The sequence below is a fragment of the Berghia stephanieae genome, chromosome 2 (assembly GCF_034508935.2).
Source record: "Berghia stephanieae isolate SIO BIC M18660-M18661 chromosome 2, UCSD_Bste_1.3, whole genome shotgun sequence".
In the NCBI taxonomy this organism is placed as follows: domain Eukaryota; kingdom Metazoa; phylum Mollusca; class Gastropoda; order Nudibranchia; family Aeolidiidae; genus Berghia; species Berghia stephanieae.
This window is the reverse complement of record NC_088361.1, coordinates 44,781,346-44,923,595: the sequence shown is the minus strand read 5'-3', so window position 1 is coordinate 44,923,595 and position 142,250 is coordinate 44,781,346. Positions and strand designations below refer to the sequence as shown.

The 142,250-nt window shown below is 36.0% G+C and overlaps 5 protein-coding genes and 1 long non-coding RNA gene across 8 annotated transcripts in view; 4 read left to right on the top strand and 2 right to left on the bottom strand.

Annotated features, from left to right (window-relative positions):
* Nucleotides 1–5,237, top strand: part of LOC144964963 (uncharacterized) — a 9,882-nt gene extending 4,645 nt beyond the window's left edge. Inside the window, exons 3-5 of the mRNA XM_078899777.1 lie at nucleotides 1,133–1,332; nucleotides 2,038–2,202; nucleotides 4,069–5,237. Coding sequence (XP_078755903.1) covers nucleotides 1,133–1,332; nucleotides 2,038–2,202; nucleotides 4,069–5,122 — 1,419 coding nt within the window. The 3' untranslated portion in view covers nucleotides 5,123–5,237. The remainder of the gene's footprint in view (nucleotides 1–1,132; nucleotides 1,333–2,037; nucleotides 2,203–4,068) is intronic.
* A 15,441-nt stretch (nucleotides 5,238–20,678) lies between these two features.
* LOC144964961 (peroxisomal bifunctional enzyme-like) lies at nucleotides 20,679–55,280 on the top strand. 2 transcript variants are annotated; one of them, XR_013643951.1, is made up of 19 exons: nucleotides 20,681–20,923; nucleotides 22,456–22,595; nucleotides 23,228–23,366; nucleotides 24,301–24,457; nucleotides 26,973–27,102; nucleotides 27,682–27,731; nucleotides 28,457–28,603; nucleotides 29,504–29,656; nucleotides 35,703–35,846; nucleotides 37,585–37,704; nucleotides 38,907–39,059; nucleotides 39,436–39,504; nucleotides 43,631–43,733; nucleotides 45,811–45,957; nucleotides 46,371–46,495; nucleotides 48,425–48,522; nucleotides 49,144–49,253; nucleotides 51,053–51,655; nucleotides 53,586–55,280. XR_013643951.1 is itself a non-coding variant. In XM_078899776.1 (18 exons), exons 1-18 carry the CDS (start codon nucleotides 20,706–20,708, stop codon nucleotides 51,166–51,168), a joined length of 2,319 nt encoding a protein of 772 aa, XP_078755902.1. In that variant the 5' UTR covers nucleotides 20,679–20,705; the 3' UTR covers nucleotides 51,169–55,280. The 2 variants fall into 2 exon arrangements, 1 of the variants encoding a protein (XP_078755902.1); XM_078899776.1 differs by having other exon boundaries at nucleotides 20,679–20,923; nucleotides 51,053–55,280.
* Nucleotides 55,281–69,987: 14,707 nt separating this feature from the next.
* LOC144964969 (uncharacterized) lies at nucleotides 69,988–76,018 on the top strand. Its single transcript, XR_013643953.1, has 2 exons — nucleotides 69,988–70,815; nucleotides 71,263–76,018. It is a non-coding gene; the product is annotated as an uncharacterized LOC144964969 (long non-coding RNA).
* On the bottom strand, nucleotides 73,435–80,919 carry LOC144964968 (uncharacterized). The gene is made up of 4 exons (XM_078899784.1): nucleotides 80,644–80,919; nucleotides 76,531–76,755; nucleotides 75,252–75,344; nucleotides 73,435–73,915 (listed from the first exon to the last, which is right to left on the bottom strand). The coding sequence occupies exons 3-4, from the start codon at nucleotides 75,340–75,342 to the stop codon at nucleotides 73,704–73,706; spliced, it is 303 nt and encodes a 100-aa protein (XP_078755910.1). The 5' UTR covers nucleotides 75,343–75,344; nucleotides 76,531–76,755; nucleotides 80,644–80,919; the 3' UTR covers nucleotides 73,435–73,703.
* Nucleotides 80,920–88,968: 8,049 nt separating this feature from the next.
* Nucleotides 88,969–107,646, bottom strand: LOC144964960 (uncharacterized). Its single transcript, XM_078899775.1, has 5 exons — nucleotides 107,515–107,646; nucleotides 97,801–98,662; nucleotides 96,588–96,677; nucleotides 92,733–93,435; nucleotides 88,969–90,726 (listed from the first exon to the last, which is right to left on the bottom strand). Exons 2-5 carry the CDS (start codon nucleotides 98,278–98,280, stop codon nucleotides 89,054–89,056), a joined length of 2,946 nt encoding a protein of 981 aa, XP_078755901.1. The 5' UTR covers nucleotides 98,281–98,662; nucleotides 107,515–107,646; the 3' UTR covers nucleotides 88,969–89,053.
* A 1,075-nt stretch (nucleotides 107,647–108,721) lies between these two features.
* On the top strand, nucleotides 108,722–130,141 carry LOC144964959 (uncharacterized). 2 transcript variants are annotated; one of them, XR_013643950.1, is made up of 4 exons: nucleotides 108,722–108,859; nucleotides 120,054–121,031; nucleotides 122,643–128,543; nucleotides 128,598–130,141. XR_013643950.1 is itself a non-coding variant. In XM_078899774.1 (3 exons), exons 2-3 carry the CDS (start codon nucleotides 120,078–120,080, stop codon nucleotides 122,997–122,999), a joined length of 1,311 nt encoding a protein of 436 aa, XP_078755900.1. In that variant the 5' UTR covers nucleotides 108,722–108,859; nucleotides 120,054–120,077; the 3' UTR covers nucleotides 123,000–130,141. The 2 variants fall into 2 exon arrangements, 1 of the variants encoding a protein (XP_078755900.1); XM_078899774.1 differs by having other exon boundaries at nucleotides 122,643–130,141.
* The last annotated feature ends 12,109 nt before the right edge of the window (nucleotides 130,142–142,250 follow it).

Below are 142,250 nucleotides of genomic sequence, written 5' to 3'. Positions count from 1 at the left end.
GATGATGTGGTGGTGGTTGTAGTAGTAGTGGTGGTGGTGGTTGTGGTAGTAGTGGTAATGATGATGATATGGTGATGGTGGTTGCAGTAGTAGTGGTAGTGATGACGATGTGGTTGTGGTGATTGTAGTAGTAGTGGTGGTAGTGATGATGATGTGCTGGTGGTGGTGTAGTAGTAGTGGTAGTGATAATGATGTGGGGCTGGTGGTTGTAGTAGTAGTGTTAGTGATGATATTGTGGTGGTGGTTGTAGTAGTAGATGATGTGGTGGTTGGAAAACACATTACATGGTTATTATAATACATGATTACACACATTCTCTAACTTCATTTTTTGACAGCTTCATTGTGCCATAAATATACGCAACAGTTCTGAAACATTTTATTGTGGATTTTGATATTGCTTGTTGTTTTTCTTGTGTCGTTATGTTGACATAGAGACCGAATGAATGGTAATGACTACATTCTCAGCCAACAATAAAATGGCGCTGAATGCTTTCATTGGTGGACACTTTTTAGGCTTCGTACGTATTCTCATTCGTTTAATTCTATGGTGTAACCTTAAACGTTTATAGTGTGGTTAATACAGTTGAGTGAGAATTACTCACAAACATGAATGGCAAAAATCAATAACAAAGGCCTGAGTGACATCATCTTCGTTCTATCTATAAATAATATATTCTATCCTTTTTAAAAAAATAGAGTTGTCTATCAATTTTGTTCCGTAAACCCAATGTTAAATTTTTATCATCAAGCACAGAATTACTGGCAAATCTTAAAATGAGAAAACTCTTTTATAGATTGATATACGAGTAACTTGCCAACCGTTCTTGAATTAAGGATATTTCTATCACTCGTTGACTCAAAAAAGATTTGTCTCCGTCTATGTTTATTTCCACAGTAAAGTAGTATAATAAGTATAATAGATGACTGTTTGTAATAGTCTTTATTTCTCTGCAAATATTGTTGGTTCTCCACTATTAATAATAATAATAATAATAATAATAATAATAATAATAATAATAATAATAATGATGATGATGATGATGATGATGATGAAAATAACAATAATCATAATGAAGATAATGATAATTGATACAGTGACTAATATTTCCCTTCTTTCATGTTCTACCCAGGGTTTAACAGCAATTCATCTGGCTGCAATCCATGGTCGTATAGAATGTCTCAAATTATGCATTGAGAAATTCAAAATCGACATCAATCTGCCAAGTTCGACTGGATGGCGACCTGTCCACCTGTGCATCAGCAATCAAACAGGGAAAAGAGCTCTTCATTGTTTGACTTACTTGTTAGACAAAGGAGCAAATTGTTCTGTGTATGTCAATGTCATTATTTCTATTTTCTCTTCATAATAATAGCAGCTTTAGTTTTCTTTAGAAACCTGTTCTCCACATCATTATTATCGTTCACGTCATGGTACCGGTCATCACCATCATCATCATCCTCATCTTCATCATCAATGCAAAGTCTTAGGGCACAGTAAGGTTACTTTTTATCTTCTTTGAATGATGATAGATAGTTATAGAAGGTTCTTATTTTCATGACAAATTATAAATCAAGTTTATCATTGCATGTAACAATATCAACTAGTGACCATTCGCCTCCATGGTTTGCTATGTCTGGATGAATTGCTTCAAATACCCGCCATGCTATGTGTCTGTGAGCAAGTCACCTTGCCCTAGCCCAGTTTGCGGCACTGCTGATGCATGGGTTTATTCTAGTCTTCCCTTGGAATAGATCTTAAAAACAAATTTTCCCTAAGGGATGAATAAAGGGAATTTAGTCTAGTTTATAACTCATGTTTTTTTTTTTTAATGTAACAAACATTAATTATAATGAATTCAATTCTTTGTCGAACCAACTTTTATCCTTTCAAATTTAATCCATTCCAAATGTTAACCATACGACGAATTAAAGCATTTAGTCTAAATTTAGGTTTACACTTTTAAATATGAATTTTAGATTTTAACTATATATTACATATATATATATATCAATAGTGATTTTATTTTAATCTCAGGACAAATGATGATGGCATAACACCAGTCCATCAAGCAGCAAGTGAAGGGCATGTCCAGTGTTTGAAAATGCTATTAGAAATCGGAGCCAGAATCGATGGAAGAGATTGCCGAGGAAACACTCCTCTAGACTTGGCTAAGTTGTGGGGTCACAGGAAGTGTGCCAGGTAATCAATTCTACCATTGGATGGAAAAAATATAAAGATGTGTGTGACTATGTGGTCTAGTGGTAGGACACTCGCTTTCGGATCAGAAGGTCCTGGGTTCGAGCCTCGCTCTTCGCATAGTTGAGTCCTTGGAAAAGGCTCTTTACCCGAATTCTCTCACTGTACTCAGGTGTAAAATGAGTACCTGGCCGTTAACAGCTTTGTCTCTGTCGAAAAAAAAATGTAATATCGCCGAACAGGCGTCATGTCTTGTTCTATATGGTACATGTTGCTGTTGATCAGGGACCCCTTGTGAAGTGCTTTGAGCATGTTTAGTAGGTATTGTGCTATACAATGCTGTATTTTTTTTATGTATGTAAAAAACGAAAATTTACCTCTTTCCTCATCATGATCATTCCTGTATTAGGTTTTATATTGTTGTATATATTTAGTTTATATCTACAGTGTTGGATTATGCCTTGTTAAGGTCAGTGAACTTGCCTCCTAACCCTAGGGTGGAACTGGGTCCTGGGATCCATCAATATGACTGTATCCTGCAGTAAATGGTTGCTTGGTCTCTTTAGATCTGTTCGGAGTAAAGGCTTTTGTATGCATTGGTGTCGGTGTGTGATTATGTCTTTTCATGAGAGAAGAGAGAGAGAGAGAGAGAGGTAGAGAGAGAGAGAGAGAGAGAGAGAAAGAGAAGAGAGAGAGAAGAGAGAGAGAGAGAGAGAGAGAGAGAGAGAGAGAGAGAGAGAGAGGTAGATAGAGAGAGGGAGAAACAGACAGACAGAACAGACAGAGAGAGACAGTCAGAGAGAGAGAGAGAGAGAGAGAGAGGAGACAGAGAGAGAGAGAGAGAGAGAGAGAGAGAGAGAGAGAAGAAGGTAGATGAGGGTGGTGAGAGAGAAAAGAGTAGAGAGTGAGGAGAGAGAAGAGAGAGGAGAGAGAGAGAGAGAGAGAGAGAGAGAGAGAGAGAGAGAGAGAGAGAGAGAGAGAGAGAGAAGGCTTTCACACTCAAATGTACAACAGGTCGTAACATATCAATAGTTATGTATACTGAAGTGATTGATAAATTGCATAGTATTTGCAAGATACTCTCTATGAAATTTCCCATAGCTAGGTGGAAAAGAATGGGGCAGGGGATGGGGGAGGGTGAGGGGGTGTGGAAGTGACCTGGTAGACCGGAATAAAATCCAGCCATTCCTATCTAGCTTTAAAACTCGCACGTCGGACGACATTCCTTAATTCCAAGTACACACCAAACAGACAAATATGTCAGTCCCGCCATTAGTATTTATCACAATATTTAGACACACTGATAACAGAACATCACAACGCCTGATGACACCATGCATTTTTGTTATCTTCGTGATAAGCAAGTACTTAAGGTGTCTATGGTTCGTTGGTTCACGTTTTTCGGTTGATTCCAGGTGCATGACATAATATATTTATTTGACTATTTCAAATAAAATATATGATAAATTATGTAGTTTTCACATGTCTATGCACTGTATGTTGATTTAATGACCCGATACTCATACTATAATAGACATCCATGTCAATAGCTTGCCAGGCATTGCAACAATAGGTCATATGACCATCACGTGAAAGCATCCATTTTGAGCACTTTGACTTCTAATCTAAATTCCATTTTTCTCATCTATTTCCATCGACTTATCACCAGATTGACACCATGGGTAATATATTTCGTTAATACGTCGTTTGTTTTGTGTTGTTCCCTTATATATGAGTCCCATTTACTCACTTTATCGTTCTCTCCATTTTATTGACTCATTTAGGCACCTCTAGTTTTTGGGTAGTATATACTTGACAGTTTTATTGAAATAATGAATCATTCATGAATCATTTATTCTATCAATACAGAATTCTGGCTGCAGAAATGTGGCATCAAGATAAAGATTCTGTCGCCCAAGAGATGCAACAATTAAAGAAAGTCAAAATGCAGCAAGTATTAAAAGAGTTAGAGGACGAAGAAGAAATGAAAGCTGCTCAACAGTTTTATGGGAATCAGGCCTTCCAGAACTGGATGGCAAATAAAGATTTAAAAGATACAAAAACCGTTAAACAGACAGAGAGCTCTGGGCTGATGAAACCAAACAGTGTAGTACGGAAAAGTGTTGATCCTAGATCAACTCAAGCAACCAAAATCTCAATGGATTCAAGAATGAGAATGGAAAAGTCACGAAAATCTGAAACCAGAATTCCTGATGATGGTGACAGTGATGCAGAATTATTGAGAAATTTATGCAGTGACGGAGATGATGCAACCTCAAAAGATGCAAAGAAAGAGAAAGTCAAACTAAAACTAGTTCAACATCCAAAAGATTGGAACAAATCCACCTTCATAAAAGGCAAGGAATATATTACAAACCTCAACGATGATTATCCTCGTGATGAATATACAATGATGGCGACTGTTAAAAATGCTCCGAAATTTTATGAAGGTAAATTTGTCAGACCTCTCACTCCAAGCATTTTAGATGAAGATATTAAACAGAAGGGTTCCATTCCAACATTAAGGAAACCTCGTTTGCCAAAGGATGTTATTCAAAAAGCTTTATCAAAGGACCCAAGTGTTCATGACCGTGGAATGATATTCAAATGCAAGCACATCGGTGACGTGCACACAAAAAAGAAATATGAGTTAGAAGAAAGAGGAAGGCCACAAGCACCTTTACATCTTTGTGATGACATTAAGTCTTATTTAGTCCAAGCCAGCATTCACAGAGGTGAAAACAAGCCTCCACCATCATCAAAACGTTCGTCCACTAAATCTCATCATGCATACTCTGAGTGGATGACAGATACTTATCCCCTCCCAATGGTTATGAACACCCTTAGACAAATGAATAAACCAACGCATTTCCCCAATACCTACGGAAATGAGTATATCTTGAATTTTGGTGACATCAAATAATTATTGTAAAACAATTATTAATTTTTATTTTTATTATTATTTTTATTATCATCATCATTATTATTATTATTATTATTATTATTATTATTATTATTATTATTATTATTATTATTATTATTATATTATTATTATTATTATTATTATTAGGCTTATTATTATTGTTACTATTATTATTATTATTATTATTATTATTATTATTATTATTATTATTATCATTATTATTAATTATTGTTACTATTGTTACTATTATTTTTGTCTTATTTCTTTCGTAGGCTTTTAATTGACAAATCTTGAATTTTTTTTTTACTATCCCATTTTCTTCCTTTTTACTGGCGCTGAAATAACCTAAATGTGCCGCAAACGTAATAATACCCTTAAAAACAAGAAAACAAAATATTACTTTGAATATGTTTAAAGGGACACTCTTCAAATTTGACTCATTTCAAAATTTGTAAAACATGTTGTAGATAAAGATAAATTGCGAAAATGTTGTTCCAGAATTTCTTCCTATCAAGATTAAACATCTTGATCCTCACTTCTGTCATTAGTGTGAGATATTTCTCTTTTCTCTCTTACCTATAGCTATTTTTTTTAAAGACACTTTCCTCTTTGGGATTTTTATAAATGTTTATAAGAAGTATCGATTTTGTGGTGTATGTGTATTTTGCCCGTATTCTTCAATGATATGTTTTTTCTTTACATGAGCATTTGAACGAAATTATTTGTGTTTAAATGCTACAGAATGTTAAAGATGTTGTGAAATATTACAGTTCAGCTGTATTTTGTTAAAATTTTAATCATTTTCAAAACTGCTGACAAAATGTTGTGAATGTATTTCTATACACTAAATTGCCTTTATCCTCTTAAGATTGTGTATTGGAGAGATTATATACTTTTCTTAATGGTCCTTCAATGCGTCGTGCAAATTTTAAAAGTATTTTTTGTCACAATTATTTTTTTTGTATTGCAAAAGTTACAGAGTTCGCCACCTCAGCCTTTAAATCTGTTCCCAATGCTGGTGATTTTAAGATTTTAAGATTTCATTCGTTTTATGTTAAAGCCATCATTTTCCATGTGTTCAGTGCACTGAAACCTTTTTTTTTTTAAAATATATTTTCAATTTTACATTTAAATACTGCTGATATTTTGTAACTAATTTGGCCATGAAGCAGAGCCATTTGTTTTTTTATATACCTTTACTATAAAATTAAAGGTTTAAACATACACTTGTAAACTCTACTGATGATGTATAGAACGTACACTTGTAAACTCTACTGCTGATGTATAGAATATTTGATGCCGAACGTTTCTCTGTCTTCAGTCTGGTTTTTTATTAATGTATTAACGTTTTCATTGTTTTTTTTGTTGTTGACTGAAGAAGGGTTTTGAGTCCAAAACATTTTGTCTTTGGTGTTTTGTTCATTTTTAAAGCTGTTATATTCATTATTGTTTATTACTTTTTACTGTCCACAGCTTCTATCATCTTAGTGTCACTAAGAGGCCCGTTCGTGGTTTTCTATAGCAAAGTTTCACCATAAAGTGTGATCTGTTTATTTTATTATATAAAAGATAAGGGAAGCAACTAAGTGATATGTAATATTACAGCTTTCCATCTCACCTATCCGGACTGCAGAAGTTTCTGAATCGCAGAATTCCGGAATAAAGACTGTATTAGATATCTGAACCGAAGTAGATAATGAATTCCTTTCAGTTACGCCTAAATTGTTGTTTTTACTGTACTATTTTCCACGAGTGTCACCAATATTGAAAACAATGTTTGTTTAGTTGTTGTTTTTGGTGGGTTGATTGGGGAAGGGGGGGGGGGGGGTATTATCTATTTGTGGGATGGGGGGTTGTATTGTTTTTATTGTTTTTCTTCTATTTTTGTTTTTCAGTTTGTTTGTATGTTGTTGTTTTGTTGTCTTTTTTTTTTGTTGCATTTTTTTAGGGGAGGGGGTTGTTTGCTTTTCTGGGCATGTTTTTTGCGAGGGGGGGGGGGGGGGGGGGGGTTCGATGTTTGTGGGATTTTTTGTTTTTTTTTGGCCAAATTGTCAATATGCCAAAAGTTTGCAAAAAAGCAACTGACTGTGATGAATGTATACCATTTTGATTTCTAATTTATTCATATCCGCAGTACACAAAACAACTTATGACCTTTAGTCAGTTCCATTGTTTATGAAGTATTGTGCAGAGTTCATATTTCTTGTGATGTGATTTTGACTTTTATAAAGAAATAAATACATTGAGTTTGACTTGAATGAGAAATAAATACATTGACTTTGAGTTTTATAAAGAAATAAATACATTGAGTTTGACACCCTGTAATTTATTATTAGTTTTGCAAGACATCAAGGCTCTTGTATCCTTTCTATATATGGATTATTACCGACCTGCATATATATATATATATATATATATATATATATATATATATATATATATATATATATATATATATATATATATATATATATATATATATATATATATATATTATATGAGCCAAGGTCAAAAGGTGCCCGTCCGATACCAATGTTAAGAAAATTTGATTTTTACTTAATTATGGGCTGTTTTCATTGGGTTAATGCTTGTAATCAATTGATAATATGAAGAAGAGATAAAATGAGATAGCTCAACATATTCTGTTCAACAGAATATGAAATAAACAACTTGAAAGTCAAATTTGAATGCAATTTGGCATGTGCTTAAAACGAGGTCAACGCATCACCTTTTTAGAAAGCATGTAGAAATTAAATGTGATGTTTTAGCTCACATGATTGAAATTTGACTAATAGTATAAAGTCAGAATTTACTTTAAAACGCAATTGCAGTATATTATATATCTGATTAAGTTTCATATAGAGTTCTTAAAACGTTGGTATTGCTTATGACCTTTGGTGTCATCAAACACAGCACAATACTAAGATTCGACACGAAACTTTAAAGCTCATATTTAATGGTTATAAAGTGTTTTATTATGAGAAAAAAAGCATAGATTCTCCTTCTGAACTCAAATCTTGGAGTAAATGTATTCCGTTTTGCTGATATTGAGGTTTATTGGTTTTGGTGTCATTTATCACAAGCAACACGGCATGCGTGAACACGTGGAAGTTTGTTTCGTTAAATGGCGATTCGCAATTTTGATCCACCCTTCTTACCATCCTTTGAAGTGCAGCACTTTCAGTTGCCTTTCCAGAGTGGCTCCATGCAGAAAAGGTAAGTTGAACTTTGGTGTCATCGCTATTTTACATTGTCACAAGCAACACTTGATATTGGATATTACAAAGTGCCACCACAAAATTATGTTTTCATCTGTTATTCTATTTACAAATATGATATTATGACATCTCACCTGAGACCGTGATTTTGACACAATTAATCATTTCATTGTAATTCTAATTTTTTATGTTTCAGGGTTGTATGAATCAAGAAAAAGACAAAACTCAAGCTTTTGACGAATCCAGATAAATAGAAGGGTTGTCAAGAAATTTGATTTGTTTTACTATTAACACACTAAATTACTACAAACAAGCAGATTTGAGCAGTAGGGTGATGTTATCGTCTGGTTACACGAATTCATTACCATGGCTGATATTTATCTAGAGTTTGTGTGACTTCTGGTACTTTTTGTGACCATTGGTGTCATTGGTTAAAATGTCACAGTTGACACTTAAGTTTGAAGTTTCTAATGTATTTCTGTTTTCATGTTCCTCAAAGCTTGAAATGTCATTGAATTCCATTTTAACAGACTGTATTACATTTGTTCAGTTGCTATTCTTGATTTATTGAGGTAAAATTGCGTTCTCGTGCCGATTTTGACCCAAGTAATAGCAACAATGGTATTACTAATTTCTAAGTATATTTCCACTTTGAAAGTATTTAGTTTCTTAGCATACTATTGAATTTCATTTTAGCATAATTGACTGTTGGTTTAGAGGGTCGTCTGATTTGCGGTTATTATGCTTTTTTGACTGAAAATAATGATATAGTATGGACGAAAGTGTGATTTGGTGTTGCTTGTACATAAGTATAAGTAATGGTGTCACCGGTCTTATGTCACAAGTCACATTCAGATGCTCTATTTTCCATGCATATTTCTATTTTTGAAGTATTTGGTTTCTGAAATATTATGAAATTCCATATTTACCTGAGGTTATTACACTGGTTTGACTGAAATTAATGATATATTGTCGAAATTGCAATTTGGTACTGCTTGTGACATAAGTAATGGTGCCATCGATCTAATGTCACAAGTGGCACAATGTCGCTAAATAAGATATCGATGGCCCGTTGATCAAACCTCTGAGATAGCGTTTTTTGCCAATCCGCTGATCTAACCTCTGATGTCAACTTCAGAGATAAGCGCGCCCTCTTATTCTTTAGTCTCAAGATGATCAAACCTCTGATGTTAGTTCAGAGTTCAAGGGAGACGGAGAAGTACTTTCAAGCAATCAAAAACACGTCATGTAAATGATGTATAGTTTGTTTTCGTGGATTAGAAAGAATGATTGTGTTTTTAATTACAAAATCAATATTTCATTTTACTGTTAATAGGGTTGTATTGACATTGGACTCTATAATTTTGAGCATCCATAAATATCACAGCTGCTAAATAATTGTCAATCATGTAAATGATGTATAGTTTGTTTTCGTGGATTAGAAATATCACAGCTGCTAAATAATTGTCAATTTCTAAAGTCACGATGCGACTGAACTTCAAGCCTATTATCTCCTGGTTATGCTTTCCTAGTAAATATAATGTACGAAATAATGATTGAGTATTTAAAAAGATAATACGCCGATCACCTGTTCTCCCTATCTCTATTAATTTAAAATAACAAAGCTCGATCATGACAATCACCCTATTAAATCACGTAATCCCTATGACATGTCCACCTGATGCTATCCTGATATCATACCACCATTTAAACCCCTACCCATCCTGTCCAACAACAAAAGGATCTTTTGATTTATTTATTTTTTTAAAGAAAAAGAAAAAGTTAAACAAACAAAAACAAACAAACAAAAAACAACAGAACTAAGAAAAAAAAATAACATTGAGCATTTATATAGCGCAATATCCAGTAAACGCGGCCAGGGCACTTTGCAAAGGGTCCCTGGCCAGCAGCAATAACTAACAAGTAGGGCGGAACATGGTGCCTGTAAAGAGATATTATTATTTTCCCAACAGAGACAGTGCTGTTAACGGCCTACTGATACTCATTTTACACCGGGGTACGGCTAGATAATGTGGTTTAAGAGTCTTTTCCAAGGACTCAGTTATGCGCTGCTCAGAGCGGGACTCGATCCCAAGACACCTTCTAATGAGGGAGAGTGTTATACCACAAGACCACATAGTTGCACTATTTTGATTATTGATGAAGTTGGATTTTTTAAAATGCCATTACACTCCAAGGGTTTATCTAAGCCTATTGCTCCGATTCCAAATCCAAGTCCAAAACAAAGGGTAAAAATGTTTCCTCTTCAAAGAGAAAGAATGATGGTGGAGATGACAAAACGGAAAGCTTCGTCAGAGAGGCAGCATAAGATCGATCGAATGAAATTAGAGAGACAACCGATAGTAAATGGAACCTCCAAGTCACCAGTGTCAAAAGCCGACCTTGATTATAGTTTTGACTTTGGTTCAAAGAGATCGGCTACACCACATAACATTTTTACTGATGAGGCGGACAATTAAAGGTATATAACACTTTTTATTCACTCGGAATTAGAAGAAAAAAAACAACCCTAAAACGATAGTTATTTAAATGTTTTGTGTTTAGTGGGAAAACTGTTGGTGTGTACGAGACGAATCTAAAATTGATAATATCAATAAATAATCAAGGACGATTTGTTCTAATTGTTATGCAAATATTTTTTATTCAGTTTTGAGTTTTTAAAAAAATTGAGAATGATAAATCTCGTAAGTGAAACAATTCTGAATGTTAATCAAATATATATTAAATCTAATTTTCTAATTATCTGATTTATTGCATAATCTTATATTTGGTATATTATAACATAATAAATGCATTGGATGGAATGCTTCGTTGTTGTTGATAGACCAGACTCCAAAATACAAGCACAAGCTGACCAGAATAATCGACCTCGGCAAACCTGCCTCATCACAATACACGAACAACTATCGGACACCATTTGGTCAAGCTTTTCATAGAAAATTGTTGATCAAGGCATTGCCAATATATTTCCATGAATAATAGGTTATGAAGACGTATCATTTTTACAGGTTTAGCTTTGTTTGTTTATTTCGCTTTGTTTTGTCTTGTTTTATGCTTACCAGACCATTGGTTACAGCCATAGAATTAAACGAATTGGGTAAATTCCTTGGTTATAGCTAAACAAATCGTAACAGTTCATTTCTTTTTCATTCTGGTAACTAATTTTAAAGACTTGATATTAGGTATTTGCATATTCATTAAAAGTGCAGAAAGAATACCAACAGAAATGGACAAAGGCATTCAATAATAGACCTAACGATAGAGAAGTTGAGACACTACAGGTCATTTCAAACACGAACCACTTGGATACAACAGATGACCAAATTGTGAACGTGACTGCTTGGCTAATTACACGTAACAAAATTAGTGCCAAACAAAAAAACACAGACTGGATTGTTATGTTAGAAGAAAATATGATTCATCAAAGAAATATTATGTTGAAAAGGAAGCGAAGCTATTGAAAGAAAGATGTTGTTGCAAGGGAAGAGGAACGAGTTGTATCGAAGAAACAGAGGAAGACAGACAGCATTTGTACACCACTATATCTAAATTTTCTGCACGTGTTCTGGAGAGTAGGCCATCAGAGTAGGCTACCATCGTCTGCGTATCTTATGCTATTCATATTCTGCCCTCCAACGACGACGCCTTTCATATCTTCTTTGAATATTATTTCACTATATTTGTTAATAAGGTCTGGTGATAAGACGCAACCTTGTCTTACTCCCTTCTCGATGTTAAAGAAGTCCGATGTTTCATTATCCAGTTTGACACACGCTGTTTGATTCCAATATAAGTTTTTCGAAGGTCTATACCGATCTTTTCTAAGATTTTGAATAGCGTATCGTGCTGTACTGAATCAAAAGCTTGGAATAATCAATGAAGCATAGATAAAGTGATTTTTTGTTTTTCGATTGACCGTTGCATTAATGTTTTCAATGTAAATATTGCATTTACCGTACCCTTTTCTTTATTAAAACCAAACTGCTCGTCACCTATCTATGGAGAGATCTTGCTCCTCATTCTTTTCATAAGTAGTCTTAACATAATTTTTGTGGCCTGGCTCATTATGCTGATTGTTCTGTGTTGGTCACAGTCAATAGTACCTTGTTTTTTGGGTATCGTAATGAATACCGATTGTCTTAAGACATTAGGCAACTCACCCTTTTCATATAAGACATTAAAGGCTTTTGTCAGAATGTCTATTCCCAGATCGTCGAGGGCGTCAATCAATTCTATTGAGAAGCTATCTTGGCCTACCGCTTTCCCCCTTTTCATCTCTTTACAAGCAGCTTCTACTTCTTCTCGCATAATCTGGGGACCCGTGTTCACAGTAGAGATTTCTTTATCCAAGCCCGTCCCTCTTTTGTCATCCGCGTATATATTTTTTATGTATACTGCCCAACGTTCCAAAATTTCGTTGTTGTCAAGTATATTACCGTTTGCGCCTTTAGTCTTTAACGCATTTTCTTGCCACGGCTGGGCGTTTTCCACTTAGATCTTGTATTGACTGGTAGAATTGTTTGGTGTTAGATTATTTTAGTCTTTCAATGCTGTGACATTCATGTTCAATATAATCTTCCTTTGCTCTCTTATACTCACGTTTTATAATCTTATTAGTTTCTTTATATTCATTGCTGTTGCGTTCTAGTTTTCGTCTTTCATTCATCAGTTTCAGGATCTTGTCATCCATCCACTTTATGTTTTGGTTCGTGTTTTTTCACAGATGGAATTGTTTCTCTTGCAGATTCTGTGATGCAGTTCGATACTTGATTCCAGTACTCATCTATGTTAATATCTGAGGTCAAGTTTTCACTTTTTTCTTTCACGCATTCTTTGTAATCATTTTTTATTTGATGGTTAATTCTCAATAGATCGAATTGCAGTTTTGGCTCCACTTTCTTTTTCTTTATTTGTTTAAGTTTTATTTTTAGCGTGGCCTTGACAGGTCTGTGGTCACTATTACAATCTGCGCTTGGAATAGTTGTTGCGTTGCGTACGATATTTCTGAATCGATGTTGGACCAGAATAAAGTCTATCAGATTTCTATAAAGGCCACCTGGGCTTATCCATGTCCACTTCTTTCTATCGCGGTTTTTAAACCATGTATTGACAATAGTAAGGTTTTCCAATCTGCACCTGTCGACAAGTCTTTCCCCTCTATCATTTTTGGTACCTAGTCCGTGGGGGCCAACGATATTCTCAACTCTCTCGTTACCAACCTTTGCATTGAAATCACCAATTATTAAACGAATTTCATCAGATTTACATTGTTTTAATGCTTGTTCCATATCTTGATAGAATGTCTCAATTGTGTTTTCGTCACTGTCTGATGTCGGGGCGTATATTTGAATAATATTAACATTAAACGGGTTTCCTTTCAACTTTACTAAAATAACTCTTTCTGAGATTGCAACATGATCCAAATAGCACTTTGGTGTTGATTTGTCTAAAAGAATTCCAACTCCTTTTTCATGATATATACATATATATATATATATATATATATATTATATATATATATATATATATATATATATATATATATATATATATATATACCTATATATATTGTATATACATTGAAAAAAAACATGAACTAAAAGGAAATAACAATTAATTTTATCATAATCTTTAAAGTTTATTTAATTTTTTTTAAAATATTAATTTTCATCTCCTACATCCGTATGATGATGATGATGATGATGATGATGATGTATCATCATCATCATCATCATCATCATCATCATCATCATCAAATAATAATAATAATAATAATAATAATAATAATAATAATAATAATAATAATAATAATAATAATAATAATAATAATAATAATAATAATAATAATAATAATAATAATAATAATAATAATAATAATAATAATAATAATAATAATAATAATGACACGCACAACTCAAGCCATGCAATACAAAGTATTAAGAAACGTGTTGCAGCTCTCTTCTATCTCAAAACCCGTTGTTCAAACCTCGGAAGTGACATCGGAGGATTGATCGTCGTGAAAACGCCGGGCGCGAAACTCTGATGTCGACATCAGAGCTTTGATCAACGGATTCACGAAAACGCTACTTCAGAGGTTTGATCATCGGACCGTCGATATGCTTTGGTCACATTATTTCCCAACATTTTATTCCAAAAGTTTCTGAACATTGCTGGTAATAAACATATGCAATATTGTTGTTGTTGTTAATGTACAAACATTTTTATGAAATAATATATTTACATTCTATGTTGCTTGTGACCGATGACACCAAAAAAACACCCTTTCTCCAATAGTTGGTAACACTATTGTACTATGATTGTTGTCGATTGTGTCTTTTTGTTTATAACTTACAAAATAAAGTTTGATACTTAACAAAAATCATTTGGTTATTGCGCTTTTTGTCTCATTTTGGTGTCACCGGTCAAAGGTGACACCAGCAACCTATAGGTATTGTTGACGATATTATGCTGCGTTAGACCTTAAAGTTATCTAAAGGGCCTTTGATTCATGAAGTACAGGGTTTTGCTCCACGTATAAAAACATGAATGGACTATTATATCACTTTTATTTTGAGAAAAAAAATTGGCACCTTTTGACCTTGGCTCATATATATATATATATATATATATATATATATATATATATATATATATATATATATATATATATATATATATATATATATATATATATATATATATATATATATCTGACATCTAAAACCACTTATGGGCCTAGTTTAACATTGTTGTAATGGACAATATTTTGCGTCATTTTTTTGAGAATCCCATGACAACAATGAGCCCATAAGGAATTGGGTTATCAGACCTGCAAATAAGTGCACGTCGATTTGTACCAAATAATGTAAGAGCTCCTATCACATGTCCTACTTTCTTTGTTATAATCCGTTCCAAGTCCCGTGCGCACGGAATATCGCAAATTCCTCCAAAGTTACAAAAGGAATTAAAATGACATTACGAATTTTGAATACCGATAGTGATAGACCAAACAGTTTTCGCACAATGCCTAATTCCTTTGATCTATTCATCGTTTCTTTTTTTTTTTTATTTATTTATTTTTATTTTTATTTTTTTTTATTTTTTTTTTTTGGGGGGGGGGGGGAACAAAACAAGAAAACGTTAAAATGTTAACCGTAATGGTGTGTTGATTCTCTTTCCCGTTAGGAAAATAATCATAACAAAGTGGCATTCAGTGGCGTAGCTTAGCAAATCATTTTGGGCTGTTTCAAATAGTATAATAATAGCATTTAAATAGTACTTTACAACGTTGAAAAACGCTCTCGACCTTTATAATTTCTCTTCAATGTAATATATTGGACGACACAAGCAGTCTGTTAGGTCAGTATCTATTTTTCAGACAAAGACATTGATGTCAAAAACCAGGGGATCCTCCGAATTGTTACGCCCGTCTCCGGTTTGACGGGGAATGTTATGTGAAATGTCTTTCAAAAAGACATAAAGTTCGCACAAAACATGTCACTAAAACCCACTGGTCATCCATCGAGTACGGTACATGTTCGCCAGTCTTTGAATGTAATAATGTGAAATATCAGTGAATCTAAATTTCTTTAACACCAATCAGGTTCATGCAAGTTTTGTACAGCATTACCTTTCAAAGGAACCGCCGTTTTCAAATACAAGAGATGCATACTTAAGATGGCATAATGATTAATTTGACCATTTCCCTCTGAGTTTCTGATTGAGTGCCATCTGTTAATAGTATTGCTATTTTCGCCATGGGGTTCTGACCTCCCATAGTGGGTTGGGGGGGGGGGGGGGGGGGGGAGGTCCACACTGTGTCTTCTATCCCCTTATAACTGTTTTCCAACATGTTTTCTGTCTTTGTCTTGGAATGAGATTACTTGGTTTTGTCCTGACCCTGGCTGGAGTCCTAGCTGGGAGGGAAACAGTCAAATGCATAGTTATTGTTTTGGGAGATGATATTTCTTTCCTTGTAAATCATCTCTCTGTTCTGTATTATTATATTTGTTATTTTCAATGCATAATGTAAGCATTTGAGTGTATTCCTCTTTGTTGAGACTTATAGGTGATCCAAAACTAAGTACATTGGTGGTATCCTCTTGGAATCTACATCTGAGCCCTATTTGTTCCCAGTTCCCCTATGTCTTACTTTTTCTTGGGTGTTTTAATTGTAATTCTATAAGTTTTTACTATCCCATTTTCTTCCTTTTTACTGGCGCTGATATAACCTAAATGTGTTTCAAGCGCCGTAAAACCCTTAAAAACATAAAAACGAAACAGAACTCCGCGCTTCGCCTCTCTGACTCTGAAGAAATCTTTGTAAATTATCAGTGCTATACTCCACATTGTGACAAATTTGCATTTTTAATCCATATTGTAATCAGTTTTTATGAATGTAGAAGTCACAACAGCAAGCTTTCAACTATTAATTGTAAACAAATTCAAATGTTTGTGCCAAATGTAAACAAAGTGTACAATGTGTTGTGTCCTTTAAAATCCAGCGTGGCAAAATCAGTGAGTAGAATACACAAATATCGTGAAAAGTAAACCCCTGGCCAAGCCAGTTGGCGAGTTAAATGATCGTATTCACAACATAATTCAGTATTATTGTTTTTGTAAAACATCAAAATGTTCACTTATACTAGACCCTTCGTTTTTTTATAGAGAGTAAAATTTGAGCTAAATTTGAGCTTTTATATAGCGCAATAACCACTAAATGTGCTTTACAAGGGGTCCCTGGCCAACAACAACATTTATCATTTAGGACGAAACATGACGCCTGTTAGGCGATGTTACCATTTTTTCGGACAGAGAAACCCTGTTAAGGCCATGTACTCATTTTACACCTGAGTACAGTGAGAAAATGTGAATAAAGAGCCTTTCTCAAGGACTCAACTATGCGCCGAGCGAGGCTCGGAAGCGAGTGTCATACCACACGACCAGATAACCGCAGGAGAGTGTAAAGAAGAAAAATTCCAAAGTATGGCATTAACAAGAAATGAGGTGATTAAGAAAGTACCTCGACCTTACTGGTACGACAACTCCGCCTGGCCGGGGTGAGCTTGACTCTACTGTATGAGGCCAGCAGGTGGAGTTGTACCAGTAAGGTCGTAGAGTTGCTCAGCAGTACGGTCTTTGCTTCATAACCGAAAGGAGTTCGATCACTGCCCTACGTGGCCTTGAGCAGTCACCTCGCCCTATCTCAATTTGCGGTGATGCACTGAGCCTGACGCCTGGGTTATTCCAGTTTTCCCTTGGAATAAACCCCAGAGACAAATCCCCCCCCCCCCCCTACGGGATGAATAAAGGGAATTGACTTACTGACTTAAGGCCTTTCGCTTCCTAATCATCCGATCGGGACGCCTCGGCTGCCTCTCTAAACATCTGTGTCATTTCCTTCCACAGTTCACGGTCTTTTGCTGTGGATGCTAATTTAATAAGGTCTTCCTTTGTTTTTAATCCTTTGTTATTTTGAAGGCGTTTTAGATCTCTATTGAGGACAATGTGAATTGACGTGGGTAGATGTGGTGAAAAAAAGTATTCATGGCTGTATTAGCTGGTACATTTTCATCTCTTCTGTGTATATGCCCAAAAAGCCGCCATCTTGCCTCCAGGATTTGAATAGATAAGGGTCTTTCACTGCATTTTTTCATACAGTGTTTTATTGTTTATTTTTTGTGGGGTATCGTATATTCAGGACTCTTTTCAGTTGTTTTCTATGGAAGGGAATAAAGGAAATTATAATATTTTTAAAAGTAAACAGATCATTTTGGGACGACGTGAACTGAGTCTATATCACCCCATTGTTCAAAATGGAAATACTCAAAGCAAATTTTTGTCTATTACATCAATGTTAAAACAAGCCTATAATTGCGTTCGGTTATCAGACCTTCGAATAAGGCTGTAAACCGAGTTCATTCATTTTCCTCTCATGGCCGTATTGCCCTCCATTTGACCTTTTCTCGTAGTTGATCTTTTGTTCTATCATAGCAAAGTGAATGCAACCCTAGAAATAGGAGAGCTAACGCTACTTCTAGGATGCAACTCACTCGTTTATGTTGCCGAATCGTACAGGAATCTCGGAATTAAAATTTCTTTCAGTTTCCTACTACCAAAGTGAAACAACGCGGAGTTTCTTAGTTATTGTTTTTAGAACACATTGGACGATCAGTTCTCACTAAATAAATTAAATGTTTGAATAGTAATATTATAAACGTTTTGTTTTAGGTTACACCAATGATAGTAATAACAAGAAATGAAGTGAGTAGGAAAGTGCCAGAAGACAACAGAGAAAAAAAACTTCGCGGCTCGAACCCGCGACCTTATTGGTACGACAACTCTGCCTGGCCAGGGAGATCGTCACTATACCGTATGAGCTATCCACGACCCAAAAAAGGTCGCTTCTAACCTTTTATTAGAGCCTTTTCTCCCCGACTTCTTGAGGTCACACAAACGCCGCGAAGTTAGTTGGCCAGCATTGAAGCTTAATAGCCAATGTTCTCAACAGAAACATGTGACATAGAAACGATTGAGATATTGAGTATGCTCCGGTATTTGGGGTCAATTTTTAATTCAGAAAAATGAGTGGATGATGGTAAAAGGTTCTATCATTTTTTGTTACATGTGGTATTGTTTGCTGCTGTTTCATGTGTTTGTTGGAATAAATTACAGAAATGCGCCTATGACATACTAGTTAGGAGAGGAAATTGAATGCACTCAATTTACAGCCTTAGTCATGTAATTTTGGGGCAATGGTACTAACGACCTACAATACGAACATATCCTTTCTTTAAAAAATATAGCATTGTGGAGAACATTGTGCTTATTTGAGTCAATAAAAAAATTGATACGGCGCACAACTCTACTGAAAGATTTGAAAATTAGAAATGTATTTTTTACAGGTAGATAAACAGATATCTTGATTTCCTTTTATAATTTAAAGTCAGTTTGAAAGTTCGTTGAGTCAAACAGATAATATCATAAAATATGTACCGACGACACTAGACTCTCAAAATCAACTAATTTTGACACTGTAAAAAGTTGTCAATTTGCGTCATCTATTTATGACATCAAGTATTATTATTACTTCCGTTGTGTTGTTGATTTAGCGGTGATCAGTGTTGTTATGTAGTAGTATGTTCTAATTGCGTGTATGTTTGTGTGTGTGTGCGCGCGTGTGTGTGTTGTGTGTGGTGTATACATTTGTGTGTGTGTGTTGGCATTTTTCAGCAAATCGTGGCATTCATAGTGATATTATTCACTTGATCACATGAAGGTATTTCAGTCGCCATTTTGATTCTTTTTTTACTATTAGGGTTAGCTCGAGATCGAAGGATTTTTTTTTTCTATTAGGGTTAGTCATAAGTCTTAGTAAATGTGCTAGGATGTTTGTTTTTCCATAAGTTAAGTAAAGGGGAGACATTCCGAGAGCTCCTACATCCCCAGTATTCTTTAAATTTGTATTTTCACCGTGGATATTTTGTCAGGCATTTATTTATTCAATTTGTCATTATATAGAAGTATTTTAAGAACTCTAGAACAAACCTTGATAGATTTGTGAAAGTTTAAAATTTCCAAATTTGACCATTGTTTTGATTTTCGGTCGCCATTTTGATTTGTTAAGTATTGAAAGGTAGTGCAAAGCAGTCCGAGAGTTGTTTTATTCAATTTGTCATCATTTTTTCTATTAGGGTTAGCTCGAGATCGGAGGATATTTTTTTTTTCTATTAGGGTTAGTCACAAGTCTTAGTAAAGATGCTAGGATGTTTGTTTTTCCATAAGTTAAGTAAAGGGGAGACATTCCGAAAGCTCGTACATCCCGAGTATTCTTTAAATTTGTATTTTCACCGTTGATATTTTGTCAGGCGTTTATTTATTCAATTTGTCATGCAATGACAATTAACAAGTCTCAGGGGCAGACATTAAGCAAGGTGGGGATTTTCTTACCACAACAGGTATTCACACACGGACAACTGTATGTTGCTGTGTCACGGGTCAGAGGCTATAGTGGTTTACACTTCATGTTGGGCCACACAGAAAAATCAACCGAAGATATACCAAATTACACAGACAACGTTGTTTACCAATCTGCCCTCATTAAATGATGGTGATACTTATACTTACTTAGAGATACTTAGAGATAGATGGTGAGTACAGTATCGAATGAAAATAGTTCTTTCCCCGCGAAATTGCGGGCTTTTTACGAGTAAAAATATAAAAGTATATAAATATAAAAGTGCTCAGTAAACATACATGTTCGGATGTTACAAACACATGAACTGTAGACTCAACTTTGATCTCTGACCTCTGACCCCATGAAAGGTCGGGTTTGTTGATGTACTATGAACTACAGGATTTTGAGCTGTGTGAAGTGTCCGTTTGTTAAAACATTGAAATGTCGTTTGCTTAATCAAAAAAATAACCCATTTAAGATTGTGTATGAACGATATATATCATTTGCAGAAGGGCCGACACGTTACCTGAGCATTATGGTTGATTACAAAGTCAACGGACAGGTTGCTGTATTAGAAATCAACAATCCACCGGTCAACGCTCTGAGGTGAGGGTTTCATCAATCTCTCACTTTACCACTAGAAGTCTAGTGTGCTCTTACTTAGGCCTAGAATGAAAAACACTTTGCTTGTTTCGATCAGATCGACTTATTGCTCAACGGACACCTGCTTTATTCCTATAATTATATATATAAATATATATTTATTTTTATTTGAAAACTGACTTTTGAAGTATATTTCATCGCAAGTTTTAAGAGACTCATGAACTTAATGTTTTATTCTTGCACAGACATTTTCCCACCTCCGTCACCTCCCCTTATTTTTCTGATCCACATTTCATTTTATTAATCTCCCATTTCGAGATTATTTTAGGATCAAAGAAGTCTATTTAATTTTGCCACATGTCCGTCACCAACGAAATCATCCCGATTGCCGTGTAAAATTTTGAAATGGAGTGAAACTATTAGCATTCTTCCAACCTTCATGAGGGTAATCCCCAAAGAAAAGTATAATGGATTCTTGTCAGTATCCCCCAAGGAAACTAATTCTAATCAAAAATCTCAAAAATGGTTTTGTATGCGATAAAGTGTATCAAACATTGATTTATTTCGTACACTTTAAAAAAATCATAAACTAGAATATAGTAGCTGTGTCTGGGACCCTCACCACAAATCAGAAATCCAAGAAGGCAGTGTCTACGTACACGGGCACCTAGCCTCAGGATCTACGTACACGGTAGCTCCGGTAACTGGTTTACCGCTACAATACAAGCTATGGATAGACCTCGGTCTGTATGTGTGTGTGTGTGTGTGTGTGTGTGTGTGTGTGTGTGTGTGTGTGTTATTTTAAAAAATCAAACAATACAATTTAACCCATTAAAGGTGAGATTCAAGGTTACCTTGTATAAATGTTACAGTGTACATAGATCCTGAGGCTAGGTGCCCGGTTAGTAACGAAAATAATGATACCAAAATATCTGCGATATTCCTCTTTACGAAGTTATGCATCTCTAAAACTTTTAGTAAAAGCGAACGCAACTTCCAGTCATAACTTTCTTATGGGCGAGTTGGGTCACAATTTGACTCCCACTGTTGCTGCTCACTAAACTGCCTAAAGTTACCATGTACGTAGACACCCCGATCCAAGAAATACAAAATAGAGCAGTGGAATTTATAAATAAAAACAACTAAGATATAAAAAAAACCCATTAAACTGATTTAGATCTTGATCCACTACAACAGAAAAGAAAGCATGACAATGTAACAATATAACTACTACAACCGCTACAAGTACTCTACTACTACTACTACTACTACTACTACTACTACTACTACTACTACTACTACTACTACTACTACTACTTCTTCTTCTCTCTTCTCTTCTACTCATCCCTTCCCCCTCCTCCTCATCTTTCTACTCCTTTTGTTCTTTTCCCTCCTCCTCTTCCTTTTTTTCTTCTCTTCCTTCTCCTCTCCATCCTCTTCTTCCTCTTCCGATCTCTCAGACTACTAGGTTAATTTTTATCTTTTGCAGAATTGAAAACACCAATCATATAAACTTTCAAAATTGTCTGTTTCAGTCACAATGTCCGTTCAGGTCTCCAAGACGGAATTGAAAAAGCAAATGCTGACAAGGCAGTCAAGGCAGTTGTCATAATTGGAAATGGAAAAACTTTCTCATCAGGGGCCGATATCCGAGAATTTGGCAAGCACTTGAAAGGTCGGACTTTATGGCTGTAATTATTCATCTTCTTCTTCTTCTTCTTCTTCTTCTTCTTCTTCTTCTTCTTCTTCTTCTTCTTCTTCTTCTTCTTCTTCTTCTTCTTCTTCTTCTTCTTCTTCTTCTTCTTCTTCTTCTTCTTCTTCTTCTTCCTTCTTCTTCTTCCTTCTTCTTCTTCTTCTTCTTCTTCTTCTTCTTCTTCTTCTTCTTCTTCTTCTTCTTCTTCTTCTTCTTCTTCTTCTTCTTCTTTTTATTCTTCTTCTTCTAATTCTTCTTCTAATTCTTCTTCTTCTTCTTCTTCTTCTTCTTCTTCTTCTTCTTCTTCTTCTTCTTGCTCTTCCTCTTCCTCATTATTATTATTATTATTATTATTATTATTATTATTATTATTATTATTATTATTATTATTATTATTATTATTATTATTATTATTATTATTATTATGCTTTTGACACATAATTAAAGAATGCTTTCTTGCCATATTTGAAGTTATAAAATCTTTACATTTGACATTATGTTGAGCATGAGCATTCAAGGTTATTCTGTATTTGAATTAGTTTTACATAATAAGTAATACCCCTCAAAACATCTCCATTGTTGCTTTCTCCAACTTGTTCTATGGAATACAACAGGACCTTGGCTGACAGATGTAGGAGCAAGTTTGGAAAGCAGTCAAAAACCTGTAGTCTGTGCCATTCATGGAAATGCCCTCGGTGGAGGACTGGAAATTTGTCTTTTTTCACATTATAGGATAGGTGACAAGAAATCCAGGTATTGTCTCTTTCTTAAATGTATAGGACTTTTAAATTCTGTCTTTCTGAAAATTATAACTGTGTCTAGTAAAAGTCTAAAAATTAAAACAAAGAAAAACAACAACAAAAAACCACTTTTAAATAGTGCAATATCCACCAAATGTGCTCAAAGCACTTTTCAAAGGGTCCTTAACCAACAGCAACAAGTAACATGTAGAACGAGACATGACACTTGTTAGGCAATATTACAATTTTTTTTCTGACAGAGACAATGCTGTACTGTTAACAGACGGGTACTCATTTTACACCTGAGTATGATGAGAGAATGTGAGGAAGGAGCCTTTTCCAAGGATTCAACTATGCGCTGAGCGAGGACAGAACCCAGGGTCTTCCAATCCGAAAGCGAGTGTTATACCACAGACCACATAGTTGCACAAAGTCTAAGGAAAGAATGAATTGTAAAAAATGGACTGAATTGTTTCCATCAAGCAAAATCTTGATAGTTATTAATTGTAATCTTGAATTTCATTTTTTGAAAAATAAATTTAGCTGTTATTTTAATTGTAGCCTAAATTGTAAAAGAATTAAAATGTTAATGAGTCATTCAACATTTAATAAAAACTAAAAAACTTTTATATAGAGCATTATCCACTAAACGTGCTCAAAACACTTTACAAACCGTCTTTGACAAACAGCAGCAAGTAATATGTAGAACGAGACATGACACCTATTAGGCGATAATACTATTTTTTCCCGACAGAGACAATGCTTTTAACGACCAGGTACTCATTTTACTGATGAGAGAATGTGAGTAAAGAGCCTTTACCAATGATTCAACTATGCGTCGATCTGAAAGCAAGTGTCCTACCACTAGACAACATAGGCTCATTTACATTTTTACATTTACAATAAGCATTTCTTGTACCTGCAGTCATCTTTTGTATATTCTACAGATATGGGTTTCCCGAAGTAAACATTGGTCTACTGCCTGGTGCACAGGGAACGATCCGCCTGCCAAGAGTCACTAAGATATCTTATGCCATGGACATGATTACATCTGGACGACATATCAGTGCTGCAGACGCTCTGAAGCATGGGGTCATAGATAAGGTGATGTCAATATAAGCATGGGGTCATATATAAGGTGATATCAATATAAGCATGGAACAATAGATATGGTTATGTCAATATAAAGCATGGGGTCCTAGATAAGGTGATGTCAGTATAAATCACGGGGTCATAGATAAGGTGATGTCAATATAAAGCATGGGGCCATGGATAAGGTGATGTCAATATAAAGCATGGGGTCATAGATAAGGTGATGTCTGTATAAAGCATGGGGGTTATAGATAAGGTGATGTCAATATAAAGCATGGGGCCATAAATAAGGTAATGTCAATATAAAGCATGGGGTCATAGATAAGGTGATGTCAATATAAAGCATGGGGTTATAGAGAAGGTGATGTCAATATAAAGCATGGGCTCATAGATAAGGTGATGTCAATTTGAAGCATGGGGTCGTAGATAAGGTGATGTCAATATAAAGCATGGGGCCTTAGATAAGGTGATGTCAATATAAAGCATGGGGCCATAGATAATATGATGTTAATATAAAGCATGGAGCCATAGATAAGGTGATATCAATATAAAGCATGGGGCCATAGACAAGATGATGTCAATATAAAGCAGTCCTTTTAAGCATCTGAGCCCTTGGAATGGAAGTTTAACCCAGTTTGTGTTACTTGAAACATAGTGTCTCATTGGTCGATATCAAAGTAGTCTTTGTCAGATCTTTATTGAATCCAAATACCGCCTAACAGCTGGAGCAGCTGGTAGTTTTAAAGTATTTTTAAGTGCCAGACTTCAATTAGTTTGTTGGCAAGAGTTATCTCACTGTAAATTCAATATGGCCATTTCCACCCTCCCCCAAAATGATTGTACTTGATATAATGGTAATGTTTTTAATTCAGATCAGTTGTAATTCCCTAGAAATTCGGGGCTTTGTTTACATTTATTTTTACTTCTTACACTGTGCAGCGACTTTTCATTAGACTGAAGGTGTCACTGGCTTTACAGTGCGGCCAGTGATGCTGAAAGAGTTAAATACAAAAAACAAAAATTTAGGAGTTAAATTCAACACTTATTCATTTTACCAGCAATACAAAATTGTGCAAGAGCGACATTTAAATTCTTTTGCATCAAAATTGTGAACAGTGTTTGAACCGGGAAGTCAAGCAATTTCGGCTGGGCTGAGTTTATTTATTATAGTTGTATAGGAGAGATATTCAATCAATCTAAAGGTTACCAACATATTCTACTCTAAGCAACTCCCCACCCCCCACCCTCCTGCCCTGCCCCTGGTCTCTTCAACTTATACCAAAATACACCTGATAGGATATTCACATACATATGTACATACAAAAATAAATATGCATAAACACAAAAACCAAAAACTAGACACACACATAAAACACACACAGACACGTACACGCTCACAAACATTTATTGCCATAACTTTATCTTCCTTTCACTCTTGCTCTCTCACTCTAGATGTCCCGCTGGAGAGGTTTTTATATTTATTCAATAACTTGATCTCTCTGCTCTTGTTTTTTTTTTTTTGCCCCTGTACTATGTCGCATAATAACACCATCTTCTTTAGCACAACTTTTTGTTTACATTGGAGGAGTCTAATAAACTATCATACTCGGTTTCTTAGACAATCTATCCCCTCCTCTCATTAACAGACCTCTTGCACTCAAACAAACATTGGAATTCGTCCTCTATACCCCACACACGTCACACAGTCTTTCTCCACTTCTCAATTTTACATTTCCCTGTCTCCCCTTCTAGATAAAAAGAAAACTGATGTGAGCTTAATCTTATTTTGATTATTGACACTCTGAACCTTTTGCTTTCTAATTCTACATCGGACTCAAATTAGATATTGTTTTTAAGATGTTGCAACAAATGAAAAGAGCTGGTATTTCTGGCGTCAACTTAGCCCTTCATGTAAATATTTCGTGAGATATTGATGTGCAATTTTCATACTGCCCTGATGATGCCGTGAATGAACCTCCTGCTGAAACAATATTGTAGGCAAAGTAAGAGATGATCAAAAATGTTTTCTATCCATGCCACAAGTAAATAGTAGGTTTTTTACTTGACTTGCCCAAGTAACAGTGGTAGGGTTGGTGGAGAGTGTTTGTGGCATCCCATTATATACAATTTTTACAAATTTTGGTTTGGTGGGTAACACGTTTATAATATTCAACCAATATTTAATTACTCTAATCTATATCTTAATAATCAGTGAATGGCGATCAAGTTCCCCATACACAAAACAATTTGGAGTACTATTTTTTACCCCAAGTACGGACTTAAGGAATGAGATGTAAAATGTTTCAATTGGGTCACATCGTCGTAAGCCCCATACTTTGCCACCATAAAACAGAATAGGGAATACCTTACAGTGGAATAATCTTAGCTGTATTCCTGGCATTATTTCTTGGTTCTTAATCATTATTCTTTTATCTAAAAAAAAAGATGCCCTCGTTGCTGAATACGAAAACATAGTTTTGAAATTTTAGATTAAATATCATTGAAAATTTCTTCCCCTTTGCTTCAGGTTGTTGATGGCAATCTACTAAATGAGGCCAAGTCATTTGCTCTTAGCATGGTTGGTAAACCATTAGCTTCACGAAGACTTAGTGAGGTACCTGTAAGGGAAGCTGAGAAGATGGACACAGTGTTTGAAAGTAAGTAATAATCTGCATTTTATAATTGCTTCTTTTGCCAGGAAAACTCACAAGCAGCTTTGAGAATTTAAAGGAAAAGCTGAAAACGTTTCTTTTTCCTGAAATTTTACCATCGATGTTTTCCATTCGATTAGTTGATTATTTGTCTTATTTTTAGTTTTCATGTGTTGAATATATCTTTTTTTGTTTTATTTGGTAAAACGTGTAAAGTTAGTGTGTATGACAGCTGTTGGAGCCTTTTTGCACGGAATGAGTGTACATATTGTTAGTCTAGTGATATTGTAAAGTATTTTTAGGTTTTGGCATTTAGTGCTATAAAATATATTTTTGTTGATGTTGTTATTGTTGCTGTTATTATTATTCTTAGTGTTGTTGTATTTATTATTATCATCATTATCTCATACTCATGACATTATTTCATAATCATCATCATCATCATCATCATCATCATCATCATCATCATCATCATCATCATCATCATCATCATCATCATCATCATCATCATCATCAATATCAATATCATTATTATTATAACTACTATCAAAATTTATCTCTAAAACCTTTGATGTCATCAATCAGAGGCTTTGACTCAAGTGAAGACAAAGTACAAGGGTATGATAGCCCCAGTGGTGAGTCCAACTGTAATATGTTGCTTGTTCATTCAGTGCCAATAGGCCCACCAGATTTTATCCTAGTCTCTGTTGTGTGAAATGGTCAGTATCAAGTGCATGCTACCCTTTGGATAGAATGCTAGTCTATCACAAAGTACTTTCCACCAGATCTACTAAACCCAGCTACCCAATCACTGCTTGCTAGGTGGGCTGTGGGAGGAAAAGTTTTAGACTTTACCCAAGATTGATCTCGGTCCCTTTGCATGTGAAGCAAGTGCTCGACCAACTGAGCTATAGAGACCCACGAGAAAGTTAAAGGGCATCAATATTTATGAAAAGATATTTGAAGGTTCTTTAAAAACCTAGCTGTATGAAATGCGTCAAAGCATTCATTTTTTAAATGGAATTTCGGAAAATGTTGAAATTGAAGAAATGTTAGTATCAATTTAGACACACACCTGGTATATGTGATGCAGATATGTGGTTTTGTGGTAAGATACTTGCTTTTGAATTGGAAGACTTTCCAATATTTTTATACAAGAGAGAGGACCTACAAAATTTCTCTGTCGTCAATCAGGAATTTAGTAATGTATTTATGTCTTTATTGTTTTTTGTTGTTGGCTGAAGAAGGGTTCTGTGTTGGATATTTTGTTATTATTTTTTTTTTAAGCTGTTATATTCATTTTTGTTTATTAAGTTTAAAGCTTATAGTTTCAGTGCATGCATTATGATCATTCTTTCAGAGCTGCCTGGAATCCATCCGTGGTGCTGCAAAACTTCCATTCATGGACGCTGTGGAGCAAGAACGCATTCTCTTTCAACAGCTCATCTCCAGTGCCCAATCGATGTCCCTTAGATACGCATTTTTTGCTGACAGGGCTGCTCCAAGGGTAAGGTTTGCAAAAAAAAAAAATTCTCTGTCTAAATTGACTGAACTTAATGTGATATTTTAGCAACGAGATGAAATAGAATTATTTTGATTAAAAACAATACACATGCAGTAAACAATTTAGGAATGACCTTTCCGCATCTCTATAACAAAAGAATTCGACAGTTACCAAGAACTGTAGAAATATAAGCTTCAAAGGGCAATAATAAGATAACGTTCTCTCATTTCTTATGAAAACTTCATCTCATTTCTTATGAAAACTTTCTCTCCTTTCTAGTGAAGACTCTCTCATTTCTTGTGAAAAATTTCTCTCATTTCTAGTGAAGACTTTCTCTCATTTCTTGTGAAAACTTTCTCTCATTTATAGTGAAGACTTTCTCCCATATCTAGTGAAAGCGTGTGGTTGGATGGGAGCATCACCCTTGAATCATATACCTATGATGTTCGCATGGGTGTACGATCCGATAGTGATGTCGTTTCTTCTTCTCTTTACTAGCCTATCCTGCTTCTTTGGTTTGTGATTGTATTTTTGACAGGGGATATTTTTTTTTCTGTAAATCTTCTGCCTGTTTGTTCTTGGTTATTTATAATTTAGCTTATGATATCTTTAGGTTATGATTTTGATTTATATTTGTACTATTTTTGTTAGATTGCTTGTTTTTTTGTTTCAGCGGTCTCTCATATAACCTCAATTGTGTTGGAAGAGACCTAAAGCAACAAACAAACAAAATATCTAGTGAAAACTTTCTCTCATGTCTTGCAAAATCATTTTAATGTTGTGGGACAATGGGTAAAGAAGCTTGTTATTGTTGCTTTAAACTGAAAATTTATATCTTTTTTGGGGGGACTGCAATGCAAAATTTTTATATATAATGTCTATTATTTTGTCAACCTTTAATAGTGGAGATTACCAAATGGAGCAAGTCATGAGAATACAAAGCCACAAGCCGTGACGTCATGTGCTGTTATTGGAGCTGGCACTATGGGATCTGGAATCGCCGTCTGTCTCATCCGGGCTGGAATTGCAGTCATTTTGGTGGAAAAAAATGAAGAGGTAGACGTTTTGTTGACAAAAGGCTAGTTTAACGGGGTCAACAGTTGAAAAAGGTTGCTTTTTAAGTATCAGGGATCCACAAACGGTATCGGTTAACTTAATTGAACTGCATTCTGATTGTCCAGGAATCATTTTGAACCAAAATGAATTTCCATGTCTTTGGACAATAAAGTTCTATTATTATAATTATTATTATTATTTTTATTATTATTATTATTATTATTATTATTATTATTATTATTATTATTATTATTATTATTATTATTATTATTGTTATTATCATCATTATCATCATCATCATCATTATCATTAATATCATTATTATTATTACTAGTAAAAAGCCTGCAATTTCGCGGGGAAAGAACTATTTTCATTCGATATTTCCTGAATCATTTTCTTGATAGCTTGATTACGATTAGATGCATATTTTAATCGATGTGCTTGTCGTCGTTGCCATGCATGATTCAGCATGATTTTAGTTTATCAGTCAGTAGATATCAATATCAATAAGTCGCAAGTCTTTACCACGCTTTACTTGGGCTCCTACAAAGGGAAACAAATAATATTCCCTCAACTAACCCCAAGAAAAAGTAAAACCTAGTGCCTTTAACTAACCCTAATAGGAAAATAAACACCCTAGCACCTTTACTAAGACTTATGACTAACCCTAATAGGATAAAAAAAAACCCTTGGACTGCTTTGCACTACCTTCAATACTTCACCAATTAAAATGGCGGCCGAGAATCAAAACAATGGTCAAATTAGGAAATTTTAAACTTTCACAAAGCTATCAAGGTTTGTTCTAGAGTTTTTTTAAATGCTTCTATATGATGACGAATTGAATAAATAAACGCCTGACAAAAGATCAACGGTCAAAAAAATACTGGGGATATAGGAGCTTTTGGAATGTCTCCCCTTTACTTAACTTATGTGAGGTGAAATGAAAATCTGAAGCAGACGCGAAAAATATCATGTTCCCGAATCTGTCTACTTTTGGTTTGTTCGGGCTAGAAGCTAGACAGAACCAATTGACAGTTTGCCAACAACGTTTAACTAAATATTTCCCAGGGCAATAATTATCACATCGATGGCATAAAAACGACAGTAATATCAGCAGTAATATTAGTTGATGTTGTTAATCGGTGAAACTTGTTTAAAATTTCTATAAATCCGAATACCTTCATTGATCAAGTTAATAATATCAGTATGAATGCCACGATTTGCTGAAAAATGCCAATCTGACAGTTCCTCGCAAACAGCCCCCCCCCCCCTCCTCGCTCAGGAATTTCTGTACTTTTTTTTATTCCACGCAACCACATTCCAAAACACACACACATGTATAGATAGTTCGAAGTTGACGTCACTCAGGTCTTTGTTATTGGTTTTTGCCATCCGCGTTTATGTGTAATTCTCACTAAGCTGTATTAACCTGACTATAAACGATCATGGTTGCACACAGATTTGTGTGTTGGTCCGATATACTTCCGGATGGCAATGTTGTGAACTTCTTAGCCAAGCACATACTAACTATACACCACACACAACACTCACACACACAAACATACATGCATTGAGAACACACTACTACATAACAACACAGATCACCGCTAAATCAACAACACAACGGAAGTAAGAACTCTACTGGACAGATAGAGTTGAGGGTGTGGCCATAAGTTAAACCTGGGTATTATCCACCCGAAACCATCAATGAAGCACGAAGTAAAAAAGATGATAACATCTCGTAATTTGAAGAATAAAAACATGAACATTTTTAAACAAGACCTTGACCATAACGTTAAAAATAAACATGATGCGAATGGTCTCCACGAGTCAATTGTTGGTACGGTGGACAAGCATGCTCCCTTAACAACTAGAGCAGTAAGAGTGAGACGACAAGCACCATGGTATAATACCGAAATAAAATTGAATGGATTAGCCAGGAGGCAGGCAGAAAGAAAATGGCTCAAGTCCAGAGATGCTGTCGATAAGAAGCGATACATCACGGCTAGAAATGATGCAAAAGCCGTCAATTTCAGGGCCAAAAAGAAATTCTATGAAGAAAGCCTCAAAAACGTGGGACGTTCGAGACAATTCTTTGCCTTGACCAAGGAACTGCTGGGACAACAGACGCAACCAGCTCTCCCATCTTTAATCGATCGTGTAGATCTACCAACTCGCTTTGGTCAATATTTTAAAGAAAAAACGGATACCATCAGGAAAGAACTCTCGTCTGAATCGATCCATACAACATTCGACAAGTTTCATGGTGATTCATTAACACATTTTTCAAAGATTACTGAAGCTGACTTATGTGATTGCATTATGTCGTCTCCAACTAAAAGTTGTGATTTAGACCCCTTAAATACTGCCATTTTAAAAAAATGCATTGATGTAATTTTAACACCATTTACATGTATTGTTAATAATTCGTTGCAGTCAGGTGCTGTACCAGACATTTACAAAGTTGCTCATGTCAAACCCCTTTTGAAAAAACCTGATCTCGATAAAGAGAACTTAAAAAACTATCGCCCTGTCTCTAATCTTCCTTTTCTCTCTAAGATCTTAGAAAAGCTTGTTTTGAAACAATTACTGTCTCATCTTAAAAATAATTGTCTTGAAGAGAAATTTCAGTCTGCTTATAGGCAACATCATTCGACGGAAACCGCACTTGTTAGGGTTGTTAATGATCTCCTCTCTGTTATAGACAATGGTTCATGTTCTTTGCTGAATTTGCTTGACCTATCGTCTGCTTTTGATACTATTGATCACAATCTTCTTCTCAAACGTCTTGAAATTACTTATGGCGTGTCTGGTGCAGCGCTTGATTGGTTTAGGTCATCTTTATTTAATCGTAAACAGATTATTACGGTGGATGAATATAGATCGGAGGAAATCTTTCTTGATTGTGGGGTTCCCCAGGGTTCAGTACTTGGACCCGTTCTTTTTGTTTTGTACGTTGGCCCTCTGTCTAAAATCATCAGAAGTTTTGGTCTGTCTTACCATCAATACGCTGATGATACGCAATTGTACTGCGTTTCCAATACGAGAAATTTACAAGAAGTATCAGCCAATAGTAAAAATTGTATCCAAAGTGTTAAGAAATGGATGAATGAGAACAGACTGAAACTGAATGATGATAAGACGGAGGTGCTGTATGTGGGGAACAGGAAGTGGAAAAGTGAAACAGATTTGAAGTTTGGGGATGCCTCTATTCAAATTGTTGACAAAGTGAAAAACCTTGGCACATTCTTAGACTCTGGACTGTCGATGGAGCATCAGGTTAATAATTTGATTAGATCTCTCTTTTTCCAACTAAAAAAGATTGCTTCCATTAGACAGTTCATATCTGAGGATGTGACCAAGCACCTGGTTGTGTCCCTCGTACTATCGAAATTGGATTATTGTAATGCTCTGTTGTTTGGCGTTTCGCAATACAATCTGAAACGTCTTCAGATTGTCCAAAACAGCGCTGCCAGACTAGTATTCATGAAGCGTAGGTGCGACTCTGCCGGACCTCTACTTCATGACCTGCATTGGCTGCCTGTTGGGAAAAGAATTAAATTCAAAGCTTGTGTATTTAGTGTATCGTTGTCTTGAAGGTACTGCCCCTTCCTACCTTTCAGAACTAATTGAAAGATATTCAAAACCCCGCCCCTTACGTTCGGCCAGTGATTCCACAAAACTAGTTGTCCCTCGAATTCGGAAAAATGCTGGAATGAGATCCTTTTCTCATTTCGGACCCTCTATTTGGAACGCCTTACCGCAGAGCATTCGTGAAAAAGAATCTTTGTCTATTTTTAAACGTTCGCTTAAAACATATTTGTTTCGATTTTAGTAGATGGTATGAGAAGCAAGATAGGTTTGGTTTGTGTTGTGTGTTGTGTTGTGTGTGTGTGTGTGTGTGTGTGTGTGTGTGTGTGTGCTTGTGTGTGTGAATGAGTATGTTTCAGCCAAAGTAATTTGTAATTTAAGCGCTTAGAGTCTGGTGTCTCGGAGTTATAGCGCTATATAAGTTTTCAGCATTATTATTATTATTATTATTATTATTATTATTATTATTATTATTATTATTATTATTATTATTATTATTATTATTATTATTATTATTATTATTATTATTTATCACATTGAAAGCATCAAAGGGGCAATAATAATACTTGATGTCATTAATAGATGAAAACTGTTGAAAACTTAGTGTAGGTCTGAAATCCTTAAAGTAATTAAGTGAATACATTATTTCGAATGCAACGATTTGCTTAAAAACGCCAAACTGACAACTCTTTACAGTGTAGAAATTGGTTGATTTTGAGAGTGTTATTGTCATCTGTAAATTTTTTATATCTGTTTGACTTAACGAACTTTCAAACTGACTTTAAATTATAAAAAGAAATCAAGTTATCTGTTTATCTACCTGTAAAAAATACATTTCTAATTTTCAAATCTTTCAGTAGAGTTGTGCGCCGTACAATTTTTTTTATTGACTCAAATAAGCACAATGTTCTCCAAAGGCTATATTTTTTTAAGAAAGGATTATTATTATTATTATTATTATTATTACTATTATTTATTATTATTATTATTATTATTATTATTATTATTATTATTATTATTATTATTATTATTATTATCATTATTATTATTATTATTATTATTATTATTATTATTATTATTATTACTATTATTATTATTACTACCACTGTTATTATTAATGAGATGCTTACAGGGTGGGGTTCCTTACCTCCCATAGTGGGCAGGGAGGTACTGACTGTGTCTTCTACCCACCTATATCTGTTTTCTAACATGCTTTCTATCTTTGTCTTGGATTGAGATTACTTGGTTTTGTCCAGCCCTGGCTAGGAGGGAAACAGTCAAATGTAAATTAGAGTTTTGGGAGATGATATTTTTTTCCTTGTAAATCATTTCTCTGTTATGCACTGTATTGTATTTTGTTTATGTATTATATATATGATTTGTAAACATTTGAGTGTATTCCTCTTAGTAGGGACCTGTGCTTGTGTCTGGATTGGACTTTTCTTTTAGGTGATCTCAAACTAAGTACACTGATAGTGTGCTCTTGGAATCTACATCTGTTCCCTATTTGAACCAATTCCCCTTTGTCTGCCTTATTCTTGGATTCTTTAATTGTAATTCTAGAACTTTTTACTATCCCTTTTTCTTCCTTTTTACTGGTGCTGATATGACCTTCATGTGTTGCAAGCGCCGTAAAACCCTTAAAAACAAAACAAACAATGAGATGCTTAAATGTTACATCCCAGAGCCAGAAATCTGAGATCTAACTCTGGTAAGCACATTCTTGTAAATATAAAAATGACTTGCAAAATCGGCAAGCAAGCGTTTGAATATTTGGCACCCCTTATGGAACTCCCTTACAAGATATATCTGGCAGTACTGATGCAAAATTCTTTTTAAAATAAATATTAAATATTTCTTTTTAATAATTAATTATTTTTCGTTGGTTTATGCTATATGATTGAGTGACTTTATGATTGAGTGACATATAACATGTAGGAGACATGATACATGTTAGGGATATTACAATTTTTTTTCTGACTGAGACAATGCTGTTAATGACAGGTACTCATTTTACACGTGAGTTAAGTGAGAGAATGTGAGTAAAGGGCCTTTTCCAAGGACTTGACTATGCGTCGAGCCAGGCTCGTACCCAGGACTTTCCGATCCAAAAGCGAGTGTTATACTACAAGACCGCATAGCCGCTATTTGTAAGAACTTTATGAAAACCATATATTATTATTGATAAAAAAAATTCCTATGATAATCATGGCAACTTGCCCTTGATAACTTTGACCACTTGCATGATTGACAAAATAAACTGAAAATCTGTATAAGACAGACATAATAAGCTAATTATTGGGTTTATATTGCACATAAATCCTATGCATAAAACTTCTATCAGTTTATGCGAAAACTGAATTTGACTCGTTGAATGATTGTGACTATTTTTTTTCCTTTCATTTTCGTGAATTTTAAATTTGAACTTATTTATTTTTGCCACCAACCAATGCAGATGCTCAAGAAAGGACTTAGAACGGTTACAGTCATCTTGAAAAGAAGCGTTGATCTCAAATATATGACTCTGCACCAAATGCTTGACTGCCAAAAAATTTTACGTGGAGCTCAGAATTTTGAAGCCGTGAAAAACGTTGATTTGGTAGGTTGAAACTTTTCTCATTTATATTTCCTCCTTTAAATCCTCAGTCCAGCTTTGATCTTGGCATGGTGATGCCAACCCTCACTTAAAAAGCTCGAGATATTCGAGTAAGTAAGGTACATACATACTTACATACATACATACTTACATGCATACAGACAGACAGACAGACTGACTGACTTACTTACTTACTTACTTACTTACTTTGGCCTTTTGTTCCTACAGTGGCATTGGCCATCAAAGAAGGTCCTCCACTTTTTTCTGTCCTGTGCCATCACTTCTAATCCTCTCCATGTCTGTCCAAACCACTGAGTGTCTGCATCGACATCTCTTCTCCATGTGTTCCTTGGTCGGCCTTTATTCCATTTGCTCTGAGGATTCCAGGTCAAAGCTTGCCAGGTGGTTCTTTTTTTCGGTTTTCTAAGAGTATCACCGATCCATTTCCATTTTCTCTTCAACATTTCTTTTTCAATGTTGTTGTTGGTTTGTTTTCTGCCACAGCTCGATGTTGCTAATTTTTTCAGGTCAAGTAAGGTGCATACCAGAGTGTTATTCAAAAACACATTCAAACACTGATCAAAGAGAAAATTAGTTCACTTTATTTGGGACCATTTCATTGTTAATGGCATCAATGATTTGTTGCTGAAACTGATTTGATGCAATTGCTCCTTTAACTTGAAGTCAATGCATTCACCTCTGTCTTTTCTTGAATTCGTTGCATTCACTTCTGTCTTTTCTTGATTTCGATGCATTCACTTCTGTCTTTACTTGAATTCGATGCCTTCACTTCTGTCTTTACTTAACACTAACTGTCTGGGACATTTCCTTTTTCTATGTAAAAAAATCAGTGAGAAAATTTAAGTTATGTTTTTATAGTAACATATATATATATATATATATATATATATATATATATATATATATATATATATATATATATATATATATATAATATATATATATATATATATATATATATATATATATATATATATATATATATATATATATATATATAATAGTCCTTCAGAGCCATGGAGCCGGATTTCATCGCAGTGTCTTTAGCATGAAACGGACAATAGCAATTACTTTATTTCCTTTGGACTGGATACTAGTTTATTGCAAAACAACACTTTCCACCAGATCTAACCCAGTCACAGGAGATCGGACAAAAATCTTGATTGCACCCGAGATCGACCAATGTTGTATAGGTGATCAGGGATGAATTGAGATATGACTTTCTAACCAATTCTGTATAGATGGGAATTCAGGGATGGGTCTTTCTAACCAATTCTGTATAGATGGGAAATCAGGGATGAATTGACATGACTCTTTCTCACCAATTCTGTATAGTTGGGAAATCAGGAAAGAGTTGGCATGACTCTTTCTAACCAATTCTGTATAGTTGAGAAATCAGGAAAGAGTTGGCATGACTCTTTCTCACCAATTCTGTATAGATGGGAAATAAGGGATGAGTTGAGGTACTCTTTCTAACCAATGATGTATACATGTGGAAAATGCTGACTTTTGCTTAAGGACATGGATAGGTTTTACTACAACGATGAACTTGGCGGACTATCCAAATAGTCACGTTAATTTTATTTGTTGTTGGAAAAAAAAAACCATCTAAAATTTGATATAGTAAGATTTTTATTGGGTGTTATGGGTCCAATGTTTATAACCGTATTTATTTCAGACCATTTTGCTAAATCCTAATTGTTACCAATTGTCACCACAGGTTATTGAAGCTGTCTACGAAAATTTAGCATTGAAAAGGGAGATCTTCTCCACTCTTGATAAAATTTGTCAACCAAGCACCTTGCTGTGCAGTAATACCTCCACGCTGGATATTGACAAGGTAAGATTTTTATGTTTTATAATTGAGTGGAAAAAAAAAAATTGCAGTACAAGTATATAAAACGTTTTCTAAAGAATGAAAATTATTTGCAAATTATAATTGTTGACAAAGTCTGAAATTACAAATGAAATATAAAATAGAATTAACTGGATTTTCTATGAGGAGGTCAAAGGTCAATAATTTCATTTCCAATTTCTTGCTTTTTAAACTTGTTTTATTCTCACGTTGAAAGTCTGAAACAAATGTTGTCATTTTGCATAAACATAAGGTAAAAACATCCTTGAAAAATTTATCGTAAATATTAGGCACTTTGATGATAGCTCAAGTTCTTTTTTTAATGTTGCCAGCTGGTCTAAAAAAAATCCCCATTTATTAAGTTTGGATAGAAATCGAGTAATTTGAAATGTTAGTCTATATATGGACTTATCATTAGAGAATCATTTACTTTTTTTCTGTCAAAAAATGCCTCTCTGGTCATAGAGAATAAGATCAGAAATCCATCACAGCTCTGACTTGTATGTCAACATGAGATCACCAGATTTGTGACAGAATGGATTACACCATCACAGTTCTAACTTGTATGTCAACACGAGATCACTGGATTTGTGACAGAATGGATTACACCTATGTCAGTTTGAAGTAGACATCCTCTAATCCTTATTAAATCGTTTATTATCAATTCAATTCCCCACCCCTCGCTCCAGATTACCTCAACAATGTCCAGACCGGATAAAGTTGCTGTATTTTATTATCTATTTAACCCCCCCCCCCCCCCCCCACCACCACCACCCTTCCAGATCACCTCAACAATGTCCAGACCGGATAAAGTTGCTGTATTTTATTATCTATTTAACCCCCCCCCCCCCCCCCCCACACACACACACACACACCACCACCCTTCCAGATCACCTCAACAATGTCCAGACCAGATAAAGTTGTATTTTATTATCTATTTATTCCCCCCCCCCCCCCCCTTTCCAGATTATCTCAACAATGTCCAGACCGGATAAAGAAAGGTTGTATTTTATTATCTATTTAATCCCCCCCGCCCCCTTCCAGATTACCTCAACAGCGTCCAGACTGGATAAAGTTGTTGTATTTTATTATCTATTTAGTCTCCCCCCCCCCCCTTCCAGATCACCCCAACAGCGTCCAGACCAGATAAAGTTGTTGTATTATCATGTCTATTTAATTCCCCCTAGATTGCCTCAGCAACGTCCAGACCAGATAAAGTTGCTGGCATTCATTTCTTTGCTCCGGCCCATGTGATGAAACTGCTGGAAAATGTTTATGGATCCAAAACATCCCCAAGCACAGTGGCCACGATCATGCAGCTTGGGAAAACCATTGGCAAGGTAGAATTTGGATTTTAATTTAGTACTTTATTTGTTTATATTTTTACTCGTTCAGCAATAGAATTTACTTCGTTTTTCAGAGCCATGAGACCCTGTGTTATCCTGTGTTATTTACGTATCTTTAATGTTAAATAGACAGTATTATTTGCTATCTTGTGATAAATAAAAAAATAATAAATAATAAAATTTATAGAGCACCGATCTCCACCTACCCTATTCAATGGCGCTGTACAAGACAGTTAACATCAGAATTTTAAAGAAAATGTAATACATTTTAAGAATTAAATATTACAACTGTAGATGAAGGGTTTTGAGCCTGAAACATTTCGTATTTGGTATTTTGTTTCATTACTTCACCTTTTATACATTCTTCCAGATTCCAGTACTTGTGAGAACTTGTTTTGGTTTTGTGGCAAACAGAATGAATCATAGTTATGGAAAAGAGGTAAACATTCCCATTTCAATTCCATAATGAGGTCAATCTTTTTTTTTTCTTTAGATATTGTTTTTAAAATATTATTTTTGAATTTTTGTTTGCATGTCTTTTTTTATGTGTTTTTTTTTTTGTTTGTTTTTTATTTTTGTTTGTTTTTTATTTTTTATTTATTTTATGTTTTGGAATGGAAAGGGGGGGGGGGGGGGGGGGGGGGAGGAGAGGGAGGGGGTGTTCCTTTTTTTGAAAATGGGCCAAATTACTTCAAATTTATTTTTTTAATGCAAATGTGAGAAAATGGGCTAAATAAGTAACTGATCAAAAGACACGAATCCAGAGTTATGTCGACTGTGATTTTATTTTTAATAGAGACGTTACCGACCCTTTTTTTATGTTTTTGAATACAGCTCTATTGTTTGTAATCCCAATAGCAAAATGTCCTCGCATTCCTTACAAATGGGAATCTACTAAGGGAATTGTGAAGGAAAAACAATTCAGATATCACAACCATAATGCCATAGCTACTTCTTGTCGAAAGCTTTCAATACCGTAGTCTCAGTCTCAGTTCTTTACAACGTTTGTTTCTCTTGGTGGACAATGTAAATTTAACATAGAGAACATCATATACATAACCAACTAAATAAATAAAATAAAATTCCCTTTATTCATCCCATATGGGAAATTTGTCTCTAGGATCTATTCCAAGGGAAGACTGGAATGACCAAAGTGACAGCTGCATGTGCAGTGCCGCAAATTGAGCTAGGGTGAGGCGACTTGCTCAATGTTACACAGCGCAGCGGCAGGTGATCGAACTGGGTACCTTTTGGGTATGAAGCAGAGACAGTACCGCTGAGCCACGCTGCCCCCTACTGGTACAATACTTGAGTACTAAGACAATGTACATTTAACGTGTAGAACATCATGTATATATAGATGATTGAATAGACAGACGATATCATAGAGATTTAGAGTGGTCATTCATTACATCATGTTCAGTAACGTCATTAAGGACACAATTACAACTACAGGGAGGAAGTTACATAATAAATGAGGGCTCTCACTCTTCCAGACAAGGCAATGATACATGGGACATAACTCTGTCAATAGACAGATTGCGCATCAGGGCGCTAACGGGGCCGATTAGAGATAGACGACGATTGGGATTGTTTGGAAGCTTTAACCCTTTGCCCACTAGTCATTATGACATCCGAAATGCTATCGCCTTATACATCTACGCCAGAACAGAAATATAGGGTGGAGCCTACCATGATATAACATTTTATGGAGCCCTAATTTCGTCATATCAGTTCTGTCCACTGACAGGTGGGTGGATATCGCTTTCCAGAACTTGTGTCCTTATATGAAATTCTGAGTTTTTGACCAATCAACGATTGCTCTTTTGATAGCTCGCTTGTCAAAATGAGTCAGCTCAACCCTTGATTTATGTACAGGCATCACAGGCGGTATATGTTGTGTAACTTCAAAGACCACGATTGACCGAAAGCGATGAATGGAAGCCCTACTGTGGCGTGGAGAACGAAGTCTTGTATGTATAGTTACGTCATATCTCAACGCTCGTGAATTCTTAGTACGGCTGGACTCACAATCAAAACACGAAATATGTGTTTTAAACTCTTGAATCAATCGAGTTACATCAGTGCGTTCGTCTCATTGAGAAATGAAAAACGATATATAAATCAAGAACATCGACCGGAAAACAAGGAAATTATCATAAAATTATAAAATTTGAGAAAGCTGTTTTCAAAATCAAATCTATTACAAAAAAGGTTATTTCTAGACCGATTTTTATGAGACAAAGACAATTTTTCTCCACATTTCAAGCTGATTCCAACAATGAGGTTTTCAAATTTATCGCGATAAGATTATTTGTCATTATTTTTTTAAAATACCCAATTGACTGCTAAGGAAATGAATACGTAATCCTTGGCGGCTAGCGAGTAGGTGTTAAATTTTGCTTACCCTTTCCCACGTAGACGCACATACACACACACACACACACACACACACACACAGACACACACACACCGACTTATCGTCGTCTAGCATCCTATCGTTCGGCTCGACGATTAAAAGGGGTTCGTATCGTCGCTAAAATAATTACAAAATACATATATTTAAAATATATTTATAGTAATGTGAATTAAATATTTTAATGCTCTAATATATCAAGAATCATCATTATTATGATTTATTACGGTGTGAATTGAATTAGACCTTTAAAACTGAAGTTTAATCTGACACCCTACTCGCTGTTATCATTCGAGTCTAAGTTGTAATAAGGCAACTTTGGCCAGAAGTGAAAGACATACATTGTGTGTTCAGTCTCTCTCTCTGTGTGTGTGTGTGTGTGTGTGTGTGTGTGTGCGTCTGCGTGGGAAAGGGTAAGCAAAATTTAACACCTACTCGCTAGCCGCCAAGGATTACGTATTCATTTCCTGAGCAGTCAATTGGGTATTAAAAAAAATAATGACAAATAATCTTATCGCGATAAATTTGAAAACCTCATTGTTGGAATCAGCTTGAAAAGTGAAGAAAAATTGTCTTTGTCTCATAAAAATCGGTCTAGAAATAACCTTTTTTGTAATATATTTGATTTTGAAAATAGCTTTCTCAAATTTTATAATTTTATGATAATTTCCTTATTTTCCGATCGATGTTCTTGATTTATATATCGTTTTTCATTTCTCAATGAGACGAACGCACTGATGTAACTCGATTGATTCAAGAGTTTAAAACACAGATTTCGAGTTTTGATTGTGAGTCCAGCCGTACTAAGAATTCACGAGCGTTGAGATATGACGTAACTATACATACAAGACCTCGTTCTCCACGCAACAGTAGGGCTTCCATTCATCGCTTTCGGTCAACCGTGGTCTTTGAAGTTACACAACATATACCGCCTGTGATGCCTTTACATAAATCAAGGGCTGAGCTGACTCATGTTGACAAGCGAGCTATCAAAAGAGCAATCCGTTGATTGGTCAAAAACTCAGGATTTCATATAAGGACATAAGTTCTTGAAAGCGATATCCACCCACCTGTCAGTGGACAGAACTGATATGATGAAATTAGGGATCCATAAAATGTTATATCGTGGTAGGCTCCACCCTCTATTTCTATTCTGGCGTAGATGTATAAGGCGATAGCATTTCGGATGTCATAATGACTAGTGGGCAAAGGGTTAAAGCTTCCAAACAATCCCAATCGTCGTCTATCTCTAACGGGACCCGTTGGCGCCCTTTCGCGCAAACTCAGTAATACTACACACACGACAACAATCATGCAGTAAGTTCCCATTCATTAGAATATACTTAACCAACCCGGTACTGGTAGAATAACTTTGTACTACAAAATATTATTTGACATGCAAATGATCTCGGAATTTTAGATTTATCTGTCGGAAAATGTGTTTGACAAGCCCTTCCCAATGTTTGCTCTCACAAAACTACACCACAGTGACAAAGGATAGTCATGCTTTCTATTTGTTTGATGAGTCATCGCATCTATTTTACCAAGAAATAATTTCTGTCAAAACTTCTGAACAGAGACATTAATACTGGGGATGGAGATGTCCTGATTAAGGAGATGTGACTGTATATGGTTGATCATTTCATTTTACGTAGAATTAATTCATTTTATACCGTTGTACCTGGGGGTCCCGACAGCTCAGTTGGTAGAACACTTGCTTCACATGGAAAATGACCGAGATTGATCCCTGGTGAATTTGAGATTATTTTCCTACCCCTCTATCCACCCAGCCCCTCTATCCACCCAGAAGTGATTGGGTAACTGGATCTGTTAGATCTGATGGAAAGTACTTTGCGATAGACCAGCTTCCAAACCAAAGGGTAGCAAGCTATTGCTATGGCCCATTTCATGCTATAGAAACCGGGATAAACCCCAGCTCCATGGGCCTGACGGCTCTGAAGGACTACTTTTTAAAAAATTTATACAATTGTACTGATACAGAATGCCTTTTTTATATTTTGACCAAGAATTTTTCTACTTTTGAAGTTCTAAACTTGTCTTTTAATAAAAGAATTAGATGAAAGATGAGAACTGTTATCTATTCTGTTATCGTATCTGTTATCTTTAATTTTACGTCATTTTAAATCAGGCGACTTTTATTGTGGAGGAAGGGGCGTTGCCTCAAGATGTGGACCAAGTCATGGAAGACTTTGGAATGCCAATGGGATTTTTCAAAGTGTCTGATTTATCAGGTATGGGGTCAGGTTGTCAGGCTAGTATTGAAGATTCACTTTAATCATTGATTACAGTCAGAACTGTGTGATTTTATGCTACAACACTTGCCTTCTGATTGGAAGATCCTGGGTTTGAGTCATGCTTTGAGGTGTGATAGTTCGTGGAAAATGCACTTTACTCACATTCTCTCACTACACTCAAAGCTGAAAACAAGGATTTGTTGGGTTTTTTTTTTTAATGCGATATCTCGGCCGTCAAACAACCCTCATTACAAAAAAATTGGTACAAATAGAGATAAGATGTTTATCTTTTAGACAGACTCGGTTCAAATTTTATATCAATAATATGTCGGGGTTTTTTTTCGTTGGCTGTAAAGTTTTAAAACAGCGTTTTTTAAAACCTTTAATGCTCATTTTTTATTGTTGAAGTGGTATCGGAATAAAGCTGAACCTTCCTCTTTAAGACGATACAAAAATGGCTGAGGTATTAAAGGTTGAAGGACCCGTTTTAAAAAATAGTCATTTTCTTGATGCGTGACACAAAATATATAGTTTTTCTGCCACAAAAATGACATCTATTGTGGTACCTAATAATATTCTCATCACAAACGTATAATGTAGAGACGATTGAGACATTGAGTAAGTGCCAATATTGAGGGTGAATATCAATTCTGGCCCCCCAGGAAAACGCGACCGATGCGGCCTTAGTGCGGCCGCATAATTTGCCACTTACCGCAATGCGGCCGCATAATTCACCTTTTACCTCATAATTATGCAAAATATGGTTTTTAGCGTGAATTTATGACCATTGTATGAAGAAAAATGAAACCAAAAAAGTCCGACGATGTTCCCAAATACGTGACAGTGACTTCGATTTAACTTTAAAGGGATGCTATTCCAATTCCAAGCAGGGTTGCCAATTTGGCAGATTTTCTGCCAAATGTCCTTTTTTTTTTGCAGAATTTGAAGTCGTCTGGCAGAGAAAAATCGGTTTGGCAGTTTGGCAGATATTTGGCAGATTTAATTTTCCGAGGCCTAGGGATGAATGTATAGGTCTACAACACGTTTTCCATGGCAATTTTTATGTATTAGTGATTTTTTAAACTTGGGAAATGAAAAAAAAATAATTATGACATCGGCCTTGAGAATTTTTTGTTTAACAAAACTGATGAGTTTTCAAAGGGGGTACTATGAATAGTATGGTTTGGCCGATTTTTGTGGTATTTGGCAGACTTTTAAAATCCAGTTGGCAGAATGCCTGAAATTAATCTGGCAACCCTGATTCCAAGTGTACGATTTGATTTGTCTTCTTGAGATCTACCCTGCTAAGCTGCTCCTGTCTCCACCTTGGGATCAACTTGAGAGCCTCACAAAGCTGAAAACTGTACCCGAGGAGGAGATCAAGAGGTAGACCCGGCAGCTTGGGGCCCCTCGCGGTGAAGAACTCCATCACCTCTTCTGGTGACGTGCCACATTTTTGGCAGTCCATTTCTGATGAAGTGCCAGCTTTGGCTGCTTGTGCCAAGTGGTACATATACACCACGATCAACAGCGCTGATGCTGAGCGCAGTTTTTCTGTTTACAATCTGATATTGTCAGACAGGCGCAGGAGTCTTAGCACAACGTCTCTACGACATCTAGCTTGTCTGTGCTACAACAAAAAATTGAGTTTTGAATTTGCGTTGTAGTTCTTTATTTTTGAATTGGTTAAATGTAAATAAAGCAATGGAAAAATTTAGAAAGCTATTTATTCCTTTTTTCTTGTTTTGCATAATTTGTAATTTCCCTTGCATAATTTGCCTTTTTCCCCCCGCATAATTTGCAATTTCTCCCGCATAATTTGGGATATTTTTTTGCATATTTCCGGGGGGCCAGTTAATTCAGGAAAAATGAGTGGAGAAAAGTGCCTGCTCCACACATTCACTTACCGACCTGAATTATCAATTTAAATAACAATATTTATTGTTATTATTCTTGTTTTAAACTATCTAAGTGATGTCGACTCTTTGCCTTTTTCAAAAAGTCATTTAACTCAGCTTTTCCTCTTTTTTGTTTACCTTTTCCAATGCAATTTGGTCTTTGGCTGCAATTCCAGGCATTGATGTTGGATGGCGTATTCGTCAAGAAGCTGCAAAGGCAAAAGGCATTAAATTGACGTTTGACACTCGCTTCATCAATGGAACACGTCATAGTTCATTGGGAGATCGTTTGTATGAAATGGGACGACTGGGTTTGAAGACTGGTAATCAACGATGTCATTCATGAATAGTTTTTTTTTTATTACTGTAGCAGTTGGTTTTTGTAGATTTTCTGTCACTGTTTTCAATTTTTGTTTCCTGTGCTGAGAAATGTCAGTCAGAATCGTATTTTTTAAGAGAGCATAAATTATTTCATCAGAGATTTCTGCAAAAACAAATGATGGTGGTTTCCAGTTGCAGTTTAATGCACTTGTACTTTTATGAAAGGAGCACAGGGTTTTTTTTGTAAAGATTTGATTCCTGGAAAATTTTAGATGACAATAATTTGAAATGTGTGGATTTTATTTTTCAATTCGCATTCAAACCCCATGAAAACAAGATACTTTAAATTTTGCTATTTTTTATTTTTTTTTATTTTATTTTTTTTATTTTTTTTTGCACAATCCTTTTTTATCAGGCAAAGGTTGGTATCGGTATGAAAAGCCTATGTCAAGAAAAGCTTTTCCAGACCCTGAAGTAACCAATATGATCAATGACCACTGTCGACAGTTGGGATTGGAAAGAAGGAACATTCCTCCACAGGTAAATGTGGAAACTTCAAGTCAGGCTAGGCAACACTATTTTGTACCACAGGATATAATCTGCATTCACTAACCACTGGCGGGTAGAGAAAAAGATTATTTTTTTTACAAATTGCTTATTTAACTTTTTCAAAATCTTCCACCTCCCCTCCTCAATCTTTCCATCCACACGCAAACAAGTGTAAAAGACTGTTCACTTATTACAATACTAGTGGAAATTTATTTTTTTTAACTTGTTCTTTCACATTTGTCAACAAATAGATTTTGATGCTATGGATTCTCTTCTCTGGGTGGGGTTCCTACTTCCCATAGTGGGCAGGGAGGTACTTGCTGTGTCTTCTATCCCGATCTTATCTGTTTTCCAATAGCCTTTTGTCTTTGTCTTTGAGTGAGATTGCTTGGTTTTGTCCTGACCTTGGTCGGAGTCCTTGGCTGAGAGGGAAACAGTCGAATGTATAGTTATTGCCTTGGGAGATGATATTTTTTTCCTTGTAAATCATCTCTTTGTTATGTACTGTATTATGTTTTATTTACATGTTATATTTGATTTGTTAACATTTGAGTGTATTCCTCTTAGTGGGGACCTGTGCTTGTGTCTGGATGAGACTTTTAGGTGATCTCAAACTAAGTACTTTGATGGTGTGCTCTTGGAATCTACATCTGTTTCCTATTTGAACAAATTCCCCTTTGTCTTACCTTTTCTTGGGTGCTTTAATTGAATTCTATAAATTTTTACTATCCCATTTCTTCCTTTTTACTGGCGCTGATGTGACCTTAATGTGTTGCATGCCCCGTAAAACCCTCAAAACGATCCTCTTCTACTTTTAAGTTCTGAGAAAGAAAATTCTAATTTTAATTTTTGAATAGTAATTAACTAATTTAAGGAGGGAGGTGTTATGGTAATTGTCATTGGAAACGTGTCTCAGTATAGATCTGAAACTGCTGGAATTGGAGCAAGTGATAGAAAAATAAAGGCTACGAGAGAATAACTACTATTTGTTTCTCGTTAATCCATTGACTGTTGGGGATCAAAGTACAAACAAGAACTTTTTCTGTTTGATTACAATAGGATTTTTATGAATCTTTAATCATGAATTATAACATTTTGATAGGGTATTGATAAAGGTTATTATACAGTTATCTGGTCTTGTATGACACTCACCTTCGGATCGGAAGGTCCTGGGTTTGAGCCTTGCTTAGTGCACAGTTGAGTCCCTGGAAAAGGCTCTTAAACTCTTTACACACATTCTCTCACCGTGCTCAGGTGTAAAATGAGTACCTGGCTGTTAAGGGCATTCTGTCTGTCGGAAAAAAATGCAATATCGTCCAACAGGCTTCAGGTGTCTCATTCTACATGTTACGTTTTGCTGTTGGTCAGGGACCATTTGTAAAGCGCTTTGAGCCCTGTTAGTGGAAATTATGCTGTATAAAAACTCAAATTTCTTATAATGTAAACATTTTAAACAAATTGAACAGTAATTACAGCATTTCCATGAAATTCACGAGTTTTCATGAACATTTTACCATGTATTGCAGTTTGAATATTCCAATCAATACCAAGTGTGAGTGTGAGGGGTGGGAGTTCAAACCTCAGCCACGTGTTCAGGCACCCAATACTGCACGGATTGTGTCAGTCTAGCCATCTTTTCTTGGGATAAAGCTTCATACTCTTCACTCCCAATAGCTCAGCTGGTAGAGCAATCACTTCAGTTGCAAAGAGTTAACTAGACATTCCTCCCCCCCCCCCCCCCCCCTTGCCCCCAGTGATTGGGTAGCTGGGTCTGTTTGATCTCCTGTCCAAAGGATATCAAACAATTTGCTATTGTCTTTCATGCTATAGAGACTGGGATAAATTGCCGCTTCATGGGTCCTATGGCTCGGAATGACATTTTTTGACCCTTCACTCAATGTATTTTTCCATCTTCTTAAGGAAATCTTCGAGAGATGTCTGTATGGTGTGATCAATGAAGGTTTTAAAATCCTGGAAGATGGAATAGCAGAGAAGCCAGAGGATTTGGATGTCATTTGGTAAGAAATTGATGTTTGATAAACAATACATTTTACATAAATTGATAGACAATGTATTTTACATAAATTGATAAACAATGTATTTTACATAAATTGATAAACAATGTATTTTACATAAATTGATAAACAATGTATTTTACATAAATTGATAAACAATACATTTTACATAAATTGATAGACAATGTATTTTACATAAATTGATAAACACTGTATTTTACATAAATTGATAAACGATACATTTTACATAAATTGATAAACAATACATTTTACATAAATTGATTAACAATACATTTTACTTTAATTGATAAACAATGTATTTTACATAAATTGATAAATGTGTTTTACATAAATTGCTTAACATTGCATTTTACATTAATTGATAAACAATGTATTTTACATGATTAAAAATTGTATTTTACATAGATTTCTGACCTGATTGGATTTAAAAAGTGGAAAGTTATTGCATTGCAATCCAGTGCCAGAATAGAACAAAATCAAGATCTGAATTGTTTTAGTACCTATTTGTATAATAAATTGATAAGAGTTAAGTTCGAAGTAAAAGATCTTGTAAGATAAATGAATGGAATTCAACGATAATCACTTGTGTCTTTTTACACCTAGGTTGTATGGATTCTCCTTCCCAAGGTATAGAGGAGGACCGATGTTCTTTGCCAGTCAAGTGGGAGTCAAGAAGGTTTATGAGAGAATCTGCCACTACCACTACACATTCCGTAAGATCATAGCTTATTCGTTTTGAAGCAACTAGTGGAATACCCTCAAATATTTGCCCAGAACTAAAGGCCATTACAAACAGGCATTCATTTTACTTATTATACTTCTGTTTTGTGGAAATTAATATAGACTGAGAGGAATCTTTTGAGCCATCAACGATCAAATTAGGTCTGCCAAATAAAGTCTGAAGGTGGGCGCAAATGACTTTGGCAATAGGGCAGCCTGATACTGATAGCGATTGCCAAAGTCAAATGACTGATCATAGACTAATGACCAAGCAACACAGACAAACTGTTTATGTGCTTTCAGTATGTACCTACAGGCTATTGTCTCCTTCATCTAATCCTATGATACAGATAATATGTTATGTTATGCATGAAGATAATGTCAGAAAATTTAGTCGTTTTAGATTTAAAATAAAATTTATAATTAGTAAATAATATAAAGAAATGCTGATCTAAACATGCTCAAAGTGCTTTACAAACGGTCCCTGACCAACAGTAATACATAACAGATAGAACGAGACATGATGCCTGTTAGGCGATATTACAATTTTTTTCCAACAGAGACAACACTGTTAATAACATAGTCATTTTACACTTGTGTACGGTGACAGAATGTGAATAAAGAGCCTTTTCCAAGGACTCAACAAAGCTTTGAGCCAAGCTCGAACCCAGAGCCTTCAGAGTATTTTGTTGTAAATTATTTTGTTACCAGAGAATTTCTTGTAATGATAATGTACGTGAATATATGGTGCTTTAACGCCCTTAATATACAACTTTAAGCACTTATATGAAGATGGCTTAAGAATGGACTCATTCATATAAACGATTTCTCTTCTCACATGACCTCGATTCTAAAACAGATAAGATTTAAGGAAGTGGGATAAGGCTATTTTAGTCTGTGGTTTGATTGTGCCCATGGTGTCATTGCTAATACTAAATAATTGAAGAGGGACTTATATTGCTCACTTGAGATCTGGATAGCTCAGTTGGAAGAGCATTCGCTTCACTGGTGATAGACTAGCATCCTATCCAAAGGATAGCAAGATATTGCTGTTGTTCATTTCACAACACAGAAACTAGGATAAACTCTGGCTCCATGGGCCTGATGACTTTGAAGAACTACCTTTTTGATTTGAGTGTTTTCCCCACAACTGCTGCAGGAAGGCTGATATATGTGTATGATGACAAACCCCACACCCCTTGGCTATTCAAAACTTACCCATCTCAATCTCACTTTTCATGCCAGCCCTGCCATAACAGATCTTAATGCTATTGATCACCATTTCCTTTCATTTATCTTATATTGATATTTTGTTTTTCCTCTGAATTTAGGAATACCCTTAGCTTCGTGTGGCTGTGTGGTGTTGTGGTATAACACTCGCTTTCGGATAGGAAGGTCATGGGTTCGAGCTCTCACCATACTCAGGTGTATATTGAGTACCTGGCCTTTAACACCGTTGTCTCTGTTTGAAAAAAAATTGTAATATCGTCTAACAGGCGTCATGTCCTACATGTTATGTATTGCTGTTGACCAGGGACTACTTGTAAAGCGTTTTGAGCACGTTTAGTGGATATTGCTATATATATAAAAGTTCAAGCTCATGCTTCGCCCAGACTCCAGCATAAGTAAATCTAAAAATATCCTAGACTCAAGAAGTTATCTTTATGATGTCTTTTGATCCAAGTTTAATGGTTCTAAGTCACTCCTATTTGTGGTTCCCATTGAGCTTGTCATCCAATCGAGGGAGGGAATTGACCATGCCAATTTTATTTATTATTTTTGTTTTTTTCAGCATATTCAAGCCACTGGTTACCAAGTGATCTACTGCAGAAACTGGCTTCTCAAAAGGAAGAGGTTCCCATAAGCAAATGGACTCAGTTTATCAATGCTTCTAGCAGCAAGTTGTAAAGATAACCCGTTTTACATGCCACATCTATTGACTGATTGATTCTACTGTAATTACTTTTTATAAATTATTTTGGTTGTTATTGCAAGGGGTTGTGAGGTGAGGTGATTATCTTTTATTTATTATTGCCAGCGTTTTTGATGATGTTGTTGTTATTATCATTATTTTATCAACAGTCAAATAGAAAGCCCATAGCGGGCAGGGAGGTACATACTGTGTCTTCTATCCCCTTATATCTGTTTTCCAACATGCTTTCTGTCTTTGTCTTGGAATGAGATTACTTGGTTTTTTCCTGGCCCTGGTCGGAGTCCTGGCTGGGAGGGAAACAGTCAAATGCATAGTTATTGTTTTGGGAGATGATATTTTTTTCCTTGTAAATCATCTCTCTGATATGCATTATTATATTTGTTCTTTTTAATGAATAATGTAAGCATTTGAGTGTATTCCTCTTTGTTGGATTTTGTGCATGTGTCCGGATGAGACTTATAGGTGATCTCAAACTAAGTACATTGGTGGTATGCTCTTGGATTCTACATCTGATCCCTATTTTTTCCAGTTCCCCTTTGTCTTACTTTCTCTTGGCTGCTTTAATTGTAATTCTAGAACTTTTTACTATCCCATTTTCTTCCTTTTTACTGGCGCTGATATGACCTTAATGTGTTGCAAGCGCCGTAAAATCCTTAAAAAAACAAAACAAAACAATCAAATAGAAAGCCAAACTCTGTAGCTATCATCTTAAAACAATATTTACAATTTATAATCGATACCATTTTGTATCATGGTTGTGAACGACGTGTCATATTGGGATTTAAGCATGCAGTGGCAGTTTCCAGTTTCCTGTGATATTTGCGCCTTCCGGCCCCGCTGCTCTGTCTTCGGCGTGCTGTTTTTCAGGATTTGCTTCCTTAGCTTTTGACCATCCAAGGTCTGTCCACAAGGCAGTGGCGGTTTTGCTTCAGAGTGTCCTTCTCCTAGATCGATTGCGGTCCCCTGTTAGCGAACTCGATCTGTCCGGGTTTTTGTTCGGAGTGTCCTTCTCTTAGATGGATTGCGGTCCCCCGTTTACGAACTCCATCTGTCCGGGTTTTTGTTCGGAGTGTCCTTCTCTTAGATGGATGTCGGTCCCCCGATGACGAGCTCCATCTACCCGTGGTCAGATGGTCTAAGTTGGGAATCCGGAAGGATGTCCTGTAGAGAGTCAGTCCCTTTTCACCCCTCCCCCCACGTCGTGGACAACACCCACACCCAAAGGGTGTGGACTAGGGGAAGCTGAACTCGACGGTTGATTTCCTCCCTTCTTCTTTCCTTGTTGACGATGCTGACTGTTGTAGATCATTCTTGGTCTGGCCTCTCACTTACGATCATCGAGACACGCAAGCCCTCCGACCGCGACAAGGTCATATGATCCACCGGAGAGGGTTGTGAACGATACCAGGAAGTTTGTCTCCTTAAGACCCTTCTACCTACCTAGAGAATGTAGCAAAGTAATCATTAACATCCTCTACACACCATCATACACACATGCACTTAATACGCTAACTGAAACCATCAATTGCCAGCTCACTCAACACCCCAACGCAGTTATCATAACCACTGGTGACTTCAATCGTGCCTCACTCGACCCCAGTGTAAAAATGTATCAACATGTCACCTGTCCAACTCAAAGCGACCAAACAGTCGATCTCACATACTCTAATATCAAACAAGCATACAAATCCAAGGCCTTGCCCCCTCTTGGCAACTCGGACCATGATATGGTACTCCTTATGCCAAACTACATAACAAAATTAAAATCAAACAAAGTCGTTGAAAAAACAATCAGGATATGGGACCGCAAGGGCATTCAAAAACTTAAAGGTGCCCTTGAATCAACAGACTGGGAAAATCTAACTAAACAATGCAGTAGTATTCATGAAACAACAGACGCCATCAGTTCGTACATCGCTTTCTGTGAAGATTCATCATCAATAACAAAAACCGTAAAATGCTACGGAAACAACAAGCCATGGGTGACAAAAGAAATGAAAGAACTGCTGAACCAAAAGAAAATAGCTTTCATGAAAAGGGATGTTGAAGAAAGGAAACGATTACAAAAAGAAGTCTGGGTGGGGATCCTGACCTCCCATAGCGGGCAGGGAGGTACATACTGTGTCTTCTATCCCCTTGTATCTGTTTTCCAACATGCTTTCTGTCTTTGTCTCGGAATGAGATTACTTGGTTTTGTCCTGGCACTGGCCGGAATCCTAGCTGGGAGGGAAACAGTCAAATGCATAGTTATTGTTTTAGGAGATGATATTTTTTTCCTTGTAAATCATCTCTCTGTTGTGTATTATTATTTTTATTTTGAATGTATAATGTAAGCATCTGAGTGTGTTCCTCTATGTTGGATTTTGTGCTTGTGTCTGGATGAGACTTGTAGGTGATTTCAAACTAAGTACATTGGTGGTATGCTCTTGGAATCTACATCTGATCCCTATTTGTTATCAGTTCCCCTTTGTCTTACTTTTTCTTGGGTGCTTTAATTGTAATTCTAGAACTTTTGACTATCCAATTTTCTTCCTTTTTACTGGCGCTGATATAACCTTAATGTGTTGCAAGCGCCGTAAAACCCTTAAAAACAAACAAACAAAACAAAAATAAGTGAAAAGAAAAACAATAGAATGCAAAGATGCCTTCAAATAAAAAATCGAGGAAAAATTTTAATTGAACGATATGAAAACAGTATGGGGCGGCATGAAAGAAGCAGCTGGTCTCAACAACTCATCGAAGACCACTTTTCAACTTGAAAAGGAAAAAGAACAAGAACAAGTCGAAAATCTGGACGCATTCTACGCCCGCTTAGAAACAAACGACAAAGAGATTAACATGCTAAAAGAACAACTAAGCAACACAGACGAAAATCCACTCAGCGTTAACAGCAGACAAGTATTTAAGTTGTTTGCTAAATTAAAAACCAACAAAGCGTGTCGGCCAGATAAAGTAGCTGCGCTGACACTCAAGACCTGCCGCCACGAATTAACTGAAGTCTACACAAATCTATTCAACGTCTCCTTAACTAAAAAAAACCGTCCCAAAAATTTGGAAAACATCTCAAATCACGCCAGTCCCCAAGAAACCACAAATCAAAGAAATCAACGACTTAAGACCAGTTGCCCTCACATCAATAGCCATGAAGTGCCTTGAAAGGCTGGTACTTCAGTCATTAAAACAATCGTGTGAGCCACATCTCGATAATCACCAGTTTGCCTATAAGTAAGTCAAACAGGGGAGTAGAAGATGCAATTCTAACATACACAGACATAATTTACAGGACATTAGACCAACCACAATCCCAACTTAGAACACTTTTCATCGACTTCTCCAGTGCTTTCAACACCATTCAGCCACACCTCCTTATCCCAAAACTACAATCAATGAAAGTCAATAGCTGCACTTCACAATGGATTCTCGACTTTCTAACATCCAGACAACAGTTTGTTAGTGTTCGTCAAAGAGAGAAAGGCGAGGGTATTATGTTTATGTTATATTCCAACTACAAATAAAAATGAATGGATTTTTAATTCAACTGTTGAATTATTAATTTTCTTAAATGAATTTGACTTTGTTGTTTTTCTATTGTAGTTTTTGTAATAATTTACGTCATCTGTGATCTATCTGTGTCCATCTATTTATACAGTACATTCATGGCCATGTGTTATGTGTCCATATATCCATACATTCATGGACATGTTTTATGTGTCCATCTATTTATACAGTATATTCATGGCCATATGTTATGTGTCCATCTAATTATAACATAGTTTCAAGATGACAATTTATACTTGACATTTAAACAGCTCACATTTAAAATGGTGTTGATTCAATACCGACACAGACACTGATAGCAAATGATCGATACACGTGGAGGTAAAAAGAGAAGAAAAAAACATTTTATGATTGTCTAAGTTGGAAATAGGAAATGGTTTTTTTTTCTCGGTTTGTTTTGTTTTTAAATCTTTTTTTTTTTTTTACCTCAAGTATCATAAGTGAAACTTCCCTTACTTGTTAATTTGCTTCTTTCACTGTGCATATCAATTATGTCATAAATCTACATAATAAACAATTTTCAAATGGATTTATTTATACAGAGTATATTATTGCTTTCAGTTTACACCTTGTATGCAGATATGTCTCTTGGATCTTCATTACAAATTACAATACACGTTTGTTGATTATAATTATAATGATTACTTGATTGGATATCGACTGGTTTTGTTTTTTTTAATGTCTTCCTCTTTGCCTTTAGTAAAATTTACAGGCTATCTCAGAGTCGTTTAAAAGTCTAATCAGATATAACACGAGACTGAAACACAATAGCTCCTTGGGTGGGGTTCCTGGCCTCCCATAGTGGGCAGGGACACTTACTATGTCTTCTATTTCTATCCCCTTATAACTGTTTTTCAACATGCTTTCTGTCTTTGACTTGGGATGAGATTATTTGGTTTTGTCCTGACACTGGCCGGATACCTAGCTGGGAGGGAAAGTCATTTTACTTGTAAATCATCTCTCTGTTACGCATTGTATTGTTTTCCTTTTACATATGATTTGTAAACATTTGAGTGTGTTCCTCTTAGTGGGGACCTGTGCTTGTGCCAGGATGATACTTTTAGGTGATCTCAAACTTAGTACCTTGATAGTGTGCTCTTGGAATCTACATCACTACATATGTTTCCTATTTGAACCAATTCCCCTTTGTCTTACCTTTTCTTACTGGGTGGGGTTGCTGACCTCCCAGGGAGGTACTTACGGTGTCTTCTATCCCGCTATATCTGTTTTCCAGCTTGCTTTCTGTCTTTGTCTTGGAATGAGATTACTTGGTTTTGTCCTGGCCCTTACCGGATACCCTGGCTGAGAGGGAAACAATCAAGTGTACATAACCAACTACATAATTAGTTTTGAGGGATGATATTTTTTTTCCTTGTAAATCATCTCTCTGTTATGTACTGTTATTTTGTTTTATTCTTAACATATGATTTGTAAACATTGGAGTGTATTCCTCTTAGTGGAGACTTGTGCTGGTGTTTGGGTGAGACGTTTAGGTGATTTCAAACTAAGTACACTTAGACTAAGGGCTACCGGGACCCCCACTCCCCCCCCCCCCCCCACCCCCTGGGGATTTTATGAGACCAATTTTTCTAGTTAGTATAACATCTAAGCTATCCGTTTATGGCCGGCTGCCAAAAAAATAGTGTCATCTTTACAGAGTTATTGCCCCTGAGAGGTCATTCGGTGCAAAACATAAAAAAAAATTAATGTCTAATTTAATATAACTAAATATTATGTTTGAAACTGATGATTTGAGGGTCATTTTGAAATACATACAAACTATCTTTACTAATGCCAAATAGAAAATTAATAAACAAAAACATCATTTTCTCGAAATACATATTATAGCATTTTAGGATGAGAATGCGGTGACCCACTGAGAATAGGTGTCCTTGAAATACATTTATATTATAATTGTGCCACACACACTCACCACATTCATATATATATATATATATATATATATATATATATAATATATATATATATATATATATATATATATATATATATATATATATATATTCTGTTACGGTTTGAGAGGTATGGAACTTACTCATTTTTCTTCACAGTTCATCATCCACCCATTGGTCACAGTCTGAAAAATCATCCTCTGATTCAGAAGACCATTTCTCTTCACCATCCTCTTCCTCAATGTCATCTTCTTTAGGTTGCTGTTCATCAACAATAATGTTAACTAGTTCTTTTGGTATAATGTCATCTCCAAACCAGTCGATCACCAGACTACCAGAAGCTGTCCTTTTCCAACCGTTTTCCTCTGGTTTTGGAATTTGAGGGAAGTTTGATGCTGCTTGCTTCCAAACCATTGCTTGAAAGTTTGCTCTCTTGCTATGCATCTGTAGACCTTTCCTACAGGGAGGGAGCTGGGACAAATCAATGCCTTTACAGTGGGAGAGGGGTCTGTCATCTCCAGGGGTGAATCTTTTTCTCACCGTATCAGCTCTTAGTTTGTTGACGCCATTTGCTCTGCTGTCTCCATACATTAGACACACAAACTTTTCAAGCTTTGATAAAACAGCTTGGTGTAGCACTTCTTGATTTCCCAATTCAGAAAATAAGTGTGTGAAATCTTGGTGTTTTTGTCAATAGGGCAAATGGACGTACTTTTCCTTTTCCAGCAAAGCAGCTGGTAGTGTCACAACCTGTGAAACTGTGAAATCCCAACATAGCGTCACATATTTCTGGTGATAATTTGCTAGAAAGGTTTGTGATGTTGAGAAGCCTTCTGTTTTTCCCTGTACCTGTGTCAAAAAGTAAAGGGACTTCAATTTTCTTTGCAAATGCCAAAAGCAACAAAAAGACATCAGTATCTGGTGATCTTACTACAATTTCTCCCTTCCTTGAATGTTGAGCTGCATATGTACAGTGAACAATAATTTTGGTGTCAGTGTCAGCTTCTTCGTGACTGCAATCCAGCTCAGGCATTGGTCTAGAGTCTGTGGTTATTCCATCCTCACTGCTCAGATGTACACATGTGTTTTCGATCGCAAAGAAAATGTTCTGCCTTGTAGTTTTGATGCATATTTGATCCCATTCTTTTAAAATTAGTTTCATTAGGATTATTTTATTCTCCCCACTTGATAGAAATAGCTTCCAGTCGCTTGGCACTTTGTTAACGGTCCTCCAATAAGAAAAGTGATATTTGAAGAATCACCCCTTCGAAATCTTTCTGTTGCTTTTATTGAATCCTCGAGGTATCTGACTGTAATGAAATGAAGGTTTGTAGACTTTGGGAGTGTGCTGAACAGTTTCAGAGCCAGTTCACCAAATGTTTCTGGTAATGAAACCAATGCTTGGAGAACTGCATTGCCATCATTAATGTAGATGCTCTTCAGGAAATTCATTCTTGAGTCAGCAATTTCATATTTCTCCATTCTATTCATAAGTCTAGCTTTGTTTGTCTTCAAGAAAGATCCAACACTTGTTGCTAAAGCCCACGGAACTGGGCTTAGTGGATAGCACATCACTTTACGAAGATCAATGTTATGACACTGGCTTAATATGAGCAACTGGCCAAACATATCTCTTTGTGCTGTAATTTTCAATGTTTTCGTTTTGTTGGAACTTATTTTGACTTCTGTCTTCAAAGATGAAAATGTTTTCACTTTTGATCTCTGTATTGGGTTATGGAATGGAATAGATTTATCTATCAGTCGATATTGTACGAATTCATCAAAAATCTTTTTACCTTCAGACTCAACATTGATCAAGTTTTCAGTAACATTATTTGGTAGTTTCAAGCCAGAAGATAAACAAACCAACTCTCTTTCTGCTATTTCAAAAGGGTTTATGAATCCCCTAATAGCACTTACTGTTTTTTGTACTAGAAGCTCACTTTTTTTAATATGTGATTGATTAAGTTCTCTTGGCTGTCTATGTTGTCTTCTAGTCCTAAAGTTGTTTGTGTCGCCTGTACATAACTTGCTCGGTTATGGCGAGTGACGCACCATCTGTAATAAGCAGGTCGATTTGTGCTGAAGCCAATTATGCCACCCTTTGTTTTTGCATGTCGATTGATTGTCTGTTCAATTGTCAGATCAATTGGTGTTCTGGTTTTAGGCATGCCTGATCTACCCACACTCAAACCTCCATTTTGCAGCAAAGTTTTTTCCTCTGGTGTTGCATTCAATAGCTTTGTGTAATAATATGATGCGTATCTTGCATAATTATGGTGGTCCATTGAGAAAAACAGTGGGCATAGATGTCCAAGGAATTGTGTGTAAAGATCTACATCATTTGATCTTGTGCCTTCATCGAATCTCAAAAGGTTCCAGACTCTTTCCATGTATCGAAGGATGAATTGGGCAGTTTTTCCATGTCTCCCAGTCTGCACTTCTTTCCTGAATTGAAAATATGTCTCTGAGAGTTCATGAAAAGCCTCAGACTCGGTTATGTTTTTTGTGCAAAGACTTGAATGGGAATTTAATTCAGACTCTACTGCACAAATGAGCATTTCCATATGTTTGTGGTGTTCAAATGATTGAAACAAAAGTCGCTCAAAAGATTCTAGCAAGACGCTATGTATCCTCATTGACCTGTTGAAATGTTTTCCAGTAAAAACTCCTTCAAGTGAACCTCTGGCACATATCCCTGCTTCAACAATTATTTCCTCTATACCAGATCCTCTCATCAGTTTTCCAAGTGCCCCCAAGTATGACACCATTGTGTGAAATGCACCGAGGTGTACTGACACATTACTAAATTCACTGGGATTTTGCCATATGATGTTATATGCTTTTTTGGCAACTGCCAAATCAAATTCGATCAGAGCTATGGATTGACCAAATTCTTCAGTGGCTTCCTTGGACAATTGAAGAACCTTTTGAACAGTGGAATTTTCATTGATTGATGCATCTATTGGGGGCATGTAATCAACAACAGAGTTTTCATAGAGTTCATCTTGACTACTTGAACTTGTCTGACATAACCATCCTTTCCAAGCAGGGATTTTGCCTGGCATCTTTGCTCTTAGAAAAACCCAGCCGATGTCACAATTGATGGTCTTGCTGATAGAAATAAGAGATGAATTTTCCTGCATTGGTAGTACTGGATCTGCTTTTGCTTTTACAAAGCAAGGTTGGAGCTCCAATGATTTGTATGTGACCGATCTCTTTTTATACTTTGTGTAACTTCCTGAAATAACATTTACTGATGCAGCTGATCTATTGGAATGTATGTCTTGTTTCTCATGGCAACTCAATTCAGCGCTTGTTGATGGTTGTTCCGATGTATGTTGTGCTCTGCTTGCAGGTTGTTGGATGACAATTCCATGTGTAGAAAAGCTGATGTCAGTGTTTACCTGGACCCACCCCCCCCCCCCCCCCCCCCCCCAAACCAGAGTCAGAATAGATGTGACACCCCCCTCCCCCAATCTCTCCTTGGGCTGATGTAATTAAAAAATGATCCCTAAGTACCAAATTTCTCCTGTCATATTACTATAAACTGCTTTCATTTTGCCATAAACCTTTCTCTAATCCACCAAGGGGAATAACTGCTCTGTCAACAGTACAATCACAAAATATCCAATATCTTCAAAACTAGTGAATAAAAATCTACGAAACTTTAGATTTAGGTCTAGCTATACACAGGCTATAACATTCTCTTTGATGTATATAGAAATATGTAATGCTCTAAAGTTATATGACAGTGTCTGTGAAACTTTTTTGAAAATTTGAATATTTTAAAATTCATCCTTGAAGTTCATACATACTAAATACTCTGAACCTTGAATTTAGTATTATTTATCTAATATAGTCTATATACATCAGTGCAATCCAAATTTGTGACATGTGTGATGAAAACTAAGGAAGCTATGGCAGTTCAAAGTTTGGCAGTGGCAAGCTCATTTTAACGCACTTGATGACCTTTCAAGGGCAATAACTCTGTGAAGATGACACTTTTTTTTGGCAGCCGGCCAGAAATGGAAAGCCCACACATTATATTTACTTTAAAAATTGGTCTCATAAAATTCCCAGGGGGGGGGGGGGGGGGGGGGGGGGGGGGGGGGGAGTGTTTCGCCCATTGGCCCTGGGTCTAACTGATAGTGTGCTCTTGGAATCTACATCTGTTCCTTTTTTTTAACCTTTTCCCCTTGTCTTACTTTTTCCTCAAGTCCTTTTAATTGTACATCTTGAATATATTTACTATCCAATTTTCTCCTTTTTTACTGGCGCTGATATGACATTAATGTGTTGCAAGCGCTGTAAAACCGTTAAAAAACAAACAAACAAAACAATAGGCCCAAATCTTTACTATAGTTATTATGTCACTGGGTGGGGTTCCCGACCTCCCATATTGGGCAGGGGAGTACTTGTTCTGTCTTCTACTTCTATCCCTCTGTATCTGTTTTCCAATTGCTTTCTGTCTTTGTCTGGGAATGAGATTACTTAGTTTTGTCCTGACCCTGGCCGAAGTCTTTGGCTGGGAAGGGAAACAGTCGAATGTATAGTTATAGTTTTGGGAGATTATATTTTTTTTTTCCTTGTAAATCATCTCTCTGTTATGTACTGTTATTTTTTAAAACTTTAAGATATGATTTGTAAACGTTTGAGTGTCTTCCTCTAAGTGGGGTCTTGTGCTGGTGTCTGGGTGAAACATTTAGGCAATCTCAAAGTTGTACACTGCCCGAATGGGCTCTTGGAATCTACATCTGTTCCCTATTTGAATCATTTCCCTTACTTTTTCCTCAAGTCCTTTTAGAATGATTTTACTATTCCATTTTCTTCCTTTTTACTGGGGCTGATATGACTAAATGTGTTGCAAGCGCCGTAAAACCGTTAAAAAACAAAAATTGTTACGTCATGAACCCATATTAGGCTCAGATAAGCAACAGCTAAAAGCAACAGAGTTAGGCTAAGCTTAGATCATGAATACTATCTGTGTGTGTGTGTGTGTGTGTGTGTGTGTGTGTGTGTGTGTGTGTGTGTGTGTATAGAGGCTACCAACTACTATACATTTTCAGTATAACACAGGCCTTACAGCAGGCAGACATTGTGGAGTACAAAACACACACACAACAATCAGCATATTATAAGAGAGAGAGGCCATTTGGATTGTTTCTCGTGAAATTCGATTCTAACAGATTTTAGGCTTTTCCCACCATCGCTATTCAAAGCATATTACATCAGGCTTGTCTAAGGCTAAGGCCACACTGCGAGTGAAGCTAGCGGGACAAGAACATAAAAAACAAATATAAAGAGGTGACTGGCATATCAGCAGCAAAGCAGAGCGGAGCAAGAGATTTGACCATTTTTCTTTGCTCGCATCGCTCGATGCACACATTGTCTCCAGTCTACACAGCAGACTCTGAAAGAAATGATTACACATTAAGCATGGATCGCTTTGATTCGCTTTCTTCCCATCGCAGCCACATAAGTAAATAGCTTTGCTTCGCCCTGCCCACTTCGCTTGCACTGTGGCCTTAGCCTAAGCCTACACACATATATAAAAGATATGAATAGATTGCTCTGTGATATTCCTTTATTTCTATATGTTTAGGTCCCTCTGTCCTTGAAAGCTTGGGTGACCTTTAGATTTATTAATATTATTTTCTCTTTCCATCGTGCTGAAATAACCGACGTTTCATGAATCCCAAAACCTTCCTTTGAAGGCTGCTTCGATCTCTGGTTTGGTATCTTTGGTAGCCAATTAAATTAAAGTGATTAATCAATAGAATTTGACATGGGGTCATCACTGTCACGATGGGATTTACTTCATTTATTGTTGATAACCTCCTTGCTAGAGCTCTTATTGCTTGAAATTTTGAAGCTATGGACATTATTATCAATTAGATCTATGATAATAACTTATTGAAAAATATGTTAAATTTTCTCCAGTTGATGAAAAAAACGAAATGGGAAGGAATAAATAAAAAGCCCTTAGTTGTTCCTTTATGAAAAAAGACTGTACTCTGAAAAATATGGACTTATCCAAGAATCGACTTTAGTGGAGTTCACCGAACTGACTTTGTATATTATTGACTTTGATGACAAGCCTCATAGGCATAGACTGATTGGGGTTCCTGACCTCCCATAGTGGGCAGGGAGGTACATACTGTGTCTTCTATCCCCCTATATCTGTTTTCCAACTTGCTTTCTGTCTTTGTCTTGGAATGAGATTACTTGGTTTTGTCCTGGCCCTGGCCGGATACCCTGGCTGGGAGGGAAACAGTCAAATGTATATATTTGGGAGATGATATTTGTTTTCCTTGTAAATCATGTCTCTGTTACGTAGGTACTGTATTATTTTTCCTTTTACATATGTATGAGTTGTAAACAATTGAGTGTGTTCCTCTTGGCGGGGACCTGTGCTTATCTCTGGATGAAACATTTAGTGATCTCAAACTAAGTACACTGATAGTGTGCGCTTGGAATCTACATCTGTTCCCTATTTGAACCAATTCCCCTTTGCCTTATTCTTGGATGCTTTAATTGTAATTCTAGAACTTTATACTATCCCATTTCTTCCTTTTTACTGGCGCTGATATAACCTAAATGTGTTGCAAGCACCCGTAAAACCCTTAAAAACAAAACAAACATAAATGTATCATAGGCCTAGGGATGAGAGGGGTAAAATGACGCCAGGTCGATGACCTCGTATGGTACTGCATGCAATACAAGTTCAATGACCTCATCACAGCCGTTTATTACACTAGACATCTTTAGTATAGTTAGTATAGTTTTCCAGCGTATTAGGCGTTTTGTGCCTTTGCTGATCTTGGCATTCAGTTCATCGATATAAAAGTCAATAAAAAGCCCTAACAGATCTTTTGACCTGTATCTATAATATATAAACTTTTTGATAAATTGAAGGCCCTAACCCTAACAGATCTTTTGACCTGTATATACGTCTAACCCTTTGATGGGATCTTAATGGGCGGTTCAACTATGCTAAACATGTAATCTGCTAAGTGGCTATCTAAGCTATTTTTGAAGGCGTTGACACTTGGAGCATTGGTCACCGTTTCAGGGAGACTGTTCCAGAGGTCGATCACACGTTGATTAAAGTAGTGTTGCCTAAGCGATGTGTTACACCTTGGTTTATGCAGCTTGTAATTATGACCTCTGGTTCTATTGTTTGCAAACACGAAAAGTTTACTCTCGACTTGATACAAACTGTGTGTAAACTTGTATGTTTCAATCATATCACCTCGTACTCGTCTGTATGTCATGCTTGGAATTTCAATACGTTTCAGTCTATCCTCATATTGCTTATCTTTCAACCCAGGAATTACTTTTGTTGCTCTGTGAAGCACGCCTTCAATAAGTTTCTTATCTTTCTCAAATTGTGGTGACCATACTGAGTTGCTGAACTCGAGATGGGGTCTGACTAATGCAGTAAATAGTATTTTCATAGTTGCTGCATCTAAATAGGTAAAAGATCTTCTGATGAGTCCAAGGATTCTGTTTGCCTTATTAACTTGTGTTTCTATATGCTTTGAGAATTTTAATTTAGTATCAACATGTACTCCCAAATCTTTCTCAAGTTTTGACTTATTCAGAGCTGTTCTGTCGCTACAGTGATGCTGTCTCATATCGTAGTGAAAGATTTTGTTTTTCGTTCCAAGATGTAGCACTGTGCATTTTCCAGCGTTGAACTTCAGTTGCCAATCGTCTGCCCAGTTGACTAGATTGTCAATATCTAACTGAAGACTGTCTCTATTTTCTAGATTGTTTACCTTTCTGTATACTTTAGTATCATCGGCATACATTGAACATGAGCTAGACAAAATACTTGGTAAATCATTAATGAAGATTACGAAAAGAGTTGGACCTAAGACGCTGCCTTGTGGCACTCCACTAAGAACTTCTGTCCAATTTGACACTGTGCCTTGCACGCTAACTCTCTGTTTCCTGCCTACTAGAAAATGCTTAATCCAGCTTAGAGTATTTCCTTGAACACCATGAGCTTCCAGTTTGTTTAAGAGTCTTTGATGGGGAACAGAATCAAAAGCTTTAGCAAAATCTAAGTAGATTGCGTCAACCGAAGATCCTTGGTCGAGAAACTCTGTCCAATCATTTTAACTTTAGTTTACTACCGCCTCACCCCCAATGGGAACGACCCACCGTCGATGACGGGGAGACCACCGTGTGGTTACGTCATAACAGATGTCCAGGGCCCGTTCTAATGAACGCGGACTAGCGCTTAGTCCCAGACTATCTCTGACTTTAGTAAATGACTAGAAAAAATCGGATTTAATGTGAGCTGACTAAGCTAGTCCCAGACTAAAATCACGTCACCTTCGGACTAAGTTTGGCCAAGATTTAGTCACTTGCTCGAGTCGGACTTGATCGTTTAGTCTCTGACTAGTAACTAAGAAACGGCGTCAACAAAGTCAACAAAGATGGCGGCCAATGTTAGACGACTCGGTTCGCGAGAAAAAAATACATAGAAAAAGAATTATAACGACAAAAGTAATCTGATGATATTTGTCAATGCTAAAGGAAACGGTTTAAAGGTCACAGATCGTCGAAAGCACACATTTTTGTCCGGGAAACCAATAAATCTGATGAAGTTGAGTGACTCAGTGAGTCTGAGTCTGAGATTTCAGCTTCGCTTGGTTCGAAGTTTAGATTTAGATATTTAGAGAATAACAAACACACAACTAGACCTAGATTATTTTTTAATATGAAAATTATGTTGTTTAGCTAAAACACCCCCTACCCCCTTTTATTTTCTTTATTTTTGTGCCAAGCAAAGCAATGCGAAGTTACTCTCGATCACATGAGGTGATTCGTATGACTATGACTATGACACTGTCATTGACAGTACTGCCAAAACAACTGTCAACACATGAAAATGGCGGCAGCTGTGCTGTTTCAAATTCGTCAGAGAACACTGATTCAACAGGAGAGGGTGTTTCGGGTCAGACCTAATCCCATCGATTCGTTTAACGACGATGAAATATACAATATACGAACATTTCCGTTTTCATCGTGAACACATTTTTATAATTTGTGATCTTTTAAAAGACGACCTTGATCGTCTTCTCTGGAGGAAAGGTTAGTATCTGTATTCATTTTAATTTTAATTCTAATCTCATACTAGACTAATCTTTAAAGAGAAGTTTTCTTATATTCTCATGCATCCAACCCAAAATCGGTGCCAAGACTTCTTCTTCTTCTCCTTCATCTTCACACCTCCTCGTCCTTCTTCATCAACATCATCATGTTCATCTTCTTCTCCCACTTCTTCCTCCTCCTCTTCTTCTTCTCAACTGAACTAGTCAAACTAAGTGTTAGTGTTGGTAGATTTCTCTAATCATCACACACAAACCACTATGACTGTTACTGGTATGACATGGAATGGAAATTTTTTCACCGCTCTCTGGCACTATTGAATTTTGCATTCCCTCAACCAATTTTCGAGCTCTTGTCGGAGATTATTTTCACTGTAATTGTAATATTTTTGAAAGGGAACATTTTTCATGAGCAAAACCAGTTTAGAATTGAAGAAAAAAAAATTGTACAGTTGGACTGACAAATTGCTGAGGAGAATCAATCTTTAAAATAGGATTTTTCACTCGAGGCGATGGGGCAGCGTGGCTCAGCAGTATGGTATTTGCTTTGTACCCAAAAGGTAATTAGTTTGATCACCCGTTGTACTATGCGGCCTTGAGCAATCCATCTCGTCCTAGTTCCATTTGCGGCACTGCACTGCGGTTGATGTCTGGGTTATTCCAGTGTTCCCTTGGAATAGACCCTAAAGACAGACAAATTTCCCCATTGGATGAAAAAAGGGAATGTTATCTTTATATGCATATATGCTGGTCTGACATCCGAATGCAATATGGGCCTCGTAACATTGTTGCACTGGACATTATTTTGTGTAATTTTTTGAGATTTTCATTATAACAATGAGCTCATGATGTATTGGGTTATCAGACCTGCAAATTAGTGCACGTTGCCTTAACCCTATCCCCCGTATTGCGACTGATTGCGACTGTTGACATCAGTTCAGTAACCTATCCTCCTGATGCGGGCTGATGCGACAGATAGACATCGTAGTTTTTAATGAGCTCTTCCAGTAGTTTTAGTTTCGTTTTCGCTCTCGGCGCAGTAACTCTTTTAAAATGAAGAGTTGCTTTTTGTTTTGGTTTTTATTTCATAAAAATCGGACCGGAACTTTAACCGATACGAATTATTGAAGATTGTTTACACTTGACAACACATGTACAATGATTTCTAGCTATGGCGTTTCAATTCATGCAATCACTGATCGATTAAACGCAAGTTGTAGATGAAAATAACTACGAAGATGATATTATTGAAAGGGAAAGTGATATAGAAAGTGACATTGATGTAGATTTTGAGCCTCTAGACTTCGATTTTGATGAAATTTCAGACGGAATCGGCAGTGAACCCCGTGATAGTGATAATGGAGAGGGGAGTTCACAACTCCAACCTATTGAAGTTGAAGAATTCACCGAATTTACTGGAGTTAAGGCTGATTTGAATGGGAGGAAGAGAACTGCATCTACAGCAGGTCTCGTCCCAAATATTACTAGCTACACAGCAGTCAATCCTGACTCGCACAAACTTACTCGAATGCCTGGACGTCACCGCACCTGTTTTCAGTGTTCCAAGGAAAAAACAAAAACAAATGCTGGTAGAACCCCAGAAACTGTTTATGGCTGTGTGGTATGTGGTATAAGACTGTGTAAAGGATCCTGCTTCTCTAAGTACCATAATTTTTGACATTTATTCACTTAAAAGGACAAAAACATGATTGAAAAGTGAAAAACAAGACTGAATTTCAACAATTGTTTTATTTTCATAATTTTTTTAAATATGTATTCATTAACAAACATCAACATGTGACATATGTACTTTTTCTATTTTAAATGACCAATTTTTTGGAGTTAATTGCAATAAATTTCATTAATTAGTACATTTTCTATGATTTTTTAAACTTTGTAACACCTTTAAGAAAAAACAGTAATTAAGAGTTACGTCCCTTGGCTTAGGAGGATAAGGGTATTTGGACTTGAGATTTTTAGGAGGGATAGGGTTAAGGCTTAAGGAAAATTAGTATATTTCATCCCAGCTTAAATGATGAGATTTACCGTTATAATATTATAATAGATGCGAGAGTAAAATACAAACTATGACACTATTTCAATACGAAGCAGAAATCAGAGCCATTCGAAACATTACAAGAAATACAAACAAAAAAAGAAAAGAAAAATATCGGATCGGAAGGTCCTGGGTTCGAGCCTCGTGCTCGGCGCATAGTTGAGTCCTTGGAAAAGACTCTTTACTCACATTCTCTCACCGTACTCAGGTGTAAAATGAGTACCTGGCCGTTAACAGTGTTGTCTTTGTCCGAAAAATTGTAATATCGCCTGACAGGCGTCATGTCCCGTCCTACATGTGAAATGTTGCTGTTGACCAGGGAACTGTTGTAAAGCGCTTTGAGCACATTTAATGGATATTGCGCTATGTGTATAAAGCTCAATTTAATTTAGTATGAATCAACTAAAAATCCTCTCTTGTGGTTATACCAAAGCTGTTAAAAAATCGTAATATGTTGTTTCAAAACTTGTGTCGTGCTTTTAAAATTTCACTTCAAATACACATTACAAAGATGTTGTCGACGGTCAATTTAAATAAAATATTTCACTGGATAGACTTTAAAAAGTGAAAGTAATACATTCGAGTACAGTTTCCTTGAACTTGAACTCATTCGAATATCCCAAATTTTTTCATTATTATTTTTAGTTGTCATTCCATTCCTTACTTGAACTAATTTCACCTAGCCAATGTAAAAAAGGATTTGATTAATTCAAGGTTATTTTAATGCGCCCTGTTATTTCGACCACCGAAAATTTACTGTTACATTGACAGTTACGTTTGTGTACAATATGATACACATGCATACACACAGGCACTCACACACTCCATTGTCATTTCGCATAATTGACACCTCTCTTACTTATTCTTATCACTTCGCCATTCATTCTAATTTCAATGCCACATGCCATGATTTGCTACTAGTTGGCTACATCATTAAATGAATGATGTGATACAGGAACCTTCTCCCAATAAAGTAAATAATAATTATAAATTTCCCTTTAATAGTCCTCATGCGGAAATTTGTCTTAGGGTTTATTCAATGGGAATACTGGAATAACTCCGATATCACCCGCAGCACAGCGCTGCAAATTGAGCTAGGGAGAGGTGGCTTGTTGATGGCCGCATGCCATGGTGTATATTCGAACTAGGTATCTTTTGGGTACGAAGCAAAGACCATACTGGTGAGGCACAAGCGTCAAGTACAATGACATTTTTTTTTTAATTATTAAAATTTAGCTTTACATAGCGCAATATCCACTAAATGTGCTCAAAGCGCTTTACAAGGGACACTGGTCAACAGCAACATTTAACATGTAGGACAAGACAAGCGCCTGTAGGCGATATTACAATTTTTCGGACAAAGGCACCTCTGCTAACAGCCAGGTACTCATTTTACACATGAGTACAGTGAGAGAATGTGAGTAAAGAGCCTTTTCCAAGGACTCAACTATGTGCCGAGCGCGAGGCTCGAACCCAGGACCTTCCGATCCGAAAGCGAATGTCATACCACAAGACCACATCTGCACAAAGACATCATGCTGAAAGTAATCGCATCAAATAGTTCTTCCTTCACTCCTTCAGAGCTGCAAGGCTGGTGTAGCGGGAGTTTATCTATGTTTCTTTAGTGTGAAACAGACAATAGTAATTGCTTGCTACCCCTTGGATAGGACACAGGTTTATTGTAAAGAACTTTCCACCAGATCTAACAAATACAGATTACCCGCCCCATCATTCCTAGGTGGTCAGTGGGGTCAAATAAAAATCTCTACTTTGCCCTTAGCATGTTAAGCGAATACCCTGATAATTGAGCTAGAGGGACCAACTTCGCATCAAAGACCTGTTTAAATATCTTTAAATATTTGAAATGAAAAAAAAAATAATTTAATGAATAGCAGTCCTTCAGAGGCATGAAGCCCAAGGAGCCAGGGTTTATCCCGGTTTCTATGGCATGAAACAGACAATAACAATTGCTTGCTACCCTTTGAATAGGAAGGTAGTCTATCACAAAGTACTTTCATGAGATCTGACAGACTTAGCTACAGAATCACAACCCCTCCGACTATCACTATTCCCCCCCCCCCCCCCCCCCCCACCCCTTCCTACCACTTACATTACATCATAAAAAGGGGCAAGTTGGAACAATGCAATGGTTTATTTCTTTGTTCCCCTCTCCTCTGCCTCCATCCATTCTAACCCCACTACTGGCAGTCACTACAACAACTACTAAATGCTCTTCAAAACTTGTAATAGTAAAGCACCATCCCAGTGATAAGAAAAGACATCATCAGGCTTCACATAAAAGCTCATTACCCAATCAGTTTTCATCAGGCACAGTTACTCAATCAGTCAGTTGTCACACATCATTCGCTTTATTAGGCATAGGACTATCAACATATTGCCTCCCACCCACTAGCCTTTTGTTGAGTCGTCATGGTATGTTACACAAAGTATATGGTTGTTAAAAGGTCACCCAATGACTATTACTCCCCCACCCTCATCCCATCTCCATTCCCTGACGCCTGGGTTATTCCATTCTTCCCTTGGAACAGACCCTGAGACACATTTCTCCTATGGGATGAATAAAAGGAATTTTATTATTTTATAAGAGGCCATTGTGCACGAGCTGTACTGTACGTAAGTTGACTACACTTCCTGAGTTAGATTTTATTGCAGGTTTTATTTGCAAAATTTTCCTTCTCCCATTTTTAGGTCGTCTCTGATGCAATTTTATAAGTTACAAACTTGGTTCCTAAGTGGCCTGGTTCAGTGCATGATGCAATTTTTTTTAGGAAATCTGGGCTATTCTTTGCATTTGAGGATCCACATCGCAGGGCTTTGGATGGTGTGATCCTTGGAGACAGTCGTTATATGTTAAGAAATTGGCTAATGACCCCAATACCAAAACCCCCAAAATAGAGGAGAAGAGGCATTTAACACCGCCCATCGTATCACAAAATGCACGATTGAAAGGTGAGTTTTACCAATCATATAATCCCACCCTCCAGGAAACAATAACATTTTGATAATTTTTGAAATTTAATATTTCAGGTTTATTTTTATATCCACTTTAACAATACAATTTGCAAATGATCAATGAAAATAAAAGAAAATTAACCAAAAAAATAGTTGTAATCATACTGTCATTGTCATGCTAGTATAAACATTACATTTTTTTTTTTTTGAAGAACTCAGATTAACCATTATAATTCTTTCCCTTCTAATTCTAATTAAATGACTGAGAAAAAAACAAAAACAAAAAAAAAAAACAAATAAAGAGAGAGAGAGAGAGAGAGAGAGAGAGAGAGAGAGAGAGAGAGAGAGAGAGAGAGAGAGAGAGAGAGAGAGAGAGGTCCATTTAATTTTAATTGGTTTTAAGTGTACATGTACAAGTACAAGCAATTATTGTCATTTCAACAGAGTCATTGGAGTGGTTAAAAGAAGATGAAATTGTCTCCATGACGAGCTCAGAATGACGCCTGACAGAGCCTGCAAGGTTATTTATGTGTTTTTGGCTCCACAACTTGCTGTTGATGCTGGCCATACCCATGGAAGAAAACAACCGTAATGATGATGATGACAGCAATCATAACTTTTCTCCTATTGGGACTCAGGAAGGAGCATCTGAACAGAACGTCTTGCTGCTGGCAAGGCAGCCAGGCTGACTTTGATTAATAGTGCTTTTAAAATATCGTTGAACCTCTCTAATCAGGAAATAATATATAATCATTAATGTAGTACATCACTCTGCAAGTATACTGTGTGCAGTATTCTTTTGTGATGAGCTACATAAATGTCACGCTGTTTTAATTATTGTTCCAGCTGGTCATATGGAAACAAATTTCTATATCATATAACTACAATCGCCTATCAGGCATCTAGTACTCTTTGACTATCCCATTTTACTCCTTTTACTGGTGCTGATGTGTTGCAAGTGCTGTAAAACCCTTAAAAACAAAAACAAACCTGTTTGCAGGAAGTATTAAAGTGCATTCACTGTAATTTTTTCTGGAATGGGTCTGATATAAATTGGAAAACTGAACAAGAATTCTCATGCCTGAGTCGGTTATCAAACAGAAAACAAAGGGGCATTAAAATTTTCTTTTTTTAAGGTCATCAAAATCCTGAGTTGAGCAATCAAATTTCAACTGCCCTATTGTCATAAGACAATTACATATTGTAAGACCTTTTGTATAAATCATTATACCAGCCGCTTAGCCAAAGCCCAGGATAGTCCCAAGTCACATTTGTGATAAGGGTCTTAAATCGCCATGCCACTGTACAAGTTTGTGACAATAGGCCAAAATAACAATCTGTATTTATTCCAGAGGATTTGTTCTACCAATAACATAAGGAACAATGGAGTGATTGTAGTAAAAAAAAGGCCTTAAACACTGCATGCATGCGATTTTAAGTAAATTTTAACAAAAACATATCAGCTCTATCAAAAGTACAGATTGAGATAAATACAGGACTAAAACCCCTCTAAATAACAATTAGAAAATCTCAAGAACCATTTTTAAAAAATGGTTTAAGGCAATTCATAAGACAGGTTTTAACTGCGATTTTCTAAGATACTATGAGGCCAATTTTTTCTACACTATGGACAAATGTATTGCAACATGTCTCCATGGATTGCTTTAAACCATTTTTAAAACTCAAAATACATGTGATTGAATTAATATTCAAATTCAAGACATTAGAAACCAATTGGGTCATGGATAGAAACTAAATGATGATGTCATTTGTGAACGCTCCCAGCTGTGATTTTCATACATGAATTAATTTCCTATAACTGTCATCTGCATTTTTTGCGGCCGCAAATTTCCCAAAATTGGCAAATCGTGGCAAATTTTGGGAAAATTGGCAAATCGCGTGGCAAATTTTGGGAAAAAAAAAGAAGCAAAAACAAAATAACGAAAAAGAAAGTGCGAAACTTGAGAAATGTTGCAGCTTTGCCAGGGCCCAAACCAAGGGAAGCTACTCTCTACGGATAATGATCTCATGTTCGCAGTGTATCTGCATACACTGCAATTCCAAATTTTTGTGATATTCCTCAGCATGAGTTCACGAGGTATATTGAGAAACTGGGGCCCAGTGCTGTGAAAGAGTCTGATACTGGAATTATACATCTGACCCTATTTTGGAAGTCTGTGGCAGATTATGTTCTAGCTCTCGCTGCATTGGCGTCCCGATATGCCTTCTCAACATGCTCGTCAGCTGATGCTGAGCAAAGTTTTTCTCTTTACAATCTTGTCTTGTCTTCCAGAAGGCGTAGACTCACAGAAAACAACATCAAAGGACTAGTTTTCCTTTACTACAATAAGTTTATCGATGCCTCTTTTTTTGAGTAGTAAAAGAAAACTAGGCCTTTGATGAGTCTGACTGAAAGTGTACGTTTGTTTGTGTGTGTGTGTGTGTGATTGTCTAAAAGTTTGGGCGCATAAATCGCTTTACATTGTGTAAATTAATAAATGTAGCCTCCTTAAATGTAATAAATTGTCTTTTATAAATTTTTGTTTTCTGTATCGCGTGTTAATTTTTACTGAAACGCTAAGTTCTCCTCTGCAAATTTTTTGGCAAATTTTGGTCTTTTTGGCAAATTTCTTGGCAAATTTTGGGGGTTTTTTTGGGCAAATTTTAGGTCCCAATTTGGCAAAAAATGCAGATGACAGCTATAATATCAAAACATATAAAAAGAGTAATTTAATTATAAGTAGTGTCATAATTAAGATGCCTCATCTTAAATTTCATGTATTCAATTTTTATGGTATTTTGTTCAACAATGGAGTTGGGTTTTTTTTATAATGGAGTATTTCCGATTGCAGCCATTGATCCACTAATGGATTGTCAGTGATCTGTCATCTCCTCTTGAGGCCAGCTTGTCGTAATTTTTGGCTGATGCCATCTGAGGCATTCCACTCCTCTGGTGTATGGGGAAGAGTTTCTGTTGTCTCCTCTTGAAAGTGATTTGACAAATCATCTACTACAACTACTGACTCCACCACAGAGCAATCAACAAAACTGATTTCATTAATCTCATTCATATCCATCTGTCTGGCTAGTGTTGAAGCTGTGGAGGAAAAAAAATCTTTAGAACATCTTTTTCACCGCATTGAAACAAAACATGTTTATATCTGTGAATTATGAAACTGGCCACATTATGAAATCAAGTGGTGCTGAAATCAAAAACGTCATTTCATTTTGAAACTTCTCTGATCCCACATAGTCTTCAGGTCAAAGTCAGAATTTGGAATGATAAAAACTTTTGAACAATGTTATCTCCTTAAGCAACATGAAATGCTGGCCATTTAATTAAGATGATTTTAGAACTACATCCCACTTTTTAAACAAATCCTTATAAACTGTTTGTCAGTGCTTAAAAGTGTTAATATAAATATATTTGAGAAAACAATGGACTCAGCAACAGTATGCATTTTTGTTTTATTTCCTTGTAAATCATCTTTTGTTTGAGTATTTTTCTCTCAGGGGGAACCAGTATTTTTTTTTACATATGTAATATGTGATAAGTAAGCATTTGAGTGTGTTCCTCTTAATGGGGACCTGTGCTTGTGCCTTGACGACACTTTTAGGTGACTTCAAACTAAGTACACCGATGGCATGCTCTTGGAATCTACATCCATTCCATATAAGAACCATTCCCTTTTTGTTTTACTTATTAGTGCTTTGAATTGTTAATCTAGAATTGCATGACTATCCATTTGCATCCTTTTTACTGGTGCTGAAATGACCTAAATATGTCGCAAGCAATTAAAAACAGAAGAGGATTTATAATTCTAGAACATTTTGCTATCCCATTTTCTTCCTTTTTACTGGCACTGATATGACCTTAATGTGTTGCAAGCGCCGTAAAACCATTAAAAACAAACAAATAAAGAATGTTGATTAAACAAAATCACACAACCACACTTATGTTATACTTCGTGGTCCCACTGTCACTTCAATGTCCCCCATTTTGACCAACTTGTTAGCCGTGATAGTCCTTTCAGTACTGTTGTCAATGTTAAATACACTGTTAGTGGCTATGTGGTCTTGTGGTATGACACTCGTTTTCGGATCGGAAGGTCCTGGCCCTGAGCCTCGCTCGGCGCATAGTTGAGTCCTTGGAAAAGACTCTTTACTCACATTCTCTCACCGTACTCAGGTGTAAAATGAGTACCTGGCCGTTAACAGTGTTGTCTCTGTCCGAAAAATTGTAATATCGCCTAACAGACGTCATGTCCCGTTCTAAATGTTGCTGTTGGTCAGGGACCCCTTGTAAAGCGCTTTGAGCACGTTTTGTGTTTATTGCTATATACAAAAGCTCATTTAAAAAAAATTTTCTCTAGTCTTTCGGGTGAAATTTTATTAATAATTTAATGACTTTGTAGCAAAAGAATTATGCTTACTGATTATGGTGTAATCTCCAAGATTACAGTCAGATATGTCAATAATATTTCTGGCTGGACTGGGATTCGGAACCAAACTCTCAGTGCCCATTACTGTAAAGAAAATTGTTGATAAATTTGAATTAAATGAAGTAGGCTATAGAATTCACAAGTTGCACTTCAAGTCCAGATTACCCATTACAAACTTAATGAGGAGGAACACAGTGGTGTTTTTTTTAAAAGGTGAATTGTTATGAAATTATAATGATTTTAATTCTATTTATATCAATTTTAATATGATACGATATCAATTGATTTTTAATGTAAAATTTGCATCATATAATTACCGGTCTCTGGCTCTTTTTTTTTTTTTTAACCATGAAATGCATCCAAGTGTAATCTTATCTTCTGATCTTGAGACCCATGAATCCCAGAAATAACAAATCTGCTGGGAATTGAACCCATGACACTTTGATTCATATGCAAGCATGATAACTCGCTGTGCCATTGGATTGCCCTAAATAAAACACTAAATGAAACAAAATAAATCTTTACAGGACCCAACTCCAAAGTGGAATTTCAATACAATGTTGCGTGATGCCACTTTGACGATTTGTGATAAAAAATACATGGCAATTCCTTATGACACAAAAGCTCTTGCTCCATCACTTATTTCAAATTTGAAATATTCATATAATTTTGTCAGCTACTTCAGGATTGATGGTGTAAAGTAAATTTCAAGATTTTAACTACCATTGAATTATTAAATGTGAATAATCTTGTTTTGATACTCGACTTCAGCCTTCATTTATTCTTTTAATGTTTTTAAAATTGATAAAAAATCAAGAGGAAACGTGTCCCAGAGGCAGTTGTTAGATATGCAATAGAGGAGATATACTTTTGAGACTTAACTACCAAAAGAGGATAGTTATGTTAGAGAAAAATGAATCAGTGCATAGGCAATTGTAAGGATGTCAATATTAGACGATCACAAAAGATGCATGCATACATAGTACAAATTACTTGTTTAAAATATTGTAAGGTACTATCTGTATTCATGTCAGGCAGCCCCAGAGACCAGCGATCACATCGTCCTCCACTGTCCAGTCACTAAACTTGAAGGTGGCTATGAAACCGTCCTTAGGGTGGAGGAAGACTTTAGAAGCTGGGTTGACGAAATAAATTTGGAGGTGTAGCCATATGCTACTACTACTACTTTATTCATGGAATGCCTAGATGACAGCCTTTTACATTTGTAAACAGAACAATGTATGGAACTATTATAATTGCAGAAATTTACCTTGAATACCATCAACAATGTTACTACACTCGCCAATAATGACGAGTACCGGTACTTGTTCAGTAAAGATTGAAGAGGGTCCTGGTTTCCCCCCCCAGTCTGCTTTACATAATCAACATGACTTTGGACTATTCTTTTCGTGTCCTTGAATTTTTTTTTTTAGCTCCATCACCGAACAGTTTTTGAGAATTCGGCATTGATTCTCATTCTGATCTTTTCCCAAACCTGAAAATGAAAAAGGCGAAAAAAATATGTAAATCAACGATTATGTAATGAGATTGTTGAGGACATTCATTTTGCACTGGAATCAGTTCTATTGATTGCTTTTTGTTGCCATAAAATCTTTATTTATTATTATGGTTGTAGCAAACTTTACTCGTATAATTAGTCTGTATCCTTTAAATTATTTGCATAAAAAATGTCATGCTTTTGAGTGTAGATTATTATCAGTCATACCTCTTAAATTGGCATTTTATCATTAAATATTTGTAGGGTCTGACTGGAGAGGGTGAAGATTTATTTCTTGCTTATCAAATGTACTCGGGTAGGTCTCCCTAAATCTGTATGCTTTTCTATACCTCAAATTCCAACAGCTCTAACTGCAATTATTTGACATCTTTTGTTAGTTTGATGTAAATACATATGAGGTATTATCAGTTAACCTTGCTTAAAAACCGAAAATAGATACCAAACCCCCTCACCCCAAATATGTATGCTCATGCCCCAAACCCGTAAACGGCTTGCCCTAAACCAGTACAGCATTAAATTAGTCTCCTAATTTTTCAAAATTTCATAATTTTTTTAATATGATAATGTTGTGGTAGAATTTCATTTATAATTAGTTTTTAAAAATATTTTCTAAAAGACAAAAAAAAAAAAAATTGAGCATATATAAAGAGCATTATCCTAGCATTTACGTTTGTTGTGGTTATAACTTTTGACGCATTAGCGATTTTCTGTTATTTTTTGCACTGAAAAAAAAACAAAAAGAATAAATAAAGACACCGCTTGGGAATTTTTTTTAAAAAGAAAAAAAAACAACCTTTCACTTTTAGAAAGAAGTTTATTTTCACTTCCACTTCATTTCGAATTTTTCTGGTTGACTTGTTCTAAATATTCAAGTGAGTTGAAAGCTTAAAACTTTTGTCATTTTTTGTGGCAACTGACACAGATGCTAGATTGTATACTGCTAAACATGCTCAAAGCTCTGTAAGGGGCTCCAAGCCAATAGCAACACCGCAATATCACAACTTTTCCCCGACAGAGTCATTACTTTTAATGGCCAATTACTCAATAAGGAGCCTTTTCCAATGACTCAACTTTGAACCACTCAGGGAGGGACTTGAATCTTGGGCCTACGGGTCCAAATGCAAGTGTCATACTACAAGACAACAAAGCCCCACTTTGTAGGGGCAAAGAGGAAGGGTGAAATTTATTGCCTAACCTCCGCACTACAGTACATCTATTTATATTGTTTATTGATAAATTATGGGTGCCATGTCGGCTATTATGATGCTTTAAAATTTTCATTGAACATGCCAACCTGTTTTTTTTGGGTTTTTTTCATTAATTTTCTTTTTTTTTTTTTTTTTAGAAACCCGAGACCGGGTTGCCACCTTGCCTGTTCTTGCCAAGTAGTAAAAGGGTGGATCAGAGAGCAGAGCAGGGAGATAGGAAGTAGATAAACACGAGGTATACAAATACAAAGCAACCTTGTGAGTGACAGGGACCTACAGTAGGCACTTGCAAGAATTTTTCAAAATACAGTGGACTCCGGATAAGACGATGCCCAGGGGAACCGAGAAAAAAATCGACTTATCCGAAAATCAACTTAACCGGAGTGTAACCAAATGAGCAAAAACTCATTTGAACAAAGAAAACCAATCTAGAATAAGTATGTCCCTTCATATCGCGCGGTCTCTGTAGTGGTCATGAGAGGCTCCTACCCCCAATAGTCCCATAGAGGAATCAGAATACATAAAAATCGGAATTTGAGATAAAAAAGCGGAATCAACTTACTGTTATTGACTATGACATACTTTGCAATAGAAAATGTAATAGACAATCCAAAAGTACTCAAATGATTAAAAATAAAAAATGTGTAAAAATGCACAGATTGTGTAAAGACTAAGAATGGGGTCAAATAATAATAGAGAACACACAAGTCCTGGCCGTCTGAGAGCGAAGAATTGAATGGATGGATTTAACCTTGTCAGGACACACACGTAATCAAGCAAACGCGCGTGCCGGTACACACACACACACACACACACACACACACACACACACACACACACACACACACACACACACACACACACACGGACACAGGGCTAAAATTAAAAAGGGAAAGAAGCTGACCGTACTCAAATAATATTATTACCGATTGAAGCCAACATATAATATTACCAAGGTCATTGACCTCACGAATTGGAGTCACAATAATAATAATAATACTTCGGTCAACCCCCTCCCAAACATATAATATTATCCGACATCAGCAGCACACACTTTGAAGAGACTAATCAGACATATAAAATGTGTGTTGATTGACCATAGGAGATGACGAAATAAGCCATAGCTCACTTTTTTTTCGCTAGAGATTTAAAAAAAAATTTTCCTCGATGAGAATGCCTTGAATATGGAATGTATACCAATTAAGTGAAATTATTCCGCGAAAAGCGGAAGAGTAGGCGCCTCTAGGTCAAGGTCATGCTTCTTGTAAATCGTCGAGACAGAAATAGCTGGTATGCCAATTTCCTATGCGATGATTTTCTGTCGCATGCCTAAATTTCCAAATGCATCGAATCTTCCTTTTCCGCGATAGGTTTGCCATTGTAGTTGTGGACTTGACTTGAATTCCTCTTGATAAAATTGATACTAATTAAGAGGGCCATTACATAGGATGGCCTGGGATTAGAACCAAAAAAATCTTGAACTTGAAGTTGCGACAACGTAAAATTTGAGATGGAGACATTAAAGTTATTCAATACTGCTCATGTACATTGAACACGGACGTCAGGCAAAGCACCTACATCACATCGATGTGCGCCAATCGTTCACGGATATTCTTAACCACTTAAAATTCTTACTGGTAGCTTTTTTAACCAATGGAAATACTTGTTTATTTGTGATTTTTTTTTGTAGTCATGAGTGATAAGAACATCGACTTAAGCGACATCGACTAATGTGGAGTGGTTTTTTTTTTTACTAATGTTATATAGGAAGAAGGGGGAGGGACCAAGAAAAAAAATCGACTTGGGTAAAAATCGACTTAGGCAACGTCGACGTATCCAGAGTGCACTGTAGTGGCTATGGGTATTAATTTAGCGTAGAAAAATAAAGGGGAGTGAAACATTAACTAGAGTGAAAAAAGTATCGCTCTATCTCAACTGGTTAAAAAGTTATGACCGTTTATGTGGAGGAAAATCTCTATATAGCTTAATAGGAAAAAAATGTGACGAAAAAACCGCATCCCAATGCATAATCAAGTATAATTCAGAAACAGCTTCAGATACAACTTTGAAATTTTTACATGTGGTAAATCATCTCTGTAATACATTGCAAACAGAAAATGAATTATTTATTGAGAAAGAAAAGTATAGTTTAGAGCTGAGACAGCTGAAATCAAGGAAAAATAGATCACGACATACAAATGAATGACCTATTGGAATTTTGGAAAAGTCAATAATAAAATATTTATTCACATGAAGATAAACCAAATACACCACTGAATCGGCGTCATTTAGTTGTTCACTTTGAACTTTTCAAAATGAAAATAGACCTCATAAAAGCAAAGATATGGACCGACAAATGTTTGAAGTGGTGTATTAGCCTACAGTCTACAGTCCTACAGATGCCCAGTGTCAGTGACCGTGCTGTAGCCTATTTTTATTTCATTTCATGATAGACCAAATACACCACTGAATCGGCGTCATTTAGTTGTTCACTTTGAACTTTTCATAATGAAAATAGACATCATAAAAGCAAAGATATGGACTGACAAATGTTTGAGGTGGACAGTCTACAGTCCTACAGATGCCCAATGTCAGTGACCGTGCTATAGCCTATTTTTATTTCATTTCATTAGTGACAAAGAAAAAATATATGTACTTCTCTTTTTTTCGCACTGTTACGGAGTGCTGCAATCTCGACATAATTGTATTTTCCAGGAGGGCTGCAGTTTCAGGGTTTGAAAAGTTATAGTTTTTCTCTTGTTGAGCTCCATTTTCGTCAATGAATTTCAAAAGGAAATAGAATCTAAACAAAACGAAAGCGGATGAAGCGCTGATTAAATCTTTTGCGTCAGAAGAACCCAAACAGCAGCACAAAATAACCGATAGAGTCAAGGGATAGGTCAGGACTAGCCACGCCCATTTCTAGGCTAAAGCCCAGCTAGTCCGAGATTAAATAATGCTCATTGAATCCGATTTTTTTTAGACACTTACTAAGCTTGGGCTAAAGACTAGCTAGTCATTTACTAGACTAGTAAATTACTAAAGTTAGTCCGCGTTCAATAGAACGGGCCCAGAACGTGAAAACTGGCCTATATTTATCCCTGCAGGTAGAATGCACCGCTTGGATTTCATTGTCAGTCAGGCTATAGAACAGATTTCGTAAAATCGTTCATTTTTACACTGCAATTGCTGACCATACACTTCTTCTATATTTTTCTATTTTATATGGATATAACGGCCACATTTTCATCTTCAAGACGCAATTATTTTCATTGATATCAAGAAATGGTGAGTATACTTTATTCTTTCGTGAAACATGTATATTTTTCTATTTAAAATTAACCTGAAAAATATTTTTAATTGTTTAAAAAATTCAAATTGATGATATCTGAGTTTTGTTACCCTAACACATGGTAGTAAATACAAGAGTAATAATCTACTTTTAATATAGCATTTATTTCACCGATTTGTAATGACAGGTTTCTGCACAATGAATGTGTAAACACACCTTGTCTAATTCTTTGTTGGCTAACAAAATAGTCCCGTATTCAGACAAACTCCAGAGACATAAGAACACGAGTCCAATGGTGATGATAACGTTGTTGTTGTTTTATGGTGATGATGATGATGATGTTGATGATGATAGCGCAGTAATAGTAGTAATCGTAGTAGCAGCAGCAGCAGCAGCAGCAGCAGCAGTAGTAGTAGTAGTAGTAGTAGTAGTGCACACACACACACACGAGAGAGAGAGAGAGAGAGAGAGAGAGAGAGAGAGAGAAAGAGAGAGAGAGAGAGAGAGAGAGAGAGAGAGAGAGAGAGCGTGTGTGTGTGTGTGTATAAAACTCATGTACGCACATTTTTAGCACGGAACGATTTTTATTGCATTGAACTTTGAACCTATAACTTTCACACCGATTTGCCATTCCGTCTTCACGATTCGCACCGTCCCTCGATATTCTTCTACATCGCCCATTGATACAGTCAACGGGCGTGAGAAAAGAGGGTAGATAGATATATTATGACATCATCAAAAAGCGATGTAATCAAAGATGGCGGATGATTGTGTAACCTCAAAAGCCCGGTGGACTGCGCTACAATGCCGAGCATTCGAGGGGATATGTGATTTGAGTGGGAGGGGCTTATTTGACTTTGCCGATGACCGACTGGTGGACGATTGAAATTATAATTGTCCTTTTTCAGCAGCCAGTTGGAAATTGGTAATTGTAAACATCTGATTGGCACTCCATGGACAGAAAGCAGTTTGGATGTCATGGGATGAAATTTCTGGAGAGGTGGAGTAAATTTGAAATGAATTGAAAGTAATTTGGGGCGTTGTCTAGGTGTCAAATAATACTCTCGCAGACCGGTGATAAATCAATTTTTTGGCCGCAAATGCTACAGTAAACTTCTTTCTCTATCTTATTTTTGCTAAAAATATTTCAGAGTGGGTATATAGGCGGATTCCATTTTGAATAACGGGCATTTAGAACTATATTTTAAAGGAAAATTATTACGTTATTATTATTAGCAGGCATCTAGGCGATCACTATCTTATTATTACTATCAATCAATAATATTATTATAACTCTTATTATTACAATTCTTCTTCTTCTTCTTCTTATTATTATTATTATCATCATCATCATCATCATCAACATCACCATCATCACCATCATCATCAATATCAATAATAACTAATGATGTTTTTTTCTTTACTCAGATGAATGGTCATACTGAAAACAAGCATTGTCTCAATGCAAATGGACTCTGCCGAATAAGCTGTGAAAGGGCTCAAATGAGATATGTGGTTAAAAAACATTTCATGCAAACTACTCCAGAATTAGCAAGTGAAGTTCCACCGGTGAAAAAAAAGAAAACAGAACGTTGGTTAATTAATTAGATGCTGTTCCTTAAAATAATCGTGAGGTTTTACGTATGTTAATAAAAAGTATAAAAATATGTTAAGATCTATACAAAGTTCAGAGGAATACTTATAACTTATTTTTACCTATGATTGTCAATTTATTTTAAAATAACAGTTCATTTTGATTATCTGATCATTAATCCTCCCCCCCCCCCCCCCCCTTCCGTCCTTTTCAATGCGTTTATCACGATTTTTTATTGTCAAAAAATGGATATTATTTATTTTTTTACTACTACTACTATTATTATTATTATTATTATTATTATTATTATTATTATTATTATTATTATTATTATTATTATTATTATTATTATTAACAATAATAATAATATTGTTATTATTACAGTGGTGATCAAGAGTAAGATAAATACACTGATATTTTATGATTATTACTAGTATTAGTATTACATCGATATCACGTGTTTCAACTGATTCACAATGATCATTTCTGTTATCCACGATGCTTTGGTTGTTCAATAAGCAGACCATTTTCAACAAATTTCCATTTTAAATAGTATTAGCTATCTGGTCGGCGTCCTTTTTTTTTTTTTGTCGCAGCACTGGAGAGAGAGAGAGAGAGAGAGAGAGAGAGAGAGAGAGAGAGAGAGAGAGAGAGAGAGAGAGAGAGAGAGAGAGAGAGAGAGAGAGAGAGTAAGTGTGTGTGTGTGTGTGTGTGTGTGTGTGTGTGTGTGTGTGTGTGTGTGTGTGTGTGTACATAACATAAAACTAATTTATGCAACGTTTTACCACGAACTAATTTTCATTTTACCACCTCAGTTTGATCTCTTATCAGTTCTCTCTGACAATTGAACTTTGAACCTATAACTTTAACACAGCTACGTCATTCCATCTTCACGATTCGCACCTCACCGCGACATTTTTTTATGTTGACTCGTGGTACGGTCAACGGGGTTGAGAGAAGAAGATAGATATTGAGTGACATCATCAAAAGCGATGTGATCAAAGCTGGCGGATGGTTGTGTAACATCAAAGACCAGTGACTGGTCTACAAGGCCTATCATATTCGTGGGTATGTGTGATTTGAGTAGGAGGAGCTTTCTTGACTTTGCTGATGACCGAGTGGTGGACAATTGAAATTAGAATTGTCCCTATTCAGCAGCCAATTGGAAATGGGAAATTGTAAAAAGCTGATTGGACGCTCCATGGAAAGAAAGCGGTTTGAGGGACATGGAAGGAAAGTGCCGGAGAGCGTGGAGTGGGGAGGAGTAAATTATATTGAATGAATGATAGTAATTTGGGGCGTTGGGAAGTTAAATAAAACTCTCGGAGGCGATGAGTCAATTCTTTGGCCGCAAATGATTCAGTAAAATTCTTTATTCTTTCTTTCTTTCTATTTTTAATTCCTGTCTGTCAGGGGACATATTATAGGCGAATTCCATTTTTTTAAAACGGGCATTTCGAAAGCTATTTTAAAGAGAAATTAATGCGTTTTTTCCAAAATTAGCAGGCGTTTAGGTGATAGCCACTATATTATTTTCATGAAAATGATCATCATCATCATCATCATCATCATCGTCATCATCATCGTCATCATTATTATTATTATTATTATTATTATTATTATTATTATTATTATTATTATTATTATTATTATTATTATTATTATTATTATTATTATTATTATTGTAATCCTTATTATTATTGTAATTATTATCGTCATCATCATCATTATTATTATTATTATTATTATTATTATTATTATTATTATTATTATTATTATTATATAGTTTACATCTATACAAACGTCAAAGGAATGCATATTACATATCTTTTCCTAAGAATTGTCAATTGCCATTACTAAAACCAGTTCGTTTTGATCATTTGATCAACAAACCCCTACAATTCGGTGATCACGAATTTTTTTTATTGCTGTCAAAAAAGGATATTGCTGTACAGGTGAGCGGATATCTCAACAATGCTTCATTACAAAACGACTTTGATTATATATTTCTACTCTGTGAATATTGATGATTATTGCAGTATTTCTCATTTATTTGTATAAACTCAGATAACTATGTAATTTTTGATTATATCGTTTGAAGTAATTAAAATTTCTGACCCATTTTTATGGTTATTTCCTATAAAATCTAATCCCAAATGATCTACTAAAATTATATCAAATAAAAGTATGTAAACCACTTGTTATGACTCTAAAATATCTTATTGCTACATCTAATAGCATCTTTACTACGCTACTTTGAACTTGAGAAAAAAATCATCAAAATAGGAAAAATTGCTCAGTCTCCCTTTCGACACAGGCCGTGACTCGTCATCTGTTATGAACTAGCGTCCGGCAAAATTTACCTGTCGAACTAAAGTGAAAGCAGTAAACGGCTGTGTCATATAATGTATGCAAGACAAGGTCAATGACCATGTATGGTACTGTATGAAATACAAGTACATCCACTCCGGTTAATCACAACTCAACTCAGTTAATAGCAACTTTCGGTTAATTGCAACATTTCTCAAGAAACTGAATTAATTCTATATAATAGTCACTGGTTAATTGCAACAAATTTTCGCCCTCAAAAATGGGCAAATTCAAGAAATCAATCAAAATATCATGATTAAATTTAATCATGGATGGAATCCCGACAGGTTGAAGAATCGAGAGTGAGCGAGATTTAATGCTACATAGGGCGAGGCTTTGCAGTATGGGTTTGTGGTGTCATCTGTGGCCATTAAATAGGAATAGGAGGCTGGGCATAGTCTTGACAACAAGTAGACAATGACAGTTGTAAGGAGAGACTGAGCAATATCCTTTGTTTTGGGATTGACTAACACGTTTGGTGAGAGCTTATTGTCTCTCATCATGGCTAATCTCTTTCGACTTTAACAAATGTTGAGAACAAAAGAGTGAAAGTTAATCCAATCTGAAAAAGATGCCGATTTGCATCAAAGCAGCTTTTGCTTGGCAAATCTATACAGGGCTGCCATATGCTTTGTTTCAATCAAATTACTCAGTGGTGGACTAAGAACAATGTTTACATCGTCTGGTTTGAGTTTACCATATATATGTAAAATGGTCCAATACTGGACAGGAAACTCAACTTCGGTTAATTGCAACATTTTCATTGGTCCTAAGGTGTTGCGATTATCCAGAGTGGACTGTACAAGGTTAATGATCTTTTACATCGTCTGGTTTGAGTTTACCATATATATGTAAAATGGTCCAATACTGGACAGGAAACTCAACTTCGGTTAATTGCAACTTTGGTTAATCGCAACATTTTCATTGGTCCTAAGGTGTTGCGATTATCCAGAGTGGACTGTACAAGGTTAATGATCTTGTATGGTACTGTATGCAACACAAGGTCAATGAGCTCATATGGTACTGTATGCAATAGACGGTCAATGACCTCGTATGGTATTGTATGCAATACAAGGTCAATGACCTCGTGTGGTACTGTTTGCAATACAGTGCAGTCCTGATAATTCGAATTGGGTGGGAAAAGCAAATGACTTCTATTTATCAGAATTCGATTTGTCTCCAAACAAGGGAAATAACTAAACCTGACTCTAGGTATCAGGGTTATATTACTCAGTTACCTCCCCTGACAAAAGGGGGTTTCCCTCTTACCATTTACACTTACGGTACACTGATTAGATTGATGAGTTTTAGTTTTATCCATCGATCAATAAAGAAAGACAGCACAGAAGAGAAAGAGAAACGCGTGGAGTGGGGTGTGGCCTATGATTGTTCGTGCCGTGTATTGGTCAGCTTGTGGTTATCACTGTGTATTAGATCTATTTATAACCAACCCCCTTTGTTAGCCAGCGGCCAGCAGACCACAAGTTAGTCTTAGTGATGAGAGCGCGAGCAGGAGAGAGGGATGACGCTAGACAGCTGGTCAATTTGGAGAAAGAAGAGAGAGGGCGGGTGGGACGGAGAGGGAACAACACGCCATTACATGCCTCAGGGGTCTAGTTATTATTATTATTAGTCAGCTTAGTCATTAAAACGTGTGGGAGGGTGGATACGGAGAACAGGCAGTTCGTTATGACCTTCCAGAGTTTGTTTTTTTTAGTGATGGGCAAGCACTTGCACTTCGAATAAAGAGAATAACGACTGTTCGAATTCGAATTAATCATGAATATTTTATATAGAAAAAGAAGAAAATAATTCATTACATCGTATTTTCTTCGATTTAAAAGAAATTCGGTTAATCAGATTTCGAATTATCTGGACTGGACTGTACACGGTTAATGACGCATGTCCTGTAGTAGGTAAATGTACTGCAAGCAGATGGTGACCAACGATAGTACTACTTTACATATTAAGTGATGCAACATGCATATTATGGACATTAATATGGATTATTAAATAGCGCCAATCATGGTACCTAAGTGCTTACAATATATATTTTCTCCTGGTGGACATGTTGTTTTTATGTTTTTAAGGATTTTACAGCGCTTGCAACACATTAAGGTCATATCAGCGCCAGTAAAAAGGAAGAAAATGGGAAAGTAAAAAGTTCTAGAAATACACTTAAAGCACCCAAGAAAAGGGAAGACAAAAGGGGAATTGGTTCAAATAGGAAACAGATGTAGATTCCAAGAGCACACTATCAAAGTACTTAGTTTGCGATCACCTAAAAGTCTCATCCAGACACAAACATAGGTCTCCACTAAGAGGAACACACTCAAATGTTTACAAATCATATATAATATGTATACAAAACATAATACGATGCATAACAGTAACAGAGATGATTTACAAGGAAAAAAATATCATCTCCCAAATCTAACTACACATTTGACTGTTTTCCTCTCAGCCAGGGTCAGGATAAAACCAAGTAATCTCATTCCAAGACCAAGACAGAATGCAAGTTGGAAAACAGATATAGGGGGATAGAAGATGCAGTAAGTACCTCCCTGACCACTATGGGAGGTCGGGAACCCCACCCAGTCCTGGTAGACAATGTAACATACAAAACATAGGACAATACAATCAGCCTGTAAGGTGATTTATAGATAGCATTATTTTCCAAAGACAACGCTTTTGTACACCAGGGGGACCTCCTTATTTAACGTCCATCTCCAAATGGACGAGGAAAAATCACTTGGAATTCTTTTCCTAAGGCGTATTGTCTGAGTGCCCAGACCTCTCTAGCCAGGCCCTAAATATGACATACATACTCTTAGTAGTACAGGGTCCCCAGTCAAATCTTGAAAAATATTTCAAGACCCCCAACATTTTTTCCAAATCCCTATCCGCAGAACGATTGGATTTCCCCATCGACAACAAAATAGTTGTCACACAAAAAATAAAAGGTTGTTAAAGTGTTATTTTTTGATTGCAGCAAGTAAATATATTGCATGATTAGGAGACTAAAAGATGGGAGAGAGAGAGGTAGAGAGGCGGGGGGGGGGGGGGGGGGGGGGGGGGGGGGGGATGGGGAAGGGACTGAGAGACTCCCTATCAATCCAAGTGGTGCAGATCCAGATTGATGTGTTTATCTTATCTGGACTAGCCTAGCTCACTGATAGAGTTTATTTTAAATGGTTTAAATTACTAATGATTTAAACTTTTTAAAAAATAAATAAATAAATAATTGTGACTAACCTCAGAGTTTAATTTAAGAGAGAGTTTGCCTTGACGCAGTTCACCTTCAGTGGAAAGAAGTGAATTGCTCTAGGGCTCATGGATTTACATATGATTTCGGTTGATTCCGCTCACTCTACCGTTTCTCTGGCGCATTTTTGTCATTTTCATCTAAATCTTTTAACTATTTCAATATGCTCTCTTTTATGATGTTGGAATGGCCTAAAATTATTGCAATTTTGTTTTATTTTTTTTGGGGGGGGGGGGGGGGGGGGCACTGTTTAGAGACACATTCATAAGCACAAGCTTCCATTGGTGATGATGAAGAAGTAGGGTTAATCTCCACGGACTAAAATTGTGTGGTACTGCAAACACCGCTCCACAATCTGACTTCTACCTTTTACCTTTATGGCATCTTCCTTACTTACAAATAATTTATCACGTTATATTAATTCCCTAGTAACATTTAGTGAGAGTTTCCAAGAAGAAAATAAGATTTAAAAGAGCTTGGAAAACGCTACTGTAAATAGAATTACCAGCTCATAAATTTTTATTTTATTTTTTTTAATGTTAATATCACATACTCTCATATTTCTCTTCACAAGAATTTAACAAGTTCAACAAAAACATGGCGTTGTACGGAAACAACTGCTGTTTGTCAAGTCTTTCAATATGAAAACGAAGTCGAATTAACATAGTCATAAAAATCTCTAATAAATTTCTTTTCTCAACACATGATTTCCTATTGATTTTTTCCTCATAGCCAATAATCTCATTTTCCTCATCATCAGGTGTGACATTCTCATCTTCATCTGATGACATGGAAGTGACTGAGGATGAAAACAATGGCAGTTTTAGTGTTGCAGAATTTGGAAATGAAGGCCGCTTTTCTTGTTGCTTCATTGAGGCTCTACTAGATGTATTTCCTGTGATTGGGTCTCTACTAGAAGTATTTCCTGTGATTGGGTCTCTACCAGATGTATTTCCTGTGATTGGGTCTCTACCAGATGTATTTCCTGTGATTGGGTCTCTACCAGATGTATTTCCTGTGATTGGGTCTCTACTAGATGTATTTCCTGTGATTGGGTCTCTACCAGATGTATTTCCTGTGATTAGGTCTCTACTAGATGTATTTCCTGTGATTGGGTCTCTACTAGATGTATTTCCTGTGATTGGGTCTCTACTAGATTTATTTCCTGTGATTGGGTCTCTACCAGATGTATTTCCTGTGATTGGGTCTCTACCAGATGTATTTCCTGTGATTGGGTCTCTACTAGATGTATTTCCTGTGATTGGGTCTCTACCAGATGTATTTCCTGTGATTAGGTCTCTACTAGATGTATTTCCTGTGATTGGGACTCCACTAGATGTATTTCCTGTCATTGGGTCTTCACTAAATGTATATGCTGTGTTTGTTAAATCTAAATCATCCTTACAGCCAACAAGAACTACATTATTTTCCTCATACTTATTTACATCTGCAGATTCAACCAAATAATGAAGCTCTTTAGTTTTTGGTTTGATATTTAGATTAAAATGCCTTCGATGATTATCAAACAACTCTGAATCACTGTCATTGTCAGGACTGCTATCGTCTGAGAGTGCATAGTCTACTAAAGGAAACCGAGGATTATTTCCATCTGCTTTGATCAACTTGCAGGCTTGAGATATCTCTAAATCATCAGAGAATTTTCGTTTTATTAACACACCATCCGTATCCAAGCAAACTCTTTCCTTTTGATTTGACAGCGCGACTGCAAACCGAGAAATTGATTTTATTTCAGATGCATGATCTGTTTCTGCATTGTGTTTTCCAAATGTACTCTGTTTTAGGCAATACGAGAGGAATCCATTCCAGTTACTTCCTAAATAAGCCAAGTATTTTGTAAAATATTCCAGGAAATTAGTCTCTGGAGATGTTAAGAAATCTGAAAGCACAACATGGTCAAAACAAATAAATTCTACGAATTGCAAAAACAATTTATGAGGGCATAAAGAGCTCCAAAATCCCTCTGTGTTATTTGATTTTGGAATTTGGCTGCCTGAAGTCTCTCGTTCCTTGTGATTGGATGGCTGGTTGTATTCCTTGTAAATAATGAGCAAACACAGAAGGGCTTCAATCCATTTGTCATCCTGATCTCCAAGCAATATCGGAATCCAGCCCGACATCACACAGTCATTTTCAAAATGTCTCCACATCCAAGACTCAAAACAAACCCAGACAGCTTGGAACGCATCTTCAAGGCCATCTGAAAACATAAAAGAAATAATAACAATAATAAAATAATAATAATAATAATCATAATAACAATAATAATAATAATAATAATAATAATAATAATAATAATAATAATAATAATAATAATAATAATAACAATATTAATAGTAATAATAAAAACAATATTAATAACAACAACAACAACAACAACAATAATAATAATAATAATAATAATAACAATAGCATACTGAATGTCTCAATCGTTTCTATGTTACATGTTAAAATGCTGGCCAACTTTTTGGCATTTGTGTGTGTTGAATCCGTGACCTCAAGAGGTCAGGGAGAAGTGGCTCTCGATAGACTAGAATTTGAAGCGACTTTTTGGGGGTCGTGGATAGCTCAATTGGTAAAGGCACAATTCCCCGGTCAGATGGAGTTGTCATACCAGTAAGGTCGCGGGTTCGAGCCCCCATCGCTGCCGCGAAGTTTTTATTCTCTGTTGTCTTCTGGCACTCTCCTACTCACTTCATTTCTTATAATAATTCTCTCTAACCTTTGTATTTTTTAAAAATAAAACTTTATCAATGTCATTTCTAAAACCCTTTTACTCATTGCTTTTCTCTTGTTTTCAGGACAAAATTTTTTTTAAAAATAAATAAATATATACGGTGAAGTGGCAGAGTGGTTAAGGCACTTTCGTTTTTTTCCTTGAGCAAGATTATTAACCCCCAAACATGGGTGATTCCTATTGACATCAGACATCTTGTTTGATGAGTTATCTATATTCCTTCGTGGAATGCCTAGGCAACGATATCTTATGATGTCGTGGCGGAAAAGGCATAATTTATATATACTTAAATATATAAAATATTTCAGTATAATTATGATCAACTTCTACAATATTGTTTCAAGTGTTAGCTCTCATCATCTAACGCTTGAAACAATATCGTAGAAGTTGATCATAATTATACTTGAAATGTTTTATAAACAGCTCCTTTTATCAAAAAGTTGAGCACTATTATTTCATGGTTTTTGTTTTTATAATTTATACATAGTCAAGCAAAGCAGCCCCTACAGATGCAGTGCTAGAAAATGCAACCTGTGCCTGACAGAGAAACTGGAAATACTATTACACAACCACAGAAACAACAACACCTTAAAAAAGATCAGAACTAATGACAATGTGCAGACACTCTAATAAATTCAAACTCAAAACACAAAAGGTTAAATCCCCCCCCCCCCCCCAGCCCATTATAATTATTATTATTATGTTTATTATTATAATTATAATAATTATTATTATTAGTTTTATTATCATTACCATCATTATTTTTACCACTATCCTTAGAACTAGTATCTCCCATCCCCCCCCCCCTTTTTTTTTCTCCACGCAACCACATTCCACAACACACATACATGTATACACCACACACAACACATAAACGCAATGAGAACAAACTACATCATGTCACTACATAGCAACACTGATCACCACTAAATCAACAACACAACGGAATTAAGGACTTAAGAAATAAATATCGACCCCTAGAATGAAAAAAAAACACACTACGGACATTATGCCGACTGACGACATGGAGATCATCGAAACACGTGTATTGGCCAAAAATATGTGAGTGACTTTATTTGTATTTTATATATATAGATATATATATATATATTTTTTTTTTTTTTTTTTTATTTATTTATTTTTTTTTTAATTTTTTTTTTTTTATTTTTTTTTTTCCCTAACAAAACCGTTATATATTCTTGTGATGCTAATTCTTTTTCTCTATCTCTATTCCATCCCAGTGTCATGTGTTTTTTTGTTGTCCTGATAAAAAAAGAGAGAAACAATGTTTATTCACCAAGCAAACTGACATCAAAGATGTGTAATTTCTAACAAATAATTTTTTAAAAAGTCTGATAGTGATGGATCAAATGAATTTTACGCAGGAACAAATCACCATGTTTTGATTGGTTCCTACACCAGGCCCCATTCCAATCATTACAAATATTGTTAATTTTAGTATGACAAACCTTTAAGACAATCCGTTGATGCTAAAACAGCTGCTGCCTTAACAGCCAGAAGAAATATTCCTCTTGCCATGACCAAATTTGGTGTCTGAGACGATTGATTGCTACATTGCTTAACTAGTCTGCCACTATCCTTGAATCCCCAAAATGCCATTGTCTTCATGAATCCATTGGCAGCACACATCGCAAACATAGAAGGACAAGACTGTAATATTTTTTCACAATGTTTTACTACGGTTTCAGATGATTTGACTTTCCCTGAACACAAATAAAAACTCATAACATTATTGAAAACTTTAAGAAATTTTAAGAGCATGAATTGCTCCCTGATTGGATTTGAAAATGCAAAAGACAAAAATGTGTCCTGATGCGATTCCAACATATTGACGAGTTTGTTTCCTATGGAAGCAGGGACCTCTTGACTAGATAAAACACAGAACTTTGATACTTTTCCAATGATAGATAACATTGACATATTTTTCTGAAACTGTTCATTTCCCGATTTTGACAGTCTTCCCATCCAACATGCTAAGTCGGGAGAAAAAGAAATAATTTCAAGAAACCAAGTGTAAACTTGACTTTTGATATATTTTTCCTCTCCATTTTGTTGATGAGAGATGATGGCATGAATCAGGTCCAATTCATTTCCAGTGACGGTCCTGGTTCTTTTCCATTTGTCTCCTATGTAGTTCAGCACTGTCACTACCTGCAAGAATAAGAAGAAATTCTTGATAAATCTTCTCTCATTGATTGAATGAAAATAAACTTAACTCTTTAAGATTCAACCCGACAAAAACCGACAACTGCATAATATTCATGGGCGGGGTAGCCAAGACTGGCCTCAGTAAGTAAAATCCAATCGTTGTGAAGGAAATGACAGGCCCTGTCACTGCCGCAGGGTGTTTTCAGCTTTGATTTTTATAAATTTGCCGACAGAAAAGAAAATAGTTTCAGAAATTGCGATTTAAATCCTATTTTATTTGCGTGTGAAAATCATTGACATTGCACTTTGTTTGGTAAAAATCGGTAAAAAATTACGACTTTGGTGATGAAAAATGACTTTGAAGACCATTATTGTAAACTTTAAAAAATATTACGAATAATTTATAACTCCCTTATTTGTGGGTCGATTTTGTCATTCGAGGTATCAATTTTATTGTAATAAAGAGATAGGAACTTCAGAGTTATTTTTTCTGATGCAAAATTATTACTTTGTAATTTTAGCACCAAGAAAAATAGTCGGTAAATAAATTTGTTACACCTCTTTGATAGACCGCCGGGGTCCGTTCGTGTAGAATTGTGAATCAAGCATCTCAAAGTCTTCGACCAATCACAGGCTATCTATCCAGCTGGCCGAAACAAAGACGCTTCTCCCCGTCGATGTATTACGCTATTGTTATGCAAGGAATATAACACCTTATGGAGTAGGCCTAAAAGCTAAAATCTAAAAGTAAAAAATATAATTCTGAGGAATTTGAAAGTCACATTGCTGAAATCAGCTTGAAAAAAGAAGTACATTGGTCTTTGTTTCATAAAAATCGGTTGAAAACCAACTGTTTTACGAATAAATTTGATTTTAAAAATTGCTTTTGTTTATTTTAGATTTTTTTAGCAACTTTTTTATTTATCGGCCGATTTTCTTGATTTTTATATCATTCTTTATATCTCAAAGAGACGAGATCAGTGATATACTTTGTTTGTTTCAAAAGTAACTAGAACATAATTTGGCTTTTTTACCTATTGACCATGCCTGGATAATTTATTCAACAACGTGGCGATGTGACGCAACTATTCCATGGCCGTCTTCCACTGCATCGAGGATGATTCAATTCATTGTTGACGGCTGTTGACACGTGAGCTGCCAGAACGACCAATCGATGAAGGGTCAAGATGCTCAGTAGCCAATCGTTCTTCGGTCAAAAAACTTATGAACTCACGAGAACAAAAGTTTGAAATTTGGTGATGGACGGACCTATGAAATCGTTTCTGGGCGGAGTTTAGCCATGAGTGACCGTAGAAAACGAAAAGGCGACTACAGATATCAAAGAGTAGGCTTATATCATCAAAGGATGTCTACATGATTGACATGGCCATATAGGGAACTCATTATCTACTCCCCCAAAAAGAATCTGAACACGAGAGGGTTAAACTCACAACAGATTATGGATGGCCATTCGTAAAAATTAATTTAAAAAACTGACTGGAGATCTAAACGATTGAATCAAAGTCAAAACATAATGAAGTAGACATGGCTATAATTTTTAGTATTTAAAATGGTTATTGAGATGGGAAGTATTGACACATTGATCTCTTTATTTGTATCTTTTCTCTTCTTAAATTTACATCTCTTCGCAATTTAAAAAAACAAAACAAACAAACAAAAACAAAAAAGAATACACGTCAACCTATTATCTATTTTGATCAAGTTTTAATGGCATAAAGAATGTTTGTTTTAACTTCTATACATATACTCCTTCATTAGCCACTAGTAACTCTTATTGTTCCAATACATAGTCTATCATGAAAGCATTCAAAGTCTTTTATTTCTCCAATGTCAAAATTATAACTATTACAAGTACCTTTTTTCCCAAAAAATAGCAATGCTTTTTCAATTGTCTAACACATTGGGACAAATCATTGTGTGTATTTTGACTATTTATAAACTGCAAGTAGTGGATATTCCTATGCAATTGTTTTAAAAACGACATACACCTTCAACCGTAAAAATCTACTATAGTTATAACTAGACCAAGCAATCATTTTGTCATAGTAACAATATGGCCGCCATGAGTGTAGAGTGTGTGTATAAATTTGCCACTATATAAATATTGAGAGACAATCCAGATATGAAAAAATTACATGGATAAATTGATAAAATCACAGCTTCGTTTAATCAAAACAATGATGATAAAAGTACTTTAATAAAATATCCATGTTGTTTTCATGAACTCTATTCTTTTTGTCAATAATTTGAGATCTCATTCTCACGGCAATTGGATTCAATAGTCTGATGTCACATCGCCCAGCAACGGCGGCCGTCGTGGTTCTAAACAAAGAAAATCGGTACTTTTTATTCTTCATGCTGGCTAGAACTATGTCTTGTGATCAGAATGTGTAAAAGTCAAAAATGATCAGATTTATAATGTTTTTTTCCCCTCTGGATATGCTTTTATGCTCGGCGGAGAATTATTTCATAAGGGTGTCCGCCATTGTTCCGATATTTTAGAGCCAGTTATTAAGTTACCATGCGTCATTACGAGGGAAGTGACATTACGACTGTTGAAGCGTATTTGTGTGCTGTTACAAACTACAATGAGGTGTAAAAAATCCGATCACACCAAAAGCTGAAAACAAGGATTTGATGGGCTTTTTAAAAATGTGATACCTCGGCCGTCAAACAACCCTCATTAAAACAAATTGGTACAAACAGAGATAACATGTTTGTCTATTAGATAGACTAGGTTCATGTTTTATATCAATAATATGTTGGGTTTTTTCGCTGCTGTAAAGTTTTAAAATTACATTTTTCTACCTTTACTGCCCATTTATTATTGTTGAAGTGAAATAGAAATAAAGCTGAAATTTTCTTCTTTAAGTACGAGCTGAAACCTTCTTCTTTAAGTCGATATCAAATTTAGCTCTGTATGATTTTTGATGGTCGAGGTATTTATTGTTGAATGACCCAGTTTAAAAATAGTCATTTTCTCAATGCATGACACATAATATATTATAGGTTTTTTTCTCTGCCACAAAAAATTACGTCTATTGTGGTACCTGGTTGTATTGTATGACAGAAGTTAACTACATTTTACATGACATTTTCTTAACAAAAACAACTATGCATTAATTCTTACTCACCTTGTCAGACTGGATAGAACATGAGCAAATGATTTTCTTGATTATGTGGGTAGCAAATATACATTGGTTGTTTTCTTGCGAATGGATCAACTGTAAATTATAATACATAGATATATTATATATGTAATGTTAAAATATAAAATACTTATTTAAATTCTGACAGACAGACAGACAGACAGACAGAAAAATAGACAGACAGAAAGATAGATAGATAGATAGATAAATAGATAGATAGATAGATAGATAGATAGATAGATAGATAGATAGATAGATAGATAGATAGATAGATAGATAGATAGATAGATAGATTTTGCTGTAACCCAGCATTGATTCGATACTCAAGTCAGTTTGATCAGGTGAATAGAGTTTGCTGTAACCCAGCATTCGATCCAGCTGTTTTAACAGATTGATACGTCCAACACATATCTATTTATAATTCCGGCCCCCAAGAAATATGCAAAAAAATATCCCAAATTATGCGGGGGGGGGGGGGGGGGGGGGGGGGGGGAATTGCAAATTATGCAAGGAAAATTACAAATTATGCAAAAACAAGAAAAAAGTAATAAATCGCTGTCTAAATTTTTCCATTGCTTTATTTACATTTAACCAATTCAAAATTAAAGAACTACAACGCAAATTCAAAACTTAATTTTTTGTTGTAGCACAGAAAGCTAGATGTCGCAGAGACGTTGTGCTAAGACTCCTGCACCTGTCTGACAATATCAGATTGTAAACAGAAAAGCTGCGCTCAGCATCAGCGCTGTTGATCGTGGTGTATATGTACCACTTGGCACAAGCAGCCAAAGCGAGCACTTCATCAGAAATGGACTGCCAAAAATGTGGCACTCCACTAGAGCCTCACTCCATCCAGGTGAGTATTGGTGGTACCAATACTACATACAAATGTATTTGTAGGATCTCCTGACTAAAACAATGTACAGTGAAAGACTGTTAAGCCGAAATTGGTTAACCCAAGAAGAAATTGAGCATCTATGTTTTGCTATTAAACACCCCAAACTCCCCTGTCACGTATTTGGGAACATTGTCAGACTTTTTCAGTTTCATTTTTCTTCATACAATGGTCATAAATTCACGTTAAAAACCATATTTTGCATAATTATGCGGTAAGTGGTAAATTATGCAGCCGCATCGGTCACGTTTTCCTGGGGGGGCCAGATAATCAAATTACATCCATTCTCCCACTATTTCTCACCTGAATTAAAAAATCCTCATCTGCTAATTTATCACACGTTAGTTGAAACCAACTTTTCAAAGAATTCACAGACTCTATTTTTCCAACTTTGATGAGGGCATTGTCACAAGATTTGTTAAGTGACTGTTGATTCATGACAACAGTGTTCCCATTCACACTTTGAAGTTTTCCAGAGTGCAACCCATCTCCACAGCTGGTTCCTTTGTCAACAGACAGACTCTGGTGTTGTATTGAATTCTTGTTAACATAATGAAAACATGCCTGCATAGCGGAGAGTGTTTCAAGTCTTCTATTGCACTTGGAAGAATATATGTGATTTCCTTTATTATTTAAACAAACAACCTTATGTTGAAGATTCTCTCTAATCAAGCTGACAAATATGTCTGGATGTAAAACTTGATACGGGAAATTCAGGCCGTGTATTTCTCTCAAAACATTGAAATTGGTACTCTCTGAAGGTTCAATCGATGGAATACTCATGTTGGATGGTCATTAACACACAAATTAATACTCGTGTTGGATGGTCATTAGCAAACGAATCAATACTCGTGTTGGATGGTCATTAACACACTAATCAATACTCGTGTTGGATGGTCATTAACATACTATTCAATACTCATGTTGGATGGTCATTTACACACGAATCAATAGTCATGTTGGATGGTCATTAACATACGAATCAATACTCGTGTTGGATGGTCATTAACAAACGATCCAATAATCGTGTTTATTGGTCATTAACACACTAATCAATACTCGTGTTGGATGGTCATTAAGATACGAATCAATACTCGTGTTGGATGGTCATTAACATACAAATCAATACTCATGTTGGTAACACACATCAACCGTATAGATTTACCTGCAATGAAAAGAATCAGTAGATTAAAAATAAATCATAATATCTTTTAGACCGATAACAATATTTTAAAAACAAAATCTGAGAAGACAAATGTGATATTAAGACAGATGTTATATGAAATCAGATGTGATATGAAGGCAGATGTGTTATGAAATCATTGGAAAAGATAAAAACTTCACTCTTTTCTGGAATATAAAATAGACATCTGCCTTTTTGCCCACTCAATATTCTATTTTACTTGATTCTCCTGTTTACATACACCATTTGTAGTTTAAAAAAAAAAAAAAGAGCTTTTATATAGCGCAATATCCAATTAACGCGCTCAAAGCGCTTTACAAGGGGTCCCTGGCCAACAGCAAGAACTTAACATTTAGGACGGGACATGACGCCTGTTAGGCGATATTACAATTTTTCGGACAGAGACAACGCTGTTAACGGCCAGGTACTCATTTTACACCTGACTACGGTGAATGTAAGTAAAGAGCCTTTTCCAAGGACTCAGCTATCCGCTGAGTGAGGCTCGAACCCAGAACCTTCCGATCCGAAAGCGATTGTCATACCACTAGACCACATAGCTGCTGTTACATCACTTAATCCTAATAATTTAATAATAATAATGCTGAAAACTTATATAGCGCTATAACTCAGAGACACCAGACTCTAAGCGCTTAAATTACAAATTACTTTGGCTGAAACATACTCATTCACACACACAAGCATACACACACACACACACACACATACACACAACACAAACCAGACAGACCTATCTTGCTTCTCATACCATCTACTAAAGATGAAACATATGTTTTAAGCGAACGTTTAAAAATAGACAAAGATTCTTTTTCACGAATGCTCTGTGGTAAGGCGTTCCAAACAGAGGGTCCGAAATGAGAAAAGGATCTCATTCCAGAATTTTTCTGTATTCTAGAGGATTATTTATCATGTATGTAATATCTTTATTATTCTTTATTCTTTAGATGTCCATCATAAATAACCATAAGGCATTTGGTTGGTTCGAACTTGTTTTATTTATAACTTGTTAGTTTCATTCAAACCTCACAATGATGGACATCTAAAGAATAAAGAATAATAAAGATATTACATATATGATAAATAATCCTCTATATTCAAGGGACAACTAGTTTGGTGGAATCACTGGCCGTCCGTAAGAGGCGGGGTTTTGAATATATTTCAATTAGTTCCGAAAGGTAGGAAGGGGCAGTACCTTCAAGACAATGATACACTAAAACACAAACTTTGAATTTAATCCTTTTCTCAACAGGCAGCCATCGCACCTATGCTGCATGAATACTAGTCTGGCAGCGCTGTTTTGGACAATCTGAAGATGTCTCAGATTATATTGTGAGACGCCAAACAACAGAGCATTACAATAATCTAATTTCGATATTACGAGGGACACAACCAGGTGTTTGGTCAAATCCTCATATATGAAACGTCTAATGGAAGCAATCTTTTTTAGTTGGAAAAAGAGAGAACTAACCAAATTATTAACCTGATGCTCCATCGACAGTCCAGAGTCTAAGAAGGTGCCAAGGTTTTTCACTTTGTCAACAATTTGAATGGAGGCATCCCCCAGCTTCAAATCTGTTTCACTTTTCCACTTCCTGTTCCCAACATACAGCACCTCTGTCTTATCATCATTTAGTTTCAGCCTGTTCTCATTCATCCATTTCTTAACACTTTGGATACAATTCTTACTATCAGCTGATACTTCTTGTAAATTTCTCTTATTGGAAACGCAGTACAATTGCATATCATCAACGTATTGGGGGTAAGACAGACCGAAACTTCTGATGATTTTAGACAGAGGGCCAACATACAGAACAAAAAGAATGGGTCCAAGTACTGAACCCTGGGGAACCCCACAATCAAGAATGATTTCCTCAGATCTATATTCATCCACCATAATAATCTATTTACGATTAAACAATATGACCTAAACCGAAAGGAAAAATTTATACTGATATCTAGATAATGGGCATACCCATTCACTTAAGAAAGCTGTGGAGTTGGTTATTTTTTTTTTTTTTCATAATATTGTATGGCAACAGTTTGATGGGTGCCTATATCTTCAATGACGACGATTGGTTGAATATCGGTTAAGTGTCCAGAGACTTTGGACTGTTGGCTCAGAAGAATAGACAATGATGGTTGTTCAAAAGGTTAAATGTTTTTTTCATGAGGGTCTCTCCACACCCCCTTTTTCCACAATCTTGAAAACCACAGAATAACGATACCTCTGGATAATGACATAATTTTCCGGTCTTGGGTGATGTCGTTATCTAGGGGTTGCACTGTATCGGATACATTGGCTGAATTTTTTTTTTTTTTAATGATACAGGCTTTCACGATTTGTAACAACTTGTATGGCAATAATATAGTAAAAATAAATGGACATATATAAATCAATTTTCAATATATTTTGGCTTACAAAAATAAAAACACTAGATCTATTAAAGAAATCAACTGTACTAACATTGAAAGCCAAATAAAAAGAAAATTGCATTAGCTGGGTCATAAGGACAGAATGGAAAAAGGGTCACTTCCCAAGAGAGCCCTGTACTGGACAGCAGATGAGAAGAGAAAGTGGGGAAGACCCAAAAAACGTGGCGAAGGACCATGGAAAAAGAAATAAAGGAAGCAGGCTTGTCCTGGAATACAGCCACTGCAAAGTGCATGGAGATGTCTGGTGGATGCACTGTATGCCTTAAGGCCCCAAGAGGATTGTTTGTTTGTTTTTAAGGGTTTTACGGCGCTTGCAACACAGTAAGGTCATATCGCGCCAGTAAAAAGGAAGAAAATGGGATAGTAAAAAGATCTAGAATTACAATTAACGCACCTTTGTGCAAGCACAGTCTACAGTAAAGGGACTTCCATAGTTTCACAGCATGCCCAAAGAGGAGATTTTAAAATTATTCTTGGGGTGAGATCCCTTAAACCGCTCTTTTTTTTTTTATCCGGAGAAAACTCCCCCCCCCCCCCCCCCCACAACCCCTCAACGGTTGAGTCAACCCGAACTAAAGATGCTATAGCTTGATGAAACTTCTAATACAGTGCCACTCAGGAAAGACCCATGATCATACATCAAATTAATCAAATGTCAAAGGGTACATATAATACATAGATATTTATTAATATACAATTAATAAACATAGATATATGATATATAAATATTCAATATATTCAAACTTGAAATAATCGGGAGTCGTATATAAATATACTCAATTTAAGACATTTCCATGAGGAAGTATAGAATAACCAATACCATTAATATAGATAATATCCGCAAGAGATGCTTGATTAAAAGACTTCTATTAGTATAAGTAAATGATTCAAATTATATCTAAAAAGTATGATATAGAATTAATGTAATAATAAACGAATTATAATAAATGAGATGCAAAGGTTAAAAAAAATAATAATAAGAGCTTAAACATGGATTACTTCCCTTGTATATCTGAATCTGAAAGAAAAATATATTAAAAATCCCCGAAATTCTAGAGGTAATTTGGCTGCTTTTGATTTTGAGTGATAGTGATAGAGACAAATGCACTTAAATGATGGGCTAAATCTGTGTCACAGTTCTCCCATTCACCTGTGTGACCGCTAGTTATCGTTAGTAAGCCGCAGACTAAAACCATGACTTGGTTAAATTGAGATATCTCTGGTGTTTAATTACAGAATTTGATAAATTAAACACCAAAAATACAGGGCATTGAACGCTCTATCATTTGGTACAATTACCGTTTCCCTCCTTAAATTCATTTAGAAGATATTGTAGCTAATGGAAAGATAGCTTAATTTTAGTGGGCAAGAAAATCAAGCTGTTTATCATCATTCATGAAAAAATTCCCTTGAAACATAAATAATCACAAAATTCAATCGAAACTGCTTCCAGGATACCCTTTGAGCATTCCATAAAATCACACTCATTTCAAAATCTAGCAAAGTAACGCCATTTCAGCTTGGGCTGCCGTGGTCAGCGTCATTCAATAGCTCCTAGCCTCGTGACGTCCCAGTGTTTCAGGGGAATGCCCTTTCGTTTTTTCAGCCAGTTTCAGGTGATTTCTGGGGTGTTTTTGAGGTATAAAAAATTGAATAACTCTGCTTCTATTTAACTAGGGAGTTTAATAGAAATTCTAAATGTACCTCACACACTTGAAACCAATGTCATAAGAAAGAGCTGGCAACACAGATTACAAAACAGTTTGAATTTTGTTTCTATCTTGATTAGAAATGTAGTTACGGCAGTTCAAAGTCTGAAATTTCAGACCGATTTTTACCCCAAAATTACCATTGCAAAGTTGTGACCGAAAACGTGTGATGTTAATAAAAAATGGTTAAAACAGTCAATATGGAGTTCTTATCATATATTGTATACCAAAATGTTCGTCTTATCGAGGACAATGCATTTACATTAATAAAGAGGAAGATAAACATTTCAAATTAACACATTATTACATAATATGACGCAAATGTTACATAATCAAAAACTCGGCTAGGCGTAAGAAAGAATTTGCTCTATCACTTTTGGATTTATCCCCAATATCTCACTGAAACAATTGCAAATAATTACCCTCTTTTAATTAATACATAGAGAATAAAATAGGGTTTGAGAGTATTTAAATGGAAAGATATAAACATGTTGTATAATGACATAATGAGTTTATTTTTACCTATGGCAATTTAATTGCATATAAATAAAATGGTAGATTGAAAAAGTTCAAATAAATTGAAACAGATTCCCTATTATTATAATTAGAAGGAAAGTTCTGGCTTTTTATACTTTAAAAAATTCTGCAGAACCACTTTGGGTTTATTGCTATTACATCATTTGAACTGACAATTAATACAATTTTATCCCCCCCCCCCCTTCTCTCTCAATGTATGGGGGTGTCAAAACTAATAGAACTTCTTACCATAATCATTATTAAGGCTAAGGCCTTTAAAATATGGATACAAATGATAAACATACCTAAACATATGGGAAAGAAACTTGATGACTTGATGGCAAAGTAAAATAAAATTAAATTAAAGCAATTGGTATTTTTAAAATATCGATGTTATTAATATCGAATTTCACAAAGAGAAGAAATATACGAACTTTTAAAACAAAACCTATAAAATGCCTATAAATAAAGTTGGAAAGTATGTATTCAAAATAAAAACATAGTGAATAATAGTACTGAAAATATTATGGACTAAATTTAACATAATGCATAACTAAATTTAAAATATCGATATGAATATCGATATCGCCCGGCAGCCATGATGAGAAGATAATGTAAACAAGGCATTTCGGCGCAGAGTTAAAAGGTGTCTGCGCATCGATATAGAGCCCTGAAATTTGGCATAAATAAAGTTTAGATGTTATTCTAAAAACAAGCGTTTAAATTTTAAAAACACACGCGGTAAATAAAAAATAAATGCATTTGAAAATTGCCAAATTTTAACTTCATATAACTTGTGGAATTATTAATGGATTTTTCCTTAATTGGCACCATTTAAAAGGAAATTGAAAGGCGAAAATAATGATACCAAAATATCTGCGATATTCCTCTTTATAACGAAGTTATGCATCTTTAATTGAACCCCCCAAAACGCGAACGGCAATTTCCAGTCACAACTTTCCTATGGGCGAGTTGGGTCAAAATTTGACTGCCACTGCTGCTGCTCACTAAACTGCCTAATTTAACCTAGAGACAAAATTCAAACGGTTTTATTATTGGGATGGTATACTGCATCACAGTAAACCAGATTTTATACTGTCATTTGAAAACTGAATCTTCATTTTAGAGATAAAATCTGGGATATCTAAAGTTAAAGTCTAAACTAAAGTAGCTACGGCAAAACTTTCAAATACAAAGATGGCCATCGGCTACATCTCCACTGCAAATCTAAATCGATAAAATTATTAAAACCTGTTTGCCATTGTAGTGAACAGATTTCTAAATCTTTACCACGATTGGCAGGTAAAATTAAAATATCTAGACTAGAGTAGAGAGCCTCGCCTTTGGCCTACCAACCTCCGCTGCACGTCCAACTCGCCTTGAGCATGCATTCACGTAAAATATAAAGATTTTTTTAAAAAACCTACCTCTGTTTCAAAAACTAGCATCTTTCACCTTTCTAAGAAACATTTTGATTTTTCAGAACTTTAGTTCGTTAAAAAATACCGGCCAATCTGACCCGTTGAGTCGAATGAAAACGAAATTTTGTTGTTTAAACGGTTGAAAGGAAATGCCGTAAATAAGCTTTCATGGACTTCCTGTGTTGTTTTTACAGTGTCACGTGACCGTTTTGAGAAATTTGACGTCTGCTACAAATAATTAGACCGGTAGGGGGTAGATATTTTCGTTGGAGCAGAGAAAAAGTGAGTATTATTTCTTGGACTTGTAGAGAGGCCTAGGGTCCACCAGCAGTCAAGTTGATTGAATAAAAGAAAAAAAGGCCTTTTTTATCCGCCGCCACCACCACCATGAGAGTGGAGGGTGAGGGGGGGGGGGGGTGTTGCATGAAGACGAAAGGGAGACGTGGTGACCTTGGGTGACGTAGAGCATCTCAAGGATGCTGGCAGTAGTTGCAGGTGTTCTTAACCCCTTAACGGCGAAGCTAATTTTTTGCTTTTAGATAATAGTTTGCTTTTATCTTTATTATTGTTAACGGGGAATACAGCGGTTCCACCAAGAGAGCAGTCAGACTATCGCAACTCGGACTTCAATTGTCTATAATCGTTTTGCCGTTACTTGTCTTTTTATGATAGAAGATTTGGTGTTAGGTCAAAGATCGAATTTCGCCGCTAAAAGGTTGCATTGCTACTGGATTTGCTCCCCCCCCCCCCCCCCCCCCCTTTTTTTTTCTTCTTTTTTTTTTCACCTTAGTATTGTTGATTGCTATTTCCTTTTTTATGATTAGCAAGTGCCGTAGGAGTCTCACAGGATGCAGGAGTACTGCAATTAACCCTTTGCCAGTGACACTGATTTTTTTTGTTTTCAAATAATAGTCTTCATTCATATTATTTTTTAACGCAGAAAAACAAAAACGTTTCCACCATAAGAGCAGTAAGAATATTGATAAAAAGCGCTTTGAGCACGTTGGGTGGATATTGCCCTATATAAAAGCTCATGTTTTTAAATTGTATTTTGTTTTTTGTCTTTTGATGAAAACGGTAAGATTTTATTTTTGGTCCAAGTAAGATTGATATTCGCCTTTAAAAGGTTAAGTTGTTTTGTTTTTTTTTCAGGTTTTTGTTTTTTTTTCAAATGCCTAGTGAGAGAGAAAAAACAAAACAATCATACATGTATCTGCAAACAGCAGAACGTTTTCATTTTACAATGAGATGAGAAGGGGAAGGGATAACATTATGACAAAAGAGAGAGAGAGAGAGAGAGAGAGAGGAGAGAGAGAGAGAGAGAGGAGAGAGAGAGAGAGAGAGAGAGAGAGAGAGAGATGGGCGGGGGAATGGGGGGGGGGGGGGGGGATAGTAAGGGGGAATGGGAAAAGATGAAAGAAACAATGGGTTGCCTGATGATGTAGATCAAAGGATTGTTACAGCGGTGTTCACGGAGCGTACTTCGTGAAACTTTAACCTTTTACAGTGACAGTTTTTTTTCTGCAGATTGCTTATGCAGAATAAATCGTTTCCACCAAGAGAGCAGTAGTAAGAGTATATTTCGACTCGGGCTTCAATTAAACTATAAATCGCAAAGCTTGTCTTTTAATGATAACATTAAGACTAAGATCTGGAGTTTGGGGAGTGTAAGATGGAATCTCGCCAATAATGGTTAAAATTGTTTTGATTTTAAAAAATATAACACACACGAGCGCGCGCGGTCACGACAGCGAGGACCATCTATTGCATGTGTTGCAACGGTAAATCAGTTTACGTGTACGTAGATCCTGAGGCGAGATGCCCCGTTACCGTGTACGCACCCCCCCCCCCCCAAAAAAAAAAAAAAAGAAAGAGACACACACACATACACACACACGCACATACACACACACACACATACACACACGCACGCAGTCTCGCATCCGCTACGAACTAATTTTGCGCACCAATTTTTACTGCACTAATGCACCAAATTGCATTTGGTTTGGCCACTTGGCCTCCTGTAACCAACTTTTTGGCTTCCTCTGACTTTCCCCGTTATATCGTTTTACTCTGGTACCGGTAAAACTTGTTTTATTTGGCAATCTAAATATCTAAATGCAACACGTGCTAACGCCACAGATTGCATTTGCTAATGCTTCTATATATACGAATTTTCCTTATCCTATCTAAATTGTTTAACAAATCTAAAGAGTTTTCGCGAGGCTAAGGTGGGTTTGGTGGTATTTGGGCTCCTGCCGAGGAATCTGGCCTCTTGCTATAGCTAGTTTGGTCTCTTACTCAAAAATGATCTGGCAACCCTGCCTGGCTAGGCGGAACCTTGATAACAGAAACGGGACCCACACGATTTCGCCAGGAATTAATCATGAAAACAATTAGGATATAATTTCAACACAACTTTTGAAATTCATCAAGGATTGTCCATTACCGAATGTTTTTTGATAGAAAACAAATGCATCTTCAAATCTAAACTGCTTTTGACGGTAAGCGGTAAGTTTTTATTTATTTTTCTGTCCAAACGAATGATTTGTCCTGGTTATAGAAGCTAAGTATTGGTAACACCGGCTCAGCTCTCTAGTAAAAGTAAAAGTAAAAGCAAAGAAAAAGTCTCCACCGAAACGGGCGTCTCCATATACGTAAAGTACGATATATGGCTGTTAAAATGCTCTACAAGCACATCGGGAATAGTACCGGTAAAATCAAACTAAAAACATACCAAGGAATGGCTGTTCTGATCTACGTGATCAACGAGGGAGTTTAATTATCAAGTAATTCTTTGAGAGTTCGAAGTTCCATAACCATAAAAATGGGCGCAGCCATATTGTTAACCTTTTGATGTTTCCAAAAATTGAAGGTTGATTTCCGGTCCATATTTCCAGTGAAAATGGAAATTGCCGATTCTTAAAATAGACCACTGACTCTCTCTCTCTCTCTCTCTCTCTCTCTCTCTCTCTCTCTCTCTCTCTCTCTCTCTCTCTCTCTCTCTCTCTCTCTCTCCCTCTCTCTCTCTCCACCCCCCTCTCTCTCTCTCTCCATCCCCCCTCTCTCTCTCTCTCTCTCTCTCTCTCTCTCTCTCTCTATATATATATATATATATATATATATATATATATATCTCCCTCTCTCTCTCAGTCTCTCTCTCTCAGTATTATCGTTATTATTATTATTATTATTATTATTATTATTATTATTATTATTATTATTATTATTATTATTATTATTATTATTATTATTATTATTATTATTATTAATAGGTACAAAGACACCTTGATTAGGTATTATTATTATTATTATTATTATTATTATTATTATTATTATTATTATTATTATTATTATTATTATTATTATTATTATTATTATTATTATTATTATTATTATTATTATTATTATTATTACAGTATACCTCGACGTGTACATGCATAAGTGTACATGCACAATCATTAATTGTTTCTAAAGGGATTTTCTAAATTTTAGTTTGTCAATAAAGAGGGCAATGAGAGTTCGAAAAATGGATTCTACTAGAAATATAATTTTGTGATAGGCTATCTGTTATTTATTTGACTTTTGTTGCAGAAAATAATATTATGGAGCGATACCATTAATGCTGGGTTTGCGGTCAGCTGGGAAGATTTGAAACTGTAGTGATCCTGAGTAGTATCGATATTAAATGTACTCTTTTCACTTTATCATAAACACACATACACACACACACACACACATATATATATATATATATATATATATATATATATATATATATATATATGTATATTATTATATATATATATATATATATATATATATATATATATATATCTATTGTATTGTATATATATATAAACGACCTTATCAAATTTCCTGATGTTAGATGGGAACATTTCAAGTATCGAATAAATAAGTATTGGACTTGAAACAAGACAGTTGTTTTTAGATGCTTACCTCATCCGGCCTGTCTACCGACTGCTGAGAGTTTCTGTCGGCCTCCGTTAGGGCAACAAAGAAGTCTAGCGTAATAAATATATGGAATTTGAGCCTTGAATTCTCTTTTATCCTGGAATCATGTAAGTGATGATTTCTTCTTTAAACTTGCCATATAAATGAGTGCATGGGTATTATATATTCAAATTCCTACGCAGAATTACGAGAGGAATGCCTAGCCCTAGAGTTTCGAGTTTGTTGTGAGGCTTCCCAAGCCCTTGGCCTTCTTGCCCTAACTCACGAACCAGCGTCTATTTGAGATTGACGAGTACGATTTCTTCTTAAAATGTAAACATTGGCCTGCAATTTAATGGAGTGAACGGTTTAGATGTTGATTTTAAAATTCCCGCTCAATACTGAAGAATTGACAATCACTCCCTCATGAATGATGAATGTAGGGTAGGCACTTGCAAGAATTTTTCAAAATAGTGATATCGGTATTAATTTAGCGTAGAAAAATAAAGGGGAGTGAAGCATTTACTAAAGTGAAAAAATTATCGCTCTATCTCAACTAGAGAGGTGAGCCGGTGTTACCAATACTTAGACTTAGCTTCTATACCAGGACAAATCATTCGTTTGGACAGAAAAATAAATAAAAAACTTACCGCTTACCGTCAAAAGCAGTTTAGATTTGAAGATTCATTTGTTTTCTATCAAAAAACATTCGGTACTAGACAATCCTTGATGAATTTCAAAAGTTGTGTTTGAAATTATACCCTAAATATTTCCATGATTCTTTCCTCGCTAAATCGTGTGTGTTTTTCGTCTGTCCAATGGTTGGTGCCTGCCGCGCAAAACAAAGGTTTTTAAAAAAGTTTATTGAGAAAAAGATACGGAAAAAAGTGTCCCTAGATAGGTATGCAATTTGGTGCCTAAGTGCAGTAAAAATTGGTGCGCAAAATTAGTTCGTAGAGGATGTGAGACTCTGTGTGTGTGTGTGTGTGTGTGAGTATGTGTGTGTGTGTGTCTCTCTCTCTTTCTTTTTTTTTTTTGGGAGTGCCTACGTACACGGTAACGGGGCATCTAGCCTCAGGATCTATGTACACGTAAACCGGTTTACCGTTGCAACATTCTGTCAGTGATGGTCCTCGCTGTCGTGACCGCGCGCGCTCGTATGTGTGTGTGTGTGTGTGTGTGTGAGTTGGGTTTTTTTTAATCAAAACAATTTTAACCATTAATGGCGAGATTCCATCTTACACTCCCCAAACTCCAGATCTTAGTCTTAATGTTATCATTAAAAGACAAGCTTTGCGATTTATAGTTTAATTGAAGCCGGAGTCGAAATATACTCTTACTACTGCTCTCTTGGTGGAAACGATTTATTCTGCATAAGCAATCTGGAGAAAAAAAAAATCAGTGTCATTGTAAAGGGTTAAAATTTCACGAAGTACGCACCGTGAACACCGCTGTAACAATCCTTTGATCTACGTCATCAGGCAACCCATTGTTTCTTTCATCTTTTCCCATTCCCCCTTACTATCCCCCCATCCCCCCGCCCACCTCTCTCTCTCTCTTTCTCTCTCTCTCTCTCTCTTTCTCTCTCTCTCTCTCTCTCTCTCTCTCTCTCTTGTCATAGTGTTATCCCTTCCCCTTCCCATCTCAATGTAAAATGAAAACGTTCTGCTGTTTGCAGATACATGTATGATTGTTTTGTTTTCTCTCTCTCTCTCACTAGGCTAGGATTAAAAACCAAGACATCAGGTAATGGGTGTCTAATGCCAAAGTATAGATTCTCTCTTTGGCCAATTTAGTCACGCATGTGGCAGCCCAGCTATTTATTATGTTCTGCCTATAACACACAATAAGTGGGATTTTGGGGGGTGGGTACGAAAGAAATCAAGGTCATAAGTAACCGTGCACAAGAGCTATATAGGGAATTGGTTTCTGGGGGTCTTGCAAATACCAAATATTTTATGGAAAGCTCTTTCAAACTCCAAGACGTCTGGTTTGTTTTGCTATCTTGGAACAAACGAAACAGAGATGTCTTGATGTGTGACCTAGATGTATCCTTTTGTGTGTGCAAGCCATGCGGGTAAGTACAGCGATAGCTTGCCAGTTGAGGAAAAAAAAAAGAAGAAGCAGCATATCCGCATTTGAAAAACAAAACAAAAAAACCTAAAAAAAACAAAACAACTTAACCTTTTAAAGGCGAATATCAATCTTACTTGGACCAAAAATAAAATCTTACCGTTTTCATCAAAAGACAAAAAACAAATTACAATTTAAAAACTTGAGCTTTTATATAGGGCAATATCCACCAACGTGCTCAAAGCGCTTTTTATCAATATTCTCACTGCTCTTATGGTGGAAACGTTTTTTTTTCTGCGTTAAAAAATAATATAAATGAAGACTATTATTTGAAAACAAAAAAATCAGTGTCACTGGCAAAGGGTTAATTGCAGTACTCCTGCATCCTGTGAGACTCCTACGGCACTTGCTAATCATAAAAAAGGAAATAGCAATCAACAATACTAAGGTGAAAAAAAAAGAAGAAAAAAAAGGTGTGGGGGGGAGCAAATCCAGTAGCAATGCAACCTTTTAGCGGCGAAATTCGATCTTTGACATAACACCAAATCTTCTATCATCAAAAGACAAGTAACGGCAAAACGATTATAGACAATTGAAGTCCGAGTTGTGACACGTCTCCCTTTCGTCTTCATCATGCAACCCCCCCCCCCCCCCCCCCCCCCCCTCCACTCTTTCAAGGTGGTGGTGGCGGCGGAGAAAAAAGGCCTTTTTTCTTTTAGTCAATCAACTTGACTGCTGTTGGACCCTAGGCCTCTCTACAAGTACAAGAAATAATACTCACTTTTTCTCTGCTCCAACGAAAATATCTACCCCATACTGGTCTAATTATTTGTAGCAGACGACAAATTTCTCAAAACGGTCACGTGACACTGTAAAAACAACACAGGAAGTCCATGAAAGCTTATTTACGGCATTTCCTTTGAACCGTGTAAACAACAAAATTTCGTTTTTATTCGACTCAACGGGTCAGATTGGCCGGTATTTTTTAACGAACTAAAGTTCTGAAAAATCAAAATGTTTCTTAGAAAGGTAAAAGATGCTAGTTTTTGAAACAGAGGTAGGTTTTTAAAAAAAATCTTTATATTTTACGTGAATGCATGCTCAAGGCGAGTTGGATGTGCAGCGGAGGTTGGTAGGCCAAAGGCCCACCTCTCTAGTTAAAAAGTTATGACCTTTTATGTGGTGGAAAATCTCTATAGAAGCTTAATAGGAAAATATGTGACCAAAACACAGCAACCCAATGGATAATCAAGTATAATTCAGAAACGGCTTCAGATACAACTTTGAAATTTTTACATGTGGTAATTCAACATCTCTATAATACATTGCAAACAGAAAAGTAATTATTTATTGAGAGAGAAAGGTATAGTTTAGAGCTGAAACAGCTGAAATCAAGGAAAAATATTTATTCACATGTAGATAGACCAAATACACCACTGAATCGGCGTCATTTTGTTGTTCACTTTGAACTTTTCAAAATGAAAATAGACCTCATAAAAGCAGAGATATGGACTGATAAATGTTTGAGGTGGTGTATTAGTGTTTAAAATGGTCTAAAATAGGTGATTTTAAAAACTTCCGCTCCCCCGTTCCCCTATATTGGACAGACGTCCGTCAAAGGATGAAAAACGTCAAAATCAACAGTGAAAAATCAATCGGAAAAAAAGGAAGAGAATTGTAAATTATATAATGAATGCATGGACATGAAAACGCCAATTAATTGAGTAATTTAAAACAAAAACAGAGTGGCCAACCTTCCCGATTATTTCGGGAAATTCCCTAAATGGATCCACCGTTCCCGATGTCCCGAAACTGCATTTTTTTTTCCCGAAAAAAAACCATCGTAAAAAAGCATGCCATCTGTCAAATTGACTGACAAGTTCTTGCAAATATGCAAGAGATCCACCATGGATAGCTTGCATTCAGAAGGCAAATAATAGCAGTAACCAAAGCCTGTTATCATGTACATAGTGTAAAAAGTATTGTAGTAATGCTGTGGTCTCAATGTGTGTGTAGTTTTTTAGTTTTAAATTGTCAAGTCATATTTATTAATAGAATAGAGGCTCTGACTTCTGCACCAAATTCAATAGAGGGCATAATGCACCTCCTAAGCTTGGATAGAGGATACATATGTCAAAAGTTACCCCTTTCACTTCCAAGGTTTACAGGTATGTCAACTTAATGTCTGTTTTCATTTTCATTCTTTGTAAAGTATTAAATTAGTATTAGGCTGTGTATTACTTCACTCTTAACATTATTGTGCGGTAACCAAATATTTTCCCTAATTCAGTTTCTGAAAAGTTGGCCACCCTGCAAAAATAACTTCCATAAATGGAATATTTTGTAAGATATAAAGATGTAAAGTTTTGATGTGGATTGACGAAGTTATCTCTCAAACCCAGCAGACGACAGGAAGTGAATCAGTATAAGAAAATGGCAGCTTCTGTAAACAATCGAGGCCAATTACTGTCTTTTGGGGAGCTCTTACTTTTGAGTGCAAACATATTTTGCTCTGAAATTTTTAGAGAAGCTACTTTAATATGTATCTCAGAAGGACTTTTTTTTTACTAAGAAGGACCATCTCTGGTTTAAAAGTTATAAGCGTTTAAACACATATACTCTCTTTACGCAAAGATTTCTCAAAATCATGATATAGGAAGATAATAATATTAGCATCATTGTATGCAGAATTTTATGCCCTTTCCAATGATATATAATACATGCCATTTCATTTCACTGAGAAAGAAGAATGAGCATTTTAAAATCACTCCTAAATTTTTTCCCCTCAAAAACGGAAACAGAAATCCTCGCCTGTTTTCAACTCGCGAGAGCTACTTCTTGCAAGTGCCTACAAGAATGTTTCAAATAGAGATATCTAGAGAGGTGCGCCGGTGTTACCAATACTTAGCTTCCATACCAGGACAATCATTCGTTTGGACAGAAAAAAAACAAATAAAAAACTACCGCTTACCGTCTAAAGCAGTTTAGATTTGAAGATGCATTTGTTTTCTATCAAAAAACATTGGGTACTGGACAATCCTTGATGAATTTCAAAAGTTGTGTTTGAAATTATATCCTAATTTTTTTCATGATTCATTCCTCGCGAAATCGTGTGGGTTTACGTCTGGTGCCGTGCAAACAAAACAAAGGTTTTTTTAAAAAGAGCAATAGATGGTCCTCGCTGTCGTGACCGCGCGCGCCCGTGTGTGTGTGTGTGTGCGAGTTTGTTTTTTTAAAAATCAAAACAATTTCAACCATTAATGGCGTGATTCGATCTTACACTCCCCAAACTCCAGATCTTAGTCTTAATGTTATCATTAAAAGACAAGCTTTGGGATTTATAATTTAATTGAAGCCCGAGTCTAAATATACTCTTACTACTGCTCTCTTGGTGGAAACGATTTATTCCGCATAAGCAATCTGCAGAAAAAAATCAGTGTCACTGTAAAAGTGTAAAATTTCACGAAGTACGCTCCGTGAACACCGCTGTAACATTCCTTTGATCTACGTCATCAGGCAACCCGTTGTTTCTTTCATCTTTTCCCATCCCCCGCCCATCTCTCTCTCTCTCTCTCTCTCTCTCTCTCTCTCTCTCTCTCTCTCTCTCTCTCTCTCTCTCTCTCTCTCTCTCTCTCTCTCTCTTATCATAGTGTTATCCCTTCCCCTTCCCATCTCAATGTAAAATGAAAGCGTTCTGCTGTTTGCAGATACATGTATGATTGTTTTGTTTTTTTCTCTTCACTCGGCTAGGATTAAAAACCAAGACATCAGGTAATGGGTGTCTAATGCCAAAGTATAGATTCTCTCTTTGGCCAATTTAGTCACACATGTGGCAGCCCAGCTATTTATTATGTTCTGCCTATAACACACAATAAGTGGGATTTTGGGGGTGGGTACGAAAGAAATCAAGGTCATAAGTAACCGTGCACAAGAGCTGTATCGGGAATTGGTTTCTGGGGGTCTTGCAAATACCAAATATTTTATGGAAAGCTCTTTCGAACTCCAAGACGTCTGGTTTGTTTTGCTATCTTGGAACAAACGAAACAGAGATGTCTTGATGTGTGACCTAGTTGTCTAATTTTGTGACCTGGATGTAAGGCTTTGTGACCTAGATGTATCCTTTTGTGTGTGCAAGCCATGCGGGTAAGTACAGCGATAGCTTGCCAGTTGAGGGAAAAAAATGAAGAAGCAGCGTATCCGCATTTTAAAAACAAAACAAAAAAACCTGAAAAAAACAAAACAACTTAACCTTTTAAAGGCGAATATCAATCTTACTTGGACCAAAAATAAAATCTTACCGTTTTCATCAAAAGACAAAAAACAAATTACAATTTAAAAACTTGAGCTTTTATATAGGGCAATATCCACCCAACGTGCTCAAAGCGCTTTTTATCAATATTCTCACTGCTCTTATGGTGGAAACGTTTTTTTTTCTGCGTTAAAAAATAATATAAATGAAGACTATTATTTGAAAACAAAAAAATCAGTGTCACTGGCAAAGGGTTAATTGCAGTACTCCTGCATCCTGTGAGACTCCTACGGCACTTGCTAATCATAAAAAAGGAAATAGCAATCAACAATACTAAGGTGAAAAAAAAGGTGTGGGGGGGGGGGGGGGGAGCAAATCCAGTAGCAATGCAACCTTTTAGCGGCGAAATTCGATCTTTGACCTAACACCAAATCTTCTATCATCAAAAGACAAGTAACGGCAAAACGATTATAGACAATTGAAGTCCGAGTTGCGATAGTCTGACTGCTCTCTTGGTGGAAACGCTGTATTCCCCGTTAACAATAATAAAGATAAAAGCAAACTATTATCTAAAAGCAAAAAATTAGCTTCGCTGTTAAGGGGTTAAGAACACTTGCAACTGCCAGCATCCTTGAGATGCTCTACGTCACCAAGGTCACCAAGCGACACGTCTCCCTTTCGTCTGCATGCACCCCCCCCCCCCTCCACTCTTTCAAGGTGGTGGTGGCGGCGGATAAAAAAGGCCTTTTTTCTTTCATTCAATCAACTTGACTGCTGTTGGACCCTAGGCCTCTCTACAAGTACAAGAAATAATACTCACTTTTTCTCTGCTCCAACGAAAATATCTACCCCCTACTGGTCTAATTATTTGTAGCAGACGACAAATTTCTCAAAACGGTCACGTGACACTGTAAAAACAACACAGGAAGTCCATGAAAGCTTATTTATGGCATTTCCTTTGAACCGTGTAAACAACAAAATTTCGTTTTCATTCGACTCAACGGGTCAGATTGCCCGGTATTTTTTAACGAACTAAGGTTCTGAAAAATCAAAATGTTTCTTAGAAAGTTGAAAGATGCTAGTTTTTGAAACAGAGGTAGGTTTTTTAAAAAAATCTTTATATTTTACGTGAATGCATGCACAAGGCGAGTTGGACGTTCAGCGGAGGTTGGTAGGCCAAAGGCCCACCTCTCTAAATCTAAATCTAAGTTCCAAGTGTACTTGCCCTAACAACTCCTAAAACACTAACAACCCAACTCAACGGCTGATGTGCTGATAGCCGAGTCATAGTCATAGTCAGAGCTGGGAGTCCTGACCATTATAGTTATATCTAGTAAAAGTAAAGGCAAAGGATCTTGATACTGACTGATATATGAAACTGAAACTGTCATATAAAGTTCAAGCAGGGGATGCCTTTTGAAAGCTCCTCGGTCTAGCAAATCTTACTCTTTCAATTAGTATTTTCACCTTGAATCTTCTTCTGTCAGGTGCAAATTTATTATGTTTAGTAATATTTTTAAAACTATAGATCAAACCTTGATAGATTAGTGAAAGTTTGAAATGTCCTAATATGACCATGACCATTGTTTTGGTTACCCACAGCCATTTTGATTTTGTGTTTTGTAGTATCATTGAAAGGTACAAAACAGTCCTAGGCTTGTTTTTTTTTCGGAGTGCTTATTTGCAGTAGTACTGCAGATAGTGATTTTCACAGCAAAATCACCATATTTGCAATAGTAGAAGCGCTCTCCTGACCTGAAAATTTGTTTTAGTCCCCTCACTGAACACAACACCGTATGTTCTGTCCAAATTGGCGGTGTTGTTCAATGGCTTGAAGTGTGTTAGTTTGTTGAGAAGGAAAGAAAAGAAGGGATGATTGTAACATTTTGTTTGACTGAGAATTGAGATTTTGAACGTTTCAGCTTTTCCTTCAAGTCTGAAATTCGACTTTGTCGTCTTTTGTTTTGTTTTTGTTACCCCAATCCAATCAATTTTCCCACCTCGATTTGATCATTCGTTCACATCTTGAAATCTACCAGAGCTTATCTGTTAGATTACCTTAATGAGAGTAGATCAATCCCTGTCTATTGTTTTATTTACAGTTAGTAAAATACATTTTATAAAGGTTCCAGAAACACACACACACTCTCCCCCCCCCTCTCTCTCTCTCTCTCTCTCTCTCTCTCTCTCTCTCTCTCTCTCTCTCTCTCTCTCTCTCTCTCTCTCCCTCTCCCTCTCTCTCTCTCTCTCTCTCTCTCTCTCTCTCTCTCTGTAGCCATTGCTCATGACTCATATCTCAGTGCTCCTGCAAATAATAGAAGTTACCATCAATAAACTGCCATTACCACTGCAACCACCACCACAACATCATCATTATTACTACCACTACCACAGCAACCTCCACGTCGTCATTGCTACCACCACTACTACAACCACAGCCACTACATCATCATTACTACCACTGCCATAGCTACCACCACATTGTTACCAATACTATAACAATCGCCACCTCTATCAATAAGCTACCACTACTTTTGCAACCACTACCACCACATCATCAAATCATCACCATTACTACCGCATCCACAGCCACCTCCACATCGTTATCAACTACAGCAACCATCACCAGCATTACATCATCATAATCCTTATTGTCATCAGCACTACCACCACATCATCATCACTACACATCATCTTCAACGAAATGCAAAATAATAATATACTAATAATGTAGTTTATTTATATTTTGCACCCAATCCTCTATACAATAAAGCTCTAGGTGCAAAATAACGAAACATTTGTTGTAGGCTACTACTGCGCAAATACAGAACAAACCAACCCAAAAATGATAAAAGGGATCATTGCCTGAACAGAGCAGTACAACTGCAAATAACAGAAATGAACGATTCCACTATTTGCAGTACTACTGTTACAGTACTACTGCAAATAGAGGTAGCCTTTTTTTTCTTCTATTAGGGTTAGCTCAAGGTCGGAGGATTCTTTTTCTATTAGGGTTAGTTATTGGGGGTTTTTTTAGGGTTAGTCGAGCGAATATTTGGGTTGTTTCCCTTAGCATGAGGAGCTTTCGGAAGCAGAAAGGATACCAAAAAAAAAAAACATCCCCGGGCCTGTAAATTTGTCGGCATTTCCGACAATTTCGCTCTGCCGGGGAAAAAATAGTATCCTTTTTCATTTGTTTCACGGCCTATTGAAATGGTAAAATTCTAAGAAAATATTCCGGGAAATGGGGATCATTGCTCATATTATATTGAAAAAGCTTCGGCTTCAGGGGGACCTGGACCCACGCATTTTCAGGCAATTTTTTCAGGGGGCAGATGCAGGCCTGCATCCCAAATAATCAACCTGTCTCATCTCGGCCTAGGGATCGGACCTGATCATAATCATACCTCCCGACTCCTGATTAATTACTGGTTATCGGTCAACAGGTGTGACAGAGATTACCTGTACTGTCTGAAGATGATTTAATGCTTTTACTTTATATACTTCACAAAGTATGAATATAATTCTGCCGTCTTAAGGAAAAAGACTGTATGTTTACTTGGAATAAGAGGCCACATACTGTCTTTTTTCTTAAGACGGCAGATTTCTACTCTGAATATCCTGACCTACATCATAATGCATAGAAGGTGTGAGGTTCGAGTTCGATCCTTAGTAGAGGCAGTCTGATTTGGGGGGAAAAGAGGGAATGGGATTTTTTATTCTTTCTGCTTTGTCTGGCAGTTTCAGTTTCATGCTGGCTCGTTTTCAGATCTGGAGCCAAGATCCGGGTTGATTCCTGTACATAGTAATTTATGATGTGTTTTTAAGGCATCCAAAATTGTAAAAAAAAAAAAAACCCAACAAAACTCTGCTTCTCTATATATATAATAACAATTAACATAGAGATTAATTCAAACAGTTTTGTTTTTTTAATCATTAGGATGATATGCTTATTGCATCATTATAATTATAAACCAAATTTTGTAATATTATAATGTCATTTTAACTCTGAATTTTCATTTAATTTAGTGCTTATTTTATACTTTGATATTACGCTCTGTAATTTTCAATTTTCAGTTGTGATTTGTGCCTGATCCCTTATCTGCTTGACTTTTTTATTGGATAGAATAGGTGTGGGTACAGGTGGTTGAAGTTTCCATCCAAAGTGAATATCAATCAATGTTAAAACCTGGTAGAAACATATTGCATGTAAGAAAAAGCTTTTAAGACCCCTGTAAACGGTTGGTCCCACTATTTGATTTGCTATTTCATGTCAACTGATTGGTTTATGTGGTCTTATCCATTTCAAATGATATCTATAGTCTTCTTACCAATTTAACAGATGATCAATTCCTAAGATCGCCACTTTAAGGGGAAGGTCGGCAGTGAAGCCTAAAATCTCTAATTGTGACTGTAGGGCTCTGTTATACTCATACTAAGTATAACCATATAGTCTTTCTATTTTTCACCAACCAACAATTGTTTTCAAAAATAGAGGGTGGTTGCCATGGAAACGCATATAAACAGTCGCTGTCTTGGATTTTCTGCCTGTTTCCAAAGAAAAAGATTTCCGATAAAAGTTATGTATAAAACTGTAGTTCATTTGCTTTATACAAATTAAAGATTTTGTCACTTGTTTTCAAGATATGATCATAATTTTTTTTTTTTAATTTGATAGTTGATAGGATAATAATTCACAAAAAATAATTTTTGCTCAGATCAGTAAAAGGGTGTGACAATATCTTAATTTGATAAATATAAAGTGTGTATGTCAAACATTTCCAAGCATTTGGTCATGAGTGTCACGTACCGTATGTGCCATCTATGGGCGCAAAGTTATGTGGATTGACTTTCCCCTCTGAAACCATGATTTTCAATTCCCACCTATGTCAAAGTGGATCATTTGGTCTTCCTTACCTAGTTCTATAGTAATTTTTTATCTATGTACAGAGCTAAATGTTGGCTCAGTAATTGAAATTGACTTTTTTTGTTGTTGACAGGTGATGCTAGTATAAGGAGTTGCCATGAGTGCAGGTTGGCCCCCTAGCACCCAAATGGCCATGAGGATGCGCAAACGGGGCTCAGGGAAAAAGAGAGACCAGAGCTTGAATAATTTGGCCACAAGAAGAGGATCATTAGGTAACATCCAAGGTGATCGTTACCATCGTACAAGTTTTCCTCTTGTTATGGACATCCCAATGTACAGTGACGATGTACGTGTAATGGATGATCTCGTGGATACTAGTCCTTCTCTCTCCTGTTCAGCTCTCCAACATTTTCCCTTTCAGCAATTACCGGATGTTTGCAAATTCAAAGTTTGGTCTTTTTTGAAACAGTCAGATCTTGGCCGTAGTATGCTTGTCTGTCGGGAATGGCACAGAATGATTCAAAAACCACAGTTATGGAACACAATCCAGTTTAGTAGTTTACCCTATTCTTGTCTACCTCATGACTGTGTCGGTCCAGTTCACACAGAGCCGGTTTGTCACCATTGCTTTAGAAAAAGGGTTTTCTCATTTGGTCGGTTTTTAACTTTAATTCAACCTGCAGTTACCAGATTCCAATTTTGTTTAGATATAAGCCACCCAAGCGATAAATTTATATCTGTAGTGGAATTGTTTATCAACACTGCCAGAATGGCTAATCTCAAAAATGCTGATATTAATTGGAAAGATAGTCCATCACGACAACCAATCAGAGGTAGTCAAGAGTCTTCGAGGGACTATGTTCATAGGTTTAGGAGACGTCAACGCTTATTCGTTCAGTTTTTTGAAAGGTTTACAAGCTTGGCACCTCATCTGACAACCCTTGTAATCCCTTTTGACTGGTCTGAAAGGAGTGTCAAGAGTCTCTGCCAGTTGAAACGTTTGGAGAATTTGGTGTTGGAGAAATATGGAATCTACAGCACCAACTTTGATCAGAAGTTTCTTGATATCATATTACAGGATCTTGGCAAACTAAGGAAACTTTTACTTGAGGTAAGATTTGTACATTTTCATAATAATAATACTTTTGGTTTTAGTGGCTCCATTGATTAGAGCATTAGGTCATTTATTTAAAAAATCTTGTGTGTTGAATTTTTTTTTTTTTTTTTTTCAATCCACTCAGCCAATCGGAAGGCTTGTATTGCCATTTCATGATATTTAAACTGATATTGATATTGATGTAATATTAACCATCTCCATTGGCTGCAGGACCAAATGGCAATGTAATAGTAAAAGTGTACAGTGGTAGATTTGGTTTGCCTCTCATATTAACATTTAAAGATAAGGAAATTCAGGAGGGCACCGCTGCTTCCTTGTGTCATGAATGCAAACAGTGACTTTCATTCATTGATTAAAGTTTTACCAGATTTTCTCAGAGAGTTTTCCGCTGATTTTGCCATGTCAAACATTTTCTTGTAATAAACATGGTGGAAAATCACCATCATGTTTCCTGTCAATAATGTACAGTACAGTTCGCTTACAATGTCCTCAGTTACAGCGCGAAATTTAAAAATCCTCATTCTACAGCCTATATAACTATTTAATTCATGCATGGCTATAAAATGGGATAGGGAAATTTCACGGGTAACAGACTGAAAAATCAGAGTAAAAATTGCAAACATTTTGTGTCCTGAAATGCATTGTATTTATATTGCATGTTAGTTCGTTTCTTCTATTCTGTGTTGCTATGTTCAGTTTTGTGATGATGTAGAAATTTTATTCTAAGCAGAGGTTGCAAATCTTAAAGGAGGGGGAGTACGACTGTCTGTGCTCTGGAGATGATTTTCCATGTAATGCTATTTTGTAAATTACTTTTCGTTGAGGTTCCAAATGTGTTCGCTTAGTGTAGTAAAATGTCGTTTGTGTATGTTTTTGAAGAATTTTTTTTTAAACAAGCTTTTATATAGCGCAATATCCACTAAATGTGCTCAAAGCGCTTTACAAGGGGTCCCTGGCCAACAGCAACATTTAACATTTAGGACATGCCGCCTGTTAGGCGATGTTATAATTTTTTTTGGACAGACTGCTAACAGTCAGGTACGCATTTTACACCTGAGTATGGTGAGAGAATGTGAGTAAAGAGCCTTCTCCAAGGACTCAACTATGCGCCGAGCGAGGCTCGAACCCAGGACCTTCCGATCCGAAAGCGAGTGTCATACCACACGACCACATAGCCGCATATATAATCAACCATCTACTTTCCCTTTCACTTCCTGAGGGGAGTGAATGCTCTAAACAATATTGTATAGAAGTTGATCATAATTATTCTTGAAATATTTTATAAATAGCTCTTTTTATAAAAAAAAAGTTGAGCACTATTATTTCATGGTTTTTGTGATCTCAAACTAAGACTAAGTACACTAATAGTGTGCTCTTGGAATCTATATCTGTTCCCTATTTGAATCATTTCCCCATTGTCTTACTTTTTCCTCAAGTCCTTTTAATTTACATCTAGAATGTTTTTACTTTTTACTGGTGCTAATATGACCTGAATGTGTTGCAGGCGACGTAAAACCCTTAAAGACAAAACAAACACCAGTTTGATTTGTAATTTTGAATTTGATTTTGTATTTACCTATTTTTGTTTTGTTTTGTAACATGCAGGTTTGGATGCCGACTTGTTCTGGGATCAAAAAGTTTTATATTATGAGTAAATCTTTGACCTACCTTGATGTTTCTCAATGTCGTGGCTTCTACTTGCACTATTTAATGACACCTACACTAGAAGATCTTCGGATGGTGAGACAAATTTGGAATAACACAGTGGCATGGCGACAGATTGAACCTCTCCCTTGTATGTTTGAGATTCTTGCTACAGGAGCACCAAGGCTAAAAACCATTAATGGGCAAACCCTGAATGCTGATTGGGCATATCAATCTTCAGAGCAGCTGACCAGTCAGCTTTCTATCATTTGTTGTTGTGTTAACCATATTGGGAATAGTATCGAAGGTATGGTATAGACATGCAGATGTTGGATTTTCCATCATTTGTTGTTGTGTTAACCACATTGGAAATAGTATTGAAGGTATGGTATAGTAATGAAATGCACATATGTTGGAAACCAGTTAGATTGATGATGTTTTACACGTCAATACTCTCTCTTGGAGTTATTAGAGAATGATAACAGTTACTTTGTGTTGAAACATGGGTGGAAGAAATTTGTTAGTCTGTGCATAACTTTAACTAACTTTCTTATATTCGTATTGTAGAAAAGGAAACAGATGCCCCGTTTTTGTTTTTGTTTTTTAATTTTAAAAATGGCATATTTACAGACTTTTTTTTAACTACAACAGTTTTAGGCTTCGTTTCTGGAAACTATTGGAGACACGATTTTAATTGGACTAGAATCTTGTGGGAGGAGCTCAAAGAAAGTTTGCTGAATTGGAGCTTGCAAAATATTATGTTTAGACTTAGATGAGGTGGTAAGAAAATAAAAATATATTAATTAAAGCTCACAGATTCAAATTATGATTATAATAAATTATCATTTATTATGTCTGAATGAGAATGGTTCCTTCGTCTTAGCTTTTCTCTCTTAAACTATGAATTATTTTTACTTTTTCTACACTTGTAATCTAGTTATGCCTTGTAAGGATATTTGTCTCTAAATACATTCACACAGTCTGTGAAAACGATGAAACGCAGTTTTAACAATTAATGTGCGGGAGTGCTTAAAAATGTGGGTCTGCCTCCATTTTCCATCATTTCTTTTGGTAGTTTATGTAAATCTCTCAAAGTCGATAGATTCTTGTTGGTATGGCTGTTAGGTGAAAATAGTGAAATTTTAGTCTTAAGAATTTCATATTTATCTTTGATCTTGACTCCATTGTAGAACATTGATTTGGATCAAGTGATCTCCAATTAAGGGATAGTGTCAATTTACTCTCATACTAAAGGCATTGGATGATGTTCATTTAGATACCCAATTGATTACTAATTGCCAGAGAACATTGTTATGAGTTGATCTGATTGACTCATCAGTTTTGAAAATATGTTGTGACTTAAAACGTGCTGCCCAAAATGAAGTCTGAATTTTTAGAGTGATAAATTCAAATAATTATCATTGTGTTGTTGACTTGGAAATGATTTGACTGTTCATTCCTTTATTGCTGCATGTCATTGTAATGAAAGCGACAGGTTATCTTTGGATATGGTATCGAACGTTTAAGATATGCTTAGCATAAGTTTGATCTGTAAGAATATATCTTAAGATAATGAAGTAGATTCTCTCATCACATACTTGAAATTTCATTACCTATGTCTGATGGTGAATCACTTAAAATGTCTACTTTTAGAATGTACTGTATTCCATTGAAACATACCCATTATGAATTTTGATATTTTTATCTTCATATAGTTGTATCTATCTTGTAACAACAATTTTTGTGATCTCTGTGAATGTTGTAATATTTCTTCTTAATACACAAACATGTTTTGATGTTTTCATTTATTCCTGAAACTGGTTTCCATTGAGCAATTTGAATGTTGTCTGTAATAATAAATCATGGAGATTTGGATTATCATTTGATATCTTTTTTATGAAATAATAACTTTGTTTATAATTCAGATGACTGCAAGTGTTGGGAGTTACCAAGGGAAACCAATTTGAGAAGAATTGGCCTTTTGTTATATCAATTTATACCTAAAGGCCTAATTTCTTTATTTCATATTTTTTTTTTTTATGAACAAAGAGTTTTTGAAGTAATATCAGAATGAGATGAATTGGCCCGACAAAATACTTCAACCATCATTTGATGAATTTGCAGCTAATTATAACTCTTTGTATCCAGGAAAGGTGACATTTTTTTCATATTTCAATATTGAATGAATTTGAGTGAACTGGTGACTGGAGTTGATATTTATTGACAATCCATGTCGTATACAAATACAGTTCACAATTTCTTTATCCATTTTCTTTTCAGTGCTCTTCAAATTCTTATTTAGCATTGAAGAGAAAAACGAAAATTATATTTTGCTGTGTTTTAAGAAAATGTTTTAGGGTTTACTGAATAATCTTAACAGTTAGGTTTGTATGTATGATTTGTGATGCGCATTATGAAATTATTGGTTTTGATTTGTGGTTGATGATCATGTGATACGGGTGTAATTATGCAAAGAATATAGAAAAAATGTGTTTGTTTTCATTTTAAAAACTATATATTTAAACCTGCCAATGTTGTTGAGATATATTTTCTTGTATAGTTTGTATGTTTGATTCTTGATTGTTTTGATGACTTGATGGAAATGTTCACATGTTGTCTGGACTCGTCTTTCATTGAGCCTCAAATTTTCTGCGCATCTACTAAATACCTCAATGATAATGATATATTAATTATATCATCAGCAATATTGAAGAAGAAAAAAGATACTCTGTAAATGAAGAAACTGAGATATATTTCCCTCTGCAAAATCCTGCAACAACTGCTATTGCTTTAATAACAACCCACCTCCCTCTGCCTCTGCTTAGTAAAAATGGCAGCTCATACGTATACCCAGAAATTCAGCCTTTTTTTTTTCTTTCTTTTTCATTCAAGTTTCCACAGTCTTTCTCCTCAGTAGACTCTTTAGTTGATACAAAGGGATTAAATCTTTCAGGGTGTTTCCCTGTCATTCTCCTTTCAACTTGTCTTTCAAATGCAGCATATTTTCTGTCGTCTTATACATTATATATTATGACTAATCAACATGTCTATTGTCATCCCATTATTTTATTTTTTTCATTGTTGTTCAGTATTCATGTCAAAGCTGTGACTTAATCTTAGTTGCCTGTCCATGATGATTTTCATGTTAATTTGATACACAGAAAAGTCAACTCTTTGCTTTAGTGTTAAACCATCAATGGATCTTTAGTCAAGGAGGAAAGACGTATTTTTCTCTCTTACCTCAGAGATAATGGCACTAAAATCTGGATTAAGTTCATAATTTTTAATATACTTAGATCATAATATTACTCTTTGAAAGGAATAGAATCACTTCCTGCTGAAATGGAAGCAGGAAGGTTGGGATTCCCGGAAAGAAATAAGAACAAGAAGATTTAGAGTTTGCTTGGCTGAATTTTGAACAAAAGAATTGGATAAACAGGCATGTGACTCTATTTGTAAAATGTTCTTTTCTTCTTTAAGTGGTCACATTTTATAACCGAATCAAAGACATTGCAAATATCAAGAAAGCCATTCAGAATCATTTTGTCAAAATGCTATGGAAGTAGAAGTTGTTTTTTGTTTTTTTTTGTTTGCAATTTTTGTTGGTTAGTGTCTGTATCTACCTGGTTCTCATGTCATCCCCAAATCTAAGAAGAATGCAATAGGCTGTTGTCATGTTATATTTTATTTTGAAATGAGGGGTTATTTTTTTCCCCTCGTAAATTCTACCTGGATTGTATGACTTATGTCACCATATAATATTATATATTATGTATGAATCAAATCTTGTATTATATGTGTTAAGTATTATATATGCATGTATTAGATATTATTAGTATTAGTCAGTACAAATATATTTTTGGGAAAGATCCAGGTGAGATACAAAAAAATACATTTGTTATATAATCTACTTCTGTTTCCCCTCTGGCTTAAAAGACACTTGTGTGTTGCAAGTGCTGTTCAAATATATAAAAACAATAAAAGTGTTCATACAATACTTGCAATAATGGTATGCATGTCCTCATGTTTTCAAACTTGTATTTTTGATTTTTAAAACAAATGTTAAGCCAACTATTGTGGCTATCTGTGCTGGTCTTGAATATCGGTGTTGGATAGATGTAGACAGTTGAACAGATGAAATCAAGGTGTGAAATATGGAGGAAATTGGCTTCCCGTTTGGCCATTTTCTATTCAGTGGGTGGATAATGGATTCAATTGTACTTTTGTTGTCTTGTTATCTGCCTTTTTCTGTTCATTCTTTTACAGCTATATGTTCTACACATGCGCGATATGGCATTGTGATATGACACTCACTTTCGGAAAGTCCTAGGTTCAAGTCTTGCTTGGCACATAGTTAAGTCCTTGGAAAAGACTCTTTTCTCTACTCACACTCACATTCTCTCACCATTTGGTGGGTATTGCGCCATATAAAAGTTGAAGTTTTTTTCTTCTAGTTTGGTTTGTCATTTTGTGTTTTCTATTATCTGTAACACAAGAGTGCTGAAAGGTAAAATCATTGGTCGGGTATGTTTCGTTGTTTTTATTATTGTTGTTTTGTCCACTATTTTTGGGGGGGTTTTGTTGGGTTTTTTTGTAGTCTTTATTTGTTTTTTTTCTAAAACCAGTATCCTTAGGAGAAATAATATGAGAGAAGTATTCTTTTTCTCTTATTTTAGATTGTTGTAATGATTCACTTTGGACAATGATGTGTTTTGTTGTGACTGATATATATGGCTTTTAATAACGTTTAGTTTTCACAGATGTAAATAATCTCATGGGTCCCATCTAGTGCCAATTACAGTTCACTTACACACAGGTTATACCTTTCACTAGCTGTATGGAATCAAGAAAAGATGTGTTTGCATTTATTATGCTTTGAGAGAATATCACCAGGAATTTGTTATTCAGAAGTCCCAAATGCAGGGTGGGGTTCCTGACCTCCCATGGGCAGGGAGGCACTTACTGTGTCTTCTTTCCCCCTATATCTGTTTTCCAAATTGCTTTCTGTCTTTGTCTTGGAATGAGGTTACTTAGTTTTGTTCTGACCCTGCCCAGAGTCCTTGGCTGGGAAGGAAACGAGTTGAATGTATAGTTATAGTTTTGGGAGATGATATTTTTTTCCATGTAAATCATCTGTTATGTATTGTTATTTTTTATTTTTAACATATGATTTGTAAACATTTGAGTGTATTCCTCTTATTGGGATCTTTGGCTGGTGTCTGGCTGAGACATTTAGGTGATTTCAAACAAAGTACTTTGATAGTGCTCTTGGAATTTACACCTGTTTCCTATTTGAACCAATTCCTCTTTGTCTTACCTTTGCTTGGGTTCTTGAATTGCAATTCTAAAACTTTTTGCTATCCTATTTTCTTCCTTTTTACTGGTGCTGATATGACCTAAATGTGTTGCAAGCTCCGTAAAACTCTTAAAAACAAACAAAACAAGTCCCAAATGGACATGATGTGAATCCTGCTGAGTTATGACGTCTTACTGCACACGCGTTCAAGTGTATTTTATTTGATTGATTTACTTTGTCATGTTGATGCCTTTCATTTGTTTATCATGATTGAAATGTTTAGGATGATTAAAGCTCTCGGTTTCATTCAAATTCATACCAGCTGGGCAGGGCTCCTTGACCTACCGTTGTTTGTTAGGGAGGGCAATCCTCCTGTCTCTTTCTTTTTTATCTCCCTAATGTTTGTTCTTCTTTCTATGTTGCTTTCTGTCTTTATCGTGTAATGAGACTTTTGAGATTTGTGTTTGTTTTGGGATTGTGCATGTGTAATAATATCTATATTTGTATTGAACAGAGGTTTGTGTCTATATTGAACGAAGGTTTGCATCTGTATGCATTGAATAGAGGTTTGTGTCTGTCTGTATTGAATAGAGGTTTGTGTCTATCTGTATTCAATAGAGGTTTGTGTCGGTATTGAAAAGAGGTTTGTGTCTGTCTGTATTCAATAGAGGTTTGTGTCTGTATTCAATAGAGGTTTGTGTCTGTATTGAATAAAGGTTTGTGTCTGTATTGAATAGAGGTTTGTGTCTGTTTTGGGGTTGTGCATGTCCATATCAATAATGTATGGGTTTTGGATTTAATAATAATAGAGATTTGTGGAGAGATTAGGGATGCTCTTTTTCCGACTGAAGCCGGAATGCCGGCTTTTTTTAAATATTCTAGCTGACTTTGTTTGGTATTGTGAGTGTATTTTTGAAAAGATTAAAGGATTGGTTGTTTGAAAGGCAACAGTTCAGGGAAGCTGTATGTATAAATGGATCCTTTTCCATGACATATTCATGTTTTCTTTATTTACTTGAAGCTTCCATGTCAGCAAATATAAGGCTGATGCCATTTGGTGAAGAAAAGCTTTGTACAAAATATTTTTATATAAGCTCTTTACAATAAAAACTTCTCTTTCTTTTTTGTTTTTAATTTTAGCAAGGGCATCTGTGAGAGATAATTAGTGTTAGGGTTTGGTTAGTTACGGTAGCTTTGAATAGAATAATAGATTTGCAATGATGACATATAAGTAGATGAGTAATGTAGTCTATTGTCATCCCAAGGAGAACAGCTGGTTGATTTGATTTGATAGACCCCTCTCACTAGTGTAATATGGTATTTGGTTATTTGGACAGCGGGGAATGAATACCTTGGAATAGCTTACAACTTAGAAATAATGAAATATTTTTATTGCCTTTCATTTACCTATAAATAACTAGATTTGGATTCATTGAGTGAGGGCGGTCATTGTTTTTTTTTTGTTTGTTTGTATTGTTGTTTTTTATTTTATTTTTTAAAATTTATTTATTTATTTATTTTTTTTATTTAGTTTTTTTTTTTTTTTTTTTGGGGGGGGGGGGGGGGGGGGGGGGTTGTTGCATTAAAAAAACAATTGCTCTATGAACCTTATGTGGTATAGTAGCTCTTTTCTTTGATAATAATGTTGATGTGCAGGGTGACCAATACTTTTAGTCATGAAAAGATGAGTGGTATTGTATGCTGTGTCAGACCTCTTAGCCTTAGATAGAGATAGGTGACTTTATATAGATTTTATTATCAACAACTCTCCAAGTCTTGATGACTGATAAGGCTGAATGATGGTGTTTCCATTGTCTCCTTTCAAATGGTGTTTCCATTGTCTCCTTTCAAGGGAGTGTAAGTGTCTTTGTTCATTGACTGGTTTCCCTGGAGGATTATATATATTATAATATTATTATTTGACATGAAATGGCATCGCGACACAATATTATAATATTATTATTTGACATGAAATGGCATGGCGACATAATCATTCATTATCCAATGGGTATGCTTTTTTAAAACAAAATTTGTTTGTTTGTCTCAAATTTCTGCTGGCAGAATTGAAAATCTTTTTTAAAAAACAAAATAGCAAATCTGTTAACATATAAAGAACACCAATAATATTTTTTAGTTTTGTCTTGATCGGTGTTTTGTTTTTTTTTTTTTTTTTTTGGGGGGGGGGGGGGGTGTATTTTTGTGACTTTTTGTCCTTCTACTGAAATGAGGTGACTTAGTTTTGCCATTTATTTTTGCATGTGGGGTGTAACCAGATGTTTACGTGTGAAAGAAATTCATCTTTGAAATTTGCCTCGTGTCTGTCTCATCATCTCATCACTAAAGCATGAACACACTGGGAAAAGTGAGTGGAGAGGGCACTCATGTTGATAATAGCAAGAAATGAAATGAGTAGAAGAGTGCCCGAAGACAATGGAGAATAAAAACTTTGGCGGCGGTGAGGAGGTGAACCCACGACCTGACTGTTACGGCAACATCGCCTGGCCATGAGAGGGGCGCCATCCACCACATTCTATTGTCTTCTGTTTTTTTTTTTGGGGGGGGGGGGGGGGGGGGGGGGTTTCTACTCATTTCATTTCTTGTTGTCATGACTACATTGAATGCAAATGGGAACTCATTGAGTGCCTTTTGTCAAGTCTTCACTGGTGATTAATGGATTGTTCTATCAATGTCAAAACCTATCAATTTGATTCCAATAAGTGATAAACAAAAAAGAATATAACAGCTTTAAAAAAAGAATAGAATAGCAAACACAGAATATTTCGGGCTCAAAACCCTTCTTCAACTAACAATGACAACAAAAACCATTGAAAACATAAATATATTATTACAAAAAAATCAGATCGACCACAGGGAAATATTCGGTACACAGAATTTGATTCCATGGGCTTCAATCATGATCTATATTGTCATTAATCTATGTAATTTAATGTGCTTTGTGTTGTATTCAATACTGACTGACGTGAAGAGTGGCGACTGATTTTTTTCATTGGTTCCGGTATTGCTGGATGTTGTGAATTGTCTTCATTTGGAGTTTATTGAGCACACTATATTATTGGTGTTTCCATTATTGGCCAGTCTTTGAATATTTCCTTCAAAGTCTTTTTTTTTTTCAACGTACAGAAATTTACCACATTCATATTATATAATTATAACCTGTATATACTGTTAATACTAGAGTGATTGAATCGTTGAACCATAAGACATATTACCATTTTCACATGGGAGATTTTATATCTATGTACAGTCTTCAGTTGTTTTTTGTTTTGTTTTGTTTTTAAATTCATGTTCATGAGCCCTCACAAATTCAAAGAGTTTGGGTTTCAATTCATCAATATATTTATATCTATATCTATTGAAAGTGAATATGTCTGACAAGAAGTGGGTAGCACCAAGTTTATTTTTTGTTAATGGTTCATGAATAATTCATGCTATATTTGAGTTTTATGAATGGATGTCTCTTACCGAATTGTGTCTTCTATACTCATATATCTGTTTTCCAACTTACTTTTTGTCTTTGTCTTGGAATTCTATCACTTGGTTTTGTCCTTTCCCTCGTCGCAGTCCTTGGCTGGGGGGGGGGGGGGGGGGGGGGGGGGGTCATATCTGTTTTCCAACATGATTTCTGTCTTTGTATTGGAATGAGATTACTTGGTTTTGTCCTGGTCCTGGCGGGGTGGGAAACTATCAAATGTATAGTTAGATTTTTGGGAGATGATATTTTTAGTCTTGTAAATCATCTCTCTGTTATGCATTGTATTAGTTTTTTATGTTTTATATATATATAATAATTTTTTTAACATTTGAGTGTATTCCTCTTAGTGGGGACGTGTCCTTGTGTCTGGATGAGACTTTTAGGTGATCTCAAACTAAGTCCTTTGAGCGGGTGGTTGGATGGGAGCATCACCCTTGAATCATATACCTATGATGTTCGCATGGGTGTACGATCCGATAGTGATGTCATTTCTTCTCCTCTTTACTAGCCTATCCTGCTTCTTTGGTTTGTGATTGTATTTTTGACAGGGGATATTTTTTTTTCTGTAAATCTTCTGCCTGTTTGTTCTTGGTTATTTATAATTTAGCTTATGATATCTTTAGGTTATGATTTTGATTTACATTTGTACTATTTTTGTTAGATTGCTTGTTTTTTTTGTTTCAGCGGTCTCTCATATAACCTCAATTGTGTTGGAAGAGACCTAAAGCAACAAACAAACAAAAACAAAAAGTCCTTTGATAGTGTGCTCTTGGAATCTACATCTGTTTCCTATTTGAACCAATTCCCCTTTGTCTTACCTTTTCTTGGGTGGCTTAATTGTAATTCTAGAACTTTTTACTATCCCATTTTCTTCCTTTTTACTGGCGCTGATATGACCTTAATGTGTTGCAAGCGCCGTAACACCCTTAAAACAAAAAGTATATTGATGGTATGCTTTTGGGATCTACAACATCTGATCCCTATTTCTTCCCAGTTCCCCTTTGTCCTACTTTTTCTTGTGTGCTTTAATAGTAATTCTAGAATTTGACTATACCATTTTCTTCCTTTTTACTGGTGCTGAAATGACCTAAATGTGCTGCAAGCGCCGTAAAATCCTTAAAAACAAAACAAAACAACATATCTTTTCTTTACTTCTGCTGAAATGACCTAGAGCATCACAGGCACAATAAAGACTCATTAACCCCCTCCTTACCACCTGCATCAAAATCGTCACATTTGTTACAACAATAAACATTTTACTTATTCAGATTTATTTTGTACATCACAACTTTGAAGAAAGATCTTTGTTTAATTAAGAACATACAATTGTTTTGTAGAGAGCTTGTTTGAGTTATAAAAATCCATTTTTCTCCTGGGTAAGCCAGCCAATTCGGGAAAATACTGTAAAGGATCGGTAAGGAGAGAGTTAAAGCAAACCATTTTTTACATTTTTACCTCTTGTTATCCAAGTTCAGTTTGTTTTTTTAAAGCATCGACAATGGAATTAAAAACCTCACTAGTGTTTGAATATTCAAATGTGAAAGGAAAGATTTTTGTTTGCAAATTAACTGAATGACCAAACATGTAAGTTTGTATAGCTGTCTATAATGTCCAGATCTGTATTGATTTGATGATCCCATTGAAATGCTAAAAATGAACATTTTGTAAATATTCCATTTTATTCTAAATGGTGACATGATTTGAAAGTTTTAATTCCCATTTTTTATAGTGATAATAATAATGATATTATTATTATTATTAATATTATTATTATCATCATCATCATCATCATTTGAACCGTTCTAATTATTAGGATATTTGTTGAACGACGTCTAATTCTAATGTAAAATTTTGATGTCTCTTCTATTCTATCAGTTTTGTTCTCTTCCACTTGGCCTACTATCCTTGTTCTAAAGACATTATGTCTTTGGTTGTTCTCAGACCAGGCTTTAGATCATTTGCCACAAGGTATAAAAACTACAAATATAGAAAGAGATTGTTTTTGATCCACTTGTCTTTTCTGTCTTTAAGACATTTGCTTGTGGAGCTAGCAGAGTTACAATCTGGATTATCCTAACATCTTTCTCTTTGTGGCATAGACCTAAGATGTCATGAGGGCTGTTACTGTTACAACTTCCAAAAATCAGTCGATGGAATTAATGATGGGATGAGGATGTGACCATTTCAATGATCAACTTCCTACAATTACATGGGAATTGTTCTTTCTCACAAACCAATTTGTCGTCTTGTAAGATTACGAGGCTAAAGATTAATTAATCACAGCTATTTCCCTGCCATTTTTCTTGTTTTCAAAACCAACTTTATGTATGTATGGCCGTGAGTCATCAAGTCAAGACTAAAACTGTTTTGTTTGTTTTGTTTTGTTTTTTTTGTTCCTTTTTTAAATGTTAATCTATTGCATTACCCAATCATCAATTATTTTGTTGGACCAAGAAATTTCGTATAGATGATATCCAAGTATATAGACAAGAGTTTTGATCCCTGAAAAAAAAAAAATAATAATAACTGAAACATCATTTTTCTTTCCATGCAAAGTCATATTTTTCTCTGGAGTTAGTGAGACCATTTTGTGACACCCAGGTCATGTTGGAAGCCTTTTGTTGAGAGGGAAAATGTGTTTCTTTTTTGTTTTATTTTTTTCTTTCTGAGAGGTGATATTTTCCCCCTTGTAAATCATCTACCCATGATCTATTTTGTCGTTTTCGTAAAAATCGTGTAGCAGCATTGGTGTGAGACTTACTGATCGTTTCAGCCAAGAATATATTGCTCTCTTGAATCTTCTTCCTCCTCTGCCTTACATTTTTCTTTGGTGCGTGTCAGCTTGATGGAAATCTTTGGACCTTTCTATCATCTTCCCTGTTCCTGGCATTGAATTAAAAGTTACATGACCTTAAAATCCTTCAAAACAAATTCGGAAAACAATCCCACCAACTTGTGTTTCAGTGAGAAACTTTTTCATGACTTAAAGAAATTCACTTTCTTGTTCAATTGACTTCATATAATTCCCTTTATTCATCCCCATGGGGAAATTTGTCTTTAGAGTCTATTCCAAGGGAAGACTGGAATAACCCAGGCGTCAGCCGCAGTGCAGCGCCGCAAAGTGAGCTGGGGCATGGTGACTTGCTCAAGGCCACACAGCGCAGCGGCGGGTGATCAAACGCGGTACCTTTCGGGTACCTAGCAAAGACCGTACCTCTGAGCCATGCTGCCCCATAATGTACTTCATGTAGCAAAGTAAAATAAATTTAAACTGATGTAGGAGCTGGAAATACAACGATTGAGTCTGTATGTCATTTCTGAAATCCAACAGTTTGATACCAGGTCAGTGTATGTTGACCAGGTCAGTGTATGTTGTCATTTATGAATTGGATTGTTGTCTTACAAATTACTATTCAACCTAGTAAATATTATTATAAGTCATTTTTAGATTCAGATCATACCTTCATTAAAATCTCTGTGATAATAAATAAAAATTCAACAATTGATACCAATAGTTAATTGTTTTTTTAAATTTTGTATTGTTGTGGCATGCACATATATATGCAGGTCTGTCATCCGAACCCACTTATGGGGCCTGGTTTAACATTGTAGTGATGAACAATATTTTTTTTTACGTCATTTCTTGAGATTTCCATTACAACAATGAGCCCATAAGGAATTTGGTTATCATACCCACAACTAAGTGCATGTCGCATTGTTGCCATTTGAACTTGCAGGAAGTAAATTACACAATAGGAAGCAGAATAGACGTTTTAATTGAATTCACAAAGACTCGATCTTGGACGTTAGGGGCTTCCATTTTGTTGAGGACTACAGACATGTTGGTCAGAAGTCTCATGACGGTGAGTCATGATGTAATCAAGGCAAGACCAACACTATGGACAATACTGATTATTTTGACATACATGATGATATGTTTATATATTTCATCTAACCCTCAGCAGGTTTCTTACCAATAATTCAAACCTCACAAGGGTTCCTTTCTGATATTTTTATTTGACCCCTAGGGGGTCCCCTCTTTTATTACTATAGTTCACTTAACCCGTGTTGGATTTTCTTTACTTTTCCATTTCACCCACACAGGGGGTCTTTCCTCATTAGGGGGAGGGGGGTGTTATGCCCTGACACTGGTTGCTAGGACATAGCCTGAACAAGTCCGGAGTTGCTAGTTTTTCTGATCTCCTCAACCACCCAATCAGGGGGTTCGAACCATCGCTATACAGTGATGCCAAAACTCCGGTTTCACCGGAAAAAAATCCGGTCTGGAGCAAAAAATTCCGGGCTCCGGGCAACTTCCGTTAAATTCCGGTGAGGTCAATTTGTTCCAAGGATACCCCCCCCCCCCCCACACACACACACACTCCAACCACAACATCATCATCACTGCCACTAGTATTACAACCATCATCACTACCACTAGTATTACAACCATCATCACTACCACTACTACTGCAACCACCACCACATCATCATCACTACCACCACTACTACAACCACCACCACCACCACATCATAATCAGTACTACAACTGCTACTACAACCACCACCACCACATCATCACTACCACCACCACAACTACCATCACTATTACAATCACCACCACATCATCATCACTACCACTACTACTACTACTACTACTACAACAACCACCACATCATCATGACTACTACTACTACTACAAACATCACAACCAAATCGTCATCACTACCACTACTTCTACAACCACCACCAACACCATTACATCGTCATTACCACTACTACTACAACCACCACCACCACCACATCATCATTACCACTACTACTACAACCACCACCAACACCATTACATCGTCATTACCACTACTACTACAACCACCACCACCACATCATCATTACCACTACTATTACGACCACCACCACCACATCATTACCACTACTACTACAACCACCACCACCACATCATCACGACCACTACTACTACAACCACCACCACCACATCATCATTACCACTACTACTACAACCACCACCACCACATCGTCATTACCACTACTACTACAACCACCACCACCACATCATCATTACCACTACTACTACGACGACCACCACCACATCATTACCACTACTACTACAACCACCACCACCACATCATCACGACCACTACTACTACAACCACCACCACCACATCGTCATTACCACTACTACTACAACCACCACCACCACATCATCATTACCACTACTACTACGACGACCACCACCACATCATTACCACTACTACTACAACCACCACCACCACATCATCACGACCACTACTACTACAACCACCACCACCACATCATCATTACCACTACTACTACAACCACCACCACCACATCATCACTACCACTACTACTGCAACCACCACCACCACATCATCACTATCACTACTATTACAACAACCACCATCACCACATCATCACTACCACTACTACTGCAAGCACCACCACCACTTCATCTTCATCACTACAACCACCACCACCACATCATCATCACTACCACTGCTACTACAACCACCATCTCCACCACATCATCATCACTACCACTACTACTACAACAACCACCACTACATCATCATCATCACTACCACTACTACTACAAGCATCAGCACCACATCATCATCACGAGCACTATTACTACACCACCACCGCCACCACATCATCACTACCACTACTACTGCAACCACCACTACCACATCATCATCAATACCACTACTACTACAACCACCAGCATCATATTATCACTACCACTACTACTACAATCACCACTACCACATCATCACGACCTCTACTACTACAACCACCACCACCACATCGTCATCACTACCACTACTTCTACAACCACCACCAACACCATTACATCGTCATTACCACTACTACTACAACCACCACCACCACCACATCATCATTACCACTACTACTGCAACCACCACCACCACATCATCACTACCACTACTACTACTACAACCACCACGACCACATCATCATTACCACCACTACTACTACTACAACCACCACCACCACCACCACATCATCACTAGCACTACTACTACAACCACCACCACCACCACCACATCATCACTACCACTACTACTACAACCACCGCTACATCACTACCACTACTACTACAACCACCACCAACACCATTACATCGTCATTACCACTACTACTACAACCACCACCACCACATCATCATTACCACTACTACTACGACCACCACCACCACATCATTACCACTACTACTACAACCACCACCACCACATCATCACGACCACTACAACTACAACCACCACCACCACATCATCATTACCACTACTATTACAACCACCACCACCACATCATCATTACCACTACTACTACAACCACCACTACCACTACTACTGCAACCACCACCACCACCACATCACTGCAACTACCACTACTACTACAACCACCACTACAACATCACTACCACTACTACTACAACCACTACCACCACATCATCACTACCACCACTACTACAACCATCATCACTAGCACTACTACTACAACCACCACCACCACGTCATCACTACCACTACTACTGCAACCACCACCACCACATCATCATCACTGCAACTACCATTACTACGACAACCACCACTACAACATCACTACCACTACTACTACAAGCACCACCGCCACTGCTTCTACAACCACCACCACCACATCATCATCACTACCACTGCTACTACAACCACCATCACCACCACATCATCATCACTACCACTACTACTACTACTACAACCATCAGCACCACATCATCATCATGAGCAATACTACTACAACCACCACCACCACATCATCACTACCACTACTACTACAACCACCATCACCATCATCATTACCACTACTACTACTACAACCACCATCACCTCATTGTCATCACGACCACAACTACAACCACTATACCACCACCACATCATCATCACTACAACTACTACTTCAACCACCACCACATCATCATCACTACCACCACTACTACTACAACAACTACTATCACTGGGTGGGGATCCTGACCTCCCATAGTGGGCAGGGAGGTACATGCTGTGTCTTCTATCCCACCATTCCCGTTTTCCAATTGTTTTCTGTCGTTGTCTTGGAGTGAGATTACTTGGTTTTGTCCTGACCCTGGCTGGAATTCCTTGGCTGGGAGGGAAACAGTCAAATGCATAGTTATTGTTTTGGGAGATGATATTTTTTTCCTTGTAAATCATCTCTCTGTTATGTATTATTATGTTTGTTATTTTTAATGTATAATGTAAGCATTTGAGTGTATTCCTCTTTGTTGGATTTTGTGCTTGTGTCCGGATGAGACTTATAGGTGATCTCAAACTAAGTACATTGATGGTTTGCTCTTGGAATCTGCATCTGATCCCTATTTGTTCCCAGTTCCCCTTTGTCTTCCTTTCTCTTGGGTGCTTTAATTGTAATTCTAGAACTTTTTACTATCCCATTTCTTCCTTTTTACTGGCGCTGATATAACCTAAATGTGTTGCAAGCGCCGTAAAACCCTTAAAAACAAACAAACAAAAAACTACTATCACATCTTCATCATCACTACTACTATTACTACAACCACCAACACCACATTACCACCAGTACTACAATCTCTACCATTAGGTTTTGGCGCTTTACTTCATTTGAAATAAGGAAACTTTGGGATTGTATTTGGCATTGTGTTTATGTATCAAAATATAATTCTAATCTATTATCTATAGATATCTATTTAGAACTATACAATATGTAAACACAATATCAAATTCCATTTGAATTTCTTTTTCTTGTGTGCGGAAATTCCTCTTTCGGCCTTGAAATTCCTACGAGTGGTGTCTGAAACTCCTGTGAGCCAAATTTAAAGTTGGCGTCTCTGGCTATATAAAGCAAGGCGCGGGGAGTCAGAGAGATTGTTTTTGTTTTTAAGGGTTTTACGGGGCTTGCAACACATTAAGGTCATATCAGCGCCAGTAAAAAGGAAGGAAAATGGAAAAGTAAAAAGTTCTAGAATTACAATTAAAGCACAAAAGAAAAGGTGAGACAAAGGGGAATTGGTAAAATAGGGAACAGATGTAGATTCCAAGAGCACACCGTCAAAGTATTTAGTTTGAGATCACCTAAAAGTTTCATCCAGACACAAGCACATGTCCCAACTAAGAGGAATACACTCAAATGTTTACAAATCATATAATATAATATGTAAACTAAACATAATACAATGCATAATAGAGAGATGATTTACAATGAAAAAAATATCATCTCCAAAAGCTATAACTATACATTCAACTGTTTCCCTCCCAGCCAAGGAACTCCGGCCACGGTCAGGACAAAACTAAGTAATCTCATTCCAAGACAACGACAGGAAACAATTGGAAAACAGGTATGGGGGGATAGAAGATACAGCATGTACCTCCCTGCCCACTATGGGAGGTCAGGATGAGTCAGAGAGAGATGTTTAGTTTTGTGAGCTGGACATAATACTGCCATCTCAGTGGTCGTGTTTTATGTTATTTTATTATTTATATGTGCCGTAGTGTTCCTTATTAGTGGATGTCAGGAGAGAGACACGAAGGATGAATGGATAAGTAGAGCTGTGTCATTCCTATTTGTGTTGTAGATGTAACTTAGTTTCTGTAATAAATGTAACGTGTTTGTTAATCTTGATTTACTTTATTTTATCATTGTTCTCATTGTCTAGCCGTGAAACACGGGCTTCTCCTTCTTTCTCTTCCCCTGATCAGGCCAGGCTCAGTGCAGTGGCCTGATTTTCCACTCCCAGGGAACTTATAAACGAGTTCCCTCTGTCTATCTTTCTCCTAGTCTTTTCTTTATGTTGACAAATCAAGCGATCTTGCTCTACCGACTCTCCAGGAGCAGCCCGATTCGTTACAGCGGTGAAAGAGCTCTTTCACCATATCATCCATTTTGTTTGTGGTGATAGAGCTCTTTCACCATATCATCCATTTTGTTTTGTGGTGATAGAGCTCTTCCAGCTGACCTATCGGAACTTCCACAGTTGATAGAAATCAGGTCAATTTGCCAATCAGACATTCTACTATTTCGGTCAATGGGTCTGAGAGGAAAATATAATTGAATGTATGACTTTGGAGATATCATGTAAGCTATACTTTATTGATCCTGAATGGAAATTATCATATTGGATGTAAATACATCAAATTTTATTGAATGAATTTATTAATGAAATAAAACAAGACAGTTGACGACAATAATGGGAGATATGAATGGTCACATTTACAACAGCAAAAACAAACAAACAATACATATATACTCGACTTCACCTTTATTATTTTCTTGCCAACAAAATTTTTCGGCCTTTTGGCTTCTTCAGGGCAGAAAATTTGTTCTTGTGGACATTTTCTTCAGAGCGGCAAAATTTGTTCTTGGGGATATCTACAATAACAAATTTTGCTACCCTGAAGAAAATATCCCTCAGAACAAATTTTGCCGCCCTGAAGAAAATATCACCAAGAAGAAATTTTGCTGCTCTGAAGAAAGATACCTCATAACCAAATTTTGCTGCCCTGATGAAGCCAAAGGCAGAAACAAATTTGTCGACCAGAAAGTAGTATAGGTGAGATCTTGGATATATTGCACTAAATTTTCGAGCACTCTATATGATTCATACATGTCGATTTCTCGCGTGTATATATATATATATATATATATATATATATATATATATATATATATATATATATATATATATATATATATATATATATATATATATATATATATATATATATATATATATATATATATGTATTATTTTAATATTTACCACAATGTTGGAGTCAGTCTACATCGATGTAAGCTATACTTTATTGAACTATTCTGCTTCCTATTGTGTAATTTACTTTCTGCAAGTTCAACTGGCAACAATGCGACATGCACTTAGTTGTAGGTATGATAACCAATCGATGTAGACTGACTCCAACATTGTGGTAAATATTAAAATAATAATTCGCTCCATTACTACATGTCGAGCACTATTCGTACCATATTTGTATCAAACACGATCCAAGATAGATATATATATATATATATATATATATATATATATATATATATATATATATATATATATATATATATATATATATATGCTCGAAACAATATAGTTGAAGTTGATCATAACCTACTTGAAATATTATATATATAAAACACCCAAGAAAAAGGAAGACAAAGGGGACTTAGTTCAAACAGAGAACAGATGTAGATTCCAAGAGCACCCTATCATTGTACTCAGTTTCAGATCACCTTAATGTCTCATCCTGACTTAAGCACTGGTCCTCACTAAGAGGAACAAACTCAAATATTTTCAAATCATATATAAAACAAAAATGAACAGTGCATCACAGAGAGATGAATTACAAGGGAAAAAAATACCATCTCCCAAAACTCTAACTATACATTTGACTGTTTCCCTCCCAGCCAGGGTAACCGGCCAGGGCTGGGACAAAACCAAGCAATCTCATCCCAAGACAAAGACAGAAAGAATGTTGGAAAACAGATATAGGGGATAGAAGACACAATAAGTGCCTCCCTGCCCACTATGTGAGGTCAGTAACCCCACCCAGTGTGTGTGTGTGTGTGTGTGTGTGTGTGTGTGTGTGTGTGTATGGAACTATAGGGGCAGCGTGGCTCAGCGGCAAGGTCTTTTCTTCGTACCCAAAAGGTACCGAGTTCGGCTGCCCACCTCATTGTGTGG

Bases quoted from the DNA above. Each gene is read 5' to 3' on its own strand.
- LOC144964959 (XM_078899774.1), top strand. From the start codon at position 120,078: ATGAGTGCAGGTTGGCCCCCTAGCACCCAAATGGCCATGAGGATGCGC. The intron at 121,032-122,642 runs GTAAGATTTGTA...TGTAACATGCAG, and splicing joins TAAGGAAACTTTTACTTGAG to GTTTGGATGCCGACTTGTTC.
- LOC144964961 (XM_078899776.1), top strand. From the start codon at position 20,706: ATGAACTACAGGATTTTGAGCTGTGTGAAGTGTCCGTTTGTTAAAACA. The intron at 22,596-23,227 runs GTCGGACTTTAT...GGAATACAACAG, and splicing joins ATTTGGCAAGCACTTGAAAG to GACCTTGGCTGACAGATGTA. The intron at 37,705-38,906 runs GTAAGATTTTTA...AATTCCCCCTAG, and splicing joins CCACGCTGGATATTGACAAG to ATTGCCTCAGCAACGTCCAG.
- LOC144964960 (XM_078899775.1), bottom strand. From the start codon at position 98,280: ATGAGTATTCCATCGATTGAACCTTCAGAGAGTACCAATTTCAATGTT. The intron at 96,678-97,800 runs GTGAGAAATAGT...TATAATTTACAG, and splicing joins ATGAGGATTTTTTAATTCAG to TTGATCCATTCGCAAGAAAA. The intron at 90,727-92,732 runs GTTTGTCATACT...TTATGTTTTCAG, and splicing joins ATCAACGGATTGTCTTAAAG to ATGGCCTTGAAGATGCGTTC.
- LOC144964968 (XM_078899784.1), bottom strand. From the start codon at position 75,342: ATGGGCACTGAGAGTTTGGTTCCGAATCCCAGTCCAGCCAGAAATATT. The intron at 73,916-75,251 runs GTAAGCATAATT...TTTCCTCCACAG, and splicing joins TGGAGATTACACCATAATCA to CTTCAACACTAGCCAGACAG.